We start from the raw sequence: 144,179 nt of genomic DNA on the forward strand, positions 1-144,179 counted from the left end.
AGTAGCCTCATAAAAATTGTCTAAATACTTTTCTAATGATGTTTATTGAACAAGTCTGATATTAAAATGTTCATGTTTAATCAAACTAAATGTGTCAGCACAAACATGGTGTCCATTTATAATTATGACATTAGCAATTTCTATAAACGTACGCCAAACTAAAATCTTGACTTTTATTATGAAGCTGTCAAATATGTGTCCAGTCAACATCTGTGTGTCTACAAAACAAGTAATTTTTGGCATTTTCTGACAGCAGATCATTTTGAAATATTTGAGGGAGAAATGAAAAAAGAAGGAACAGCCACAGTGAACTGATAACCTTTACAACATATTTATTTCCATCCCAATGCCACTGAAAACTGATAATGTTTGCTCACAGACTGATGGGAAAAAATGGCAAATTATTGCCTGGCATCTTAATTAAAACAACAGTAATCTGTGACTTAAGTTTTTAAACTGCATTGCTGTTACCACTACCAGACCTAAAATGTTCAAGATTTGTGGATAAAACAGTTTATTTGTAGTTTAATTCATTGTCTAATTGTACTTGGGATTTCTACGATCTAGCCAATACTTGCTGATACATATAAACAGGGTAGAAAAACTAATAGAAACTGTCAGAATAACAAAATATTGTTTAACAATATTTTTAAGACAATTCTAAATTCTACCTCTGTTGTATTAGAATTAGCTATCTGTGTACATGGATAGGAAGTCATCTTTTATTAGCTCTGTACTCTAGCTACAGATGATATTTAAATGACACCTGACCTCCAACATTTCACTGATGTTTGTCCTGTCAGGAGCTTTACTTCTTTCCCAGTAAGAGTCAGATTGGCCGGGTCAGTCGCAACTGTCATACCTCTGACATCCTTACACCAAATGGCAAGGAGAACGCTCAGAGAATGGCGGTGAATTAACTTTTTTTTATAAAGTTATCTCTTAGTTCTCTCTTCCTTTGAATTTCTTTTCATTGTTCTATTGTACAACACACCATATAAATGACAAAAGTTTCCATGTATAATGTACATTATTCCTTAATAATTTTGTTGATTATCCCTTTACTTTTACTTTTGAATCCTTTTGATTCTACCTTTACCTCTGACTCAAAGGGCAACTTCATTTTAAACTGACTTGTAAATGTACTGTGTCCACCTCTCCTGTTGTTACTGTAGAGGTCGGAGCTGACCGAAGTGATTCTAAAACTCCTGGTGGCATGGAAAGATCCTCTGTGGCATTTTCATCAGAGCATGGCTCACCACCATGACTTCAATAACTTCAGCTCCAATAAATCTCTTGAAATGAGTGACATGGTGCATGAGCTACGGAAAGGTGTACAGAAAGTGGTTGAGAAGGTACAGTAGGTCTTTATATATTTATAAATGTAGTTTATCAGAACGCCAAAATAAAATGGCGAGCCTGGCACTTCACAAGAACCCTGTGGTGTTGACTCTATTTTAAAGAAAATTTTAAATCTATTATGTTTTACTGTATAGTTTGATTATTTCCTGTACTAAACTCTTTACATATCATTTTGGCATTTTACTCTGATCATTTGGGGAAATCATCATTTCTATCTCGCCCCCTCCCCAAACATGTAGGTATTTATTTTTGGGACTTTTAATGTTATTATTTTTTTTTTTATTATTATTATTATTATCATTAGATTTTTTTATGTATTGCAACTATTATATTTTTAGTGTGTCTTTTATATATTGTACTTTGGCACATCTATCACCACCACCTTCTTCTACTCTTTGTCTACCACCACTATGTCCGGTTGATTAGCCAGGACCTGTTTGTCAGTCTGGAAGGTGAAGTTCCACAGAACCTTGGCCCTGTTGTTCTCAGCCACCTTCTGTGGTGGGATTCGGATACTTCTATTCCATACTGGGTAAAGATGTTCCTGTACACTATTCCAGCCACTTGGTTGTGTTTCTCCATGTATGCTGACCCGGCTAGCATCTTGCACCCTGCCACTATGTGCTGGACTGTCTCAGGGGCATCTTTGCATAGTCTGCACCTTGGGTCTGATCTACTCTTGTAGATCTTGGCCTCTATGGCTCTTGTACCTAGGGCCTGTTCTTGTGCTGCCATGATTAGTGCCTCTGTGCACTAATTGTTCTTGCCATTCAGCAGATTTTCAGGACTTACCTTACTCTATTTGGTTGAGGTTGACTTCCTTGCCGCTTCCTCATGGTTTCCATTATCCTGTGGGATACCAAGGTACTTGTAGCTGTCTTGGATATCACCTATGTAGTAGGTCAACCCCTTCAGTTCTTGTCATCTTGTCTCACTTGTCCAATCCGAATTGCATCACAATATCATTGCTGTAGATCCTGGTGGCGTGGATCAGTGAGTCGATTTCTCGCTCGTACAGCTTTATGTCATCCATGTAGAGCAGGTGGCTGATTGTTGCTTCACTTTGGAATTGGTAACGATAACCACTCTTTTTGATGATCTGACTGAGGGGCTTCAGGCCAATGCAGAACAGCAGTGGTGCATCTCCTTGGTATATGCCGCCCTTGATGTTGACTTGGACAATTGGCTTTGAGTCGGCCTCTAGGGTTGTCTTCCACATTCCCATCGAGTTCTGGATGAAGGCCCTTAGGTTCCTGGGGTGTAACGGTATACACAAGTCACGGTTCGGTACGTACCTCGGTGTGGGGGTCATAAGAAACTAACTAAACTTAGTTTAGTTAGTTTATGAGAAACTAACTAAACTAACTTGTTGCACACACGTTTTTTTTTCCTCGCACCAGTGACAGACATATCGGGATGACGCCGTCTTATGTGTGTTAGCATGTTTGATGTATTTCCAGTGACGTACCGCACCTCGAAACATCATCATGAGCCACTTGCTTACTCATCTTAGCCACAATTATGCCTGACAGGGCCTTCCATGTTGTGCAGAGACAGGTTATTGGTCGGTAGTTGGGTGGGACAGGTCCCTTCTGAGGGTCCTTCAAGATTATTACTGTCCTGCCCTTTGACCCATCCCTCAGCAGCTGGTTCATCTGTGCTGCTAGGCGTTCATGCAGTGCGGTTAGCTTCTTCAGCCAGTAGGCATGGATCATATCGGGGCCTGGTGCTGTCCAGCTCTTCATCTTTGACACTCTTGGATGTCTGCCATCGAGATGGTTACTGGTTCTTGTTCTGGGAGGTTGCTGTGGTCACCTCTTAGGTCAATTAGCCATGGGGTATCTTGGTTGTGTGATGCCTCTCGGTCCCATATGCCCTTCCCATATTCTTCCACCTCAGCTCTTGGTGGGTCTGACCAGTTGTTATTTCCCTACCACTGAGAATACACCTTGGCTGGTTCAGTGGAGAACAACCTGTTTATTTTTCTGGCCTCTGCCTCCTTGGTGTATCTCTTCTACTGGGTGGCCAGGGCTGTTAGTCTCTGTTTGGCCGTTTCAAGTGCCTAAGGTATGGAGAGCTTGTTTTACTTCCTGGGTGTGCCTTTATTCACCATGCTGCCTTTCTGTAGCTCTGCTAGCTGGCTAACTTCTCTCTGTGTTATGTTTTGATCTTGTACCCAAGCATTTCAAGAATTACTGTTGCTGTACTGTGTAACAGCGCATTGGTCTCAGTGATGGATCTCTAGTTGTGAAAGGAGTTTTCGAATGAAGATGTTGGCACACTGCGCTGACATTAATCTGTCAATTATTTTTTGATCAGTCAATCTGTTGTTGATTGTTTGTTAAATTAATATGTTAGTGTGATGTACTGAGTAGATGAATGTAGCAATAACTATAACTGAACCTTTCCTAATAAATGTTATTCAACCAACCGACAAAATTCAACAATATTCAGGTTGGTAAACTATAGCTCACCTTGGGAGTTCCCCAACCACTTAATCTTATTCTTTTGGGATTTTGGTAGGCTTGAGCTACTTATTTACTGGATAAAAGTATTAACGACAAGAAAAGTCTTTTAAGTGCCTGGCTCTCTGTTGAATTAATTTCCTCACATTTGACGGTTGGATAAGGGCTTATTTAGTAAACATTGTGACGCACACAGGCACGTTTTGCTTGATTGGTGTATTTTGGTAGTCGATATAATCGATGACGTAAATGAGTCATTGCATTCCTTCGACCCTTTCCATCCCTCCATGCTTTTCCCTCATGTTCCATCTACCAATAAACTTCTTGGCGTCACTGTGTTCCCACAGTGTGTCTTTCTAAGAAACTAACAAGCTCAGGATGATAGAATGTAATGCATATATTTTAGGTTATAGTGGAATTTCAGTTTTAAGTGTGTGTAATCTGTTATTTGTTTTCTTGTTTTACTCTGCAACTGTAATTAAGAAGTAACCAAAAGTGTTTTTTTTTTTAAAAAAAAAAGGCAAAAGGAGTTTTCTGAGAACTCTACAAAAAATTCTACAAGTCCAGTTGCCTTTTTTAAACGCTTTTTGGATATACCATGACCTGGATGACTGAGAACCTTCACAGACATGTAATTAAGAAAATCAAAATTAAAACAAGACATCAACCTTCAAGAACAACTCCTGTTCAGCCCACTTCTGAGTTTTCGTATCTGTTAATTTTCAGGATGTGTGTGTACTCAGAAACAATAATGTGTCTTCTTTCTTGTGAATGGGTTTGTTTTAATTGTAGGAAGCTGATGTGCATATGTGTGTCCTTTCTGCTTCAGATGCAAATGTTGGGAATAATAAGTGACTCTGTGAGCAGCATGGCTTCTCCTGAGGCTAGGTTGGCATCTGACAGTAATGGATGGCGCCTCATGAAAGACTATGACCTCCTCTACTGCTTTCGCAGAGACTCCAACAAGGTGCAGAACTATCTCAAGATCCTTAAGTGTCGCATCGTTCCGGAAAACGGTTGCTAAAGGATATGCATTTTTGAACCCTTTTTGGATATGCTAAAGGATAAACAATAGAGATTGTGTTTAACTTTTAAAAACACCAAAATTGAACTGGAAATGCTTTTGTTAAAAAATGCATGGTTAATGCTGTATTTTTTGTTGTCGGACATTAACTGATACACAGCAGTGTTCAGTCAGTGAGTGAAGGGGTATTAAAATCCAAATCCTCTGCATGCCCTGCACTTCATATCTGATATTATACAGTATAGTCTATCTTCTACAATCTTTCAAAAATGATGAACAAGATGGAATGACTGTAATACATGTTATGATTGACCACTGTAAAATGCAAATCATGCTGAAATACATCCAAATATATACTCCAGATTTTAAGTCTCATGCATTACATTGTTGCACTTTTTTTGTTAGTGCACATTTTTATTAATTTTATTTTTATTCTCTGCTTATTAATGCCATTTTAATATTTTAACACCATTTTAATGCAAAATCTATACAGTTTCTCCTGTTTATATATATATATGTCAGATCACAAAGGCTAATTATTTGACACACATACATGAAATACAATACTTAGACTATCGAAACTAACTAAAACAAAACTACACTTGAACATAGATCCACATTATATCAACTACATAAAATGTCAGAAATGTCAGGAAAAAAAAAATAAAATAGATAAAACTGATGTGTAGTTTGGTGTTGTAGTTTGTCCCATCCACAAACACAGATGAGTTAGGTATAGGTGTAGGCAGTATAGGTGTGATTTATAACATATACTTCAGCCAACCAGCAGGGGGAGCGCCACACGCTTTGGTTTTTCTTTTGAGGAGCAGTCATGAATCCACTTTTGCGTGTTGGACACTGACACCTGACCAGGTAGTCTCACTTATATCGGACTTGCTCCTCTCTTTTTCTCCCGTCTGGACCACTTGCACTGGAGCACGGGTGTGGCTAAAAAAGCAGTTGCTAAAATGCAGGCTTGTAAGTTTCATATGATCTTCAATCTTTTTCTGTTTCTTTCTTTCCCTTCAACAACCTTCCCATTTTATTTTTTTTTTTTTCAATTTCAGTTGTCAATTTGTTTACTTTATTTTGGAGGGTCTTCGCATAATATTTCCACTGCGCGGCTGTCAGTGGGGGGCCCCAAAGGTCACCGAACAACCCGTCAGCTATCACGTCGCTACACCATTTTTCAAATTCTTTTAGTTCTCTTTTGACTCTTTTTTTCCGGCAAGGATCGTTTTATTCTATCTCTCCCTTCCTTTAAATAGGCTTCTAAGGACCCTAGTTCTAATGATTCTGACTCACACATCCTGTGTTTTCATTCACACGATCTGGCCAGCTGAGAAATGCGGCACGCTATGTCCAAAGTACTCAGCTCCGAAGACCGATCACGTATGGATTCGGTCTTGACAGCAGAACTTATTCAGACCCTTTGAGCAGCCTACTTCAACAGACAGTGAACTTGTGTTAGCACTTTAAACCCACCTCTTCACTACAGAGGGGTGCTTTAACATCCAGACACTCAGGCAATGTGGGCCTGAGTATCGAGATGAGGGACCTTTAAACCCACCTCTTTACTCTTTTCTTTTATTTCTTCACTTCTAATCCGTACGAATTCTTACAAACAATACTACTGTTGGATCATACTCTCACAGCCATGCAATGTCTCGTAAGACATGCAGAAATTTGTTTAAAAGGTTTTCTGCTTACCTTTTTATTTAGCTGCGGCCTCTGGCGGTAAGAGACGTTTCTCATGTGTAACTATTGCTTTCCAGGTAAACCGGACGAGCCCCCAATTTGTCGAAGGAGGAATTTTTCCATCTCCTTCAGCCCAGGTTCTTTATACCTATTGGAAAGGTTAGTTCGACTATGAATAGACCACCCGACAACTTCTCTCCAATTGAAAGTTTATTTAGCACGCAGAGAATTAGTACAGAGTCAGCGCTGAGACTTCAGCTTAACCATCTTATGAGTAGAAAAGGAGATACCTCCAACTATGTGTGCACAGAAGTTTTATTCTATCTGGGCTCCACCCGAGTAGCGCGGCCTTTTGTGTATCAGTAGTTTTCAATGTGTAGCCGAGGCCGGCACTAACTGGTTTCTACAAGGGCGAGCCCCCAATTTGCCCCCAACTGGTTTCTACATAGGTGAGCCCCCAATTTGTCGAAGGAGGAATTTTTCCCTCTCCTTCAGCCTAGGTTCTTTATACCTATTGGAAAGGTTAGTTCGACTATAAATAGACCACCCGATAACTTCTCTCCAATTGACAGTTTATTTAGCACACAGAATTGGTACAAATGAGCCAAAACGACAAACACGTCATTTGCTCAGGTAAGACTAGTCAAGAGACCACAGCTAGCGGCAAGCAGCTCAGATCTGTCACTTAAATTATGCAGAACTTTAAGTTCTAATAAAAATCAAACAAATGATTTGTAAGAATATTCAAACTCTGTACAGTTGTGATAAATAGAGAAATAAGCTGTTGAGATCACACCCGTTTTTTGTACTAAACCAGGTTTATTTTTGCTGCTAATATTGTCATTTTAACATGGGTGTCTATGGGACTGACTATTTTCTCGAGTCAGCCTCAAACGGTAATTTGATTTTTTGAGTTTTTGGTATTTCCACATGGGCTTATCTGCTCATACCTGGGGGTTACCCTCTGCTCCTGGACACTCATGAATCATGTATTTTTTGTAACTACCTGTTGCCTCAGCGGAGTTTTGCCTCATTTATTCAAAAAAAACAACAACACAAAACTACTGTTTTAAATGTTTGCCTGAAAAGGAAAAAGCACCGTAAATGATGTTTGTTCATTACTAATAAAAGCCTTTTAAAATATTTGGCACTTGTTGCTGTAAGCTAACCCGCCAAAAATCTAAACGAGAATTAGCAAATTCAAGTATTTAATATGAGTACATTATCTGTGATTCTGTCATTAACACATCAGCATGTGGTTAATTATTGATACAGTCATGTTGATGTATAAGGAAATCCTTGAAGGTAAGTGTAGTTACTCAATATCGCCGGTGTCTTTATTTACCTTTATTGGCGGTGATTACATGTGTATGAAAGCTACATAAGCTTCCATACAAATTTGTGCAGGTTTTGAAAGATAACTAACTAATAACGACAGCTCAGACCTTGCTTAAGCGTGGCGATTGTAGTCGTGGACCACCCACAGACAAACACTGGGCCTTCTGAAGTCCATCTCTACCCGCACAACAATCTCAGGCTCAGGCCTGAAAACTCAAACACCAAGTCTACTGGTGCCCATACATCATGGCAGCAGGTATGCACTGACTGGACTCCTGGACAGTGTTGACTGGTTAGAATGGCAAACTCGGTTGACAGAGTGCAATTGAATCACTCCACCAGTCCACCTCTCTGGGGGTGGAGAGGTGATGTCCTGGTCTTACTTACTATGAGACCTGGGCAGACCTCGCCAATGGCCTGGGATAAAAAGTTAAGCCCCTGGTCACTGCGGAGCTCAGCGGGGACCCCGAACTGAGTGAACATCTCCTCATCCAACTTTTCTGCATTTGTGATGCCATTGGTCATTTGGTCTTGAACTGTGTCCAGATTTTGCTAACTTCTTTTAGTAAAGTTCAGTGCAATGATGGCTGTTTGAGTCTGGTTGTGCGTGTCTTAAGGGACCTACTGTCGTGTAGCTGATACAAAAAAGAAAAAAAGCGATATATATTTTCGAAGCTATTTCCAGTTTAAAGTAATAATAACTTTAGACAATGAAATTCACCAATAAATTGTTGATTTGCAGCCGCCTTCTCTCTGTTACCACAGGTGAAGTTGTTAACTGTCTGCCAGATTTGGACCATTCCTCTGTTAGTGTTAGCAGATACCTTTTCAGATGAGTGTGTACGGTTACGTTTCAGGACTGACTTACATATTCTGCATGTCACGGTAGGATGGGCTTCATCTTTAGTGAAGTATTTTCACACACTTGAACTACTGCTAGTTTGCTGCAAAGACCCACTGGTCTTCACCTGTCTTCTCCGAGGCTTGCGCGTTATTGTCACATGATCGGCAGCTAGTCAACTTGTTACTTAAAGTGTCATGGCACAGCAGTAAAGTCGACTAGTACAACCCCTATTATGCAGTGTGATAAAATGCTCTCTATTAAGCAGTGGTAGAAAGACTCCAGAAATTTAAAACTAGGCACCCTCTCCACCACCACTGCTTCTGTTTCCAGTGGCCTGGGGTCACTGGAAACAGAACACAGTTGTGTACAGAAAGCATCCTGACATATGCGCGTCTAGGTTTTCCTCTAAGTCAGGGGTGTCAAACTGATCCGTGAAAGGGCCGTTGTGGCTGCAGGTTTTCATTCCAACCATGCAGCACCCATGCAGTGGGTGTGGCTGGCAAGTTTTTGTTCCAATCAAGCAAGAGGACACCTGAAATGACTGCGTGAAGGCAGTTCATTTGATTGATTGAGCCAAGTCAGGTGTGCTGCTGCATGGTTGGAATGAAAACCTGCAGCCACAGCGGCCCTTTCACGGATCAGTTTGACACCTTTTCTGCTCTTCCACTGTCTCCCTCATCCTTCGAGCCTCAACCTGATTCCCCAAAGCCTGTGCAGCTGAACAGAACTTGTCTCATTCCGGAAGGTGTCTGTATTGTGGTGAGACTGCTCATCTAATTGCAGTCTGTTATCTGCGACCAAAAGACAGTTCTCACAGTAGACATGGGGTTCCAGGTCCAAATACTGTCTGATTTCAAAACTCCAATTGTTGCTGTTGTCTGTCTCTGGTGGTCAAGAGCAGTTTTGTATGTGTACCTGCCTTCTCCGTTTTGCTACAGGTGCAGCCCATGCTCCAGCTTTCTCACCAGCCAACCTCTGTAGACTAGTCCACTGTAGTTTCTTTTTGGAACTCTGCTAAAACTTTACTTAACTTGGTTCAACCCATTAAAGTCCTGTTTTTGTGTCTGAACAATTGAGTCCTATGTCTGGGTCCTTTCCTTGAATTGTGAGTTGTCCACAACAGAACAGCTGCAGGGTTCTGATGACAACTAGTTTGTGTTCCAGGGGTGGTGGGAATCAAATAATGGATGGTGGTATGCATCTGGCTTTCCTATTCATGTTGTTGTGGAAATTCGTTGCTGTTGGAGAATAATGAAATAGAGTCTTCTGCCAGGTGACAAGTTTTATTTCCTTGCAAGAAAAGGTCAGTCCCCACCCAAGCGGTGATGGTGAAGGAAAGACCCTGAGCATGGGAAGACATAGACATTTATACCTGAGGAAACACCCCCTAGGTTTCACACTCCTTTGTCTTCTGCAGGTATTGGGGTCTTGACATCATCAGTTTGCAAGTGATTGTCAAAAAGGGGTTGTGGGGATTAGAGTATGGACCCAAACGCAGGACTTCAAGGAGGCAGGAGTGGGCAAAAAGAGTTTTTTTAATTAACAAAAAGACAAAACTTACAAAAACTAAGGACGCTGCTGATGATGCAGGATTTCCAAAAACAAAAGTCAAACACACTATCAAAAATAAAACAAGGCATGAAAAATCTGTGGCATGGAACATGAAAAAACTGTGAACAAGCAGTATGACGCGACGGACAAAGGGGAAGGCAGGGCTATAAATACACACGAGGGGCAGGGGTGACGAGACACAGGTGAAGCAAATCAAGGGACAAGGTGAAACCAGTGAGCTAATCAAAAGAAAACATGGGGTAACAAAACAGAAAGTTCAGAACTTAACAAAATAAAACAGGAAGCAGAAAACCTAAACACTAAACCATGACTATGAAAAAACCAAGACTTAACAAAATACAATAAACAGAAAATCCAAGAAACTAAAACCATGACTGTGAAAAGACATGACAAAAAGACATGACAAAAAGATATGACGAAAAGATATGACGAAAAGACATGACAGGACTAAACAGAAGACATGACGAAAGACATGGCGAAAGACATGACAGAAAACGTGACAGAAAACGTGACAAAACACGTGACAAAACCATGACAGTGATTAACCCATAAGAACCCAGACCCATTTTTCTTTAAGGGAAAATTATGCTGGATATAAAACAGACCAGGTGGATCACCTAGAACATATTTCTGATGTTATTTTGGAAAAACACCTCCTAGTGGCCAAGATCTGTAAAGTGACATATATGTCACATCAGGCATTTAAAGGAAATTTATTATAGATTTTATATGTTATTTGAAAATAAATCCACTTGGCAGTTTCTTCTTTAGAAACACAGAGTTGCCATTTTATTTGCATTTCCACAATATAAATCCAAATGACTTATTTTTTAATAAGGTTTAGCCACAAATTCATTCATTTTCTATACCCGGTTATTCCTGTTAAAGGTCGCAGGGGTCTGCTGGAGTCTATCCCAGCTGTCATCGGGCGAGAGGCAAGGGTACACCCTGGACAGGTCGCCAGTCCATCTCAGGGCTAACACAAAGACAGACAACAATTCACACTCACACCTACGGCCAATTTAGAATCACCAACCTAACCAGCATGTCTTTGGACGGTGGGAGGGAGCCGGAGTACCTGGAGAGAACCCACGCAGACACAGGGAGAACATGCAAACTCCACACAGAAAGGCCAGCCAGCCCATGGATTCGAACTGGTGACCTTCTCGCTGTGAGGCATCAGTGCTAACCACCTTTCCACGCCCTTAGCCATAAATTATTATTCAAATTCGATTTGCAGCACAAAAATGTCAAACTGAACAATAAAACAATAAAACAGCCTATTATTAGAGGTATTTTCAACAGTGGCTTTGTTTCAGTGGCTTTTGGACACCAAGTAGTTTACAGTCACGGCGGTAGATCAGCCATGCATTGACTAGGCCTAGCATGATGGTTTGCCAGAACAGGTAGAGATACCACCTCCGTGACCTCATGTGGTACTTGTACCTTGCGACGCATGCATCATGGAGGTCTACTCCACCCATGAATGCTCATCAATGGAGTTGTACTCCTCTGGTGTGATTTCCAGGCATTGTTTGCGTAACATATCGAGCCATTGGCGGATCTTCCAACACTTGTCCTGTACATGCTTGTTTGGCGAGTCAGTGTTGTCAGTGAAATGTAAAGATGCCAACACTGAACCGGTTTTTCTTATGCATACTACAATATAAAAAAAAGAGACACTGCCTTAGGCAGATGGGTCCCTCCATATGAGCTGGGTTCTGCTCAAGGTTTCTTCCTGTTAAAGGGGAGTTTTTCCTGCCACCGTCACCTTCAGGCTTGCTCTGGGGGTTTCAGGCCGGGTTTTTGTAAAGCGTCTTGAGACGATTTGTATTGTTATTGACGCTATATAAATAAAATTGAATTGAATTGAATAGAATTGAATTGAACCAGGGCCAGCATAGTTTAATAAAAACTGTTTGTGTGTTTGTTTCTCCATCTATTTACCAAGAAAAGTGTTTCCGCTAAAGAGAAGGTGCACTTTTGGGACTGATGTGCACCTTCTGACATGTGTCATTATACATCTTATCATTTATTTAACTTGACATTATGCTTTCAAATGAACCACCGATACAATCAGTTAATACAAATTAACTGATTGAGCTTAATTATTTGAGCAAATCATTGCCATTTTTCTTATTGTGACAAAAAAAGTCACATGGCATTTTCCACAGCAATTTTTATGTTAAAGGCCTGATGTGACACATATGTCACAGCGATTTTTCTAAACTTTCTACGCATAAATTTGTGCAAGTAATGTGGTCAGAACATTTTAAAAGTGATCATGGACTTGTTATTAAAGGATTACAACTGTTACATGGGCTGAAACTTACCTTTACTGTCCAAAAAGAGATTTTTCAAAATTAGCTAGCTCTCTCCCAAGTGCTAACCAGGTATGCCACCATTTTGGAAGTGATGTCATGAGGACAACAATTCACATACTGTCACATGACTTTGCCAGGATGTTAAGTGGATGTCACTCTGGGACTTCATGAGTTACATTCAAGAAAAAAGCTCTATCTGGAACTTTCCAGAGTATTTACAGGGTGTGTGACACATGTGTCACCGTGGGTCCTTGGACAAGGGTCTTAAAAAGAGAGAGAATGGGAGGTGGGGCATCTCAAACGATTGCATTTTCCATGACAATTCCCCCCTTATTATTAATTAATCACCCAATAAAAAAAAAAAAAAAAAATAAAAAAGTTAAAAGGTACAACTTAATTATCCGACACATTAATTCACACAGATTTTAAAATGTATCATCATGGCAGTTGTTTCAAAATAAAAAGAACAAAATAAAAGTAAAAAATAACAATAATGATAACGATAGAGAATTATAGTAAGAGAGAAGAGGAAAAAAAGATGGAAGAAACCATTCTTTACAAAATGTCATCATCGAATCTGGGCTCCATTGGAATTTGGAATTTTTGTTATAGTGAGGCGGGGATCATTGTTTGGAGCAAGGGTTTTGTCAGCAGCGGCCACGACCGAGTACCAATCATGTGGGCCGCAGGGGTCTCTGCATAGGCACTCATCATATTTGGCATTGTATGCGTGAATTTGACCTGTTCTGACGAATTATGGGGTAAACAGTACAGGTAAATGTAGCATTTTGTCCTTCTGTCAAATTGACAGTTTTGGCAGTTGTGTAGGTGCAAGCCTTCATCATCATCGGCAAACATGATAGAATTAGGTTCCGGGGCACGTAGTGCATGGTGTAGTCCAGTGGACAGAAGTTTGTCATGGAGTTATTCCTTGTGCTGTCCTGTCTTGCGCTCTTCCGTCCTCACGCTGTTCGTCCTCGCGTTGTTCAGGTCGACAGCTGAGTTTCTCTGTTGGCTCAGGAAACTTCTTGCAGTGGTTGGCATGAATCCACTTTGCCCTCTCTGCGACCTTCACAGCAGTGTGTGTTGTCAGGAGTATCTGGAATGGGCCTTGCCAGCATTTAGAGTGCCAGGGCTGTTAGTATGAGCAAGGCATTTACAAACAGCAATTGAGTTTGGGAGCAAAATGGCATCCAGAAGAACTGCAGTCTTGTCATAGTTTGCATGCTTTGCAGAATAGTGAGAGGGGAGTGAACCTGACACAAGCATGATTAGTTTAGTTAGTTAGTTAGTTTCATGATTAGTGACAATAGCAAATCCAACTTTGTTGCTACCGGTCTGTGGGTTACGTGAACCAGATCCATCTACAAAAACAAGCAAATCAGGGTTAGTTAATGGTGTTTCTTGGAGATCTGGTCTTGGAGAGAGGACAGCAACACAGTTATGTTGTTGTTCATCATCTGGTGTGGGAAAAAACACCATTCTATTGGCTGATCCTTATTTCTGATTTTTTTGACGGGGAACAAAGATGTGAGCACTGGAGAGTCATCACAGGGAACAATTACTCCTGCTGCTTTAAGAGACTCAAAAGCTGGTGTTATGCCTTCGATGGTTTCTTGTTTAAGTGGATATTGAGCCTTGCAAGGTCTAATGTCTGATTTTGGAGTGATCACGACAGGTTCACAATCTTTGATGAGGCCTACATCATATTTACTGACAGCCCACAGTGTCTTAGGGACCTCCTGTAGGGCTGAAATAGCTGTAGCTTGTTCTTCGGACAAAAAGGAAAAAGATTCAGAAGTTCTTTTAGGTTCCAGCTGCATTGTTCTTTGAGTGTGCACAACAGATATGGAGCAAGATATGTCTCAGTATTATTCGTATTAGCAAACACCGCAATCCACGCGTATGATATAATTTGCAAACGCAAAGTCAAAATTCGTGGCTTGTAAATTTAATTTGCAAGCGCAAAGTCAAAATTCATGACTTGTAAATTGGTATTTGCACAAAGGTGTAATGATTTATTCAAATGTTTGGAAACTTGCAAATTAAATCATACCAATTTGTAAAAAATATATCACTTCTCGCTTGTGCATCTGTCCGTTGAAACATTTGAATAAATCATTACACCTTTGTGCAAATACCAATTTACAAGTCACAAATTTTGACTTTGCGTTTGCAAATTATATCATATGGGTGGATTGTGGTGTTTGCATGTACAAATAATATTGAGACATATCTTTCTCCATAAACAGATGGTAACACTGTTTATTTGTGAACTTTCACACCCTCTGGTGTTGAGAACAGACAAAGACCTAATTTGCACATCAAGTCTCTGCCCATCAGGTTAATGGGACAGCCTTTTGAGAGAAAGAATGCATGTTTGAAGCTTGCATGTGGCCCATCCTCACATTTGAGTGGGACGGTAATGTTCTCTCCAATTGTTTGACCTGATGAACCAACAGAGTACACATGATCTCTGCTCAGTTTTGGTTTTGTAGTGAGTTCTAAAGCTTTTAGCACAGAATGTGTGACTCCTGAGTCAACTAAAAATACAACATTTTGTTCTGCAATGGTCAATGTACGTTCTGGAAATTTCTTGAAATAATCAGATGTGTACTGAACATGTGTTAGAGCAGTTGCACACCTATTGCTTGAGCTCTCAATAGATTGTGTGTTAATCTGCTTGGTATGTACAGTCAGGTCCATAAATATTGGGACATCGACACAATTCTAATCTTTTTGGCTCTATACACCACCACAATGGATTTTAAATGAAATGAACAAGATGCTTTAACTGCAGACTTTCAGCTTTAATTTCAGGATATTTACATCCAAATGCATGCTCAATCGGATTCAGGTCAGGTGATTGACTTGGCCATTGCATAACATTCCACTTCTTTGCCTTAAAAAACTCTTTGGTTGCTTTCGCAGTATGCTTCGGGTCATTGTCTATCTGCACTGTGAAGTGCCGTCCAATGAGTTCTGAAGCATTTGGCTGAATATGAGCAGATAATATTGCCCGAAACACTTCAGAATTCATCCTGTTGCTTTTGTCAACAGTCACATCATCAATAAATACAAGGGAACCAGTTCCATTGGCAGCCATACATGCCCACACCATGACACTACCACCACCATGCTTCACTGATGAGGTGTTATGCTTTGGATCATGAACAGTTCCTTTCCTTCTCCATACTCTTCTCTTCCCATCACTCTGGTACAAGTTGATCTTTGTCTCAGGATGTTGTTCCAGAACTGTGAAGGCTTTTTTAGATGTTGTTTGGCAAACTCTAATCTGGCCTTCCTGTTTTTGAGGCTCACCAATGGTTTACATCTTGTGGTGAACCCTCTGTATTCACTCTGGTGAATTCTTCTCTTGATTGCTGACTTTGACACACATACACCTACCTCCTGGAGAGTGTTCTTGATCTGGCCAACTGTTGTGAAGGGTGTTTTCTTCACCAGGGAAAGAATTCTTCGGTCATCCACCACAGTTGTTTTCCGTGGTCTTCCGGGTCTTTTGGTGTTGCTGAGCTCACTGGTGCGTTCTTTCTTTTTAAGAATGTTCCAAACAGTTGATTTGGCCACATCTAATGTTTTTGCTATCTCTCTGATGGGTTTGTTTTGATTTTTCAGCCTAATGATGGCTTGCTTGACTGATAGTGACAGCTCTTTGGATCTCATATTGAGAATTGACAGCAACGGATTCCAAATGCAAATAGCATACTTGAAATGAACTCTAGACCTTTTATCTGCTCCTTGTAAATGGGATAATGAGGGGATAACACACACCTGGCCGTGAACAGCTGAGCAGCCAATTGTCCCATTACTTTTGGTCCCTTAAAAAGTGGGAGGCACATAAACAAACTGTTGTAATTCCTACACCGTTCACCTGATTTGGATGTAAATACCCTTAAATTAAAGCTGAAAGTCTGCAGTTAAAGCACATCTTGTTCATTTCGTTTCAAATCTGACTGTATGATGATGTGTGGTGCAGTACCTTCCCCCGACCTCACAGGTTGGTTGAGCTTGTCAGCAGGAGTCCGTTCCTCTCCGACAACCCCCCACCATTTTCAGTCTGACTGGTCTAATGGGTTTGATGATGTATTTCTATGACAATCACGCTTCCAATGCCAATGTTGGCCACAGACGAAACAGACATCATTTGGAAATCTTCTTTCCCATTTTCTGTTTTGACTTCATCCATTTCCTTTACTTCTGTGACCTGATTCTCCATGATCTCGGGCTGCATTGAACATGGTTATCGTTGGCATATGTAGCTCTTTCTCTATTGTGTCTTTTTTTTCTTAGTAGAGAGTAGCTGGTCATGGGCATGTATGACATGTCTCTGTCAGGCGAGTGAGATATTCATCAGGGTCTTCACCATCTTTCTGTCTGATGCCTCTGGTCCAGACACCTCAACCATGGGCATGTTGAAAACTGCATTTTGATTGGAATGACGCAGTTGGGTATTGTAGAGTTGTATGATGATGGAGCCAAAGGGCGAGTTGGGGAGTTGTCATCGAGGTCAGGATCCAGCTTCAAAGGTACCAACTATGGGAACAAAGAAGAGATCTGAGAGATCATTGTTCTTTGTGTGTGTTAATTTTGTTTTTCATTAGTTTCAACCTTTTTGCATGAAAAGGGTAGTTGTTTCTTTTTTTCTCCTTTCCATATAAACATTCTTGTTGAGAAATTTTCTTCTTCCTTCTCATTTCTTGTTTTCTCTTCAGTTTTTCCTCTAATATTGCTATGTTTTTTAAACTTTGGATTCTCTATTGGGAATCCAAAGTCTCTGTAAGGACAACTTCGTTTATGGTACAAGTAAAGAAAAGCAGATCACTTTGTTTATGCTACAAGTGAAGAAAAGCAGATTACTTTGTTTACGCTACAACTGAAGAAAAGAAGATCACTTCGTTTATGCTACAAATGATTTTTATTTTTTTATTTTTTTTATTTTATTATTTCAGGACAATGCACATTAATGAACATATACAAAGTACATGTAAATGTGCCAGATTATAGCCCAAGGGCTAATTTCCATCTGTAGTCCAATGTAGGCAGGTTAAGTGTTAAAAAAATAATAAACAGAGGACATATTTTGACACACATAAGCAGAGTTAGTAGAAGACTTAGTATACTAATCAACAAAAAGCAATATAAGAGATAGGGGAAAAAATAAATGAAAAGAAAGTTAAAAAAAAAGATAAATAAAAGAGAGAAGAAAATGTATCTGTGTGAATTAGAGGTGGTTACATGTTTGGTTAGCCCTAAGCCACGTCTTGACATGATACTTAAAAGTGGCCAAGGAGGGAGATTCCCTTATAGATAGGGGAATTGTGTTCCACAATGCACTACCTTTAACAGATAGTGAATTGTGGCTAAACGAAGTTTTCCTGAAGGGAAGCTCAACGTCCCTATTGACCACTGCTCGTGTGACCCGAGTCTGACGATATTTAATAAATTCTTGCAAGGGGGTGGCGCTAGGCCATGTAGAACTTCATAAATAAGGCAACTGTATGAAAATTTACAAAAATTATCAAAACTCAATAGATTGTATTTCTCTAAGATGTTACAGTGATGGTATGTTAAAGGTTTTTTATCTAGAGTTTTAAGTGCCTTTTTGTACAAAAGCTCCACTGGCTTAAGGGTGATAGAGCCCGACATAGACCAGCTGGTGACACAATAACTTAAGTGTGAAAATATCATTGCGTGTATGAACATCAAGGCAGCGGCATCTGTCATAGAACCTCTAATTTGCTTAAAATTATAGAGATTGAACTTAATTTTTTTAGATATCATTTTTATGTGGTTTTTAAAAGAAAGATTAGAGTCTATAATGACACCTAAGTATTTAAAATCTGTCACTACTTCTAGCTAGGGTGACCAGATCCCAATTCACCAGATGTGGGACAAAGGCTACATTTGTGTGGGACAATGTGGGACAATGTGAGATACCAGTGCATCAAGGTACCCTAAAAGAACTAACAGAAAAAATAAACATTTCTATTCTGCCCCTTTGCTTATAACAATAGGCGTGTTCGACTTCGTGCAGATCTGACTTGACGTGCTGCATGCTGGGTTGAACAAGTTCATTTTAACCGATCATATTCGAGGTCGATGAGCATATATATATATATATATATATATATATATATATAAACTTATTTAAATGCAACTTTCCCAAGTTCCCAAGTTGAGCAACATGTTTTGTCTCGCATTGTCTGTGTCGTTTCACGTCGTATTCACCTCCGTGTGAAACGGAAAAATGACTCAAGCAAACTTCACAGCAAACTTTACCAGACTCGCCTTGCACTGGTTTCACCCAGGGATAGATAGTTTCCCAGTCTTTATTATAGCTGCATTTCCTCTTCTCAGTCGTACGGGTTGTGCTTCCCTCCATGTCTCGCGCTGCATGCCGTTCTGATCTGATTTGCATGTTTGTTGTTGGTGGGCGTGCCCTTAACCTGAGTCCGCGTCCCAGTTTGATTGACATGATCAAACAGCCCGCCCCACCCCCTGATGACAGCCCTCACTGCTTTCTCCAAACAGCTATTCGATAAATACCAGATTATAAAACACGCATTTCAAAACTAGAGTCGGACTGTCAATAACAATGCGGGACAACGTCTCAATTTGCGGGACGTGTGAAAAGTAATGAAAATGCGTGACTGTCCCGCACAAAGCGGGACATCTGGTCACCCTACTTCTAGCTCCTCTATACCCAAAAACACCCCAGACTGCGAGAGCATAGAGGAGGGTTGCTTAAACAAATATAGACAAACAGTTTTTTTAGTATTCAGTATAAGACAAGATCTGTTTAGCCATGTTTGTATGTGTGTAAGAGCTGTGGAGAGCACGCATGCTGCTTCCTCTGGGTTTTTGGCTTTAGTGAAGATGACTGTGTCATCTGCATAAAGCTGGACGTCAACATTCAGACAGTGTTCAGGTAAGTCATTAATGTAAAGAGAAAATAAAATGGGCCCCAGTATGGATCCCTGAGGGACCCCTACTGGACACCCCATAAAAGCAGACTTAGAGCCATCTATCACAGTACATTGTTCTCTGTCTGAGAGATATGATTTAAACCAACTAATAGATTGAGCAGATAGATTAAAAAGAGACAGTTTCGACAGTAATACCTTGTGATTCACAGTGTCAAAAGCTCTTTTTAAGTCCAAGAAGACAGCACCCACACAACCATACTTGTCTAGCTGGCATTTAGTTTTTTCCATGAACATGGCCAAGGCAGTCTCAGTAGAATGATGTGGACGAAATCCAAACTGCATATGATGTAGAGGTGTTTGGCTATTACAGAGGAATTCAATTAATTGCTTAGAAACCCACTTTTCAATGATTTTTGAGGTAACAGGTAGAATGCTAATTGGTCTGTAATTATTCATATCGGTTTTGTCCCCAGCTTTATAGACTGGAGTAATAGTGGCCAATTTCCAGGTCCTAGGAACGGTGGAATTTCTTATAGATAGATTAATCAAATGCATGAGTGGGGGCGCTAAAACCTCCTTATGTGACTTTAAGAAGCTAGTATTAAGCCCATAGAGAGCCTTGGCTTTAGAGTTATTTAAGGCAGTTATGATCTTAATGACTTCTTGTTCTGTGATTTCTTGGATATAAAATTTAGGTTGGTCACTGTCAATTTGAACTGCCAGCTGATCAGAGGCCTCTGACGATGTAAACTGCTTCACCAAATCTTCTATTGATTTAATAAAAAAAGAGTTAAGCTCTTGTGAGAGGACAGCGGGATCGCTCACTAGTTGATTACCAATTATCAATTCCATGCCTCTGGTTTCCTGTTTAGGGTGTTTCCCTGTTAGTTTATTAATGTTCTGCCATATTTTCTTACTATTACCTTTGGCATTATCGATAATCTGAATGAAAAAATTTGCTTTGGCCTTGCGTAATTCAGATGTGACTTTATTTCTAGCCCTTGTAAAATTAAGTCTGTCTATATTAATTCCAGATTTAAGAGACTTTTTAAGTAACTGATCCCTGTGCTTTATAAGTTTTAACAATGTAGGGTTCAACCAAGAGAGGGAACTGGACTTCCTCTTCCCATGGCGCCCCCTCCTAGAGAATGAAAGAATGACCTCATTAACTTTTGAGAGAAACAAATCGCTGCCAACATCAGCGTCTTGACATTCCATTAAGTCACTCCAGTCAGTATCTTTCAGAGCTGTCTTCACGTTTTCTAATTGGTTATTGGGGATGGTCATATTAATAGTACGTTTGGTCGAAGAATAATATAAATTATCTGAACGTTTGACCTTTCTGGAAAAAAGAATTGCGTTATGATCTGAGAGACCTGTTAACAAATTATGGGTGTTTGTGATCCTTTCCGGTTTATTAGTGAAAACTAAGTCAATTCTGGAGTGAGTACGGTGTGTGATTCTGGTGGGTTGCTGTATTAGTTGGGTGAAGTTAAAATAATCCATAATATGTTTTAATTTTTTTCTTTCTTTTTTGTTGTCCCAATTTACGTTAAAATCGGCAAAAAGGATAATTTCTCGTTTATGATTGCATGCCGTAAGGAGTGCGTTAAGCTGATCATAGAAATCCTGACTAGCAGTAGGTTTGCGATAGATGCAAATAACTGTCAGGGACATCTCCTTCGACAGGTAGATGTTTACACCAATGCATTCAAGCGTGATGTTACTAGGCCATTCAATCTCACTGCATTTCAAGTTGTTCTTCACATATATAAGAACCCTCCCTCCCCTCCCCTGCCCCCTGTCGTTCCTGAACGTTTTATATTCTGGTAGTGACACCGCAGCTTCGGGTGAAGAGCTGGTGAGCCACGTTTCGGATAGACCCATAAAATCGATGTTAGAATTACATAACAAATGTTCAATCTGTTCGCATTTTGGGATCAAGCTACGAACATTTAAATGACCCCCAAGCAGCCCCCCTTTCTTATACCCTTTGTCCCAGACAGTCCGAGCCTGATTAAGTGTCCTGAAAATTTTAAGTTGTTTATGTTTTTTAAGAACAGGATTACGAGTCATACGTGAGTTTGTGTGTAAAAACTGTCCACCGGATCCGGGCACTGTAGCAACCTCCTGTTGCGTCGCCGAAAACAAGCTCTGATTAGCTGCGTAGCCCGCAGACAGGTTAGAGCTAGCAGGCACCTGTGCCTCCTCTCCTCCGGCGCAGACAGAGGGCCGCGCCGCAGAGGCCAGAAAACCGACGGGCGATGACAGGCGATCTCCACCCCTCACCTGGTGTACCGCCGATGGTGGAGGTGAGTGTCTCCGTCTCGCCGGTACTAGTCAGGCGCAGCTCTGCTGTTGTGATGTTAGTTCGAGGTTGTTGAGGCCGATGCTCGGTCACCTGGTCTAGCGAAGATGGCTCTCGAAGTGGCACAGCTGCGTGAGGCGGTTGTCTCCAGACGGAGGACAGGTTCAGGGTTGTTGCAGACAGGTAGCCACTTAAAACCCAGCTCTGAGCCCTGAGCTCTTGTCGCAGCAGTTCGGTTACATTAGCCACTGCAGCTCGCCAAGGTAGCCAGTTGGAGTTGGCTTCGGTCAGGGCAGGAGTTAATAGCCCGATGTTAGCCATAGGCCAGGGTGTTGGAAATGGCCACGACTGGATGGTTGTAGCTACTGGCCACGTCGGTCTAAGTAGTGGTTGCACTAGCCAGTAGGTGTGTGCCTGTACCTGTTCCGAGACTAAGTTGGTTTGGAAGTTATTCAAAGGATGCGGCGGGCCAGGATTGATCTCCACGTCGCCAGCCAGCAATACCATAAACGCCAGATGTAAAAAGCCCCACAGTCTTACTGGCTGAGTTAGTATGCCCATGTAGCGTAGACGGTATTTTGGCTCGCCCATCGTCCAAGTAGGCAGAGTACAGAAGACGCTCGCTTCCGTTTGACGGAGCACAAACATTGTTTGCAATGGTTAAACGCTGCCGTGTGGTTAATAAAAGCAAACATATAATAAAAACAGCGTTGACGGTCCACTTAGGAATTAGTCGAGTTAGTGGAGGCTTTTTGATGGCTATAGCCGTGTTAGGCAGCACACACGGAGCACCTGCCGACCCACGCGTGTGCTCGGCCGCCATTACAAATATAAGTGATTAGCTCCTGATGAAAACAGATCACTTCGTTTATGCTACAAGTGATGAAAAGCAGATCGCTTAGTTTATGCTACAAGTGAAGAAAAGCAGACCGATTGTGGCTCAAATGAGAAATTTAAATGTGCCAAATTAAACCCAAATTTTAAAGAAAAAGAACTTTAAAAGTCAATATTTCAGTGCTCACCAGATGAATTCTGTTGAATTGAGGTCGTGGAATCCCAGTGGTAACGATTTGGGGCCTTAAAGAGAGAGAATGGGAGGTGGGGCACCTCAAATGATTGCATTTTGCATTACAATGTCAATGTGACTTCTTCCTTAACATGCATAATAATGTCTAAAAAGCCCAGACCGTCTCACTGATGTCCTCCCAAGTGAACTTGATGTTGCTGTCCACTGCACTGATGTGACATGTGAAAGATTCTACTTTCTGTGTTTAAACTGAGCATAAATTGAGCAACACACAAACATGTGGGGTGAGGTTGGTTCTACTGGACAAAATGACGATCTTTAGTAGTCTTTCCCTTACTATTGTTGCTTTGGTGGTAGGAATGCATGTGAACAGTGAGGTAACATCACAGGATATTAAGGTTTTATCTGGATCCAGCTTTGTGTTCCCATCTTTGTTAGTGAAGTTGAGAGATTTGAATGTGATGAGTATTGTGAACTGACAGAGACAGGATGGTGGTCAGGTGCTTATCAATGTTGTATGTGACAGTTAATGCTGCCGACAGTGGGTCTGAGTGGGGCTCCTTCCTTGTGTGTTTTGGGAAGTCCTCAAATACATGAGATGGTCAAACTTATTGAGATAATGCTTTAGTACAACCGCAGTTAAATAAAAAAAAAAGTTTCTTTTTAATCACTGCAGAAACACATAGCGCAGGAAACATAGCACATCCTTGATCTATTGTGTGTGAGTGGGGGCTTCCACTTTAACAATATCAGTCTTCGTGCCAGCAGGGATGCATCTTCTTCCGTATTTCATCTTCTGTACCTGCTTGTCCTCTGAAGGGTCATGGAGGGGCTGCAGGGATCCCCAGTAGGGATGCAAAAGCAATTATATGAGGCTAAATAACTGAGGTTCAGGAACAAGGCCACACCTCAAACACCCAATTCCCTCACTTGCCTATATATTGGCCTCGTTTGACTCAGTTCTCAAACGAGTGTTCGAGAGCACAGACGTGAATTAAAAAAAATATATACATTACCTTCACCATGGGCCATGAGTTGGTCCTCGATGCGTCCCACAGCGAATATCAAATTCGGTATATCCTCGATCATCCCTGATTCCCCTATACTGTCTACTTCCTTCTGTTCGCCTCCAACGAGCCACCTCTCCTGACTACGCTCTGTTGTCCAAGTTCCTCAAAGCCTTGTACATTATCCTCCACCCAGCGACTCTGACCTTCATTCTACACCTCCTCCACCACGTCCAGACAGAGGCCACAGTATTCGGTGCCCCTCACCTGAGCCACATTCACCCAGAATCCGCCATAGCTAGCCGGCAACAACACGCTGTAACGGTCGTCCTTCTATGTGTTCTCCTCTGGCCAGCACTCGCCCAACTACCATGTCAGACTGGACCGACCGTCGCTTGCCTCCAGCGTGCTCTGAGAGAGAAGGGCATTCGAGTCCACCGCAGCAATAACAAGGCCAAACTGTTTGAACTTCTTCAAAACTATCTCCTCCACCAGACAGACAAACAACGTAGTTCGATTCAGGTCTTCCGGCTGGTCCCAACACGTCATCACATCACAATCAAACTGGGTTTGTCTATACCAGGGGTCGCGTTAACCAAATATTTTCTGTCATTTTTTTTAAAATGTGACGGAAATATCCGAAGGCCATCCGTCATTTTAACAGATTGCAATTCACACCCCTGACCACTTGGTGGCGAGTGACCTTATTAATTGGCTCTTGTCTCTCATCGCAGTTTTCATTCCAAACATTGCACAACTTTTGTTGGTGCACGATTTCCTGGTACACCGATTACACTGTTGCACACGTCAGAACTCGGCTAACCATAGACCATAGACATATATACAATATATATGTGTATATGTCTATGTCTACGCAGCTAACGGCTACCAAAAGGGAGGTGCACTAGCATAAGCGAGCATTAGCATATGCACAGCTAAACAATATACATTAACAAGATGTTAGCATCCAACAAACAGTATAAAGTCATTAGACTCACCTTCTGGCATTTACACAAAGCAATAAACCAGGTAGATACAGGTGAATGTTAGGAAAAGGCAAAATAAATTACGATATATCCACTGCTGTATCGGGAGAAAGGCAACGTTCATCGCACAGTATTTCACACACCTGCGTGGTGCATTCAAATAGCGTCAGAACGGCTATGGTACGTTTGAGAGGGTGGGGCATATGGGAACTTAAAGAAACAAGCTATTGCTGAATGGAACTTAGCTCAGTAAATGTTATTACCCAGGGTCATAATTTAGCATTTCTTTTGGTTGTGTGATTTTTCTGTGCACCCCTGCGTGAGGGTGGTGGTGCTACCACACTTAGGGGTTCTTTCTCCAGGTGCTGTTTCTCTCTGCCTGAGGGTGGTGCTACCACAATTGCTGTCTCTCCAAGTGTAGGCTGCCGATTGGTGAATGGACTGGTGGAGCTGCTATAAATGGCCGCCGCTTGAGACATTTACCCTCTTCTCTTTACCCTACTCCCAACTGCACCAGGCACTGTTGTACTGTATTATGTTGTGTTGAATTTGTACCTGTATTGTTTGATGAGACTTTAGTTTAGCAGTCCAGGTAGTTGTAGGGGTGAGTAGCTCTTTTTGTTTATAAGTTTTGGGTCAAATTGTTTTGTTTGTTGTTTTGGGCCATGCTCACCCTGAAGTTTAATGCTACCATTTATTCCACAGGCTTTGATGTAGTCTTCACTCGGTGAGTCAGAGTTCGGATTGGCCGCCCCATGAAGGGATCCTGTGGTTGTCTGCATGAGGTCCTTCCATGTGGAATAGTGGTTGACATCAGGGAGTTGAGGACCGGTGTCAATAGTCACATGTCCACAAAAGTAGGATTTCTTTACCTCGCTATCATCTGTCTCTGGATAGGATGATGGGCTGGTCGACCAGTGATCCTCTGTGTGACGCAGGAAATCAGGGCCTTGGTGCTAACGATGTGGTCGGGATATGTCCTTCAGGGTCTTGCCCCGCGTGATGTCGTCACTCTGGATGTCAGCGCGCTGTGGGTCGTTGGCAAGTCTTCTCTCAGTGCTACAAAGACTTGGCAACAATGCCCCCAAAGGCGATTGAAGGGTGGTGGAGTTGGCTTGGCGAAGCAGCGGTGTAGCATATCTTTGGACCCCGTCCTGTCTGGAGCAGGTTTAAGGGTTGCTGATCTTGCTTCGAGTCCCAGGTTGTCAGCGCTGAATGCCTGACATAGGCAATACTTCTCTTCAGGTTTGGACAGGGAAGACACGTAGAAGGTGACTGATGCACCGTGAAGCTGCATTACATCTTGGTGAACAGTTCGAAGGGTAAGTGTTTCAGGCTGTGTAGTGAGGTTCAGGCATTGTACAGCATGTGGCATGTGGCTATGCGTTTAGCTTGGGATTTCCTCTGTAGCCAAGAACTCAGATCAGGTAGGGTGTAAGTCTAGTCTGTACCTGTCCGAAGAATACCTTGGTTTCCACAAACCCATCACGATAGTTTGGTGGCATCTTGCTCAGTAGTTGGTCGACATGAGACACCGTGGTTCGTAGCTATTCTGTTCCTCCAGGATCCTGAGCATGCCTACCAGTGATTGGATGGATAAGGCGAATGCATCAAAGGCTTCAGAGTAGGACTGGGCAACATGGACCAAAGTTCATATCCCGATATATTCAGGCTGAATATCCATATACGATATATATCCTGATATGGAGCTTTTTCGGGTTGTGGAAGGCTTGCGAATGGGGCTTCTGCAGCGCGCAATTTTACACACTCTTCATACTGCAGTTTGTGCCACTGTTTTAGGTGGTGAAAAACAGAACAGAAGAGTAGAATGCCTTTATTGTCACTATACACATGTACAATGAGATTAAGAGCCGACTCCAATAACAGTGCAAAGACAGTGTAAAAAATAAACGATACAATATAAACATAGGTAATATACAGTGAAGATAAATATAAGTAAACATAGAGTAATAGTAAAAAAAAAAGGGAGGTAAGGTGCACAGTGTTTAATATATGTTATTGCACATTATGGTAAGAAATATTGCACAAAAAGATCTGTAGTGCTTCCACCCCTGGCTGTAACTTGTTTATGGCACTCAATACATATAACCAGGGGTCGCGTTAACTGAATATTTTCCATCATTGACCATTTTTTTTGTTTAAAACTGTGACGGAAATATCTGAAGGCCTGAAGGTCTGAAGTTTGCATTCCAAACATTGCAGAACTTTTATCAGTATCAATATATATGTATATATGTCTATGTCTATGCGGTTAACAGCTACCAAAATGGAGGAATCGGATGAAAGCATGTTGCTAGGACTAATATGTTTTTGTGGAAATTGTGCAAAATGAAAGAGTTTGCAAACTTTGCATACCACCAAAGCACTTCAACCCTACGGTGCTGTTTAAGAGCTGTTGGCGCTAGCAGTCCCTGTCCAAGTACAGACAAGACGTGTCGGCAGCCCAAACTTTTTTTTTTCTCCTACCATTCCTACCAAATCAACTGTCAATACTGAAAAACTACTTGAAATTAATGAAATTTTAATTAAATGCTATTGAATTGCATTATTATCATTTGAAAAAACTGAAGTGACGGGTAAAAATAGATTATGACGGGATTTTTATGACCCTGTCAGTAAAAATGACAGACAACGAAAAAGTTTAGGGCAACCTCTGCATATAACATAATTTTGTTGCTCATCTGATACTTCCAAACCATCTCCAAATTACTGAGCCACTGCTTTTTCTTTTACTAACCAATTTTTCCTCTGCACACTCCGCAGACGTTGTTGCGCTCCTCCTCTGTGCATGAAAGAGGAAGGGCGGTTTCGCGGGGAGCAGTGCAGAGAGCTCCGGGTCAGCAGCTTGCCTGCAGAAAGGATCACAGCGCAAATCTGAACCACAAAAATATATCGATATATTTTTTTTTATCAATACATTGCCCAGCCCTACTTCAGAGTCACCAAACCTGAGGGCTGGAGTGTTTAGAATGGCACCCATTTTGCTTTAGACGAGCTGATGAAGTTGACCATACTTGTCTTGTAGAGCCTGCATGGCTGTTGTATATGGCCTTGGATTGTGCATGTAGGCTTTGGCTAGTTGGAGTGCACTCTGTAACTTCAGGTGTCCAAGGAGCACCTGTTATTTGTACTGCTTATTTAGGTGCAGATGGCTGTACAGCAGGTTATCGAGCGCCATCTTCAATCTTCAAGGCAAAGTCACTTTCTTTGCCGCTCTCAAAGCAGGGAATCACGGGTTTGGGGATGCCATAGGGTGTGGCGAGGAATGGGAACACATCAGCTGCCTGTGGTTGTTGTGGACTGGATTGAGGCAAGGCGGAAGCGGAACACAACGCTGCCTGGACAGGGTAGGTGAAAGCTGACTTGGATGAGTGATACTGCACTGGATGAGCTGAATATGGATTAGGGGCCATTTTGTAGTTCACAGGTGCTAAACTAGAAGGCAAGGGGGCGGAAGGAAGAGCAGACTGTAGCAGTGGGGGAAGATATGGATACTGCTCAGGAGGCGGAGCCAGAGACGTGGGAGGCAGAGCTGCACGGAGCGCTGGAGGCGGGGCCACAATCACTGAAGGCGGAGCCATATTCACTGGAAGTGGAGCTACAATCGCTGGAGGTGGAGCTAGAGTTGTTGAAGGTGGGTGCACAGGGTTACTTGCCTTGTTATGATCTGATGGACATGGTGAGGCTCTGGCACCACCAGGATCCTGTGCTTTCTCTTTGAGGAGAGAAATAATCATCTTAGCTATCTCCAGCTCATTCACTTTCTTCTTTAGCTGTGGTTGCCTCTCTAGCTGTCTCGTTAGCGACTCTTGTGCTCTAATGGCTTCCTCTTGTAGCTGTTGGGCTTCTCTGGCTTGAGTTCGAAGTCGCTGACACTCATGGTCATGTTGTTATGTCCCGGTCTAGGGGTTTTAGGAAGCAACATAAACACCAATGAACGAAGAACGATTGTGACAAAAGTGACCCTTTTATTCCCACCACGCACACAAGTGAACAAGTGAATTATACAGTTTATGTACAAAAATAAAATGAAGCTTGTCTTCAGGGTGAACTAAGGCCAAAACAACGAACAAAAAATCCAGCTACCTGGTTCTCAAAATCTAACTAAAACCTAAATGCAAATAAAAACGAACAAAAAGACATTCTCTAAACCTAACTATAACTTTAACAAAAACAGGAGAAAACGGTTTCGAAAATAAATGGCAGTTCACCCCACTGCTTCCTAATATAATTCACAAACAAAAAAATAATACACTCCCAGGAATTAAGCATCTGTTAGGATGCGCTCAAAAAAAAAACCTCACTCAGGCCACAAGTCAGAAGCAAAAAGGCACTGATGTCTCACTCCTGAACAAAAAAAATAGCACTGTTCGTAACACCCCCCTTACCAGAGAAAACATTTTCCCTCAGAAAATCGTTTACACTTAACACAAGTAACTTCTCGACAGTGCATCAGCCATTACATTTTCACTCCCTTTCTTGTGTCTGATTTCTAAATTGAAATCCTGGATTAGCAGAGACCACCGCATCAGTCTCTGGTTTGCGTTCTGCATTCTGCTTAAGATTACCAGAGGACTGTGATCAGTGTACACTGCTACAGGGAGTGGGCTGGAACCGATGTACACTTCAAAGAACTGCAGAGCCAGTAACAGCGAGAGAGCCTCTTTCTCGATGGTACTGTAGTTCCTCTGGGGGGCGTTGAACTTCTTGGAGAAGTAACAGATGGGATGGTCGATCCCACGCTGATCCTCCTGAAGGAGCACAGCACCGGCCCCATTGGCGCTGGCATCCACCTCGAACGTGACGGGCGGGAGAAATCCGGAGCTGCCAGGACAGGTGTGCTGCAGAGAAGAGCTTTACAGGACTCAAAGGCATGTTGACAATCTGGTAACCAAATGAAAGTTTTTTTTTATCACTAGTTAGACTAGTAAGTGGAGCAACAACATCTGCGAAATTACGACAGAAACCACGATAATATCCAGCCATCCCCAGGAATCGGCGGAGCTCACGTCAGGTCTGGGGTACTGGGTACTCCAGGATGGCTTGGATCTTGGCATCTACCGGCCGCACCTGACCTTGACCCACCTGCTTGCCAAGGTAAGTAACAGTAGCTTTACCAAATTCGCATTTGGCCAAATTCAGAGTGAGGGCAGCCTCCTCTAGTCTCTTAAAGACCATCTCAAGGGTGTTGATGTGCTCTGACCAAGTATCTGAATAGACCACAACATCATCTAGATAAACTTCACAATTTTCTACTTTAGAGAAAACTAGGTGCATTAGTCTCTGAAATGTGGCAGGTGCATTTCGGAGTCCAAAGGGCATCACTGTATAGTGGAGGAAGTGGTCAGGAGTGAAAAAAGTGGAAATTTCAGATGCATAAGGGGTTAATGGGACTTGCCAGTACCCTTTCAGCAGATCTAATTTTGTGACAAATGATGCAGCACCAACTCTGTCCACGCAGTCTTCCATTCTAGGTAAGGGATATGAATCAGGTTTTGTCACATTATTAACTTTTCTAAAGTCAGTGCAAAAACGTGGCGTTTTGTCAGGTTTGGGCACAAGTAAACACGGGGAACTCCATGCGCTGGAACTGGGGACAGCCAAACCATTCTCTAACAAGTAGTCAACTTCCTGTTTCATTAGCATACGTTTTGTGGGATTAACCCGGTAAGCATGTTGCTTAATAGGGGAATGGTCACCTACATCAATGTCATGTGAGAGGACGGTGGTGGGGGATGGAGTGTCAGAGAACAGAGTGGGACAGCAGTCAATCAAGTGAAGGATCTCAGCACGTGCCGAAGGGTTCAAATGCTGCAAATGCACTGACAAATCTTTGAATTATTCCGAGTTTTTTAGATGAGAACAGGGAGAACTAGATGCACTCAGACCATCACTTTCAGGAGTGTACATAGACGTAACAACAGATGTGACAGTGACTACAGTAAGGGCCGAGGCAGAGGCGCCAGCAACATTGCTGCGCGAGAAATATGGCTTTAACATGTTCACATGAGTCACTCTAGTTTTGCGTCGGCGGTCGGGGGTACTCAAAACGTAGTCAGTTTCACTCAGCTTTTGCTCAGTTAGATACGGACCACAAAATTTCACCTGCAGGGCTGAACTGGAGATTGGGAGAAGGCCCAGCACCTTTTCACCAACCTGAAAATCTCTCTTAAGAGTTTTCTGATCATACTTCTTCTTCATCTCCCCCTGAGATGCCGCCAGCGTGCTGTGCGCCACATCACAAACTTGGTGCAATCTCTCCCCGAAATTGCTCACATAATCCAATACATTAGTCGGAGAGCTGGTGGTGCCAGACAGGAACTTCTCTCTCAATAGGCGGAGGGGACCACGCACCGTGTCCGAATACGAGCTACGCAGGGCTGAAACCGGTGGATTCTTGCACACTTTCTCTTACAGCTAAAAGGAGAAAAGGCAAACCTTCATCCCAGTCCCTACCAGTCTTGAGGCAGTACTTCCTCAGCATAGACTTCAGTGTCTGATGGAAGCGTTCAACTGCGCCAATTTCCTATGCCTAATGGACAAGGTGGAAATGACCTGTGCAAAAAGTTTGGACATGCATTTTGTTCCCTGGTCAGTTTGGATGTATTTTGGTAGCCCGAAAGTAGAGAAAAAGCTAACGAGGGCTTTGACAACGGCCTTTGCTTTTTCTCAGAGAAAAGCTTAACTTCAAGTCTTTCAGAGTGGCGGCCAAAGCCGATTCGAAAGAAAGTTGTTCGCTAGCAGCAGCCATCGCTCTGGTAGTTCTAGCAGGATGGGGAATTCACGCGTAATTCACGGAACTTATAGAGAGCTGAAGTCCCGCCCCTTCCGATTGCCTCCATGGGACCTATCTTTCGAAAAAATATGAACGGCAGTCTATGGCGAAAGATAAATTATTTTCTGGTCCCGATCGACTTGTGCCTTAGCCTAGAATCTAGACTGCCCCTAGCGGCAGCAAATTACATTTGCTTCCAGGGTCAGTCAAGTTACTCTCCGTTGACTTGAGATTTCGAAAAATCCAAGATGTACCGGACCAATCACGAGTCGGTGGGCGGGCTTAACATGATGACGACTGACCTGCGAGAGAACTATGGCTGTCTCCTTGTTGAGCTTTACCGTCTTCTTCCAGGACAAAGGCAGAAGCATCAAACGAGGTGAAAATCATTATAAATCGAGTCATGTCGAGAGCTGTATTTACACGAAGGGAGTTTTGGTCGGTTCTGTACGCACCAGCATGCGGGTAAGCGGTAAGCGACTTGGACTCGTAGTTCGTTTAATTACGTATTTTCCATAGCGTTTTACTTAACTATCTTGCGACAAACTGTGACATTCTTGACATGTAAAATCATTTTTTATTCTGAAAAACAATATATGTATAATCCAAGGCACAAGTCGATTGGGACCAGAAAATAATTTATCTTCCGCCATAGACTGCCGTTCATATTTTTTCGAAAGATAGGTCCCATGGAGGCAATCGCAAGGGGCGGGACTTCAGCTCGCTATAAGTTCCGTGAATTACGCGTGAATTCCCCATCCTGCTAGAACTACCAGAGCGATGGCTGCTGCTAGCGAACAACTTTCTTTCGAATCGGCTTTGGCCGCCACTCTGAAAGACTTGAAGTTAAGCTTTTCTCTGAGAAAGGAACTCTCTTTTCCGTCGCTCTGACTACGTCACCTTCTTCGTTGCTCTGATTGGTTGTAGCGCTATCCTATTGCGTGGAGAGGGAGTTTGAAAGACAACCGTTTATCCCACCCCTCCGGTTGAGCCCTGTCTATGGAGAGTGCCCAGACCCTACATTTAATGTGGGTCTGGCTCGTCAGGCTACTTGTGCCTTGGATTATACATATATTGTTTTTCAGAATAAAAAATGATTTTACATGTCAAGAATGTCACAGTTTGTCGCAAGATAGTTAAGTAAAACGCTATGGAAAATACGTAATTAAACGAACTACAAGTCCAAGTCGCTTACCGCTTACCCGCATGCTGGCGCGTACAGAACCGACCAAAACTCCCTTCATGTCAGTCGTCATCATGTTAAGCCCGCCCACCGACTCGTGATTGGCCCGGTACATCTTGGATTTTTCGAAATCTCAAGTCAACGGAGAGTAACTAGACTGACCCTGGAAGCAAATGTAATTTGCTGCCGCTAGGGGCAGTCTAGATTCTAGGCTACTGTTAATTAGCAACTGTCACTTTATGGGAGCAACAGCAACAAAACAATTTCCTTGAAGGATTAATAAAATATTCTGATTCTGATTCTGCATGTATCATCTAGTTTTTCATAAATCAACGAATCTCAAAGAAATAAATGTGAATGAATATCATAATGTAATAAGTGTAAAAATATTAAAAGAATTAATTATTGTAAACCATTTTAATGAAGTAAATGCTTGGTATAATCATTACTACTTCACAGCATAGAATGCAAGTAGGCTTTTGTGCATACTTGCGTATTATGCACTGAAAAAAATAATCCTTTGGATTTACTTGATTTTAATGCGTACATCGGTCCCACATGATTAGAATGTGAATGAATGACAAAATTTCCTTCTTTTACTCAATGAATTATTACTTGTTAAACCAAAATATTTCAATCATGTTGAGGTATTTAAAATAATCAAGTTGAGGTAACTAATTTATTTTAAGCTACTGCAACACAAAGTAATTAAGTAGTATGAAAGCGATTTTATCATATTCAGGATACCTGATTTTCAAATATAACGAACTTGATTTGTTAATGTCAATATTATTTAAATGTATTATGTAAATTAAAATCTATTTTATTATTTCCTTACAACGCAGGTTATGTCTCTAAATGTAACTTGATTTCTTACAGGCAGCCAAATGCATTGTAGAAACCAGTTTTGTGTTGTGTGCATATACAAAAATCAAAACCGATTGCATTGAAAAAAAATGTACTGTATTCTTGCATTAAAACTTTGCAAATCATCCACATACAGCAACTTTAGCATTGGAATACAAAGCTGTAACCATTGTAATACCAGTATGATTCAAAATACAAACCCCAAATCACTCATTGAGGTACATTCAAAAACTGAACAGTTAGTACTGCACAAGTGTATCCTCAACAGCAAATACAAAATAACAACAGTAATAAAAGTACTTTTTACTGTGAACAAGTAAACAAAATACGCCACCATCTGAATTGGGCAAGTAAGAGCTAGTGTTCACACACAACAGTTAGTACTGCAAGCAAGTGCATCCTCAACAGCAAATACAAAATACAGTAATACAAGTATTTTTTACTGTAAACCAGTAAACAAAATATGCCAAAATCTTAATTAGGCAAGTGTTAGTGTTCATAAAAAAAATTTAACCATGACAGTTAACCCTGTGAACACCATTTTACATGATGACAAATACAAGTAGATTTGCAAACAAAAAGTAATAAACGCTGCATTGACTCGTCATGGAGAAATAACACAAATAAAAAAATAAATAAAAAGGGTGCAGTGATTTCAGTGTGACCAGTTCACTGAGAGAGCCTGTTTTTCAGAGCAAGTGCTTTGTTGGAAAGCTTACCTCCATCCAGTTCCATCCAAATCTTTTGGATAACCTCAAAAGCGTAGCGGAGGTCAGCAGGGTAGCTAAGGTTGAGCGCATACATCAGTCCAAACAGCATAGCAACAGCTAATGCTACATTATCAAGATCTTGTAACACCTTGATGCCTTCAAGAACAATGCCAATATCCTCTACTTCATCACTTGAAGCATGTTCTTTGACAACATAGATCCCAACAGTGGTGTCTTCAATGGCCTCATTGATGGTGTTGTTATCCAGGCTCTGTACAAAACAGACAAAAGGTAAGTAAACCAAAGTTAGCCAAATCAAAACTATTCACCAGGCTCCATCAAGAAAATGATAAACATAAAACAGTGACACTATAGATCTAGGTAAGGTGAAAGTTAGAATCAAGGCAAATATAAACATTTAATAAAATGGAAGCATTCTGTTCCATGAGAACCACTTTTAATGCAGTCTGAGCCACTTTGTTGCACATTTACAGATCCATGGCTGTGTATGAACAGATATTTGCTGAATTTGACAAAAAGCTTTGAGACCCGTTCATTCTACCTTTAAGTTCATTTAGCATCAACCAGAAACTGTTTTGTATGAAACAGTAAGCCACTGATGATGAAAATTATAGTGATTATTTTAATTGATGAATAATTTCAGCACAAGTGATCTAGAATGAGAATAAGAGAAGAGTGGAAGCACTAATTCATATACATACCACATATTCCTGTAGAAGGTTATCTGGATCTTCGCCCCTGTAGACACAGACTCCTTTAATGAGCCACTCTCGTCCAGCATCTACATCATCACACTGAAAGGACATTTTCTAGATTAGTGTCTTAATTCAGCTCATGTGCCTTAACTTAACATCAATTGGTGTTATAAAAAAAAAAAACAAGCAAAAAAACCCCAGATTCTTTAAAAAAACATTTCTAGGACTGTAGGAGGCCTGCATCACTTACATTAGCGATTTGCGCAGTGACTATGGTCATATAATATGACAATTAACCTATAATCTACATAAACTAAGTAAAAGCTGCTGGCTTGTAAGCCCATTGAGCAGCATAGTTCAGACATTGTAAAACATTAACTAAACGCTGCTGGCTTGTATGGCCCGCTCAGCAGCTAACCATAGCTACCACGTAACAAGAAGACAACAGCAGTATGCAGCATGTCATTGGGGTTTTCGAGTGGGCACCTCCCTTCACCGATGTTTCGTTAAGTTAGGCCCACGACACCTCGAGAAGGCTTAACAGTGACTTCCAGCGTCCTGGAGTCACCCCCCTCCACACCGCCACTGCACAACCCTGTTTCCCTCACCATTCGATGTCTATCAACAGCTAATATAGTAACTAATAACACGTAACAAACAAACAAATCTACCATGATTCGCCCCGTTGATGCGGACTGAACCACGAGCCAAACAAACAAATCTACCGTGATTCGCCCCGTTGATGCGGACTGAACCACGTAACAAACAAGCAAATCTACCGTGATTCGCCCCGTTGCTGCGGGCCGAAAACACGTAACAAACAAATCGCGTAACAAACAAATCGAGGCCTACATGCGGCCTTCCTTACCTTAGCTAGTTCCCCAGCTAGCATGCTTTCTGCGCACCCATAACCAGTCGCTCGCTCTCTCTGCTGCCCGGGACATGTTGCTAACCGCAGTCCTCTGGCTCCTTCCCCGTATGCCCAGCTCACTCAGCAGAGCAATCACCGACTTTGCCACAAATCCACGGCAACCCACTTCTACCGGGCGGACATAAGCCTTCCATCCATTCTGCTCTGCATCTGCTGCTAACTCTGCATACTTAGCTCTTTTTCGCTCATTAGCCTCCTCAACTCTATCTTCCCACGGGACAGTCAGCTCTATGAAATAAACTACTTTCTCTGGCTCAGACCACAACAGCAGATCTGGCCGTAGTCGAGTGCTAACTATCTCAGCTGGAATAACCAGTTGTCCATTTAAATCCGCTCTCATCTGCCAGGCTCCTCCTACTCTTAGCTGTCCCGTGTTATGCCTGATGCCTGATAGTCTAGCCTTTTCTCCCTCCCGTACAAACTTAATACATCTATTCTCTCTGTTAACGGCCATGGAATTTAAATTCACCCGTTTTTCCTCAATTGCAGCTGCTAAACATTTCAGTACCTGGTTGTGACGCCAGGTATAACGTCCTTGGGAAAGACTAACCTTACAACCTGTCAGAATATGTCTAAGCGTGCAGACACAAGTGCACAGTGGACAGGCATTATCCTCACCTACCCATTGGTTTAGGTTCTGGGGAGTTGGCAGCACATCGTATGTAGCCCCTAACATAAATCTAATCCTGCTAGCCTCCATGCTCCAAAGCTCTCTCCACTTCAACTTCCTTTTCTCCACACTCTCCCAGTTCACCCACTGACCCTGCTTAGCCTGCGACACTGCCTTCGAGCATCTTACTGCTTCCTCCTGCTTCTGTACTTCTTCCACTACCATCTTTCTCCTTTCCACTGCTGATGCCTTGCTCCACAGAGGTTTCCCTGCACACAGCCCTAGGCCTCCACGCCCTTGCTGTACATGACCTATGATATCCCTATGTTTAAGAGCTGCCTGTGCTTGCTGTACTGCCTCTTTTGCCTTCCACTTCCTCCCTGTCTTAATAGTAGGCGCTACACTCCTAACCACTGGATCCTTTGACTGAGTAAGAGTCATTTCCAGTCTAACTTTAGCACACTTAAACTCCTCTGTTAAGCTGGTAACTGGGAGCTCCAGAATGCCTTTCCCATACAAGGCTGTGTCACTTAAGCAGCGTGGGACACCAAGCCACTTTCTGATAAATGAATTAATCATTCTTTCTAACTTTTCTACCTTTGAAAGGGCAACCTCATACACCGTCAGCGGCCACATTAGCCGAGGCAGTAAACCAAATTGCCAGCACCACAATTTTAACTTCCCTGGTAGCCCTGACCGGTCTATGCTTGAAATGCCTTGAATCATTTCCTGCCTCAACCCTTCAAACTGCGCCTTATCACTAAGACTTGCATCATACCATCTTCCCAAGCTCTTCACTGGCTTTTCCAGCACTGTGGGAACTACCTCATCATTTATAACAAACTTCTTATCTACTACCTTTCCTTTAACAATAGAAATACTCCTAGATTTAATAGGCTTCACTTTCATCCTAGCCCACTGCAGGTTGCTATTTAGCTTATCCAGCAATCTTCTGGTACAAGGAGCGGTTGACGTTGCTGTCGTCATGTCGTCCATGTAGGCCCTAATTGGGGGGAGGCGAAGCCCTCCTTGCAGCCTTTCTCCACCTACTACCCATTTGGAAGCCCTAATAATAACCTCCATTGCCATTGTAAAGGCTAGTGGAGAGATTGTACACCCTGCCATGATGCCTACCTCCAGCTGCTGCCATGCTGTAGAGTACTCTGCTGTGGTAAAGCAGAGTTGAATGTCTAAAAAGTAGGCTTTGACTAAGTTTTTTATACTGCCTGGAACTCTAAAGAAGTCAAATGCTTCCCATAACAAACTATGCGGCACTGACCCAAAAGCATTAGCCAGGTCTAAGAATACAACATGCAGGTCTCTCTTCTCTTGCTTTGCTAACTGAATTTGGTGCCAAATCATACTGGTGTGCTCTAAGCATCCAGAGAAGCCGGGGATCCCAGCCTTTTGCACCGACGTATCAACTAGTCTGTTTTTCACCAAGTAACTAGACAACCTCTGTGCCACAGCACTGAAGAAAATCTTCCCCTCAACATTAAGCAGACTAATTGGTCTAAACTGGCTTATTTCCAATGAGTCCCTCTCTTTGGGAATAAAAATCCCCCCTGCCCTGCGCCATGCCTTGGGAATAACCTGTTTCTTCCATACTACTTTCATCAATTTCCACAGGAACCTCAGCACATCTGGTGCACTCTTATACAGCCGGTAGGGGACCCCATTAGGTCCCGGGGCTGAAGCGGCTCTTGCACGTCTTACCACTTCTTGAACCTCTTTCCACCTTAGTGGGCTGTCATCACACTGGCTAACTATTTCACCAATTGGTGGAATATCAGAGGGTAGTGCCAACTTTCTAAACCTGTCCGTATCTTTATGCACCTCCTCCAAGTACTCCTCAAGCCTCTCTTTTGGTACCGTGAGGCTACCATTCTTTTCCTTACTAAATAGTGACTTCACAAACCTAAATGGGTCCTTATAAAATGCTAATCTAGCTCACTCTTTCCTTTTCCTATTTTTCCTAATGTTCTCCGCCCTTCTTAACGCTGCCAATCGCTTCCTAACATCTGCCTGTAAACAATCAATACCTTCCTTCTCTTCAGCTGTAGCTTTCCTCCACTGCTTCTTAAGGAGTCTCCTCTCCTGTACGAGCCTATCGATCTCTTGCTGACGCCTCGATCTAACCACCTGTCCCTCTTGTTTCTTCTGTTTCTCAACCACACCAAATCTTTCCTTACCATAACCATAAATAATATCTCCCATTTTCTCCAACTTACTCTCCGCCGTCCCTTTAAGTCTACCTAGTACACTAACCAAATCACTATTGATGTCCTCCCACTGCCTAATATCTGATGCACCTGGCCATTTGATCCTTGCTTTCTGACCGCTAATTTTCTCCCTTTTTGGCTGGCTGGCCTCTCTGTCTGCCTCAGTGCTTGTACCTGCCTCAACATTAGGGGTGCTGATGTCCTGCAAACTGTGGGTTAACTCCTGTCGCTGGACTTCAACCGACTGACTTAATGCACTTCTTAAGAAGTAGCTATCAATGCGGGGTCCCTGTGTTCCCTCTGCCAAACACTTTTTCCTCCCTTGGTGGATTCTGAGGCCCTTTACTGTTGTTATCTTTTGCCAGCCACACACACAAACCTGCTGCTTCTTTCCATCTCCATCTGAACTAGTAGCTTCCAGTAACGTGCCTTGCCTACTCGGTGTCAAATTCATTCCTGGGTCAAAAGCCGTGTCAGTCCAAACTGAGTCCTCTTCCGCCCCTGCTCTCGCTGACTCTAGGGGTATTTTATCATTAGTCGTCTTTGTAGCAAGTTAGGGTGTAGCCCATGGCTTATTAAAGCCTTGGCTACTGCCACAATGAGCTGCTAACCCACTGTAGCCCCGGTGGGGACTATTCCCTCCTGAAGTGGAACGGTGGTGATTCTCTTGAATTCAGCGTTGATCTGAAAAAGCAGAGGAGAATGTCACCATCACACATAAAAGCAGAGCAGGACAGTCAAGGAGGGAGATGAAGCACAGATACATGATGTGCTATTAGGTATAATAGCAATTTGCCAGTGCACACAAGACAGTCCTTTCAACAGCCAATCCAAGATAGATCATGAGATCAGCCTTACCTCACTGACTTCAAACAAAGCAGGCCATCTTGCCATGAAATCATCCACCATCGGTGCATCACGAACAACCTCATGTCTTCTATATGCGAAAGTCTTTTCCATCTTGAGCTTCACATCCTCTCGGTTGTTCCTTTTCTTCACATCCAAGAGTAAAGCTTTCCGCATGGCTTCTAGACTCCCCTCAGTTTCAGCTGATGGGTATGTGGGGCAAAAATTAACTTCTGCTCTCTTTGCCTTTTTGATGCCAAAGGCTGCGCTGCGCTTTCCAACAGGTTTGTTTTTTAAAGAGTTCACTGTCACTTCTGGGCATCCCAGTTTTCTCAGTTGTGTGCGGTAGTTAGATAGTTTATATTTTAAACTTGTCTTCCATCCACCATATCCAGTACTGGACCCCTTCTCAGTTAGACATGGATGTTTCTTGATGAGACTCTGGGCTACTTGTTCCATCTCCTTATCACTAACATAGACTTTATACTGCACAATTTCCTGCACTAACCCATCAAGGATGGCTGACTTCAACTTGGGATCTGGAATGAGTACAGTGCCATTTTGAATGTAGACTAAACCTGCCTGCTGAAGTTTTAATTCTGCATCATAGGAGAATTTGGGTACATGAAACACAGCTGGCCAGGAGGACCGTGAGCTTGTAGACTCATTTGATGACAGTATATCTGTATCCACAAGCTCACCTGACAGTGATGAAGAGTCATTTGCTGAGCAAGGACTTGATGCTTGGAGGGGTAGGAGTGTAAAGCTCTCATGTTGCATTGTGGGCGTTGACAAATCAATTACTCTTAGAGTCCCTCTGTCCTCCACCTCTGAAACTGAAGTTAGGTTCATAAACTCATTCCCAAACAGCGAGTCCATAAACTGAAGTCTGATGTTTCCCTGAAGATTACACTGTTTTTTGACTTTAGCCATAAGGTCTTCAAGAGATTCAGGGAGTCCATGTGCAAGACTCAGCCTCTGAGAGCTGCCATCAGTCAGTAAGATCTTCACGATCATAGGCATGGCCATCTTCAAAGCCCTTTATTCTGCAGAAACACAAAGAATATTAATCAGACATCAATACAATTTAAAATGTCAAATCCAGTATAAAATATAGTAGTGTGGCGGGAAAAAAATAGAATAGTCAAGTAATATTTATTTAATTGAATTTCAGACATTTTAGCACTTCAAGGACCTGAGGACACCCTGCACAGAATTTTGAATCTAGGTTACAACAAATTAAGACCCCATGAATTCAGGAGGATAACCAAAAAAAACAAAAAAAAAAAACACACACACACAATCCTAAACATGTCATGACTTCATACAAGTTCTTATTTCCCCTCCTCCCCCACCCGCCATAGTCACACTCTGGTGCAGTGGCGAAGTTAGATGAAATTCACTCAACACAGCCGGCGAGCGGCTGCTCTCCAACGGCTGTAGCACTGTGGGCAGCAGCGGGCCCGGGAGCAGCGGGCTCATCAGAGAAACACGCACTGACGCTTACCGTCCACAGTAAATTAACTAGAGGGTGTTAGCTGAAGTTCCCCAACATGTTATGGAAATATATATGTACACAGAGTTAACAGGCTTGTTATATTACGTTACTGTTTGAAAACATGGCTCAAGTCGACTGTCGTCCAACTTACTCTAACAGGAACATATAAATTTGAAGAACTTACTTTTTCAGCGTTCCGTTAGCGGCATAGATCTGTTACAGTTCGCGGTCTTTCCCGAGGTCTTCGTCTGTCGTAACGCCACCTTCTGTTTCGGAGGAACACTGTCTGGCGACATTACAACGGCAGAGACTAAACTCGATCACAATGAGTTTGTTTTTTTAATTTGATTAATTTCAATCAACGTGCAAGAAACTAGTTATTTCAACATTCTTTATAAACAACTTAAGTGTACTTGATTAAACCATGTTCACAAACAGAATATAAATTAATTGTGTTGCCTTTACTAACTTCACTTTTGTAAATTCAAAGACCCAATATTTCCATTTTTTCAGTGTGGGTCAAGGGCAGTCAACACACTAAATTTTGCTCTTACCTACAAAAGAGATGTACAATTATTGATGAATGTAACAAAAGTTATTAAATTGTGCAAATGCACAATTTAGATCAGGTCTGTGTATGTGTACTATGTGTATTGTGCATACTTGAAGTCTTTTGGTAATTTCTAGAGAAAATCCATAGTTCAAAGAGAACACCCAAGATGTTCTTTCCCTGAGGCCCAAAGTTCACCTAGTAAAGGATAGTGTGTCACAGTACAGTACTCACAATACATCAAGTGGACTCAAAGAGTTAGTGGCTGCTGAGGGAGGTCAAAATCCCGCATCTGTTCAAATGCCAAATGGGGACCCTTCACAGCAAGTGAAGAGGATAGGAGGATAGGGAAAGGGTAGGAGGACGACAGTTAATACCAACGTCTCTTTCAGTGTACAGACCAGTATGGACAGTTTTTCCATTTTTCATGTTTCTGTGCTTCACTAAACCCAATTTGATGAAATTCTGGATATTGGATATTAAAGTGTCAAGTCCCAGCTTTGATTATGTTTACATTGTTAAAGAAAGAGTTGGATATACAGAGTGACCTCAACATACAGTAGCTGCTCAGGTTAAAAAAATAAATAGTTTTCCAGGATTTGTCTGTGAGGACCAGTGATGGGAATAATGGTTAAAATAAACGGCGTTACTAACTAATTACTGTTTCCTCCGTTACATCGGCGTTACCGTTACAGTTAAATGTGGTGTGTTATGTTGCGCTGTCTGCCAACCACAAGGTGGCGAAGGTGTTTATTTTTCCCTCTGGGTGGGCTGGGGGAGTAGCCGCATAAGTGATGATGATTGGCTAAGGTAGGGTAAGATTTCATGGTAAGCCAATCAGCGGCAGGGCAGTGTTCAGTTGGGCGGGTGTTGCTTACAAACGTGTATAGCAGTATCACACAAGCATCAATGGTGAGTTCGGAGCATTCAGGGGTAAAGTTGCCGTTTTCAAAGTGGAAGTACAGGCATTACTTTAACCTCATTGAAGTAAAATACATGAACATAGACGTGAAGTGTAGCTACATTACGCTCAGAAAAAAAAAAAAAATTAATTCTTAGACGTATTTAAACATATATTTTAAAAAAAGGACAGCAATAGTTACTTTCCCTGGTCACGAGTTACTTTTATAGTGGAGTAATTCAGTTACTAACTCAGTTACTTTTTGGGTGAAGTAACTAATAACTATAAAAAATTACTTTTTAAAAGTAACGTGCCCAACACTGCAGGGCTAACACAGAGACAGACAATGCAAACTCCACACAGAAAGGCCCAGCCGGCCCATGGATTCGAACTGGTGACCTTCTCGCTGTGAGGCATTCATACACGAACGTATATATTCAGGAAACCGATAGGAACCAAAAACAACGTCTGATTACATTCTGAGTAGTTAATGTTACAGACGTTGTTTTTGGTTCCTATCGGTTCCCTGAGTATATACGTTCGTGTGTGACTATGTAAATGAGAGTCATTAATTTACAGCACTTTGTAGAATACGCTTGATAAAGTTCACTCCATTCACTCGTATTGGTTCACGGGACAGAGCTGTCTCCTCCAATATGGTGGCGACGTTGATGTATCGCAACAATGGGCCAACCCGCTCAATGAGGCATCTATGTAGTTTGTTCGACCTTTTATGTTTCTGTGGTTTATGTGTAACATCCTGGGTAATGGCAGCTACTACCAAAATAATGACAGAGTTGACGAGTTGTTTTCCGACATGATGGAGTATTTTAATGATTTTTTTCCCCCCCAACCAACATGTTGTTTTTCCGCTTATACCGATGCCACTTGAACGCAGCATTCACTTCAGGCCGTTCAGGTTTAATGTGGGAGTTGGAGCGATTGATTAAAACAACCACCAACAAAAAATATATATTACAGTATTGGCAATGTTCCCTCTACTTTTTCATGTGTCTGGGCATAGCCTACACAAAAACTTCCTGAGTCCTACACTGCGGACCACTGTGAGCAACATCAGACGCTGTGGCCACACACCAGTATCACACCTGTCCATATCATAGCAAGTTAAATGGTTTTGTTAAAAAAATCAGTAGCTACAGCAGTAATTTCCATTAGTTTACTTTTAAGTGATTTGGCCCACTTAACACGAAAAAGACAAAATCTTGTTGTTCACGAGCTGTGTAGTATGTTATATGTCAGTGTGAGGGTCTTGCTGTTCTCTGGGTGAGGGAGAGTCCTGCTCTGGAAGAATTGAGACATGTACACCTTTCAGAGATAAAGTTTTGTTCACATTAAAACATTGACATTTTGCACAATGACACGTGTACGTAGCACAAACATGTGATACAGTGTAAATTCCTGTAACACTTTGTCTGTTAAATATACAATTAGTTTTTTATTGCATTTCTACTACCCATAAATTATCGAGAAGCAACAGTATTTTTTGCAGAGCAGACCTTTCTCACTCGAAAAAGAAAAAATGTCACCCAGTTCACCGCTTGTTCTTCTGTTTGCACACACGACAGCCATCCCATCTTAAAAGAACCACATTTATTTTTTACTTTGGCTTGGTGAGTGGATGTGCCACTGCTCGTTCGTTTCGCCATAATAAGGGGTTAGTATCATTTGCGTCTCTTAACTCCGCCGCACTGTTACATAGCTAACCTACCAAAACACCGGCACCGCGCCGCGTATGGGCAAGGCACACACATAAAGTGCTGTCAATGACATCGACTGGCTGTGTAAGTGAACCGCATCATATCATTGGCTGGACACCTGTCACTCACTGAGTTACACTGCGAAATGGTACAGAATAAACTGTTATTTGTTTCATTTATTCATGTTGGATTTTATTTTATGCGCTGCAAAGATTTTCTTGTGCGCGGAGAACGTGCGAGCAATTCAATTCAATTCAATTCAATTTTATTTATATAGCGTCAATAACAATACAAATCGTCTCAAGACGCTTTACAAAAACCCGGCCTGAAACCCCCAGAGCAAGCCTGAAGGCAACGGTGGCACGGAAAAACTCCCTTTTAACAGGAAGAAACCTTGAGCAGAACCCAGCTCATATGGAGGGACCCATCTGCCTAAGGCCAGCTGGGTACAGACAGAAGAAAGAGAGAAGAGAACAGCAAAGAGAGAAGAGAAGAGAACAGCAAGATAAACATACATCTGATAGATACACATATCTGACTAAAGCGTACATGTGGAATCTTATGATACAAACTGATGATGTTACATGACAGTTTGAAAAGCAAAAAACAGTTTGAGCAGTGTGCAATTGCGCAAGCGCGCAACTTAGAGGGAACATTGATTATCGGGGCCATTCGTTATGATATCGGACTTATCGGAATGACGTCATAATTTCTAGATATCGGCCAATAATTATCAGACCGATAATTATCGTGCACCCCTACTTTCAAGCAGACAGCACTATTGTATCTCTTCTTTAGTCTGAAATGTCCACATCCAATTTGTTTGTGGTAGGGTCCTCAGTGTTGAGTTCATCATCTTCATCTTCACTGTTGGAAGTGTTACTCCAGTGTTCTTCTGTGTTGATTTAATTTTCTTTATTATCATTCTACATGTGAACCAAGGAAAGAGAATGAAAAATGTAGTTAATAAAACGATGACTGAAATTGTGCAGGTGGTTTGCTGTAGCCTTTGCTTTGTGCTGACAATGTTGTCATTCGTCTACACTTGGGTTAGGCTAGAGGATAGGTCAAAACCACAATTAAAATAAATTGGCCATTAGGTGGTATGAATGCACTCAACTATTACAACAAACCTCTAACTACATGTACAGTAAACTACATGTGTGCACTGTTGACACTTTTTGAGGGAGTCACTGGAAGCCCTCTGATGAATATTATATAAATCAGTGACGTGGCATATGACATGTGGTAATGATTATACCTACTTGGGGAACTGACAGCACAGTTTAGGGAAGATTCTTAAAATTGAATCAAGCAGGACAAGAAAGTTACGCAGACACATGGGGGAATGTATCCTGGCAGCAGAAGATGTCCTGGCATATTAAGATTTGATGCCTGTAATAACTTGGACAAACTGTGTCATTGTGTATTTACCTGTTGAAAGGCAGTATCCAAAAGCCTAGGTGTGGAGGAGCACCTACTGTTGAATCATCTATAATTTCTCTGTGGGAAAAAATAGGCAGACTCATGTCATCTTGTGTGTTGTCCTGTAGTTTTGTCCTGTGCTGGAAAGGTGGGGTGTTCAAATATGAATGTGTTCAAATTATTACTCAAGTCATTTCATTCCCCAAGGGTATACTGAGTGCATTTTTGTTTCCATAATACTTTTTTATTGAAAGTTTTTCAGTTTTACAAACACAACAAACAAACAAACAAACAAAAAACCTTTAACAATGCTCCTCTATTTAGACTGGGTAATCTATTAAAAAGGAATACATTATTTGCATTAAAGTATCAAATTTCTGAGATAAAGAATGATCTTGACAAAAAAAAAGAAATCAAGCATGGAAACTGCATGGTCTGAACCGATCATTCACCTTCTCCTTCAGGCATGTTTAAATTCTTAACATAGTCAATAAAAGGTCGCCATACCTTCTCAAAGACATGCTTTTTTGATTTCAGTATATATGTTTTTTTTGTTTTGTTTGTTTTTTTCAAGAGGAAGGTTTGTTAACATCTGCCTCAACCACTGTCACTTCTGGTCTATGAGTCTTTTTCCATGCCAGTGCAATGCATTTTTGGCATTAAGCAAACTGAGATCTATGAGTATTCCTTCACTTCTGTTGAAGTTATGTTTTTCTGGATACAGACACAACAAAAATAGCTTACAGTTCAAAGTGATGCATTTTGAAATTCATTTTTCAATTATTACCCTCACCTCTTCCCAAAACATTCTAATTTTTCTACATTGCCATAAACAATGAAATAGGGTTCCTTTCAGTTTAAGATGTTCATTTATTGATTTGGATTGAAATCCTGCGCAAGCCATTTCCCACTGTTCCTCTGAAATTTGTTTCCATGTGTTCTTTTCAGACATTAAGTCTCTTCTGTGAATTTTCAGGTGAGAAAAGTGTCAAAAAATTATAAAACTGAAATGATGCCCTTTCTCAGACTGTCCTTTATCAAAATCTTTTCCAATGATGAGTAAGCATGTCTAGTGAGAGCATTATTTTGGCTTGATCTAATAAAATTTCTAAGCAGACGGTATTTAAAAAATTGTGTTCTATTAAGATTAAATTTAATCCTCAGCTCCTCAAAGGACATTATGGTATTTGAGTGTGGCAGAAACAAATCTTGGATCTTTCGAATTTCTTTTAGATACCATAGTTTAAATGCTGCATCATATTTAAACTGTTCTACAACATTAAATTGGGAGCTGGATGTTTTCTCTGAGTCGCATTTAGCATTAGTATTCAAGATTTTGTTTTGTTTATTTTATATCCCGATATATCACCAACCTTATTTATTAGATGTAACAAGGTTGGGATAGATTTTTTTATAATTTGATAAGAAAAGAATTATGTCGTCAGCATACAGTGAGATTCTGTGTTTTGTTGGTCCTACTTTTATTCCATATAAATGTGGGTGTAAGTGTTGATTTTGAGATATTCCTATTTGTTAGGATTTCTGCTGTGGCATTCATATATATTATCTGGACCCATTGTATGAAATTGTTTCCAAGCCCAAACCATGGTAAAAATTTGAAGAGATAAAGCCACTCGACCCTGTCAAAGGCCTTTTCCACGTGTAATGATAGGAGATCTGTATCCGGTGTTTCTTTATTGAAATGAATAACGTTAAACACTCTTCTTACATTATGAAATCCTTGTCTTCCCATTACAAAGCCATTCTGGTCTCGGTTAATAATATTTGGTAATATATCTTGTAGGCGATGTGCTAAGATTTTACAAAGTATTTTAAGATCAGAGTTTAATAGGCTTATTGGTCTCATGTTTCACACTTATTGGGGGGTTTACCTGGTTTTGGTAATACTATGATTAAAGCACTATTCATATATAGCCTAGTGGTAAACTACTATTTTGAAATGCTTCTAGTATCATTTCTAAAAGTGTTTTTTATTAATTTATTCTTAAATCTTTTATAAAAGTCAGCTGGAAGACCATCTGGTCCTGGGGCCTCATGTACGAAGAGTGGCGTAGATTTTCCGCTTTTATAGCAATGTGTGCACTGCACAATCCGATTACATTCAGAAAACCATCTCTCGCTGCAGATTGCTCTTTAATGTTGACCTGTTCAGATGCATTGTATGGGAATCTGATATAGGCCTACCTGGCTGACATGCGGATAATTCCGTCCCACACGGCTTGCATGGCTCTGCTCAGGGTCGACCGGCACAGTCCCGATCGGTCGGAGTAATAGTTTTCACATTTATGACAGTTTCCGGTTCGCCCGTGCCTAAAACCCATATACAGTCAATGCTAAAACCGCTACTGGCTCTGGCCTTCTGAAATACGTAACGTAAGGTTAAGCCATCATCTTACTTCCCATCACTGATCAACTGCTGCGGTCGGGTCGCTATGGCCACGTTGCTTGGCAACGCCTGCATACGGGAGATATTAAATAGTGCCCTCACGATTTTAACTCTAAAACACATTAAAGTATTATTAATTGATTAAATATTTCTTTCTTTCGTAAGTGACCATGGTATAAGCGGGATAATGCCCTTCGAGGTGTCCATTAACAGAAATGAATGGACTTCGCCGGACGGTTCACGCCTCAGCGTCGTCCATTCATTTCTGTTAATGGACACCTCGTCGGGCATTATCCCTTACGTAATCAATAACCCTGCTAAAGTTCTTTTGAGAACTTTTCATAAATGATACATGCCAAGTTTAACAGGCTAGGTAGGAGTTGATTTTGCTTTGAGGTGCAATTTTTTCAAAATGGCGGGAAAAAATGGCAGGCGGAAGTGGGCGTGGCCAAATCCATTAGATTCAGGACCAGAGCCATAGAGAGAGTTGCGACACTCCCATAGACCTCCGTTGTAAAAAATGGCGGCGCTTTTAACCGCCTACTTCCGGATTTGAAAATCGGATTAGTTCCTAACACTGTCATTTGGGTGTTGGACCTCATTCACTTACATTGCTGCGCATCGAGTTGTTCCAGAGGTAAATTGCTGTATCAACCTCTTTTGAATTGTCAACTGTCTATATTGTATCAGAGGCCCTTTGCGATGCTTATACTGGTCTTCATTTGTATATGCACAGCGTAATTATTTATATTTTATCTTGGTTGTTTCAACCAATTTTCTAGCATTGCCTGCTAGCCTGCTAATTAGCCATCGCGCGACTTCCCCTGCTGTGAAGGTAGTTCGGTAATGAATCACTACCACCTTTATAGCAACTTTTATTTAATTGAATTTTGGGATACACTAACTTTTCATTATGTGACGTGTTGGCTGTACTTAATTTGTTGTACTGACAACTCTGTACACTAACCAAGAGGCATAGAGAAAAATCTTCGCTCTGCACTTACCTATAGACCCAAACGTAAAAGCGTAAATTCATTTTTATTCTGTTGTAGTTTTGATAATATGTGCATGGCTTAATCTTAAAATATACATTCTAGTCTTAACATGATCATGTTTCACGTTGTGGTCCTGGGGGTGGCCACTCATCAGAAGAAGTGAGCTAGCTTCTAGGCGAATTCTGAACGGACCGCCATGGCAGACCTCTTTGCGTTATCACGAAGGTAGGCTAATAGCTGAATCGGAATTTATAAGCAAAATCACGGGACTCAATAGCCTAATACAGCCCAGTTGTGCTCAAATGAATATCATGAGACGTCTACCATCAGATGAATATGGAAAAGTTAAGTTAGAGCCTCTAAAGCCAGTGCTACTACCCATGCAAACATGAACACTAAGCTCTTCCCTCCAAAAATGTAGCCTAAACCTTATCTAAGTAATATAAGTTTTTCGTTGTCACCCTGCCTCTCCAAATGCAAAACTGACATTAACAAAAATGCAATAATGTAATAACAGCTGAAAAAGTACTTGGGTGTGTTTTATTTTATATTTACCGTTCAATAATGCAATCGCTGCTGTCTGTCCCATAGAAGAACATGACAGCCAGCGTATGTTTAGGAACTAATTGGGTTTACATGAACCACGTGACAGGCATAGCGGCGACATCAAAGAGTGTCGCAACTCTCTCTCTCTATGGCTCTGTTCAGGACTATATAAGGCAGGGATGGCCAACTTAAATGATGGAGGTGGCCACAATTTTTCATCGACACTACCAGAGGGCTGCATAGGACCGCACACTTAACCAGATATGATAAAACTGTCATTATATATAAACACACATATATATATATATATATATGTGTGTGTGTGTGTGTGTGTGTGTGTGTGTGTGTGTGTTTATTGAAGCAAACAAAAAATAACCACTTACTGTTATTTATTTTTTGAAAATAAAACATACAAATCACCATCCATCTCAAGGATGGCAGAAAGCTGCAGAACAGCAGAAAAACATTAACTGCATTAATTGCAAGAACTAATTTGTGCATTTTTACGCTGAGAAAGAGTTTAACATTTTCCCTGTATACCCACTCTACCTCACCACTACCAGCAGTGGGCACTGGTAAAAAGTTGCTGTTGTTTGCGTACTTTTGATTTGAGGTCCGCTACGATAGCAGCCCTTGCAGCTTCAGTGTACTTCTCGTATTTAGCTTTGTGCAACGTGTTGTAGCGGCAACTTAAATTGAAATCTTTCATGGCAGATAACGTCTCTAAGCAGACTAAGCACAGATTTGCTTTTACATTCCATGAACAGATATTTTTCTCATTTCATCTGAAACACACACACGATTTTCTCGATCAAGTTTTCCCTCTCCTCCACTCTTAGCCACGGCGAAACGCCTCTTCTTCACTAGTGGAGAACACGCAGTGGAAGCGTGTATGAGGCGGTGTCTGCATTAGAGGTGCTATCTAGTGGCCAACTGTGTCATTACAACTGATTCAGTGCCACAGAAGACACATTTTTATAATTTTCAAAAATTAATCTAAGGGCCACTTCGAGTGAGGTCGCGGGCCGTGTGCGGCCCCCGGGCCGCCAGTTGCCAATCCCTGATATAAGGAATCAGAGGGAGAAAGAATTTGGTTTCTAGGGCACACGGTTCTTCAGATATGAGCCAAAATGTAAACTGGCATAGTGCCACCTAGCTGCAAGCATGTGTATTGACACCTTAGCAAAGTGACATGCTAGGACTTCTACGAAGTAACCAGGTTTGATGCCTTTCGCCCTTGCAGACACTTCAGCTAGGCATACGCAGAAAAAAATAAATCATTATAATAACAATCAGAAGAAGAAGAAAAAACGCAACAAAATCAATAGGGTTCCTGCAACTTCGTTTGTATGGACCCCTAATAACAATAAGAAATCGCAACAAAATCAATAGGGACCCCTAAATCATTCCCAACTGGACCTAACCAGCCCACATGAACATTTTTTCCCTATCCTGAGGCTCTTACTATGACATAATGATGCTTTATTTGTAAAAATTAGGTAAGTTCCTTCTCTATAGACACCCACACTGGAGCTTGGTCAGCTGTCATGTATAGTCTTGACAACTTAAGACAGAAAGCATACTAATACCAGGCTATGTGGGGTAGGCCCAGGACACCGTCCTCGATTTTTTAGTTTTTTCCCACCCACAGAAAGCTGTACACAGCGTCATTATAATTTGATAATGCACTGTGTGGCAAGTCTAATTTTGGGAACTATTATCATCTTCACAATATTAATTTTACCCAAAAGTAAAAAAAAAAGTATCGAACCGTGGAGTGATCTTGATACCCAAATACGTCAGGCCAGAGGGCTGCCATGAAAATTGCCATCTCAACACTCGGTGGACAGACTCTCGATAGTATTGCTTCAGACTTCGACCAGTTTATTTTGTAACCAGAGACACATGAAAAAGAGCCAAAGTGAGGATGTGAAGTTGCCGATGTGCCTCTGCATAGTAACAAAATATCTTCCACGTACAAACGCAATTTATGCACCTTGCCACCAGCATTAATAGCGACCATATTATTTTGCCTGATTGCAATTGCTAATGGTTCAAGGACCTGCTTAGGTTGTCCGAAGACGTCCTATTCTTAATAAAACGCACTTGATCTGGGTGAATGAGTTTTGGTAAAAAGACCTACAGTCTAAATGCCAAAATCTTGGAGAGCAGCTTAGCATCAACATTAGTGATACAGGGCGGTAGTTATTTAAGTTATATAGCTGTCTGCATACTATCTGGGAAAGAACCTTTGTCTCAGGCATCTTTATAGACTCTAAGCAGTTTTGGAGCAAGAAGATCAGACTCCTCAGGGTTATTTAATTTTCAGCCCGTTTCCCATTTGCCCTTTCTCTCTGAAGTTTTAGCAAAAGTTGTTTCTATACAGTTACAGCCTTTACTGGAAAATAAGTCTGTTCTTCAGAAATTTCAGTCTGGGTTTAGGCCTCCTCATAGCACTGAGTCTGCATTGTTAAAGGTGCACAATGATATTGCGCTGCCTGTTGATGCCAAGTGCCCTGTTGCATTAGTGCTGTTGGATCTCACAGTAGCCTTTGACACAGTGGACCATACAGTCCTCCTGTCACTCCTGAAGTACTATGTTGGCATCCATGGCACTGCACTTAAGTGTCATACCTGTCCAATAGAACCTTTTCTGTGATGATCGGTAACATGCCATTTAAATAGCTAACATGACATATACTGTTTTTGAGTGCTTTAAAATAAAGTGTGGAACACTAACATTCTGCATTATTCCCTAACTGTACAGAAACTGACAAGAAAATGAATCAATCCTTTGACTTGTATTATGTTTATTGAGTGAAGACTGGGGGGGGGAGACACATTGTGAATGTGGGGGGACAAGGACTGCTGACTTCATGATGCTGCTGCTATGGTGATGGCCTCCGACTTTCCAGTACCCTGTTCTACACAGGAAATATGAACAGAGCCATCCCTGAAACATACAAAAAATAAAATAAACCAGATAAACCAGTAATCACATCAAGTAGTATCATGTACTGATGCTGCAAGGAAGAATACCTCTTCATGGTCACAACAGTGTCGATGTTGTGGGCCTCGTCTTTGGGCTTCAGGTCTTTAAAGACGATCTATATATTGTACAAATACATATACACACACACAAGAAGGCAAACCCAACATTAGATAATACCAGCCAAAAACAGAACATAAAAATCTTTAATAAAGTTAGATAAAACTGCTACAATAATGTGCTACTAATGTGTTAGATTACAACCTCATAAAGCTTATCAAGAGAATGCCAAGAGTGTGCAAACCAGTAATCAAAGCAAAGGGTGGCTATTTTGAAAAATCTAAAATATGAATCATATTTGGAGTCATTTCACACTTTTTTTGTTTACTAGATAATTCCATACGTGTTGATTCATAGTTTTGATGCTTTCAGTGAGAATCTACAATGAACATAAACAGAAAAAAACAGGAGAGGGTGTGTCATACATATATACATATACACACACATACAGTCAGGTCCATAAATATTGGGATATCGACACAATTCTAATCTTTTTGGCTCTATACACCACCACAATGGATTTGAAATGAACTGAACAAGATGTGCTGTAACTGCATACTTTCAGCTTTAATTTGATTTAATTTTAATTTACATCCAAATCAGGTGAATGGTGTACGAATTACAACAGTTTGTATATGTGCCTCCCACTTTTGAAGTTCCATGGCCAGGCGGGTGTTATTCCCTCATTATCCCATTTACAAGGAGCAGATAAAAGGTTCATTTCAAGTGTGCTATTTGCATTTGGAATCAGTTGCTGTCAGCTCTCAATGAGATCCAAAGAGCTGTCACTATCAGTGAAGCAAGCCATCATTAGACTGAAAAATCAAAACAAACCCATCACAGAAGTGTGGCCAAATCAACTGTATGGAATATTCTTAAAAAGAAAGAACCAAGGTTATCATCGTAAACAAAAATGAACGAAATAACGAAAACTAAAATTGGAAAAACAATTTCGTTAACTGAAATAAAAACGAAAATTAAAAGAAAAAAATGATAACTAACTGAAACTGTATTGCGTGTTTAGAAAACGAACTAAAACGAATTGAAATTATAGATATAATTCCCTTCGTTTTCGTCTCTATGATATATGATCGATTTATTCCACTCTGTCAGTTCTACGCCAGTTGGCGGCAGCAGCACCTTACTGCACCTCACGGTCCGTGACGTCACCTGGCAGCACCATGGCAGTTGCAGCAAAAGCTGGGAGGAAGCGGCAATGTCCTGTATGGGACTTTTTTGAATATGACGACGAGAAAGACAAATGCAAGTGTCTTGTAGTGGAAACAGACTGTGACAAAATATGTCTTGCTTCTCAAGGGGAAAAACTCCACGAATCTCAAAGTCCATTTAAGAAGCTCACACAAGGCGGCTAATGTCGAGTACCAAAACAAGGTAGCCTCCATGAGTCCACCACCGCCGCCCCCCGAAAGAGAAGGATTAAAGGAATAGTTCATCCAAAAATAGAAAGTCATTAACTCGCCCTCATTTTTTAAACGTATCTTTTGTTGAATTTTATTATACAATACTCACTCTGACCTTTTTGAACCCTGCACCTGACAAATACTTATATCCCACTTTATATCAGGTAAGGTTATAACACTATCTAGCCTACTCTTTGATTTTACAGGAAAGCCTTGTTTACATTAGTGATTGTATGATTTAGAATAATAATCAAATGCAGCTAAAGTTTGATAAGCTGGCGTTAGATTTGTCTAGTAGCTTGCTAGACTAAACAAACATGTTGCGTTTTATTTTAATAATAAATTTTTCACTTCTCTATATTAAAGCTGAAGAGGATATCCCAGTTCCAAAGTGAGAGTACGATGATCTGAACCTGAGATACAGTCAACTTCAGGAGGACTGTCAACCTGCGACAGGAGTTTGACACACGAGCAGAAAATTAAGCTAGACCGAGGGAGGCCGAATTTGTGCGATACGTCATCAAAGCTTGCAAAAACAGAATTTATATACATATCTTTAAAACTATGAATGCCTTGTCTCTAAAAACACACTGTTTTTGATAGTAAAATAAGAGTAAAAGGTTAAAAAAAAAAAAAAAAGGGATTTGCAAAAACTATAATGGAAAAAACAGAACTACCAAAAATTGAAACGGATAAAACGGAATTCCCAAATATTAAAATGGAAAAAACGGAATTTGGGAAAAAATAAAACGGATTTTATAGGGCCCTATACATCGCATACTGTCGTTAGCTAGCAGCTCTTCGCAAATAACACACTGTGGCAGCGGAGCATCGTTGGGTCCAATGCATGAAAACCCAAACTTTAAATAATCAGGGTCATACTTCCTCCGTTTTCTGCTCTCCTCTGTGTCCACTCTCACTTTCACCCTAGGTACTAAAAATCAATCAATTTTGCCCCGCTGTAGTTAGCTAACCAAATGATACACTTTTTTGTATTTTTTCTCGCGCTGCGCCTCCCCTGAAGTCCTCTGGCGCCCCCCAGGGAAGGCGCGCCTCACACTTTGAAAACCGCTGTTTTAGGACACCACACTTTTTCCATTTTTTTTTACTGAAAATTATTCGGTTTAGTGTCTCATTGCACTCTGAAATGAAAGCATAGAACAAATAAGCAATTTGAGTTGAAAAAGAAATCATGGAATACGCTTATAGACCAAAATGTATTCTGAACTTTTGATTCATCAAAGTAGCCACCTTTGGCAGATATAACAGCTGAACACACTCGTGGCATTCTTTCTACAATAGAAATAGAATATTCTTCAGAAAGTTCTTCCCAAGTCTGTTGCAGAAGTTCCCATAAATGTGTGGCACTTGAAAGTTGCTTGGCTTTCACTCTTGCTGTAGGATGAACCTCTGACCAACTACGTGCATACCAGAGGGTATTGCATGGCACTGCAGAATGCTGTGGTAGCCCAGGTGAGCCTCTTTGTCTTATTCCGACATCTTAGCAATGGCTTTCTTGCTGCAACTCGTCCTGTCAAACCTGCAGCTTGAAGTCTTCTCTTCACAGTTGAAACTGAGACTTGCTTACTACGACCACTATTAAGCTGTGCTTGAAGCTGTTGTCCTGTGAGCCGCCTATCACGCAAGCTGTTAACTCTCAGAAACTTGTCCTCTGATCCAGTTGTGGCTTTGGGTCTGCCAGACCTCTTCCTGTCAGAGTTTCCCCCAGTTTCTGAGTGCTTTGATGGTGAAGAAAACTGTACTCACTGACACCTTGACTTTCTTTGCATTTTCCCTGTAGGAAAGACCTACATTTTTAAGTGTTGTGATGGTCTGTCTCTCTTCTATTGTTAATTGCCTTTTTCTCACCATTTTTGTAGCAACACACTACTTTCTACAGTACAATACTGTTCACCTGATGCTCATGAGGGTCGGGTACCACAGTGTGTTCCAACACTGCTTTTATGCAGACAGAGGGGGCTGTAAGTAACCAAGAAAAGTTGGAACACCTGTAGGAATTAGTAGCACCAGCTTTCAAGGCTGGTTCAACCTTCATTGCTGCAGAACAGCTTTAAATTGTTAACCCACTTTGTGTTCCCTGAAAGAGGCCTTTTCGTATAATTCTGAAAAAATTTTTTAGTTTTGGGTAACCATACCTTTTTTTTTTTTGCCTGTTCAGTACTTACCTTGGTACCATTTCAAGCTATTCATTAGACTTGCACGACTTGAATTGCAGTAAATAACTGGAAAAAAAAGGGGGTTCTAAAACTTTTGACCAAGCTCACTGATTAAGCAAGTAATGAGAACAATCTGTGACTTTTTGAGCTTTTTCTACATTTAGTAGGGTGTGTGGCATACCTGCCAGCTCAGAAAAGCTGATAAAAAGCCATGCAGTCAGTTTGCTATGAGTCGTCTGAGGGTGAAAATGTGGCCTTCAGTGAGCTGTTTCAAATTTGACTCACTGTAACTAGTTTGATTTACCCTGTCAGTCAATAGTCCCTACACGGACCTACCTCCTCCTTCTGTGTTCAAAGCGACGCCCCTAGCAAAGCCACATTTCCTTTCAGCAAGCATTGTATATACATCAACAATGAAGTGGTCCTAGCATGTAAGCTGCTCTGTGCTCACAAGCAAAAACTTGTGGGTGTGTTCCAAACACTTTTCTCTGGACTGTTTTACCAACTGGGGTCAATACTCCCTACTTTTCAAAAGACATTGTGAGATTAATAGTCCACATTATTGTTTCCTACAGTTATCTTTATGAATTCACCGTTATCAACACTCTATATGGAGAGCAGAGCTAACCATGGGGCATTAGTTAGCATGCTAAGGCTGTGTAAAACATGCTGCTATTATTTGGCTAATAACAGTACATACAGACAATACTTTCAGTGTGTCTGTATGTTCGTATGTATGACTGGTGTTTAGCTGTAGTGGTGTTGTCATTTATATTTTAGTAAGGTTTCTGTTTGCCGTGTGTGCTACTCTGGAATAGTAGGCCAACCCATTTAGCTCGTTGTTTTGTTTTTCCAGGGCTATCTGACCAAGGGGAGTGATGTGTCAGATGGCCTGGCCTAGACTGAAAACTATGCTGGGCAATTACTGCACAAATTGAGAGAATGCTTAAGACATCAGACAATATTCAAACTAATCTAAAGAACAAACTTTCTGTGTGCGTGTACTTTATTACTTTTCAAATAAATGTGTATGAATATACAGTACAAGATGGTCTGTTTAATGGTGTACAAAAGTAAATGTTGGCAACCGCTAATTTGTGGAACTACTGTTGTTTAGAATATTTAATTAGACTGATGTAAATAACACTGTGCCCCAACACAACCACTGTCACTTTGAAGTATAACATTGTGGTCAAACAACTGTTGCCACCTATGGGAAGTTTAATGGTCCTACTCAGCCAACAGTAAGAAACAGTATTAGTAGTTTGATAGTTGTTCCAGTGTTTGTGCTTTATACCTTAGACAGCTTCTCCGGATGCTCGCTGACAAATCTCTGGTATATCTCCAAACAGAGGGAGGACACTTTCCCCTCTCCACTGAGGATGTGATGTCTGCGGGCAGGGAGGGGCGTACCCGATGGAAGGAGAACAGTGAAAATCTCAGCTCCAGATTCATCCACCTCCTGCAACATCCAAACATCACTGCATAATTCAACTTCTTACTGTTGAAAATGATACATTGTATGTTTCCGAATGGGAAATATACCTTAACTAGTAAGTCAGTGGCCGAAACATCCACTACAACAGACTCTTCCTCAGGGGTGATGCCATCTCTGCCAGCAAGTAATCCTGCTTCCAAGGCTGCTCCCACAGCAATAACCTCATCAGGAGGTGCTGAGCTGAGAAGGTCCACATCAGGAAATATATCACGCATCATTTGCTGGAGACGAGGGATCCTAGATGAGCCACCGCAAAGAACCACCTAAAACACACACACGCATCACATCAGAAGCAAGTTTCAATTTCAGTTTTTTTATTTTGTTTATATAGCACACAATATTATATAATATTATGGCAGGTGCCAGAGTCTAATTTACTCCACCATGGTCTCATAATGACTTGGAAATATTTTTGCATTTATTTTTCAAACAATTCTGTGCTTGAGCTGTTTTTCCTATTGCTCCCAAAAGCATCTCTCTCTCCCTCCCCTTTCCAAAGACAATTCATACACTGTACAAATTATTTTTAATAGCATAATTATGGGCTTTTATTAAGACAGTAGAATCCTGTCCTGCTTCAGGACGGCCAGGTAGTGAGAGAGAGAGAAGAGAGCAGAAGGAGAAACAAGATGAATTTACACTATGTATCTGAATAAAGCACACATGCATCATATAAACCTAAAACAAACAGCAGTACAAGACACACTGGAATGGATAACTATAACCACTGTTTATTACTAGTTGATGAAAGGATTTTATGTTGTTCGAGCTATTAGAGCTGTTAGAGCTTTGGACAAGCTCACTCTAAATTCAGACCTAATAATTACAACAACTATGCATAATTACAATTTGTTCTTTCACACTTCATACCTTTTTAACGTTGACGGCAGAAAGTCCGGCCTCCTCCAGCAAAGGTCGAATTGGCTGGATGCTTTTGTTGAAGAGTGAGGAGCAGAGCAGCTCGAATCGCGCTCTGAGAACACAGTGAACACACAAACAATGTTTAATTCAAAAGATCATTAATCTGGACCGGCCCACTGTTGTGTCGATTATTTGTCTTCTTTTGAATAAATTAATATTTTTATAAAAATTGGAAGTTTGATGATTTAACCCATTCAGACCGGATCGCGCATCTATGCGTAGTTACCTTTAAGACCGGCAAACGCGTCATTTTGAGCGTTGTCGTCTTTTTCGAGGCACATGGCCAATTATATGCACTGTGATTGGCTGAAATATTCTTGGGGTGAGTGACAGAGATGCTTAGGGATTTTTTTTAAACTCATGTGACTAATAAAACGCTTTGTGATTGGTCGAAATAAGCCTACACGTGGAGTATGTTTTGGTCGAAAATTTTAAACACCGTGCTAGCGATCCGTCACGGCTGACTCAAGTGAAGGAAGTGATATTGACGAAGTAATTGGAAAAATAGATCTTTACTGATTTTCAAAATTTAAAAAATGTTTGGTGTTTATTGGTTTTTTAAAAAAATGCATTTGAAGATTATGCCCTAGCAAGTCAGTCAAGTTGAAAGCCAAAGAAGTAAGCTGTCAAATGCTTTTTATCTCATGTTTTTATCTGCTACAGAGCCTGAGAAATTAAGGTTTTAGTAAGCGTTGACATATTTTGAAAAACCTCAGGTTTTGAGAGGGGGTTTACAGAAGAGTATTTAGGCCTGAATGGGTTAACTGAAATATTTCAACTCAAAAAAATATATATATATGAATCTATTACTCAACACGGTCATTTTAGTTTCCATCATGTTTCACCTTAGTAAAACTCCTGTGAATCCTAGTAATTTCAAGTGAAGCCACATTAATATAATTTTCATTCTCATAAAAACATATGGCTATTACCATCTATGAGCTCACATTGTATATTATTCTAAGCAAATACCTAACAGTAATGATATCCTTTCCTAATTCCAGTATTTTAAAATCAATTGCAAAAAAAGGGTCTTAATTATCCTTCACTTCACCAGCTAGAGGATGAGGACTTTTCATAAAGACAAGGTCTCCTGCAGACAGTGAACATCCTTTTGACTGGTAACAAATAGATTAACATCACCAGGTTCTGTTGTGTCATATAAAACATGTCTTATCAAATCAGCTCACCTTGAGACACTGCATTCAAAGTCAATGCCATCATGCAGGGAGTCAACAAAGCAGTTGGCTGATCCCAAGGAGGACAGAGTGTGCTTGGCCATATCTGCGCTGTTCATTAGCTTCAGCATTGCCCGAGCATTGCTGCTCACATCGTGCTTAAACGTGCTGCAAAATATAAACAGCTCAATTAAACAACAAGGACTGAAAGGACTCAAATATAGTAAGTTTGCAAGTACACTACTCACAATAAGTTAGGGACATTGTGAGAGACTCAGTGGATGTCATACATACGGTGTTTGTTTCATTTCAGAGATTTTTGGGATAGGGAGGCAATTGCATTGGGGTGATAGACGCACCTCATTTTGTGTTTTCCACGTAATGGTCTCACTGTGTACAGTGTGCCTTACATATTGGGGCCAATACCAAAAAATACTAAAAGACAACCCTTTTCAATGTGGCATCAATTTCAACATTCTGTGGGTATAAAAAGCTGGTATTGTCAGTAAGTCATTCCAAGTTCATCATTTAAACAGCCATGAACACACAACGCCACTTAATGGCCATAGCGCGCCTTCAGGTCAGTGGCAGGCAGTCAGATGTTGCTCGTGAACTTGGTGTGTCTCAAAGTGTCATCAGCAGACTTACATCAAGACACAGAACTACTGGCAGAGTTTGTGACAGACCCAGGAGTGGAGCCTCACGAGTGACAGACCACAATGATGACCAGTACGTAAGGACCTATGCACTCAGACATCGTTATGCAACTGCCACACAGCTGCAGGCCCGTTTATGAGATGTGACTATAAAGTCTTTTTGACATTATAGTCAAAAAGATTAGACGGAATTAGTGTTTATTTATCGTCATTTTTATTGTTACTGTGATAAATACCAGAAATTTATAAAAAAAATTTAGTCCATATCGCCCATCCCTACAGACAAGTACTGTTCTCCTGGCAACCAGCAATCCCAGATTCGTCCATCAGATTGCTAGATAGAGAAGTGGGACTTGTCACTCCGGAGAAAGCGTCTCCACTGCTCTAAAGTCCAGTGGTAGTGTGCTTTATACCACTACATCCAACGCTTTGCATTGCACTTGGTGATGTATGGCTTAGACGCAGCTGCTCGGCCATTCAAATCCATTCCATGAAGCTCTCTACGCATTGTCCTTGAGCTAATCTGAAGGCCACATGAAGTTTGGAGGTCAGTAGCAATTGACTCAGCAGAAAGTTGGCGACCTCTGCACACTATGCGCCTCAGCATCCTCTGATCCCACTCAGTTATTTTACGTGGCCTGCCACTTCATGGCCGAGTTGCTATTGTTCCCAGTCGCTTCCACTTTGTTACAATACCACTGACAGTTGACTGTAGAATATTTAGCAGTGAGGAAATTTCTTGACTGGACTTGCTGCACAGGTAGCATCATATCACAGCACCACCCTGGAATTCACTCGGCTCCTGAGAGCAACCCAATTCTTCACAAATTTTGTAGAGCAGTCTGCACGCTGAGGTGATTGATTTTGTAAACCTGTGGCCATGGAAGTGATTGGAACACCTGAATCCAATTATTTGGATGGGTGAGTGAATCCTTTTGGCAATACAGTGCATGTCCCATCTCCCGCCAGCAGGTAACGCAGAGAACTAGGGGCCTGAACACAAAAGGCCAAGATTGCAAAACTTGCCCTTGTTTCATGAGAATTCCTGCAATAGACATGTACATGAACAGCTCCCCTGATGCTCAGGTGCCAAGATAAAGTCAGGCTGGCAAGAAGAAATGGGGCTAAATGACATGAACAGCACCATTTTTGGTCCGGAGAGGCTGCTGCGTACATGTGGCACAATTTTTTGAAACAAAGTCTCTTTCTACACAAGGTTTGAAATTCAAATAAACAACAAAAATCTAATAGGTCAACAGAACACTGAAAAAAAATGTCCACTTCCAAAACATTGCTATAAAAACTTAGATACATTTTTTTTTCCTGCAAGTCTCTTAAACCACTTCAGCACTTTGAGTAGTTGAGGATTTTAACCCTTTAAATGCCAGTTTGATTACAGGCAAATAGTGGGTAATCTCTGCATTAGTAGGATACCAGACTTGCCACATGTTTTCATTCTGACCCTTTTCTACAGGGAAGAACCTCTTCATCTTGGTTGTCAAAGGAAAGAAAAATTGCTTTGAATTAGACAGGACTCCAGCAAGGCGCATAAATGCATTGTTTTTGTTTTCTCCACAGTGAAGTGCAGTAAGAAGGAGCCCATGTTTTTATTTTCTTGAAAGAGTGCATATATGGCTGTGTGTGTGTGTACGCACACACACCACACACACATGCAGAAAAACTAATGAAATAACATTTTATGCATAGCCCCTACAAATTTGACTATTTTTCTCAAAAATGAAACCCTAATATTGCAAAATGAATGACTAGATTTTGTCATGGCTGTGAGATGACAGAGATTAAAAAAAATGTGATTATAATGGCAGTCAATGGGATATTTTTTATCCTAAATGATTTTAAAATCTGATCTTACATAAAAACTAATAATGCATTCAGGACAATATTTTTGCCAACACTGGTCATATCCAAGACTGATTTGAAATAAATAAATGCCCCACAGCCTCCCAACAACATTTATGACATAACTATTTTTTTATGTTTTCATAAAAAACAACAGTGACTCAACTGGCATTTAAAGGGTTTTTTAAATCCTAAAAATTATTGCATTTTTAGTAGTTTTGTAAAGTGCTGAAGTGGTTTAAGAGATGTATGCAGAATTTAACAGAAAAAATATTACGTTTTTATAGCAGTTTTTTGGAAGTTGACATTTTTGTCTTTAATGACTCAAGAGGGCAGTAAATTAAACTGATGCCTGAGGGTTAAGAATTTTAAGGAAGGGGGAGGGGGGGGGGGGTCATGCAGCATGGCACACCCAAATTACACACAAGTTATTCCACAAAAGAATGGTTAAAGAAGAATAAAATGAATGTTTTGAAAAGGCCAAGTCTAAGTGCCAAACTAAATATAGTTATATACGGTTACACAGTGTAAAGAGAACTTTAAAAAGTAGAAATAGACAAAGTACCTACCGTTTAAACTCTGATACAAGGTGGTTGGCCAAGGCCTGTGTGAAACTCTCTCCTCCGATGCTGTGATCAGTGTGAGTGTTCAAAACCCGGAACATTCCTCCATTGACCTGCAGCACTGTGACACTCAGAGACGTCCCACCCAACTTATACACCAGGACGTGGCTGTTAACACAGTGCACACCTGGAATCAATTCTAACGCCAATGCTATAATAAGTGCAGATGGTGATGGAAAAAGAAAACTCCAGGAGGCTAAAATTTTGATCACAGAATCTGCCAGTAAGTCTTCAAACTGTCGGGTTATTGCTACATTAAGAAACAGTACAACAATTCAAACTGCATGGGAACCAGGAAAAAAAACATTGCCATCCAATGAAGAGCGGTTGAAAATAATTGAATGAAAAATAAGTGTCTACGCTGGTTAAATCTCAACTCAAAACTCTGCCTCTCTTACTAAGCCACCTGTATAAAGTTCCGTTTGCATTTTCATTAATGAACAATTCTTTCACTTCCAAGTGAAGACCAACATAAACAAATTTCTAAAAAAGCTAAATGTATTGTGTACATTAAAATATATTGTGTCAGTATCATGTTGCTTTTTTTTTTTTCTTTAGCACTGCACCTCTTTCCAGAAGAGCACTCTTGTCCGATGTCATAGGCCAACAAAGCAGCAGCAGGCTCATGGATTAGTCTCAGTACACGGAACCCTGCAGCTTCAGCAGCCTCCCTACACAAAATAAATACAAAATGGCACAATTGATTTAAAATGCAAACGAAAGATTAAGAGTAATATCAAATTGGTTCAACTGCAATGAGTATACCTCAGAGCCTGCTTCTGAGCATGTGCAAACTCAAAAGGGACAGTAATGACCGCATCACTGACATCAGAACCTAGAGCTGACTGAGCCGTTTCTGTAAAAAAATGGGAATGATTAGTCCACTCATTGTTTATTTTCAAAGTGCATGTATGTGTTATGCCAACTACCTTTCATTTTGTGAAAGATGAGTTTTGCAATACCCTCTGGAGCAACATACTCTGGGTGTTCTCCTGCTGTGATCTCATAATGAGGCTTATCTTCTCTGTTGACAACCTGAACACAGCAAACACTGCTCAGGTGGATTCATGGTTTTGTCAGTACAATCAATTAAATTCAAATTTAAAACCAAAGTCCTATTCAAACTGTATATAGTTCTCTAGGGGTGGTAAAGGGATCTTAACATTAGATATCAGTAACTTTAATATTTTTATTGCAATCAGTAATAATAACTATAGAAGAAATTGCAGCCAATGCAATGTTACATTATATGAAAACTGCACACTACACGTTTCCCTTGAGAATATTAAATCAAAAATATAAACCAACTAGCCATAACATTATGACCAGTGACAGGTTCATTGAATAACAGATTTTCTCATCATCAATGCACTATTCAGCGGGTGGGATATATTAGGCTAATTGCTGAAAAGGTTATTGCTAGTTCTGAAAGAAAGCTTCAGAGTGTTGTTGACCTGGTCTGCAAATATCCAGATCTCAATCCATTCAAGCATCTGTGGGATATGCTGGACAAACAAGTCCAATCCATAAAGACTCCACTTTACAATTGGCATGACTCAGAGATATGCTGCTAACATCAGCACACCTTCAGAAGTCTAGTGGAATCCATGCCTCAATGGGTAAGGGCAGAAGGGCAGGTGGTCATGATGTTATGGCTTATCGGTGTATGAGCCGAATAATTCAAATCAAGGTCAGTAAAGGAAATAAAATATAATGCTGTGAAACTACAAAACAAAAATAAAACCCAAATACATCCAAATAGAAACACTGAGTTTTCTTGTGTTAAAATAAATAAATAAATAAATAAATAAAAACTTACATGACACTTGGATTCTGTTTTGTGAGTTTGTGTTTCTGGATCATCAAATCTACCCATCAAGAAATAAAGAAAAAGAAAAAAGACAAGTCACTCAGAACAACATATTTCACACTGCAGTACAGCAAACTTATTAAACTTCTATTATTATTCCTTATTACATATAAGGAATAATAATAGCAGTTTAATACTTTTCCTTATTATTACATATAAGGAATAATAATAGCAGTTTAATAAGTTTGCTGATGTTCCTTTTTCCTAACTGAAATGAGCACGTAATTCAAGAGTCGGCCATTAATTATAAGGTATATGCAATTTTGGCAATCAGCATTTGGGTTAACAACTATTTTGAAACAACTGCTACATAAGCAAGAGCTCCAGCACCAATGCACTATTAATATACAATATAGTATACTAAATTGGGCTTGGTATCCTTACCGATTTCCCAATTTGACTGGATTCAATATTGATATTTAGAGATGATTCAGTTGCCAAATTTTGCTTACTTACAGAAGAGAATTTCGTAAAAATAATGTCACTGGACAAATTTTACCTCTACGTGGCACATCTTCTGCTATACATTTTTATTCCAAAATACTGCCACCCATTAACTTCAGAGTTGTGGCTTCTGTCATGTTTTGGATCTCTCTCACACATGGATCAATCTTACATGATCAATCTTGCAATTTTAAGTATTTTGCACGCTGGAACTGGGTGAAATTAACAGTTTTCATCACAACAGATTATACCTCTATGCAAATATCAACAAGTGAGCTAAATTAAAACTATAGTGTTTCCTGTAGCTTTACAATTTGCAAACTGCTTTTAAGTATATCACCTTCTTCCCAGCACTTGTTTCACTTTAACAACTGTGTTGGCAGCGTTGCGGATCCGTCCTTGCTTTGCAGCAATACCAACAATCTGTAGAACATCAAACATTTTGTTAGAAAGTGCCTCCCCACTCCCACTGCAGTGTAAGTGTTTTTGGATGATACATGTGGTTGCTTGCTTTAACCAACAAAATCCATGGCTAAACTGGAAAATTTCTTGGTTTGAAGTCTGTACAAAAAAGTTTTTGCAAGCCTTAAACTAAGTTTTGGAAGATTCACATCACAACATTTGCCGACTGCTGCTAATATCTAGTCAAAAGAGATTTATGGGGCACAAAAAGTCAAGTTGATTTATTTTTTTCATTGTATATTTCGATAGCTCACATGAAACATAACCCATCCAAATGAGTTACATTCTCTTTGATGTACATGGGGCGGATAAACTGACCTAAACCTGATAAACACTCATATCCTACACATTAACACTTACATGCATTTTTGAACAGTTTGACAAATTATACATCCATTTACTTAGCTACTTAGTAAACAACATTCTGCTGGTGTATTTATTTGCACTAGTCTCTGATGAGTGTAGCAATGTTTTATGTTCTCTCTGGGGTTTTCTCCTGGTACTCTAGCAGCTGTCAATCAATAAAAATATTTAATCATGATTGTTCATGGTTTACCCATGATTAATGACATGTTTTTATCCGTTCTAAATGTTAATTAAGTTAAAGGGATATTTTTCGTGCTTTAAATACTCTCAACATCGGAGTGGACAAATAAGTTTTCTGCATGCAACTTATTAATTATTATAGCAATCAATGACAAATACAGTCCTCCTCCCAAATACAGAATAATACAAAATACAAAAAGCTAAGGGTTGGTATGCCAATGGTATTAAAGGGGAACTACTGTTTTTTTTTTTAATTATTATTTTTTTATTTTATTTTACCCATATAACTGTGGTGTAATTTTTTGTCATTCTGACAATATTTACATCTGCGTATGTCCATATAGTGGGAGTGACTGGGGCACCGCAACGCAGCCTCTAAATAACACATTATCTGCTACGAAACTTGTTCATTTCACCAGTATTTTGTGATGATACGCTAATGCTATTCCCATTGAGTCCGGAGTTATCATCCGGGGTCTGTAGATTGACCTACTAACCTCTGACCTGGATGATAATAATAATAATAATACATTTTATTTAAAGAAGCGCCTTTCAAGGTACCCAAGGACACTGTACAAAGTAGGTATAGGCAAGGAACACAAAACACAAAACACCCCCAGACACAAAAACACCCCCAGACACACACAACAGTACACTGAGCACAAAGCGAGGACAGATAAAAACAGGGAAAATAAATAAAATAAAAGAGGCGGTGTAAGTAGAGATCAGGGGGCTGACAGGTAAGCTAAGCTAAAAAGATATGTTTTTAATTGAGTTTTAAAAGTGGACATACATGTATTTTGGCGCATCACGAGTGGCAGGTCATTCCACAGTTTAGGACCTGCCACACTGAAGGCCCTGTCACCCATGGAGCGAAGACGCGTTGTGGGGACTGTTAAAAGACATGCGTCTGTAGAGCGGAGGGTGCGGGATTGCAAGTATGGGGTAAGGAGATCTGATAGGTAAGATGGGGCCAGATTGTGTAGGGATTTGTAGACTAAGAGAAGGATTTTGTATTGAATGCGGTAGTGGACAGGAAGCCAATGCAGGTGCTGGAGGATGGGAGTAATGTGATCCCAGGACCTGGTGCGGGTGAGTAGCCTTGCAGCGGAGTTTTGGACATACTGCAGCCTGTTTAGGGTTTTAGCCGGGATGTCGCACAGTAGAGCATTGCAGTAGTCGAGCCTAGATGTGATGAAGGCATGTATGAGGGTTTCTGCTGTAGATGCGTTAAGGGAGGGCCGGAGTTTGGAGATGCTTTTGAGGTGGAAGAAAGACACCCTGGTGATGCTTTTGATATGTGACTCAAATGAGAGAGTAGGATCAAGGATTACGCCCAGATTCCTAACTTCAGCAGAGGTTGTAGTGAAATAGCCGGGGATAGATAGCTGCAGATGTTCAAGTTTTTTTAGAATGTTAGGGGTGGAAATGAGAATAGCCTCAGTCTTATCTTGGTCTTATGATGTCATCTCTGAGCGCTTGTTTACATGTAACTTGCTACTGCTATATTTTTTTGCAATACGGCTGGATATTTTTCTGATTCTGAGGTTGTGGACGACGACTTTGTTCATGATGGACGTCCTTACCGTTTTGAGCAAGAGTATACGGATGAGGAGCTCGTTGAAAGGAGGATGAGGAGGCAGAGAGAGGAACAGCTGGCCAAGCAACAACAAACCACTGCACATCCGCGAATAGATAACAGGTAACTGCAGACTCAACGGCGAATAGCACTAACGCATCATAACAAACTAGATGATCGCAAGCCATCATAAAGGGGTCCATGCCGTAGCGAAGTCATCCCCGAGCGGGACGCAGAGGCATAAGTCACCAGTAGCGACTCAGTGTTCTTGTAAGGAGTCATCCACAGATTACTGTTGTCAAATGTCAAGCAGTTTACTGTGGTGGTTTGAGATATATAAAGTGGAAGTAGAGCCCCCTACAGCCCGAATTTCACGAAACTTGGCATGATTGTACGCAAGCATATCATAAAGATGGTTGCTACGTTTCATAAGGATTGGGTGAATACTTCAAAAGTTATAGGCCTTAAAGTCAAATGAATGCAAAAATAGCAGAAAGAATTTAGTTTCTAGGGCACACGGTTCTCGAGATATGAGGCAAAACGTAGTGTACTGACACCTTGGCAAAGCAACATGCTAGGACTTCTACCAAGTTACCAATTTTAATACCTTTCCCCGTTGCAGTTTGTCCTGGGCAGACACTTTGGCTACGCAGAAAAAGTTATTTTTTATTATTATTATTATTATTATTATGAAGAAGAATCATAAAAATTGCAACAAAATCAATAGGGTTCCTGCGACTTCGTTTGCATGGACCCCTAAATATTGGTGAAATGAACAAGTTTCGCGGCAGATAATGAGTTATTTAGAGGCTGCGTTGTGGTGCCCCAGTCACTCCCACTTTATGGATATACGTGGATGTGAATATCGTACGAATGACAAAAAATTACACCACAGTTATATGGGTGAGTAAACGATCGTATTTTATGCCAGAAATAAGGTCCTGGTTGTAAAAAAAAAAAAAAAAAAACAGTAGTTCCCCTTCAATAACACATTAAAGCAAAACGGAAACAAACAAGCCATGCCAAATGGTTCTTGACATTAGTTGCATTTACTATTGTTATCTGCATGTGTGTTCACTCCAAGTATTAACAAAAAACAAAACACAAGAAGAAAAATATCCCTTCAAGGTAATACCAATTACTGAATAGCAATTAAGCAGAATGCTTATTGTGTGAATCCAGTTAAAAGCGTAATGATGAAAAAAAAAGTTGACTATCTGGTTTGTCATGGCTTTGCAGTCCAAAGTTCCAGTAACAGTCTGAGGAGTTCCCGTTGTCTGACAGAAGGACACGATTTTGTAATGACTTTGTCAAGTGAATGCTGTCACGGTGTTAGATGCACATTATTTGCCTCTTACTGGTGACTGTATTGATGAAGTTGGACCTGCAACTAGTCACTAAACTTTGCCTTCATATCACTCATGTCTTTTTCTTTCATAAACATGTGTTTGTTGTTTGGTTACAAACATGTGGTAGGATAGTTGTGCAGGTTCTTCTTATCCATTATCTTCTTACACACCCCCGTTAATTTAGGTTTCAGTATAATTCAGTTTTATTTATATAGCATCAATTACAATACAAATTGTCTCAAGACACTTAACAAAGCCAAGCCTGAGTTTCAAATGTCAAAATAAAATGCCTGTAATTGTTACAACATTCTAACTCTGATGTCCCTGGCAACCCAGAGATCCCTTCAACTCAGGGATGTAACAATAACCAAATAAGCCAAACAAGTATGTTTTTGGACTGTGGGTGGAACCCAGAGCACCTTGAAAAAAATAAATAAAAAAATACAATCATATAGGCAACACGCAAACTTATGACAAATGCCATGGCAATAAATAGAATTAACTTACAGAAATAGTACTGTGCAGTTTTATTAAAAGTTCACAGAACATGGTCTGTAGAATTACTGTCATTTCAGCGCAAAAAGCACAGCTAAAAATTTCCATTTAAAGATGCAACCTCCTCTTACACACATAGTTTCTTACAAAAAAAAAAAAAAAACTGTGTCAAAATTGACTGCAGTCTGGAATCCTGGTTGGGCTTTCATTTTGACCCCAAGCTGTTAGTCGTTTGGTCTCAATCAATTAAAAATGATGCCAGTTGTGGATGAGGTTCCTTTTATCCACATGGACTAAACGGCAACTGACAATATTTCCTAAAATAACTGTTTTGGTTGATCCGTTTTCAATTATCCTAATTTAACACAACCTCAGTTCATGGACTAGACTCAATCTTCTAAATCTGTTGTATTAACAAGGATAAACAAATTCTCCACTTTACAAAAACCCAAAACACAAGAAGGCCCGTAAGGTCCACAATTTTATCTTTAAGGCAAACCAACTCAAAACCAACAAAAGGGTCCATCTAACCAATCGGGCAGTTCCTGCTTAGACGTTTGAAAGTGTCTGTAAAGACCCCAAAATCTTGAATATTTCCATTCCTGAACCGTGTTTTACAATTACAATATGTTACATGTTATTTGTTATAAGTTTTAGTCAGAAACAAACACTTAAAAGAATCACATTTTTTAGAAAACTGTGAGGGGCTCAATGTTTTTGCCCCAGTAAAAGTTTTTAAACACGTTTTTAGCATGACCCATAGACCACAACATTAATAGGAACCAGATTCACGCTTTAGGAGTAATATTTTGTATATGACCTGCTCAGTGTCTCTGTAGCCCACCACAGCTGGAGTCACTCTGTCTCCTGCATCATTAGCCACCACGTCAGCCCGTCCATCCTGACAAAGACACACACTCACTTGAAATTAAAAGTTTAAACAGTGTCACATTTCACTTTGCATCATTCGTCCTTGACAAAGCATGGCCATTACAGCCTCAGTATTAAACCAACATAAAACATACAGTATCAGGGGCAGTAGAGGCATATGAACATTCTCCGTTACATAAGATATTACCGTTACTTGCTGGCTTGTGATGGAAATCTTAGTACGAGTCATACAACATATGAAAATCTACTGAGTGTTCTGTGCAAATTCTGTTCCTGTGAGAAAAATAATGTTGGCAGCAGTAAGCAATGAAAATCTGGGAGCAGCTACCTGCACCAATTTGGAACAGTTCCATTTAACGGTTGTGGTAACATAGTGGTTCTACTTATCAGCTCACTGCTCATCATACAAACATGCACCTCCTTTTTATCTTCGCACATCTGTGTACTCCGTGTTGGACTCCCGTGTACTTGTTGTGCCTTTTCTAGAGAATAAACGATCAAACCAATACAATTTGATCTTATGTCTTGTTCATTTGACTCACAATTCAAACAAATTGACAAAAACTGCAGTGACCGGCATCACCTTCCATGGACATATATTCTCATTTGGGTACTCAGCTAAAGCTACATATTTTGAGTCTTTTTGAAACTACTTCTCAGTAGTTGGACTTTTTTTTTTATTTCTATAGTTACTGAAGGGAAGAGTTTTGGTTTCAATTAAAATGCAGCTAATTGAGCGTAAAAGGGAATAATTCCCTCTCTAGCATCGCCACTTGCGTGTCGCTTTGGTTTATCAATACAGTTGTTTTTTTGTGTGTGTGTTTTCATACTGCGGTATTCTATTCTATCTCAGGTTCAAACTGCACAATTTTTTCATCCAATAAATTATTAAAAAAATATTTGATTTGGTTCGCGGCTTGTCATTAAGGGGTGATGGTGGGTTCCGAAGCCAGACCAGTTGAGAACCACTGTTGTAGACTGTACCTCCAAACAGTTTCATCAAATATGTGCGTAATTGTGATTCACACGAGGACCACTGAAAACGACTCACCAGCCATTCAATGAGGCTGGACTCTCAACTGAGTGCCTGCTGAGAAGGCTATGCACCGCTCAAATGTTCTATTGTACAACTTTTATACAGCACTTTATTTAAGGAACCGCACCACATCTTTAGCATTAGCATTTAGATGAACGTTAAGCGGCTGTCATTCTTGTTATACAGAAATTGTACAACAACCGCTATTTCCGTGGGCTTTTCGAGTTAAGCTCAAATCATTGGCTACCTTAACCAACATAAAATGTTATACAGTTTGTTAAAGGCTGCTGGAGTTAAACTACACACAACTCACCTTAAATATCGCCACACAGGCGCACGTGTAACCGAAATGAACCCCAATCGCAGCCATGTTGCGCGGACGCTAACCCTGGTTCTTCTTCTTCTTCTGCTGCTGCTGCTGTTGCTTCTTCTTCTTCTTCTTCTTCTGGGATTCTTTTGCAGTTTCAACACCAAATGATGTGTTACTGCCCTCTGCAGGATATGATTATTTCCAAATATCACATACAATTTTAGAATAATCTTAATTTCACTTTACATTTAAATCTTCTTTGTAAAGGCCTTACAAGACATAGGTAGTCTACTTCTCTGTATTAATGCCCCAAACGGAGGACTGTATATCTAAGCTTAAAATATTCTCAAAACTAGCCCTTCAGTCAAAACAGGAAGTGGTAAATGATGGAAGCTATTTTGTTGAACAGTCTGTATTAAAAAAAAAAAAAAAAAAAATCAAATCATCAGAGTACATAGATTTAACAACTCACTATTAGTATATATAATATATATTTGCTTAAGGTGACGGTTCCACACTGGGTACTCTCATGTTGAATGAGTTTGAATGAACTGGAGTTGCGACGGCAAACTCATGCTCTCTCTCTTATTCTCTTTTGACCGGTATTGATTTGACCCTGTTCCTTCGGCCAAATATGTACTTTATACCTAAATGTGCAAAAAGAAACCTCATTTGACATGCGTACTGTAACTTAACCACTTAGTGTGAAAGCAGACAATTGAATGGTGAATTTAAGTTGTTCCATTTGCTTCATATTTGTAAATCTATGCCTCACCAGCCACGAACCTCACCACACGTCACAACTTAGGGCAGCTGTGGCTCAGTAGGTAGAGCAGGTTGTCCACGAACCAGAGGGTTAGCGGTTTGATCCCTGGAATGTGCCACATGCTGAAGTGTCCTTGAGCAAGACATGCTGAATGTGTGAGTGAATATCTATGACTATATAAAAGCAAGGCCATTTACCATTTTACTTTAGAATCACAAATTAAGCATGTCTTTGGACAGTGGGAGAAAGCTGGAGAACCCATGCAGGCACAGGGAGAACATGCAAACTCCACACAGAGAGACACCACTGTGTCACCCTAAATGGCTTGGAACTACCTGAGTTAATCATGTAATACTTTAATATTAAATTTAGAAGTGATTAACTGATCATAGTAAAGTATGAAAATACACTTATTAAACATGCTACAAAGATGCTTATGGATAAAGCATTTATAATACCATTAATATACATTACTAACGTATAGTAGTATTGGCAAATTGGCGCCCCCTGCTGCTGCAGGCGTCCCTGCTTGCTGTGCTGAGAAAGAGAAAGGCGCGGGGACAGTTCACCTCTGGGTCTCTCCCAAATTGAACGGACGGACGGGGGCTCTGAGGTGGTCTCGCCTGGGGCATAATTCAATGTAGAACCGCCACTGGCTACACGTTAGCGCCCTTTGTTAACATTCAGCATAGACTGACGCATGGGTTGAGACCGCGTACGGATCGGATTGGAAAAATGCAAAAGGAATGTCTCAAAATTACGTAAGCGGAAGCAGGAATGAATGTGCGCATTGAATGATCCAAACGCAGATTCAACACTTCACACTTCACACACGGAAAGTAAGGCTTTAGCAAGGCTTTATTTATTATTCTGCAAGCTGAAGAACAGTTTTATTGAAAAATTAGATAGTTTATTTGATTTCATTCTCTGCGTACAGTTGTTGGCTCCTGTTCATGTTTTTAAATCAAAATGTGTTATGGATCAAAACGCTAGTACACAAACCAGATGTAACCTAATGTTTATAGGTGTTTGAGCACAAGTAGGCCAAATGCATCAATTCAGGTGGTGAATGAAAGAACCAGTCATCAATGTAATCTGATCTGATTTTAGCTTAAAACCCGATTCATGCTTGTTTATTTATAAATAAATGCCCCCAATTTTTATTTTTTTGCTCAAGTGCTTCATGCACTGGCATGGATCGGGGCCCAGAGACATTAAGAGTGTACAGGGCCCAGAATTTGGTGCTCTGCCCCTGCTCACACTCACACCTACAGCCAATTTAGAATCACCAATTAACCTAGCATGTCTTGGGAGAACAGGGAGAACATGCAAATTCCAGACAGAAATGCCCATGGATTCGAACCCGGGACCTTCTCGCTATGAGGCATCAGTGCTAAGCACCTCGCCACTGTGCCACCTTTGCTACAACCAAACTAAGATATGATAATCCTTTTTATATCTCCATTTATCCCACAATGGGGATATTTGCAGTGTTGCAGCAGCATACAGTGCACACAAGAAATAGAAAAGTAAACATTAAATAAATACAACAACAACAAAAAGAAAGTACTTTTTTCCCTGTTCTGGAGTCTTAGCTACTGTGTTCAGGCAGGGCAACATTCTTACAAGGTAGGTCAGACAGCCCGGAAAAACAAACCCTGGCATCCAACAGTGTTTATCCCCGAGGCAGGAGATTACGCAATATCTATTCCACCAATAGAAAAATTAGGAGGAATTGTTGCAAGGCAGAGTTTACACTAACATGTTTCTCTCAGTTACACAGTTTAATCAAACTCCATGCTTACCATTCTTGGTTGTTAAAATATTTAGTTGTATAAAGCACATGATGTATTAATACACACAAATATTAATTAAAAACAAATATATCTAGGTTAGATAGATCAATGAAATATATGACAATGACCTTCCTTTTATTAGTCAGGTAAACATTTCTATTATGTATGTAAAGCAAGGATTGTTGTTGCCCACCTGTTTTTACAAACGTAACTGAAGCAGCAGCATCAAATGCACTTGTATAAGTTCAGCTCTCACACACTATTAATACTGTGTATTGGCCCAAACTGCAGGGCGATGGCAGCGTGCAGGAAAAACTTCCAACAGACACACACCAACAATAATAATAACATTTGCCCCAAAAAGCAACATTTTTAAAAAAAATGTAAATGTATTTTAGTGGACGGCTGAATCAAATAATAGACACATACATGAATATTGTAAACTCAAGCTCTTTTAATGACTTGGAAAATTCCTTTTAATTGCATTTCAATTCAAAACAGTAGAAAAAGAAAGAAAAAAATCTTTTTCTTTGTACTGTTTCAGTACTGAACAGTCGTAAACTTAAAGTGCAATTTTAAGTACTTTAAGTACTTTTTCAGAAAAGTATTGATTTCTAAAAAAACAAAACAAAAAAAACCCCAACATGCTTTCATCTGATCTTACATTTTGGTAGTCGTTAGCCGAGCTCTGACGTGTGCATCAGTGTAGTCGGTGTACAAGGAAATCGTGCACTGACAAAAGTTCTGCGTTGTGTGGATTGCAAACTGCAATTAAATGCATTAATTCTTGTAATTAATTAATTGTAAAAGTCCCACAAAACAAAAAAGATCATTTTAAGACCCATTATTTATCAAATGTTACAAACTGATTAAACAGAAATATTTTTTGCATTTATTTGTACTAAGATACTAGGTGAAATTTTAACATCTTAATATTATCTTGATTTTGTATTGATGATGACTTTAGAAACATTTGAAAGTCAGAATAAAATGTGATCTTGTTGTTTGAATGTATGAAGAATAAGCGTAACTGAGGAAAAAACATCTGGCATTTTTCTGAACAGAGAAAATGACATAATGACACTGCGCAGCAGAAAACTAAAGTCACTGAAGCCAGTCAAATAAAGCAGTCACTTCTCCAAGATGGTCCTCCACAGACAGTTACATGTTTGGCTCTGTTAAAAAAACAAAACAAAAAACAGGCGCTGTTATTAATCTCAGAAAGACTCACTTGTTACTCGCACCTTTTTTAAAATTACACTTAAATTCTCCTTACTTTTAGATAACAGATTTGGTAAATGATATATGCTCTATTTTGAAGTATATCACTATCGTTATGTTAAATCATTACTATCCTTCTAATGGTTCTTTGTATTCCCTGCTTTGATGTATCACATACTGATACAATCTTTGATTATGAAAAAGATTATCATATATTATACACGTTATGGCTGACTCTTACTCACCCCATGCATAGTCTTTAGGTGTTCCCCCGTGAGTGACCCGGCAGGTGAACTTTTCTCCAGCCACCGGTGTGAAGGGAGCGTTCTTGGTCAGATGGAAGTGCCAGTCCTGTTTGAAGGCCAGGTCAGTCTGCTTCGCATCAGGGAGTTCTACTTCATCCTTCAGCAGCTCGATGGTGATGTCAGGGGGGTGGAAGTTACTGACATGGCAGATCAGTGTATTTTTCTTCCCAAACTCCCCTGGGTCACGGCTATACACCTGAACCTTGGGTGGAGCTAAGGAAATAAGGAAAGCAAAATTATATAAAAATTTGTATGACATTTTTCAGCCAACTCAAATCCTTGAAAGGAAGCATTCGTCAGTATTGTTTACAAACAGCGGCCTGTAAAGAGAGCAACAACCATATGTGACTGATTCTCAACCTAAAAGCTAACTCCATTGTCTAAAACCCATGAATCCATGTTTATGTTACTGGCACGTTTTTATGCATAGGAAAGATAAATTAAGTAAATTATCAGTGTACAAAATATCCCATGCTTCTTGGCCACATGGCTGACTGAATGATTTTAAGGTTATGAAATATAGTTTTATCACCACCAAGGTCCCTTTGGTTTAGTGTAGAACATAGTCTTCGACCCTCCTACTAAACATACAATGTGAAATCTCAACCTTTTCAATTTGACTTCAATGTATACATAAGAAGAATATGTGTATACACAAAATGAATATGTGTATACAATGCAGAAGAAAATGAAGGTGGCCATTAGAGCAATACAGAAAAACGAAACCAAATCTAAACTGTTGAGGGGATTTCCATTGGATCATAAAACACAACAGAAATGTTTTCTAAAGTTTCTTTTACACTGGGCCCTGGGATTTTCTTTCGCACCGTTATAATAATTTTCTGTATAAATAAAAATCGTTTTGCTTTGCTGTTTATCAAATCCTCACGAATAATACAAATATCACACTTATTTCCATGTGACGACTATCAAAAACATATTCTCGTATTAAACTGTGATGTATTTTACTTTGAGCTATCAAGGATAACAACTTTTTTAATGGAGATAATGTTTTGGATATTCTTCAGTAAAACAGCAATCTTCAGATTATGAGAGTTAAAGCCTAAAATAGTACTTACTGTATTTGGAGTCCACTGAGCAGTAGACTGCTGCCACAGCTGTAAGGAACAAAATAAACTTCATCTTCGATCAGTTTTTCTTTTGTTGTTTTGCGAAGCTCGAATGAGTGTATAAATAAAAACGTCTACGTTCCTTGCTCAGCAAGCTGAAATAAAATGAAAGCTCTAACAGATCAGGATATACAAGCGCTCTAAGACTGCCCACTACATCACACTGGCCAATCATTAATTTCAGAGCGCAGGAAAAACTTCCAAAAGACACATAGCAACAGAGTTACTAATGATCAGGTCATTTACAGTTAACGTATATGCTTCACTAAAAATGGCTCATTTGTAATGCTAATTAAAACAGCTATAATTGGGGATAGCTTTCCTTAAATGGGTCCAGTTTTAATAATTTTGTGTAAGTGAAATGTAATGGGACATGACATAGGCTGTATACATAAGAATATATAAGGAAGCAATAAGACTTATGTCTCACTGAGAGGTAAACACCTGGGTGACCTTTTTTGTGAAATGAATAGCACTTTCTATTCCATAAAGCCATTAAGACACATACTTGTTGCATCTTCATCAGATTTAAGATCTGGTACTTTTCTGCTCTGACCACTTCCCTCAGTACCCACTGTGACTGCCACCAACCTGCCCCTCCCTAAACATCTGATGAAGAGAGAGCTTGGAAGGATAAAGACCAGGAAAGCTGTGGGTCCGGAGGGTGTCAGTACCAGGCTTCTGAAGTCGTATTCTGATCAGATGGATCTTTGAGCATGTCTTACCTTAGCCTGAAAGTTGGGGAAAGTACCACAGCTGTGGAAAACATCCTGTGCAGTACCTGTGCCTACACACCCACACCCCAAAGATCTGAACAGCTACACCCCAGTGGTACTGACATCTCACCTGATCAGCTCATTGATAGATCCACTACAGTTTATCTATCACGCCAGCATTGGAGTGGATGACACCATCACCTTTGCCCACGCTGTAGGAAAGGGCCGTTACTGCAGGTCTTTCCTCCCTGCTCCTGTGAGGCTGTACAACCAAGCCTGCCTCCAGTAGACCACACACACACACTGGACATTGGACTCTTACCTATGCTTAATATAGCTAATAAAATATAATTTTCAGAATATGACTTGTTAAGGTTTGTGATGAAAAAAAAATATACAACATAATTTTAAGACCCATTTATTTAGTAGAAGGTATAGACAAATATCTTAAATAAAAAATCAAAAATATAGAAGACACTTCTGGCAAGTCCAGAGTGAATATCCAAGTCATGTGTGATTAATCTGACCATTCACCATTTCAGCCCCTCATTTAGTTCCACAAAGCTGTTAAAATCCTTAAATCTACAAAAGGGGAGCTTGCACACGGAAACAAATGTTACAAACTGATTAAGCAGAAACATTTTTGGCTTTATACACACAAACTCATTGTGTAAGGCAAGCAATCAAATCAAACAAGCACAATGTTGAATCACGAGTCAGTAAATGGGAAGCAGCCCTTGCATTTATTCGTACTAAAATACTAGGTGGAATTTTAACATCTCAGTATTATCTTGATTTTGTATTGATGATGGTTTTTGTAATAGAAACATTTGAAAGTCAGGATAAAATGTGATCTTGTTGTTTGAATGTATGAAGAATAAGCGTAACTGAGGAAAAAACATCTGGCATTTTTCTGAACAGAGAAAATGACATAATGACACTGCGCAGCAGAAAACTAAAGTCACTGAAGCCAGTCAAATAAAGCAGTCACTTCTCCAAGATGGTCCTCCACAGACAGTTACATGTTTGGCTCTGTTAAAAAAACAAAACAAAAAACAGATGCTGTTATTAATCTCAGAAAGACTTATGATGCAATATTTGCACTTGTTACTCGCACCTTTTTTAAAATTACACTTAAATTCTCCTTACTTTTAGATAACAGATTTGGTAAATGATATATGCTCTATTTTGAAGTATATCACTATCGTTATGTTAAATCATTACTATCCTTCTAATGGTTCTTTGTATTCCCTGCTTTGATGTATCACATACTGATACAATCTTTGATTATGAAAAAGATTATCATATATTATACACGTTATGGCTGACTCTTACTCACCCCATGCATAGTCTTTAGGTGTTCCCCCGTGAGTGACCCGGCAGGTGAACTTTTCTCCAGCCACCGGTGTGAAGGGAGCGTTCTTGGTCAGATGGAAGTGCCAGTCCTGTTTGAAGGCCAGGTCAGTCTGCTTCGCATTAGGGAGTTCTACTTCATCCTTCAGCAGCTCGATGGTGATGTCAGGGGGGTGGAAGTTACTGACATGGCAGATCAGTGTATTTTCCTTCCCAAACTCTCCTGGGTCACGGCTATACACCTGAACCTTGGGTGGAGCTAAGGAAATAAGGAAAGCGAAATTATGTAAAATCTTCATGAACCACTTTTTTCAGCCAACTCAACTGAGTGCTTCCTGAAAGGAAACATTAAACATTCATCTGTATATCAAATAGCATTTGTGACTGATCCTCTACCTAAAAGCTGACTCCATTGTCTGAAACCCACAAACCCATGTTTATGTTAAAGACACACATTATATTTTTATAAATGTTTAGTATAAGGCATGCATAGGAAAGACACATTAAGTAAATTATCAGTGCACAAAATATCCCATGCTTCCATACTGGTCCCACGGCTGACTGAATGATTTTAGTGGTATGACGTATTGTTTTACACACTGTTTTACTTTTAAAAGACCCAAGGTCCTTTTGAAATTATCTTCACCTTTTCAATTTGACTTCAAAGTATACATAAGACGCATGGTCAGACAAAGAAGCTCATTCAGTGACAGGCTGTTGACAGTGCAGATGAAAATGGAGGTGGCTGTTCTGGCATTACAGAAAATCGAAACCAAATCTAAACTGTTGAGGGGATTTCCACTGGATCACAAAACACAACAGAAATGTTTTCTAATGTTTCTTTTACACTGGGCCCTGGGATTTTCTTTTGCCCCACTGCTGAAATAATAATTTACTATATAAAAAAAAATAGTTTTGCTTTGCCGTTTATCAAATCCGTACAAATAATCCAAATAATACACTTTTCTTCGTATGATGACTATCGCAAACATATTCTCGAATTAAACTGCGATGTATTTTACTTTGAGTCATTAAGGATAAAGACTTGGAGATCATGTTTCCGATATTCTTCAGCAAAACAGCAATCTTTAGATTATGAGAAGTAAATCCTAAAATATTACTTACTGTATTTGGAGTCCACTGAGCAGTACACTGCTGCCACAGCAGTAAGAAACAAAATAAACTTCATCTTGGATCAGCGTTTCTTTTGTTGTTTTGCGAAGCTCGAATGAGTGTACAAATAAAAACGTCTACGTTCCTTGTAGGACGAGCTGAAATAAAGTGAAAGCTGGAGCAGATCAGGATATGTAAGCGCTCTAAGACTGCCCACTATATCACACTGGCCAATCATCTATTTCTGTCATGCTGTTACCAGGTAAAAATGAACCAAATAGGTTTGGTTCATTGTGGACAGCGAAGGGTAATGGAAAGTCCCTAAATATCCATACAGACCTTTTTCTGTGGCGATACTAAACGGCGCCCACTGAAAGAACGCGTTATCTTACAATTTATGTCTTATCTTATATTTTTTTTAAGGTTTTAGCAATTATTTATTTGTAAAGTTTTTTCGAACCGCCACACGGTACATACAGAAAGTATTTAAATTTCTATTTTTTCTCTATATATTTTCAAATTTGTATTGTGTTTTTTGATAATTCCCCTGTTGAAGTCGTTATTGTTTTTGTAGGCATATATGTTGCCAAATTCCGTGCTACTCCGACAAGGAAATTTCCCATACATGGGATTAATAACAGACATTAATAAACATGTCTTACGTCTTATGTCTTCACACCTCACACCTCGCATTTGTCTTATCAATGGAGTGTTTCAGTGCATTGTCAAACAATTGGGAAGCTGGTCAGAATGGAGGGAAATATAGATGGTGCTAAATACAGGGATTAAACATGTTTTAGTCTGCCAGTGATTTGAGACTGGACAGAGGTTCACTTTCCAGCAGGACAAAGACTGTTAGTGCTGGAATGGCATAGTCGAGGTCCAGACCTCAATCCAACTGAGAAACTATAGTCAGACTTGAAGATTGCTGTTCACCAGCAGAAGCCATCCAACTTGAAAGAGCTGGCACACTTTTGACTTGAAGAGTGGGCAAAAATATTAGTGGCCAGATGTGGCAAGCTCATAGAGCAGGGGCATTCAACTAAAACTGAAAGTGTCCAGTTAGAGAAAATTTCTTGAAGCAAGGATCCAGAAGACCTTAATATCTAACTATTTAGTGTGATATATATTTAAGTAGCCTAGTAGTTGTATCAACATCTGCATGTCATCAATACCTGTCAAATCAAATGACTACAGTAGGATTCTAAACTTTTTTGACAATGTTTGTTATGACGTAACAGAGAACTGAACATATTCTGTATGTATGACTGCAGATATGTATAATGTTTTCTCAGTAACTAAATAAAATTGAGCAGAATTTCAAAACGAGAGAAAATAAATGAAATGTGAAAATTGTGTTGCAATGTTTAGATAAAGTGCTTAACTTTCGGAAAATAAAATAAAGAGAGAAAAATCTTGAATTTTTCAATTTCTGTTTCACATCTTGAATCAACACAGACTTAGCCAATTATACAGATGATGAATCAGAAAAACTATGTCCGTTTCTCTCCCGTTCTCCGTCTCACCTGTGTTTTTCACTGCGGTCAGGTGAGCTGTGGTTCGAAGTCAGTTAAGTCATACATTTATCTTGCACTTCTACTTTTGTATCTACGGTAGAGGTGCGGGGAGGGGCCAGATTGCATGTCAATAAAAACTTTTTATTCGGTGGATTCTGGTTCACGTTTGAAAACGTTAAAACCTATGCTGTCTTTCACATTATCCCTGATTATCACTGTACAATATTTCAAGTAATTTTACCTTACAAATTTAAAGAAAACTAATGACAGAGTCATTCAACCAAAGTGTCCTGACAGTTCAATTCTTCATATTCAGTCATAAAATCCTTTTTTTCATAGGTTTGCTAAACTATTGTCATGATTCTTGTTCACAATGACCCTGACTATCACTGTGCAATAATTTTACCATATAAATTTGAAGAAAAATACTGTCAAAGTCACTCAAACTATCTCAAAGCATTCTGAACCAGATAACTTACTTACATTCAAACTGTCATAATTTTTTTCTTTAATAACTATACATAAATGAAGTCATATGGACAATGCCTCTGAGAGGCTTTTTACAGTGTATTGACTTGATTCTTCTTAACAGCAATCCTGCCCTCAAGTCATTGTACAGTTTTGAAGAAAAAGTTAAATTCACACCAACATGCTTTTTCTTTTTCAAATATTCTCTGTGATATTGCAAAGTATTGAAGAAAAAAAGTATCGTTTTCCTTTTTTAAGAAGGTAAATATAAAGATAAATAAAAAGATCAAATTAGAATATTAACCAGATGTTAGCACCAAGTCAATACAAATAATAATGGAAATATTAGAAGATTAAGTGTTATCAAATGTAACCTTTAAATATCACAGTGATAAAAAAGAATATTAATAATTTAAACAACAAGGCTAAATTTTGTTCTTGCAATCTGTTTTTTTTTTTTTTTTTTTTTGTCAATGTAGGAGACTGCGGAGTCTTCAGGCCAGGACCAGCAGACTCAAGGACAGCTTCATCCACCAGGCTGTCAGGAAGCTCAATTCCTTACATGCTCTGCCCCCCTCTCCCCGTTCTGCTCCCCCCACACACACTGACCTAGGACTCTGACTCTGAAATAATAATTATAATTATTATTATTATTATTATTATTATTTGTGGGGGAAAACACACAACAAAACACACACACACGCACACACACACACACACCAGTGGTTACCCAATGCTCTAACATCTACTCAGAGTCAAGATAAATAAAGATAAATGGACACCATGTCTCATCAAACTTCCCCTGTGATCCATATAGTGTGTATCTCAGCTTTTCGTTTAAAAAAAAACAAAAACAAAACATGACATCACAAGTCCATCTACCAAAGGGGGTTGGTTACTCTTCCAATGCAAAAGAATAAGTTGTGCTAGGAGGGAGGAATAGGCTATACTACTTAGATGAGGTTTTCGTAAAGGAAGTCCCTCTACAGGAATACCAAAGATTCCAATAAAAGGACAGGGAACGCCTGAAATTGCTCTCTTTACCATATCTTTGGGACGACTTCCTTTTGGAGCATCAGCTGTGTTTCTCACTTTACGCACGGATTCACACCATGAAACAGGAACTGAGCTCATTCACGTATGATTATCATCAGTGGATAATAATAATAATAATAATAATAATAATAATTACACTAATAATGCTCGGCTAAAGCCGATCTTCAGCATCTGAGTCACAACAGTGTGTGAGTGATAGACCGATTTACCACCCTTAAAAACAGACAGCATTCTTTGATGCTTCCACCCACCAAGTAACTTGCAATTGTAGCCATTCTTTTTTCTTAATGCTGTAAACATTCTGCTACTGTGCAAACCTTTGTTTATTGTTCTACTGTATTAAAAAAAAACTGACTGATAATAAATACTAATAAATAACTACTAATAACTAATGAATAATTTCTCAGTGTTTGCTAGCTGTTTGTGAAATTTTGTGCTCGCGCGCTCGTTTGCTCACATTCTGTGCATCTCCTTGGGGCTAAGCCCCCTGGGTCCTTAAAACCTAGTGACGCCTCTGCCGTCAGTGGGCATTTACTGTGATGTAAATTACATCCTTACATCTCGTGTAAGGCTTTAGCAAGGATTTATTTCTTTTAATGAAAAAATCTGTGTACAGTAGTAGTGTAAAATCCGGATGTTTCACGCCAGTGGTTCCCAGCCTTTTCACTGCCCGTACATTTGACCTCCAGCCATGTACCCCCTACTCTCACGCACTTGTAGCAGCTAGAAAAAAGAAATGGACACAACGAGAACAGCAGTCTGATTGTAGAAACTGTTTAACAGATCATGCTCGATGCAGAACTGTATTCTGATCTGAAATGTGTAAATAATAGTTTTATAGTTACACACTCCAGTCCAGTTGGTGGCGGTAATGCACCCTTTAAGATGGTTTGCAACCGCCATTACAAACGCGAAGTAGAAGAAGCAGCAACAGCAGCAGCAGAAGAAAAGGAAGTTAATCGCTGACAAGTTAGTGAGGCATGTGCCTGTGTATGTCGACTACCGTTCATTTTAGTACCTGCACACACCATCCATAAAAATGTCGGCAAGAAACCCAGGGATTCCACTTGGTAAGTTAAGTGTATCTAACGTCCGTTCATACACGTGTGGTGATCTTAGTTTTGCAGTGACTAAATAACATCCTTTCACAGTCGGTTAACAATTAATTTGCCTTACACAAAGTTATACATCGTGTATTAAAAATACAGTAGTCAAAATAGGTAATTCCGATAGCCCTAACGTTAGGGTTACGGTTTAATAAGAAACACCGTGAAAGGTCATTGACCTGCGGAACATAGAGACGTTACTCTGTAACTTTATGACATGTTGTCCTAATAGCAGTTATAGAAGCACTGACAGTTATATTGTGCTATGTTTCACTTACCAACTACATTTCTAACTGGGCCATATGGGGGTTTTGACTGTAGTCAAAGCCCCTTATGACAGTATAATTGGGTACTCATGATCGCCCATCTCAACCCAGGTCAGCTGACTAAGACCATTGTAGGTCAGTTGTGGTTTTAGCCAGTCAAGCCTGCTCTTACACAATTTGATGAAGACAAGACATGGCTTACAAATAGTCACTGAGATATAACACCAGTGTAATGTTTTTTATATTGCATGCATCGTTTGTGTAATTTCAAGTTGATGTATTTATTTTAAATAATACTATAATTATTTTAATTCACTAACATTTGTTTCTGACCCCTTGTCTTTTCTTTCAGTCATGTTTGAAATAATGGTTTGTTTGGGCTGGTTTACACAGTGGCAGAGATGGTGCAGGTTAAATATTATCAAATTACCAATGCCGTACCAGATGATGGCTGTGAAACCATTTTTCAATCCCTAGTATAAGACTTCTTCCAATTATTGTTATATTTATTATTATGATTACTAGTGTTATGAATTATATAAAAAGTAATTTTTTATCGTGTCATTAATTGCCACATAACAGATTTAATTACCAAAACAATCGAATAGCATTAGTTTTGCAGCAAGCACACAAGCAAATAAGTTCTAAAGTCATAATAAATTATGTTATAAGTGCTACACAAATGCATCAGTTAGAAATGCGACACACTTTAGTATCACAAGCAACAGCCAGTCTGCAGACAGTGAGCATTGTTATTAATTGTTCCAATGTAAAACAACAGTAAGGAAAAAACAGAATGTTTTATCTTAAATTTTGGATGACATAAGATAAATTGCTTTGAAAGTTAGTTTGAGCCTTCCACTTTTCTGTGATTTTCTGTCGGGAACTCTGATTAATTTGTTCGTTGTGTTCGTTTTATTTTAAACTTAACTTTTACTATATACACACAGTACACACACACACACACACACACACACACACACACATATATATATATACAGTATATATATGTTAGATAGATAGATAGTAGCGAGTATAGCTGTAGCGAGTATAGCTATATCATCAGGAGATTTACACCTGTCCACCAATCACAGACATTTCAGGGAATCGGTGTCTTTCTTATTTAGGTGACCTAGCACTAGCTACATTAACTGATACATAGCTTCAAAGCCAGTTGTTCTACAATCTAGCTATTAACATACTCGACTCACATGGAAAACAGTCTTTTGATTTTTCATTTAGGTGGAGAATCAGAAAATGAGAAAATAGGGCTGCTTGATTATGGCAAAAATCATAATCAAGATTATTTTGATTGTATTGTAATCACGATTATTAAAGACGATTATTCATTGATTTGAGATCAAGCATTTATTGAACTTTTAACTCTGGTATTTCTTTTAACACGATAAGTTTGAACTGCAAGAAACAAGAAAAATACAAATAAATAAGATAAAAATATATTAATAAAGTTAATTAAATAATATGTAAAAATAAAAAATAAACACTATCCCAGACTTTGGCAGGGCCAGCGTGGAGAATTTTTTTTTTCAACAATTTATTTTCAATACAAGACCAATGAGCGGCTGGTTATTCCTTAAATCCATTGACATTTTACACAATATTTTTTATTTTCACGGAATACGGGACAAAGTGCGTCCTATGACAGCTCAATACGAGACGCGTACTTCTGTTTGTAAATACGGGACGACTACGTTTTTCAAGGGACGGTTTGGCAACCTTAGTAGCGTGACATATCTTGCACAATATCTTCGTTTGTTCCGAGTCAGAAATCGAAATCGAAATTCAGTTAATTGGATCTCTCAGATGTGACCTCAGTGTGTTCTGGGTGTGTTCACACTTGATCAGATTAGGACGTTAATGCAAAGCCTGAACGGGTCCTTTGTCACACCACTGAGTTGATGTTCTGTATGCTATACACTGAAATGGGGTCTCCCATGCAAGTTAATTGTCCTTGTTTCTAACCTAGCACAGTTTCCCTACTGGCATCAATGGGCTGTGCATGTGCCACATGTGCAAAGACAAGAATAAAAGCTTCCGCTTACAAATTCTTTTGGACATACAGAGGGAGAATAAAGTGTGACACATTCTTTCAGGTGCCAACACACACATTAGCCTATGTTTATAGGAAGTCAGAGGCTACCTTAGGTATCTGTTGCCAACAGTGTTGCTTGCTCCTAGCAGAAATGCTTTTGTCCTGTAAATGAGTTTCAGCTTCAAACAGGACATTAACCCTGGCCTGTGTTTTATCCATTCTTCCAACATAACCTTCTGCATATGTGGATTTTGCTATTGTTTACACAACCAATATGTACTCCCTAAGCCATTTCTACTACTTAATCGATAATTTAAACACTTATGTGAATTCTGTTTTTCTACACTTATCCCTTCCTGGGCGTCAGATCTGCAATGGATGGACAAAGTGAGAGTGAACACACAGGCTGTCCTGAGGAGGGCACAGCACATTCAAGGACAGAAGATTCCCAAGAAACAGTGGCAGGTGAGCTCTCTCTCTCTTTTTTTTTAATTTTTTTTATACTGGGCACGGAAATGGATTTGATTTTATCAATATCAATACCATTCTGCCTATCAGTGCAATTCTGTGTCAATTTAATCAATCAACTCCTATCATTTTTTCTGAGTGGAAAGAGTATTCATATTATGTGTATGATGAAAATGTGATGAACATAACAGTCAAAACAATAATTCCCCAGCATAGAGAAATCTCATGTACCCTCTGAAACAAATGAATGGGAGGAGAACTTCAGTCTGTGTGTCAGACTGAATGTTTCCTCCACCAGCAATAAATTCACCCTCTGGTTTGGGCTGTCAAAGTACCAGAGAGTTAGCAGTTTGATTTCTGGCACAGGAACCACATGACGAAATGTCCTTGAGCAAGGCATATCCAAAAAGGGTGTTTATGACTGAGAACCTTCACAGACATCTTGAGCAAGGCACTTAACCCGTAATTCCTCCCAGGACTTGGCTCTTGTGCGTGAATATGAGTATGTGAACGGCAAATGGTGTAACCCTGGACATATCAGTGTGAAGGAAAAACTTTGCACACAGGACACTGAGCCGCTCAACATGATCAGAGAATAAAGTTCTGCCCGGTTGATGTGTCGAGAACAAGCTGGATTGGTGCAGGAGTGAGGCAAACTCCTGCCTTTCTACATCAATATCTGCCTTAATTATGAGAACAAAATGACAAAAATTCAAGGCAAAAGCTGGGATTAACTTCCTACTCTTAAACTCAGACAAAACAGAAGTCATTGTATTTGTATCATATAGTTTGAAAATATGGAGAATAACTAAAAGAAGAACTAAAACTATTTGCTATGATATTGAGTGCCATTACTTTGCGTTTGTCTTACAGACTGCATGGCTCCTGAAAGCTGTAACATGTATTGACCTGACAACTCTGGCCGGAGATGATACACCGTCGAATGTCCATCGGCTCTGCATGAAAGCCATCCAGCCTGTCCGATATGACCTGCTGAAGAAAATGGATATGCACGACAAAGGTCTTTTCCTGCTACCTCCAGAAACGCTATGTATAGACCATGGTTTATTCACTTTGGGTAGACTCTACTGTGAAAACTACATATCCTATATGGCCATTATGGTGCTTTATTATAAATGCATTAAGAATGGCTTCTAATTTGTAAATTCAAACAAAAGAAAATGTTACTTATTGGTTCTACATGGCTTAGAACATTGTGGATGAGGTCTGGAGCACAGTTATATTTTAGTTGCTGAAATACACATTTCAACATAAAACACACTGCTAGTGGTAATAATAATCTATTATATGTTTGAAATTATAAGATGTCAGAAAAAGGACAAAATGGCATCAGCATTTCAAATTCAAACATACATGTGATTTTGTCCTGCCAACAGCACAGCACAATATGATCTAAAACACAGAGTTTGAATTGTGCCATTTGAGTCTTCAGAGTGTGGCCCATCTGTTCTCTCAGTAAGAAACATGGTGACGTTACTAGAAAGAAATGGGGTCAAAAAACACAGGCTGTTAAGCAATCAGAAACGCTGTAGTAATTTGTCCCAATGATGGTGAACAAGTAAACTCAAGTAAACTTTCTCCTGAGTAAATGAATTCAACCTGCAGAGGGAGACAAAGACCAATTAATTACCATGTTCTTCATTGCTGTGCTTTCTGTTGTGTTCTGTTGTATCAGGAATTACCACAGCCGCAGTGTGTGTGTATCCATCTCGCGTGGCTGATGCTGTGAAGTCACTAAAAGCAGCCAACTCCAGCCTCCCTGTTGCCTCAGGTAAGACCATGAAACTGAATCTTGACTGTAGAAACCTTTTAATGCAGAAGAATTAATGAGTGTACTTGTGTAAGTATACTAGACTATGTCTATAGTAAAAATGAAAAGGACTTAATTTCACACAGTGGGTTCTCCCTATTTTCCCAGTGGCCACTGGTTTCCCAGCAGGTCAAACACCCCTGGAAACCCGTCTGCAGGAAGTTCGCAAGGCGGTGACTGATGGTGCAACTGAGATTGACATTGTCATCAACAGGATGCTTGCCCTCACTGGACAGTGGAAAGGTATGCTTAGAGCTCCTGATGAGAGGGACTCAGAAAGTCATTTTAGCACAGCTTGCTAGTTTTTTAAAAGTCTTTTCAAGAGCAAAGGTATATTTTCAATTACATTTAATTTACATATATTTCTTCCTGCGTGTGTGTTTTACCTTGTTGTCAGGGAACTGTAGATGTAACTTTGTTGTGACATGCATGTTGACAAAACCATACCCAATACCAGCAGATAAATTATTTAGATAAATAATAGGAAAGTAAATCTTGTGATCACAGAAAGAATATGTTCAAGCGTTTCCTGTGTCTCTCTGTAGCCATGTATGACGAGATCCTCCAGTTCCGAGAGGCCTGTGGTGACGCCCATATGAAGACCATTTTGGCTATTGGAGAGCTGGGAACATTCACCAATGTCTACAAAGCCAGCATGATTGCTATGATGGCCGGTCAGTCTCGCATCTCAACAACATTCTGCTTACATTATACAGTATCTATAACAAATGTTGTCATGTTTTCTCTTATATTTCTTCCCTACTCCAAGCAAAAAGATTTGCTCCAAGGCAATTCTGTCTTCACATTTCATATTAAATTGGACATGTGTGCCAGATACTCTGCAATTAACATAGAATTAGGAAACACCACAATAAGGGCAGTAGACTTACATTAAGTACTGTGTTCAAACCACAAGCTGTTCCAATTGGGCAAGTAGCGTTATACTCAGAAGTAGACAAAAGTTAAAAATGGCATCCAAGAGCTACAGAAGCTGTCCAGAGAAGAGGAATGTGTGGCATGTGATCAGTGCTATTAATACTATATGTTTCGGAGAAAAATAGTTTCATTTTTAAAAGTTTTTAGAAGGAAAGGAACATCTTAAATATGCATTGCATATGCCAAATATTAGGGGTGTAACAGTACACACAAGTCACGGTTCGGTGCGTACCTCGGTTTGGGGGTCACGGTTCGGTACAGGTTTGGTACAACAAGAAAAAAAGCAAGAAAAAGTCACACATTTATAAGACCAGCTTTTTTCATTTATTTTGAACAGACTGAAAAAACTAAAAACCACCTCCTGTTACAAAAGTAAAAAATAAAAGTAAAAAACAGAATAAAACATAAAACAAATGCATTAGGAGGGTTCTCATACCATTCATTCATTTTGTTCATACAGAGGAAAAGAAAAAGCAAATTTTTTGTAGGTATGAACTGAGGTAGTCAGGTAGCAACCGGCAACTTTGGTAACTTGAGAGAGTCATGAGAAAGTAACATATTCAGTGTTGTATTACACAGTAAAATGTAAACAGTGAACATACTTTCACACTAGCAATATTGTCGGACAAGTAGGGGTGTAACAGTATATGTATTCGTCCCGCGGTGTCACGGTACGGGCGTCACGGTTCGGTGCGCGCAGTCATACGATGAATACGTCTGAGTGAGTAGCCTATTAAAAAAAAGAAAACGCTGAGTCCTCACTTCAATCCAGGTGGCAGTAATGAGCCTAAAAGCTGCCAGCAAACGTCAATAGCCGTCAGACGAAGAAGAACATGTGAAGAGGAAAAGTAAAGGTGTGGAGCGTGGAAGCATATGCATGGATGTACTAAGAGCAGTGTGGAGTTGGAAGAGCCATCGGCTTCATAAATCATCAGTGTGGGAGTACTTTGGTTTGCGAGCGGTGTACCGGACAAAGACTGTGTGCTGACGTTTCGTAGAGGTGCAGTACATAGCTGGCAACACATCAAAGACCCGATATGTCACTGGTGCAAGGAAAAAAAACGTGTTAGTTGGGTTAGTTTCTTATAATGAAGTTACCAAAGTTGCCAGTAGCCCCCCCCCCCCACCTCTGTTTATCCCTTCAAGAAATTGTGCTTTTTCTTTTCGTCTGAATGAACAAAATTAATTATTTGTTTTATGTAGTACCATTGAGTTTTATGTAGTACCATTGAGTTGACGCAATAACACGATGTTGGTGAAATTTTATTTACGATACTATCATGTCACAATCCCTTGAAGGCAGAATGGACCTGCTCTTAATTTGTCTGTGTTACTGTAACTCATTAGGCTTAAAAAATCTGTGAGAGGGTTTGTGTGTGTGTTTTGCCAGTGGAAAGAAACTGTTATTGTAGTGGGAGGTTTTGGTCCTGATTGATCAGGTTCAGGTTCAGGTTACTTTATTGGTACCCATAGGTAAACTAGGTTTACAGTCTAAGAGGCAGGACATCCTTTACACTTATAGACCACCACATGACATACATCACACAAACCATGAAACATACAGTATAGAACAAATAAAACAAACTGTAGATCATGGTTAACAACATGTTACATAAAACATATAGACAGACAGTACAAACATAGATAAAAACATGACATAAAACACATGTTAAAAACATACATCATAGCCTCCTGTCAAAGGAGAGCGGCTCAAAAAGTTTGTGTCCAGGGTGAGAGGGGTTGGCTGCAATCTTTCCTGCCCGCCTCAGTGTCCGGGAGGAGTACAGGTCCTGAAAAGATTGCAGCCAGTCGCACTCTCAGCAGAGGGAATAATACGCTGCAGTCTGCCTTTGTCTTTAGCAGAAGCAGCAGTGCACCATGCAGTGATGTAGGAGATGAGGATGGACTAGATGATGGAGGTGTAGAAGCGCATCTTCATCGGTTTTGGCTGGTTGAACTTCTTCAGCTGCTACAAGAAGTACATCCTCTGTTCTGCTTTTTTTGATAAGGGAGCTGATTCCTCCTAAAGTCTATGATCACCTTCACTGTCGTTACAACGTTCAGCTGTAGTTTATTAGTATCACACCAGGACACCAGACAATCGATCTCCCACCTGTAAACGGACTCGTCCCGATCAGAAATGAATCCTATGAGCATAGTGTTGTCCGCAAACTTCTGGAGCTTGACAGACTGGTAACTGGAGGTACAGTTGTTGGGGTAAAGGGAGAACAGGAGAAGAGAAAGAATGCAACCTGTGTCTTTTTTCATTTGTAACAGAATTTCACATTTCCAAACAACAGAAAAACAACAGATAAACCTCTATTAAAGTGGCTACAGTGGGTTGCAACAAGACAGCTCAATATTTAACTTGTTTACAGCTGCTGGATGCTTTTTTGTCTTTCTGAAAGCATTGATCTGATTTAACATTATGACAGAGCTGTGTGTTCTTTCATAAAGTCCTACATTCTTCCTGCCCTTCCTTCATAGTCAGTTATTTTTTATCAGCTTAACTGATAAAAATAGAATATAAAATGATGCTCTTTAATACATTACCAACAAACTGTAGGAAAGAAAAAGATAAATTAGGTCTTCTGCCTCAGTGGTATATGATTGTTCATTACTGAACAGTACAAGATGAACATTTTCCAGTTCATTAAACATGTTCTATATTTTTCCAGTCAGGTCTTTTTTCAGCCTCTTCCTCAAACTGGCATAATCCTTGAGATTCATTATGGGGAGTCTTAATTACCAGATAATGGTTATTTAATGCGGGTGGCAGTAATGAAGCTCTATTCATTGGGGTGGAACAGGGGGAATCTGGAGGGGAACAGAGTAAAATAGCGCGCATTAGAGATTAATAGGTGAAATTATCATTCAATTTCAGGAATCTCATATGCAATTCATAGGAACAAGGGGAGATTAAGGAGTGAGTGTGGCAACAAAAGCACTGCATTTTAATAATGATCTCTATCAGAGCTCCTGCCAGTTTAGTTTAGTAATAGCTAGTTAAGCATAGTGTGTGTGCATGAGACAAAGGGAGAATGCCACTCATCATGTTCAACTTTTTAAAAGTCAAAAGAAAAAGCTTAGCCACAGCGCAAACCTGAACAAGTGCACCAGGTCTTTTGCTGAGTTCAACTTTAGTCCTACATGAAATGTTAGCCATTAGCAGCAACATATGTTCTTGCCTAGCCAGGTCTGTCGGAATAATGTCCACTCACTGTCTGCATCCTCGCTAACACTGCCTTCCTACTATAGTAGTCCATTCTGTCTTGAATCTTCTTAATACAGGTTTGAATGCGGAGAAGCTGAGAGATGAATAATAAATGATAATACAGCAACATAACATATCTACTGGACTTTATTATATGCTTTGTTTATTGACAACTACATGTCCTATGTTTAAACCTGACAGGCTCTGACTTTATCAAGACATCTACAGGAAAGGAGACTGTCAATGCTACGTATCCTGTTGCCATAGTGATGACTAGGGCCATCCGTGACTACTTCCTGTGTACAGGCCACAAGGTACTTGTGTTTTTCTGTATGTTGCATTGACTGGTTAACGGGCAGAAAGGTGGTCTATACACTGTACTTCAGTTGCATGGAGGTTGCTTTCTCTACTAGACAGCTGTGGCTCAGTAGGTAGAGCGGGTTGTCCACGAACCAGAGGGTTAGCGTTTCGATCCCCAGAATGTGGCACATGCAGAAGTGTCCTTGAGCAAGACACTGAACCCCCAGTTGCTCCCAGTGCGTGGCACTGATGTGTGAATGTGTGTGTGCTTGTGTGAGCGAATGGGTAGATGTGTCTATGACTGTAAAGCTTTGAGTAACAATAGCTACCAATAGCTATATAAAAACAAGGCCATTTACTAGCAAATTTTGCTAAATTCCATTCAACCATCAATAGGACTTTAAAGGGCAAGAATTTAAATCTGCTCAGTTTCAGCAAGCTAATGCAGCAGTGTCTGTAGCAGAAAATTTAAAACAAGAACATGGATACATAAAATGTTCTATAAATGTGTCAGTGTTTCTCATATAAACTTCCAGAGTTAATTGACATGAGCTATAGATGGGAGGGTGATCTACACACATGGACAAAATTCTTGGTACTCTTACGTTAAAGAAAAGAACCTCACTGAAATAACTTGAAACTGACAAAAGTAATCATAAATAAAAGTTTACTGAACATTAACTAATGAAAATCAGACATTGCTTTTGAATTGTGGTTTAACAGAGTCATTTTAAATGATACCATGTACCATGTTCTGTCTCTACCTGGCTGGTCTTAGGCAGACGGGTCCCTCCATATGAGCTGGGTTCTGCTCAAGGTTTCTTCCTGTTAAAAGGGAGTTTTTCCTCGTCACCATCCCCTTCAGGCTTGCTCTGGGGGTTTCAGGCCGGGTTTTGTAAAGCGTCTTGAAACGATTTGTATTGTTATTGATGCTATATAAATAAATAAATTGAAAATAAATAATTTGAATGTTTGAGCCAAACTGGACTTAATGGAAGAGGACCGAAGAGGACTCTACAATTGAGTTGAAATTTGCCTGAATGCATATCGACAAGACACAAAGCTTCTGGGAGAATGCCCTTTGGACAGATGAGACAAAACTGGAGCTTTTTGGCAAGTTGCATGCTCAAGACAATCAAGGCATTATGGAGTAAAATACGCTGCCCAATGTCAGAAAGCTTGGTCATAATATAATGACTACAGTATAATGACTCAAAATAAACCTCTAAGAACCCCCAAAAATGGCTAAGAACAAAACACTGGACTATTCTGAGTGGCCTTCCATGAGCCCTGATCTAAATCCTATCAAACATCTGTTGAACGAGCTGAAACATGCAGTCTGGAGAAGGCACCAAAGAGTGCAACAAAGAGAGGAAAATAAAATATTCTTTCGTAGTAGTGACCCTGTCCTCATTCTTTTGCACAGCTTAATTTTGAGCTTTAGGTTTAGGCTTTTGTAAGATACTAATCGGATTTTCTGTGGCTATGTATCACATCTGATAAATGGCAATAACAGGTAACTGTAATAATCTTTTATTAGGTGTTTACTATGCTTTATTATGTCTCGAGTGAATGTTCTGGAAACACTTTCTTTCGCAATTGGGCCATTTTGGGTCAAGTGACTGAAGTGACTCGCAAAACCCGGCTCATATCAGTGAGTGACTCAGACTGATCCGAATCCCTCAAAAGATCTGGGTTTTACACTACTAGTGGACAGATGCAGAAGTCTCATTAAGAGTTACAGAAATCGCTTGAGTGCAGTGATTGCCTCAAAAGGTTGTGTAACAAAATATTGAGTTAAGGGTACCATAATTTTTGTCCAGGCCAGTTTCTTTAGTTTGTTGTTTATAATGATATTTAGGGATGCACCGAAATGAAAATTCTTGGCCGAAACCGAAAACCGAAAATGGAGAACCCAAGGCCGGAAACCGAAACACCGAAAGAAATTATTATTACAATTATTAGTACCATTGCATTTATGGCAATGACTGTGTACTAACCTCACTAAAATCAAGGCATTGCAATTGCATAAATTAATAGTAATGTATCAAAGAATAAATCAATTACAAAATTATGAAAATATTTATTTAGCACATTCCAACAATGCACAATATAAAATAAAATTCAAAATAAAATGTTTAACTTGACTCCACTCGTGTACATTAAATAATAATGGAGCAGAAGCTTTTGCAGCTGGAAATCAGCATCGATCCACTGTGCGGTTAGACTGAGCATATTTGTTTTTATTTTTATTAAAAAAAAAAATGGGTGCACTGCACTTTTAGAAAAATAGCGCTGTCCCTTTAAGAAAGACGGTAGTCTTAATTGAATCTGTGCAAGGCTGCGGATGTGCCGCTGAACGGACATGTCGCAATAAAAAGTGAAAAAACAAAACAAAAAGATGAAGTTTGTCTTGCTGTTTGTTTTTGAAGTGCAGCAGATAAATGATCAGACTGCGATACGTCGCTGGAAACACATCAAACATGCTAACATGTTGCTAAGACCCGATATGTCTGTCACTGGTGCGGAAAAAAAAAAAACCTGTGTGCAACAAGTTAGTTTGGTTAGTTTCTTATAATTAAGTTACCAAAGTTGCCAGTAGCCCCCCCTCAACCTCAGTTTATCCCTTCAAGAAATTCCGCTTTTTCTTTTCCTCTGAATGAACAAAGTTAATTAATTTATTTGTTTTATGTTTTATTCCAATTTTTTGCTTTTATTTTTTACTTTTACAACAGGAGGTGTTTTTTATTTTTTTCAGCCAATTGGTGTCTGTTAAAAATAAATGAAACAAGCTAGTCTTTTACTTGTGTGATTTTTTTTGTTGCTTTTTTCCTGTTGTACTGAACCGTGACCCCCACACTGAGGTACGTATCGAACCCTGACTTGTGTGTACCATTACAGCCCTACAAACGAGTCAAATAAATATTTCAAATAGTACTCAAACAGAAAATCTCTTGAAAATATTACAAAATAAAATAATGAGTGTGTCGCATGCGATCTACCCGCACTGCCTTCGCGATCTACCCGCACTGCCTTCGCGATCTACCGGTCGATCGCGATCAACGTAATGGGCACCGACACCATCACTGGGAAACTTCCTTGCTTGGATGTTTGGATTTCAGGTGATAAATTAAACCCGACTTTGCAGATGCACGCCTCTTAAAATTTCAGCATCACACGTTTTGCAAATTGCTATCAGTAGGTCTTTATATATTTATACAGTACTTTATATATTGAAATACGTCCACACGGCAAGCATGCCCGTGCTGGCTGCGGTTGTTGCTTGCATCATCACAACATCCTGATTCGGCCGTGTTGTTTCAGCGATAAAAGTCTTTCGCCTGAAAACCGAAAATGCATATTAGGTGCATCCCTAATGATTTTGTTCAACCGCTATTCAAAATCATTGTCTGATTAGTTAATTTTCAGTGCATTTTTATTCATTATTACTTTTGTCAGTTTCAATTTAATGCAGTGACCATCATGGGTTTTCTTTCTTTAACGGAAGGGTACCAACAATTTTGTCCACGTGTGTATATATATATATAGAGTAACCCTCTCCTACTATTAAGTAATGCCTGTCAAATTTAGACATTGTCATTTCACTGGTTGCCTTACATAGGTATGCTGTTGTTTCACCTGGTTAATAGGGGTGTAACGGTACACACAAGTCACTGTTCGGTACGTACCTCAGTGTGGGGGTCACGGTTCGGTACTGGTTCGGTACAACGGGAAAAAAGCAACAAAAACTCATACATATATAAGACTAGCTTTTTTCATTTATTTTGAACAGACTGAAAAAACTAAAAACCACTTCCTGTTATAAAAGTAAAAAAAAATAAAAGTAAGAGGAAAAGAAAAAGCAGAATTTCTTGTAGGGATAAACTGAGGTAGTCAGGTAGCAACTGGCAACTTTGGTAACTAACTAAGAAACTAACATTTTCAATGTTGTATTACACAGTAAAATGTAAACAGTGAACGTACTCTCATAATCCGTAGGAGGGGGGCTGTGTTTGTTCATGAATAACAGCTGGGCAACACAATACCGCATATGGGAGCAAGTGTGTACTCCGGACTATGAAATATTAACTGTATCTTTGAGGCCATTTTAACTCCAGCGGGAGTTCGGTCAGATTACGGTCATTGATTGCTTATGTGCCCGGACAAATGGCGAGGCAGCAGGGGGAGAGAATAGCGGAAAGCTATAATAATGCACTCGCCCGCTCTGCAGACCAGCCAGTCTTCGTTCACGGGGACTTCAGTTCTTGCAATCTGTCTGCCTACACTTCAGCAATATGTTGATTGTCCCACACGCTTAAAGCGACGCTTGATCGTTGCTATGGCAACATCCCCGAGGCGTATAAAGTGGTATGCAGACCACCTCTCGGAAAATCTGACCACAGTGTAGTCCACCGTTTGCCTAAATATAAGGCCGTGGTCAAAAGAGTGAAACCAGTTAAGTAAATAGAGGTGTGGTCCAATGACAGTAAAGAACAACTGAGAGACTGTTTTGATGAAACAAACTGGGACATCTTCTTTGAGTCCTGTCAGGATGGGGACGAACTCACAGACACCATCACATCATATACGGCAGCAGACCCACCCGTCACACAACTTCCTCAGTCTGCTGCCATCAGGGAGGAGACTGCGGAGTCTTCAGGCCAGGACCAGCAGACTCGAGGACAGCTTCATCCACCAGGCTGTCAGGAAGCTCAATTCCTTACCTGCTCTGCCCCCTCTCCCCGTTCTGCTCCCCGCACACACACACACACTAACCTAGGACTCTGAACTTCTGCTTTCTAGTGTCATGGTATTTACTATGTATAAAGTGGGACATGCTTTCCACTGAAAAATATTTTTATTTTTTATATAGCAGTTAAGCTATTAAAGCAATTATATCCTTAAAAGTGTAAACATACTTTTTGCATGTCTTCCCTCAGGTGGGCTTTAAGCCGGCAGGGGGGATAAGGACAGCACAGGAGTCTCTGGTGTGGCTCACTTTGATCAAAGAGGAGCTGGGCAATGATTGGCTCTGCCCTCACTTGTTCCGGCTGGGAGCCAGCAGCCTGTTGGCAGATATCGAGAGACAGGTGAGAACCCCCCCTAACACACATGGATGGTGCTCGATGCATAACTTCCTTTTAAAATACATTTTTTTTTAAAATTTTTTACTTTCACAGATCTACCATCACATGATTGGACAGTATGCCGCTTATCATGACTTGCCTATGGCCTGAAGTTATAGGCTTCCCTTTTTAATGAACCTAACACAACCTCATACCAAACAAGGCAAGTCATTGAAGTCAGTGTTTATTTGAATAAAAAAACAGAATTGTGTATTCTGTCAACTTTCCCACAGTGTTTACAGACATGATATTGTGTCTTTCAGTCAGTAACGCTGGACCCTAATCATTCTTTATAAAAAATAAAGATAATATACAGTATGTTGACTATTGTTTTCCATGCCTCTGTTCTTTCAAATTTAAGAATACATTTATAAATTGCATTTTCTTTTCATAAACAGTGTAGCAAAAGTAGTACTCATGTATCACAGACAGATCAGAGAGGTAGAGAGCTTCCATATTGTCTAGAAAATCTGTGGTTTATGCCAATTATATGACTTTCCACATGCTTGTTAAGTCTTTGACCTGTCCCAGCGATGTCTGCTGAATCCAGTAGTGAGGCTTCTTTTGCCTTTAATATCATTTGAGGAGAGTTCTACCACCTCAAACGACAACTTGTGGTAGAGCTAGGAATGAGGCCATGGTCAATAAGGAAATAGGAAGAGTCTGTGCTTCTAAACAGATAATCCCACAATTTCCACTGAATATCAGCCATGAAGACAAGGATGCTGGTCAGAACGAGGGAATGATGAATCCTTCAGTATCACAATGAAGCATACAGCAAAGTCACTGCTGGACTGCTTTTGAGACCTATAGAAAGACCTGAAAATTCACATCTAATCTAATATAATCTGCCAGGAAGAGTTAAATAACACTCTGTTGTCCACTCTATTGTATGTATTTGACATACAATAAGGGAAGAAATGCAAGTAGACTTCCAAGATGATCCGTGCTCATAAAGTAGGGTTTTCTTTAAGCATTTACATCACTTTGAAAAAATTGATATAAACAAAAAAGTTAATACACCTGGGTAAAAAAAATTAAACACATGAAGTGGAAGCTCTCACAGAACACATCAGTACAGTGGACAGTAACATGAAGTTCACACAGGAGGACATCAGTGGAAATAATTAGGCTTTTTTAGCTAGTCCATGTTGAGGTGGACAGAACCCGCATTGTATGTAAAGTGCCCTCACACATAGATCAGCATTTGTTATTTGATTCCCACCACCTTCTCGAACACAAACTGGGGATCATCAGAACCTTACAGCACAGAGCAAAGACTGTACCCACAAGGACGGAAGGTAAGGGGATGGAACAAAAACACATCAAATAAACACTCACAAAATGTGCACGTACAAGCTCTGCTTTTGTCAAAAGCACTATAAGAATGCCCAGAATCTACATAAATAGAACCGCCAATGAAACTAGAAAATCGCAACCCATCACAAAGGGGTCCATGCTGAGGTCGTCCCTGAGTGGAACGTAGAGGCATAAGTCACCAGTAGCACCCCCTATAGTCCGTATTGCACCAAACTTGATGGGCTTGGAAGGAGTCATCCACAGATTATTATTGTCAAATTTCAAGCAGGTGACTGTGGTGGTTTGTGAGATATAAACATGTAGTCGTTGTAGCGTGCCCGAATTTCATGAAACTTGCCGTGAGTGTATGCAAGTATATTACAATGGTGGTCGCTAAGTTTCATAAGAATTGAGTGAACACCCCCAAAGTTATAGGCCTTAAAGTCATATGAAATGTTTTTGTGTCACTTGTAGCGCCCCCTATTGACAATGTCATGCAACTTGATGGCCATCTACACAATATGTTACAGATTGTGAATGCCAAATTTCATGAAGTTAGCTACTGCAGTTTTTGAGATATTGAAATGTTGCCTTTGTAGCACCCCCTGGAGACCAAGGATCACAAGAGTTGGGGGTGCTTGTACAGAATCATATTATCATCAGTGATCTGAAGTTTGATTAAGTTTGAGTGTATACTTCACAAAATATTAGTTTTTGAGTTATACTGTCGCACGTCATAAAAACGAAGTAGCCATTAACTTTATAATCAATAACCATGCTAGAGTTATTTTGAGAACTTTTCATTATCTTTTTCTATCTCTTTCATTATCTTCCATGAATGATACATTCCAGGTTTGGTGAGAATTGGATGAACGGGCTAGGAGGAGTTAATTTTGCTTTGAGGTGCAATTTTGAAACGGGCATGGCTATTCCATTAGAACCAGGGCTATGCAAGGAATCAGAGGGAGGAAGAATTTTGTTTCTAGGGCACACGGTTCTCGAGATATGAGGCAAAATGTAAATTGACTTTTTATAGCGCCACCTAGCTGCATGCATGTGTATTGACCCCTTGGCAAAATGACATGCTAGGACTTCTACCAAATTACCAGGTTTGATGCCTTTCGCCCTTGCAGTTTGTCCTGGGCAGACACATTAGCTACACATACACAGAAAAATAGAAATCATTATTATTGTTATATCTGTGAAGGTTCTCAGTCATCCAGGTCATGGTATATCCAAAAAAATGTTCAAAAAAGGCAACTGGACTTGTAGAGATTCTAAAAGTCCAGTTGCCTTTCTTAAATCTTTTTTTTGTTTGTTTGGATATTATTATTATAATACTTCGCCTTTGGTTTTTCTTTTTCCCTAAAAGTGTCTGCTCAGGACAAACTGCAAAGGCCAAAGGCATCAAAGTTGGTAACTTGGTAGAAGTCCATGCTGGACACCTTGTCCAAACACTGATTTTAATAAATCTTCAAAAATCTTTGAAAAGTGCCTTTATAATGTCTAAACAAACTGGTTTACTACCATTTTATGTGTAAAAATATTTTTATTACAAATTTGGAAATATGGACTTTGGTTCTTCGTGCTGTGTTATTGTCATCGCTGTACAGGGTGGGGATTTCAACATGCAGCGTTTCTTGATGTATATTTATTAAGGGAAATCTTGTAGGCCTAGTCTACCTATTCTAGAACATTATTCTATTTTTTAGAACATAAGATAATTATTCAAAAGTATTCCGTGTCGTAACTACATCTTGGACGTTTATAATAAACCAAACTGTTTGAAAATCGGTTGAAAATTGAGCAAGTTATGGCTATTTAAAAATTACATGTTTTACTATCAACACAATGTTTTGGGTGAGCGAGCTGCCTGTGGTAAGATGGCCGCCATATGCGGACGTTCGACTCCGTTGGCCAGCAACGCGGACGAGACATCTAGTCATTCTATATATATCTATGGTTCCCACCATGAAGCGTGGAGGAAGTGGTGTGTTGGTGTAGGGGTGCTTTACAGAAGCTATAAACTTTATAGAAGCTATAAAGCACCCTGTGAGTTACACCAACACACCACTTCCCTCCTATCTTTAGTCTTTAAAAATTTTTAACAAAAGAAACCATCTCCTAAAAATTATCCCTTGGGGATCAATAAACTCTCAGTTTCTGTTGCTCACCAATCCATGCTAATCAGTCATCATCAATCATCAATCATCAATCATTTCTTCAAAAAAATACTCAACAGGACAGTGACCCCAAACACACATTCAGGTTATGTAAGGGCTATTTGACCTTGAATGTACAAAAGCAGTTAAAAATGGAACAGGAATAGTGGAATAGTGGAATAGTAGAATATCGTGAATTACACTCAGTAACTAAATTAAGTGGCAAATTAACTTTTGCTTGGGTATATATTAATTGATTACTGAAAATACTTGGAGGCCTTTAATATTTAAAATCCGATGAATTTACTCTGAATGTTTTTGGTTCTTATGACCATTATCCACACATGCAATATGTGTTCAAATGTCCAAGCAGAGTCTGATTCAAGGCAAAGGTGAAACTCAAAAGGAAAATAACTGGCCCTCAGACGGCAATGATAATAATGATACTGCTTGAGCAGCTTTTTGATTTTTGATTTCTGTGGCAGAAACAGTTAGTGATAGGTGATACCAGGGGACTTCACTAATGTGAGTCTTCTGATACTGTGGTGGTCCCACAAAAATGGTATACACTCACATTTCCCATGGTGCAACATGCCCTAGAGCACTGGCCCTGGCTGGAGGCTTCCTTGTGCTGAGAGAAGAGATGGAATACATGTATGAAAGATCAAAACAGTCCAGGCTCACATGTTTCCACAAACACTGACACTCAGGTATCACACCCCACATTCATTATTGAAGTGGATTACATTGATTCAGCCCAGCTCTAAGACACAGTAATGCACTGCAAAAAATGACACAACATACTAGCACTGATACATACTGTATACAGACTGAATCCGGATGGTTACTTAACTGTTTTGATGATGCTTATATGTAGAAAAGATGAAAATTATAAATGCAGTCAGTTTTAATCTTCACATTTATAACAGATGTATCCTGCAAATGTTTCATGGCTTGACTTAAAATGGTATAAAATATTAATCCTTTAACTACATTGTTATTAGATGATTAGATGATATTAGATGATAAAGATCTCAACAAATTCCTGCAATGAAATTTGAACTGTGGTGAAACCTGTACCACTAAGGCAGGATACTCAATGTAATCACAAGGCATGCAAAAACATTTCTATAACGCAGAACTGTAAAAATGGCATTTCAAATTGCGGTATGTAACAAACCAACTGTCTATTACAGGTTAAGTCAGTCAGTATGGTAAGGGCTTGTCCATCTGCTGGCCGACGAAACATGACATCTCCCAGCCTCTGACTAACGCAGAGTGGGCCTGTGAACAGGGGTGCAAGCTGCAAAGTTGGACTGTGCGTCTGACCTAGGGTGGGTCTTAACCCTAACAAGCTCACCAACAGCACAGGCGGCCTGACGCCGTCTCAAGTCATAATAGTGTTTTTGTGTGTTGTGATAGTGGTCAAGGGCTGCTCTGGCGTGGTCGTGAGCTTCCTGTAGGGAAGCCCTGAGAGTCTCTGGGCACCAGGCCAGGCTCATCCACGCCATCACTGGAAGGGTGTGTTATGAGGTCGAGTGGGGTGTCCAGCTCCTGACCATACAGCATCGTGGAGGGGCTGAGGCCTGTGCTTTCATGTGGGGCTGTATGGAGAGTAAAGCAGATTTGTGACAGGTATTTAAAAAATATTTAAAATTTAAAACAGTATATCAGTATAGTAGATACATGGAATGGAACGGGGAAATACTGTAATGTCATAAATATGTAATCACATGAAAATTAACGGTATTATGCTGTCTAAATTACAGGTTTTGCTGTGTTCTTTAAAATGTACGGTTTTAAACTGTTTACAATTCAGCAAGAACACACCTTAATTTATACGGAAATAAGATGCTAAAAATATGGTAAAACGTATTTTACTGTCCATACTGACCATAATTTTTGGTTTCAAACATGTTTGAAGTCAAGAAACAATACATAACTTTAATTTTTGCTGTCATAATATTTGGAAAACACAATTTTTTACCGTCAAAATATACATTTTGGTCAAATTACCATTCATTTCACCAAAATGTATATTTTCACCGTAATAATGTCAAATACTGTAATGTCAGATTTTGCAGATGTGTACTTTTGAGTACTTTTTGAGTTCAGCATTATAATCCTCAAAACGGGCCTGCTGTGACACTGTGTGCACTCTGCTCTCAGTTCACTGGTGGGGGGAGAGGGAGGAGGGGGGAGAGGGAGGAGGGGGCAGTACCTGCTGAACCTGTAAGGCTAACGCAGTCTTCTGCAGTTTTTTGTTGCCCTCGCTTAAAAGATGAATGTTAGTTTTTCTTAACTGTGTTAATTTTGCTAAATGTTAGTTGAGTGACGTAAGTCACTGTAGGCAAAATGTTGAATTGTAATTTCTGTGGTAAGTCTGTTAGGACTTTGAGAGGTTATGTTCTTCACTGCAAGCTCCACAGAAATGAACCGCGCTGTTAATTTAAGTGCTTTGGAGATGGATGCAAGCAGACATTTTGCAGGTATGGAGCTTTTAAGGGTAATTTTTACCGCATAATGTTGTATCTTCTAATGATACATTTACATTTATTTACCTCAGTGCCATGTGCCAATGATGTGGACGACAGCAACCACAATTTAACCCCTGCACTAATAGATTATTTTGTCGATGGCACTGCAGCATCGCTTAGTTCAACTTTAAACTTAGTTGCTCCTCTGAAAAAGAAGGTCATGAATCGGAAGAGGCTAGCTCCCTGGTATAATTCACAGTTGCGCTGTTTAAAACAGGCAGTCCGAAAGCTAGAAAGAATTTGGCATTCCACTAATTCTGAAGCAGCTCGCATAGCTTGGAAAGATAGTTTAACAACTTATAAAAAAGCTCTCAGTAGTATTAGAACAGCATATTATTCATCATTAATAGAAGAAAACAAGAACAACCCCAGATTTCTTTTCAGCACTGTAGCCAGGCTGACAAAGAGCCACAGCTCTGTTGAGCCATCTATTCCTTTAGCCCTCAGTAGTAATGACTTCATGAGCTTCTTTACTAATAAAATTGTTGGCATTAGAGAAAACATTCAAGGCATCCTTCTGACAGCTGTCAAAGATGTAAGTACAGTGGCATTAGAAACTTCTGTAAGACCTTATCAATATCTGGAATCCTTCTCCCCAGTAGATCTTCTTGAGCTCTCTTCAACAATTACAGCATTTATTCTAAACCATCAACTTGTCTTCTAGATCCAATCCCAACTAAATTGTTCAAAGAAGTTTTTCCATTAATTAACACCTCCATATTGAACCAGATAAATTTATCTTTATTAACAGGATATGTGCCTCAGTCTTTTAAGATTGCTGTAATTAAGCCCTTACTCAAGAAAGCCACTCTAGATCCAGATGTTTTAGCCAACTATAGACCAATTTCCAACCTTCCTTTTATTTCCAAAATTCTAGAAAAAGTTCTTGCTAATCAGTCGTGTGACTATTTAAGCGGGAATGGTCTGTTTGAAGAGTTTCAGTCAGGTTTTAGAGTTCATCACAGTACAGAAACAGCTCTGGTTAAAGTTACCAATGATCTCCTCATGGCTTCAGACAGTGGACTTGTCTCTATACTTGTTCTGCTAGATCTTAGTGCTGCAATTGACACTATTGATCATAATATTTTACTACAGAGACTTAAAAGTGAGATCAAGATTAAAGGGACTGCATTAGACTGGTTTGAATCCTATCTGTCTGACAGATTCCAGTTTGTTCATGTCAACAATGATTCTTCTACTTATACAAAAGTAAGTTACGGAGTTCCTCAGGGTTCTGTGCTAGGACCAGTACTCTTCACGTTATACATGCTGCCATTTCTTTTCAGCACTGTAGCCAGGCTGACAAAGAGCCACAGCTCTGTTGAGCCATCTATTCCTTTAGCCCTCAGTAGTAATGACTTCATCAGCTTCTTTACTAAGAAAATTGTTGGCATTAGAGAAAACATTCAAGGCATCCTTCCAACAGCTGTCATAGATGTAAGCACAGTGACATTAGAAACTTTTGTAAGACCTTATCAATATCTGGAATCCTTCTCCCCAGTAGATCTTCTTGAGCTCTCTTCAACAATTACAGCATCTAAACCATCAACCTGTCTTCTAGATCCAATCCCAACTAAATTGCTCAAAGAAGTTTTTCCATTAATTAACACCTCCATATTGAATCAGATAAATTTATCTTTATTAACAGGATATGTGCCTTAGTCTTTTAAGATTGCTGTAATTAAGCCCTTACTCAAGAAAGCCACTCTAGATCCAGATGTTTTAGCCAACTATAGACCAATCTCCAACCTTCCTTTTATTTCCAAAATTCTAGAAAAAGTTGTTGCTAATCAGTTGTGTGACCACTTAAACAAGAATGGTCTGTTTGAAGAGTTTCAGTCAGGTTTTAGAGTTCATCATAGTACAGAAACAGCTTTGGTTAAAGTTACCAATGATCTCCTCATGGCTTCAGACAGTGGACTTGTCTCTATACTTGTTCTGCTAGATCTTAGTGCTGCATTTGACACTATTGATCATAATATTTTACTACAGAGACTTGAAAGTGAGGTCAAGATTAAAGGAACTGCATTAGACTGGTTTGAATCCTATCTATCTGACAGATTCCAGTTTGTTCATGTCAATAATGATTCCTCTACTTATACAAAAGTAAGTTATGGAGTTCCTCAGGGTTCTGTGCTAGGACCAATACTCTTCACGTTATACATGTTGCCATTAGGCAAGATTATTAGAAAACATGGCATAAACTTTCATTGCTATGCAGACGACACCCAGCTATATTTATCTATGAAACCAGATGAAACTAATCAGTTGGTTAAACTCCAAGCATGCCTTAAAGACATAAAGGCTTGGATGACCTGTAATTTCCTACTCTTAAACTCAGACAAAACAGAAGTTATTGTATTCGGTCCTAAGCATCTCAGAGATTCATTATCTAATCACATGGTGTCTTTGGATGGCATTACCTTGGCCTCCAGTACTACTGTAAAAAACCTTGGTGTTATATTTGATGAGGATATGTCCTTTAAATGTCACATAAAGCAAGTGACCAGGACTGCCTTCTTTCACCTGCGTAATATCGTCAAAATTAGGAACATCCTGTCTCAGAGTGATGCTGAAAAACTAGTTCATGCATTTGTGTCGTCCAGACTGGATTATTGTAATTCATTACTGTCTGGCTGTCCAAATAGCTCTTTAAAAAGCCTCCAGTTGATTCAAAATGCCGCAGCAAGAGTATTGACAGGAATTAGCAAGAGAGATCATATTACTCCAGTTTTAGCTTCTCTTCACTGGCTCCCTTTAAAGTCTAGAATAGAATTTAAAATCCTCCTCCTTACATACAAGGCCCTTAAAGGCCTAGCTCCATCGTATCTTAAAGACCTTATTGTACCATATCATCCCAGCAGATCACTTCGGTCTGAAAGTGCAGGCCTACTTGTGGTTCCTAGAATTTCAAAAAGTAGAATGGGAGGTAGAGCTTTCAGCTATCAGGCTCCTCTCCTGTGGAACCAGCTCCCAGTTTGGGTTCGGGAGGCAGACACTCTCTCTATTTTTAAGGTCAGGCTTAAGACTTTCCTTTTTGATCAGGCTTATAGTTAGGGCTGGACTAAACCATCCCTTAGTTATGCTGCTATAGGCCTAGGCTGCTGGGGGACGATGCACCAAACACATGTCCTCCTTCTTTCTTCTCTCTCCTCTCTCGCATCCTCCACTTTCTTTTCTCTGGCACAGAGCTCTTGCCCTCTAATTTCCTATATACTACTAGTCATACAATTCTGTGCTATTACTATGTAGAATGTTTACTGCTGTGTGTGTCCCCCCCCCCCTCGCCCCCCCCCCCCCCCCCCCTTCTTGTGAGTATCTCTGGCCTGGAGTTGTGCGTTTCCTGTAGAGCTCCATACTACATCTGTTGTCGTGGTCTCATCAGCCTGCCCAGTCTTCATGGAATCCTGCAGTTATCCACTCCTACCTGAATGAACAATTCTCCAACCTGCCTATGATTCCTCTTACATTTTCAAACTGTCATGTAACATCATCAGTTTGTATCATAAGATTCCACATGTACACTTTAGTCAGATATGTGTATCTATGACAGATGTATGTTTATCTTGCTGTTCTCTTCTCTTCTCTCTTTGCTGTTCTCTTCTCTCTTTCTTCTGTCTGTACCCGGCTGGCCTTAGGCAGATGGGTCCCTCCATATGAGCTGGGTTCTGCTCGAGGTTTCTTCCTGTTAAAAGGGAGTTTTTCCTTGCCACCGTTGCCTTCAGGCTTGCTCTGGGGGTTTCAGGCCGGGTTTTTGTAAAGCGTCTTGAGACGATTTGTATTGTTATTGACGCTATATAAATAAAATTGAATTGAATTGAATAGAATTAGGCAAGATTATTAGAAAACATGGCATAAACTTCCATGGCTATGCAGACAACACCCAGCTATATTTATCCACAAAACCAGATGAAACTAATCAGCTAGTTAAACTCCAAGCATGCCTTGAAGACATAAAGGCTTGGATGACCTGTAATTTCCTACTCTTAAACTCAGACAAAACAGAAGTTATTGTATTTGGTCCTAAGCATCTCAGAGATTCATTATCTAATCATGTGGTTTCTTTGTATGGCATTACCTTGGCCTCCAGTACTACTGTGAAAAACCTTGGTGTTGTATTTGTTGAGGATATGTCCTTTAAATTGCACATAAAGCAAGTAACCAGGACTGCCTTCTTTCATCTGTGTAATATCGTCAAAATTAGGAACATCCTGTCTCAGAGTGATGCTGAAAAACTAGTTCATGCATTTGTGTCGTCCAGACTGGATTACTGTAATTCATTACTGTCTGGCTGTCCAAATAGCTCTTTAAAAAGCCTCCAATTGATTCAAAATGCTGCAGCAAGAGCATTGACAGGAATTAGCAAGAGAGATCATATTACTCCAGTTTTAGCTTCTCGTCGTTGGCTCCCTTTAAAGTCTAGAATAGAATTTAAAATCCTCCTCCTTACATACAAGGCCCTCAAAGGCCTAGGTTCATCATATCTTAAAGACGTCATTGTACCATATCATCCCCAACAGATCACTTCGGTCTGAAAGTGCAGGCCTACTTGTGGTTCCTAGAATTTCAAAAAGTAGAATGGGAGGTAGAGCTTTCAGCTATCAGGCTCCTCTCCTGTGGAACCAGCTCCCAGTTTGGGTTCGGGAGGCAGACACTCTCTATTTTTAAGGTCAGGCTTAAGACTTTCCTTTTTGATCAAGCTTATAGTTAGGGCTGGACTACACCATCCCTTAGTTATGCTGCTATAGACCTAGGCTGCTGGGGGACGATGCACCAAACACATGTTCTCCTTCTTTCTTCTCTCTCCTCTCTCGCATCCTCCACTTTCTTTTTTCTGGCACAGAGCTCTTGCCCTCTAATTTCCTATCTGCTACTAGTCATGCAATTCTGTGCTATTACTGTATAGCAGGCTTGTGCATAATTCAGAATTGAATTGAGAATGACTCCTAAATTCCAATTCAATTCTTGAATTTGAATTGAATTTGAATTGATGTCAAAAACAGGATCTAGAATTACAATTCGAATTTGAATTAAAGGAAGCAGAATTGCAATTCAATACAAATTCAAAGAAATTCATATACATAAGTGAAGTGTTTAACAATGAAGCTTTACAATATATGTCAGATATGATTTCATTACATATTCTATAAATGATATTAGTTTGAACTACTTGTACAGATTACAGTAACAGGAAATGTTTCCCCCCAGCAATGAATGTTAAAAGCTCTAGTCACAGAACACATAAGTAAGTTTGATTTATTGGAATTGTAATTTTGTGGAACACAATGGAACGTGACTCCATATCCCAGAATGCTTTGCTTTAACCAAGTATTTAAAATGGTTGCCAAACAATTTGAGGTGGACATTTGTTTGAAAGCTTCTTTTCTACACAATTTGATGGTCAACACCGGACTTTTTAAGTTTCAGAAGTCCCTTACAACTTCAGATTACAAACGTTTATAGATTTAACACCTGTAATAACAGCAACATGGAAAATAATAGCAGGCCTAAAAGGTCATTTGTAAATATCTTGCCATACCAGCTTCCTCTGCACCTGTTGAGAGAATCTTTAGTGTTGCAGGAAAGATATTCAGACCAGAACGGTGCAGACTCAATGATAAAACATTTGAGGAGCTATTGAGAATTAGATGCAACAGTGTTGCTCAATGAGTTTTGCCCAGTCTTCATGGAATCCTGCAGTTTTCCACTCTTACCTGAATGAACAATTCTCTAACCTGCCTATGAATTCTCCTACATTTTCAAACTGTCATGTAACATCATCAATTTGTATCATAAGGTTCCACACGTACGCTTTAGTCAGATTTGTGTATCAATGACAGATGTATGTTTATCTTGCTGTTCTCTTCTCTCTTTCTTCTGTCTGTACCCGGCTGGCCTTAGGCAGATGGGTCCCTCCATATGAGCTGGGTTCTGCTCAAGGTTTCTTCCTGTTAAAAGGGAGTTTTTCCTTGCCACCGTCGCCTTCAGGCTTGCTCTGGGGGTTTCAGGCCAGGTTTTATAAAGCGTCTTGAGATGATTTGTATTGTTATTGATGCTATATAAATAAAATTGAATTGAATTGAATTGCATTGAATTGAAACTGTCGGAACAGCTGTTACCACTTTTAAATGTGTAGTGGCCTTGTGTGAACGCCAGTGTCAAGACACCCAAGAACTGATTGCTCACTTGAAGGAGCATATTGTACAAGGACGTGCAATAAGTTGTCCAGTTAGAGGATGTAATACTGATTTCCAGGTCAAGTCTTCATTTACTGCGCATATGTCACGCAAGCACAGAGGTTTTACAGACCGCAGTGTAAGTGACGTGTACAGAGAATCTGCTTCACATCCGTCAACATCTACTCCATCCGAGTTGGGTGACTTTGTCCCTCACTGTGATGCAGGTCCAGCGACAGGCTCAGATGAAGTCGATTTGGACATATCGGAAAATTTCAGTGAGTTTGTTCTACTTGAGATTGCAGAGGCAGTTCCTTCTGCCTTCTTCAGCTATACAGAACATTGTTGAGGAAATGCAAAACATAAAAGAGTTGGGTCAAACATATACTTTGAGTAAACTTAGTTCACTGCTAAAAAATGACACATCACTGTCAGATGAGGACATAACCAAAGTTTGTGAGTCTGTCAAGGGATTTGATCTGTTCACTCCATATCATACAGGGCCAATGCAAACAGCTTATTCAAGAGCTAAGTCTTTCAAAGAAAAATTAAACTATGTGGAGCCCAAGAAAATGTTTTTAGGAAGAGATGAGAACAGGATAGATAGGTTTGCCTATTATGTGCCTGTGAGAGAGACTTTGAAATGTTTGTTAGTATCTGATCTGTGGCAGAACTGTGTGTCAGGAGAGCACTTACCCGAATCTCCTTCAGATGTGATGGTCAGATATTCAAAAACAGTGATTTTTTATTTATTTTTTTGCTCAAAATCCATCATGTGTCAAGTTAGTTCTATACCAGGAACCCTTCGAAGTAGTTAACCCTTTAGGCTCTGCCAAGACAAGAAATAAAGTTTTAGCTGTCTATGCATCTGTTGCCAACTTGCCACTTCATGTACAGATTTACAACATTAAAATGTTCCATTTTAATGTTTGGGAATTCCGTTTTTTCCATTTTAATTTTGGGTAATTCTGTTTTTTCCATTATAGTTTTTGCGAATCACTTTTTTTTTTTGTTTTTTTTTGTTTTACCTTTTACTCTTATTTTTCAACCAAAAACAACATGTTTTTAATGTAAATGACTAAAATGTACACAAATTAAATGGAAATTAACAGACAACACATTTCCTCAATTTTTTCCTTGCCACCATCGCCTTCAGGCTTGCTCTGGGGGTTTCAGGCCGGGTTTTGTAAAGCGTCTTGAGATGATTTGTATTGTTGTATGTTATATACACTATATAAATAAAATTGAATTGAATATGGTAAAATTAAAGTGCATCAAAAACAAGCAGCAAGTAATAAAACTTAAGTTGACTTGTTATAAAACAACAACCAAACATTTTAAACTTCTTTAAAAGTAAGTTAAACAAGTTATTTAAGCTGTAGGACTAGTTAGTCCTTGTGAGCTACTCTCTTCAAGTTTCCCACCTATCAGAGACATCACCATTGAAATACATGATTGCCAGCCTCTTTGTGTTGAGCTCAGTGAGTGTCTCTCTCTTGTCTGTGAGAAGAGTTTTGTATTTTTGTACATTAAGGAGTCAACAGGCATGGCAGTCAGGAACATTTTCTTGTTTCTCACATGGCTTTTGGACACTATGTGGTCACTGCACGTATTTTTAAGTTTCCATTCAAGGGAGTGTTGACAGAATCTGCAAAACAACAGTTCATCTGACACATAGAAGTCGTTCGGGAACTGCTTGGCTCTGTACTGGGAGGTTAGTGTTGAGTTTTGCAGTTTTTTCGCCAATGAAGACAGAGCCATAGGCAGCTGCTTCACCATGCTTACAATGTTTTGAAGGGGGAGGGGCTCAGTCTTTGGAAGAGGCTTGTTGTGCCACCCATATTTGCTTCCCTCTGTGCAGTTTTCCCCAGACATACGTACCTCTTCCACGTGAAAACAGCATTGCAGTAAAATTGTGTCAAATTCTGTGATATTCCGCATTAAAAAATAGATTCCGTGATCGGGGAAATCATCGGGCCCTAGACCAGAGAGTTCTATTTAGAACTCCAATTCTGCTGTTGATCGTCTCCACACTGAAGATACATCACCAGATTTTTGATTTTGATTTTATTTGGATCCCCATTAGCTGATGCAGAAAACATCAGCTACTCTTCCTGGGGTCCACACACAACATATAACAGACAAGAAATCAACATACAACCAAGAATTCAACATACAAGACAATAGATATAAAACAGGAAAAGAGTAAATGCTTTTCCTGGGGTCCACACACTAAAACGACTTCCAGATGTGGAAGGAGTAAAGTTTAAGTCAGTATTTAATTATTTGAAATACTTTAATGTCTGTCTGCCAGGTTTGCCACCTTGTCTGGAACACGACATCTTTGAGGGTGTTTTGTCTTACGATGTTGCACTGTAGCTTAAGTATTGCATAAAGAAAAAGGCTTTGTTCACTTATTCCATTCTGAATTAACGCATTAAACAGTTCAAACACTGTGCTTCTGATGCTTCTACAAAACCATGTGAGGTCAGCCCACATGGAGCTAAACTCTCGGGTCAAGCGGTACAGAATTGGAATTTTCAAAGGCTGTAGTCTCTCATAATTGGTGACAGAGTGAAAGATACAGCAGATAATGTGTGGCATTTGACTTTGCAGCTGAAAGACATTGTGGACCTGATATGTGCTCAGAAAATCTCTGTCCCTCAGGTTGCATACCTTGATGTTCTTATTCAAGAATATTTAGAGTCAAGAAAAGCTTTATTCCCAGAAAGAGGGCTGAAACCAAATCATCATTATATACGTCACCACCCAGAAATAATTCTGAAATTTAGGCCCCTGATCAGACTATGGACAATGTGATTTGAAAGTAGGCAGTTATTTCAAGAGATGTAGAAGGAATTTGAAAAATTTCAAATACCTCTGCCTTACTCTATCTGAAAGACATTAGCTGTTACAGACGTATCATTCAGCAGGATCAATGGGAAAGGCTGTCTTCCAAGTTAAAGATGGTTCTCCATTTTACTCAGGACTATACAGTAAAGCCATTCAAGATGCAGTCAGACAATTTGGCTTCGCTGAGACCAACACAAAAGTCACAGCAAAAATTCTGTATGAGGGAATGTCATATAAAAAAGGGCAATTCCTTGTCACAGGGAACATTGACTCTGTGCAGTTTGGTGAACTAGTGCTCATTTTGATTAAAAATGACACTGTTTATTTTCTGATGTCAGTGTACACAGCAGAACTTTCTGAGTACCGCCTTTACTCAGTGAGGAAAGACAGTGAAAAGATGCAGTGTCTGAACATCAGTGACTTGATTGATTTCTATCCATTGCCATCTTACATGAAAGATGGATACCAAATACAACAAAATTTTGTAATTTATTTTTACTATTACTCATACTAATATGATATTTACTTTGATGGATTACGTACCTCAGCTAGTTTCAGTTTTTATTGTCGACTAAAACGAAAGAAAACCATGGCATGCAGTAAAATACAATTTAGATATTTAAAACAATACAACAAGAGAAACCTTGGTATACGTATAATAATGCGATTATAAGATTTGCCAGTTATGCAACATACAGTATACTGCAGCAGGTTTATTGTACATGGTTTGGGTTCAAACTTTTCCTGAGTCTCCTGTAGCAACAATGTGATATTCAAAATAGATAGTTGATGCATTTATTCATTAAGCCGTGTTTTCTCAAATTCACATCAAAACTCTAGCTTTCCCAAAATTTGCACTCCATGTCTCATTTCTGACTAGGCTGTTACAACTGAAATTATTTCCTAATTCTCCCTATAGAAAACAATGAATAAGATCAGTGTTCTGTTCAATAGAATGGCCACTGTAAAACACAAGGCACTTCTAACACAGAGAACAATTCAACTATAGGCCTAGTAATATAGATTTATAGAAATACCTGTCAAAGAACCATGGACAAAGGGATTCATTCATTCATTCATCTTCTGTAACCGCTTGGTCCTGTGAAGGGTCACAGGGGGTTGGAGGAAGCCGAAGTAGGACAAAGGGATGCAGTTGGAAATTTCAATGGAATCCTCAGAGCTCATTCAGATGCTTTAGAAATAAATAGAAAATGTAATGTGTGGTAAATCATTAAAAAAAGAAACCATTAGAGCTCACAGTGGCACAGCAAAACAGAGCTGGGACATAAAGAAGGAAAAGTCCTCTACTGTGAACCACAATAAAAAGGGTGAAAGGAAGAAAAAGACAGTAAATCATTTAAATCATTGAATTTGTTTTCAAGTGCTTTGTTTCCCAAGCTCCCTTCACAGCATGCAACATGTATTTGAGATGCTGTTTTTCTTTTGCCTTGGCTCCCTGTACATGAGACAGAGCCTTAAGAATTTATGGTGTACAGTTGATACATAGTCCATACACCTCAAACAAAACAGCAGATGATACATTACAGGAAAAAAAAAAAAAAAAAGATTTAAAAGGATTAAAAAAGTTACTCTGTTTATCACCAAACAAAAGTGAGATTGTAAATAACCCATCCAGTGAAAAAAAAAAATGTGCTGTATTATGAGTAGACCAAGATGAAACTTTTTGCTCAAAATTCTGAAATATTTGCATTCATCTTGGGTTGCTTAGGTGGGGCTTCATAAAGATGGAGGGATCATGAAAAGCTCAGATTTTGACACAGAGCAATCTGATGTCTGCTAGAAAGCGTAAAATGGTATTTTTTTTCTTTGGATTGGTTGAAACATGTCCCATAAACAAATCCAAATGGTATGTCACCACACTCATATTCTGATAAGAAACAATTCTGGGCTACAGGCTCTCTGCATCAGCTATGTACCAGTGCATGGTATTTCAGCCTCCAGTGATGGCTCAGTTCATGTCGATGGTACATAAAGTTTGTTGTTCTTATTAAGACATCCATCTGATGTGGCTTTGGGGCTGAGCTTGTCCGTTTCTCCCTGGGGAGGCATGTTTTTGTTTCCACAAACAGTTGTTGGCTCCTGTTCAATATTAAATGTTTTTAAATTTATTCTTGAACAGGAGCCAACAACTGTACACAGAGAATGAAATCAAATAAACTAATCTAATTTTTCAATCAAATTGTTCAGCTTGCAGAAAAAGAAATAAAGCCTGGCCCCCAGAATGTCCAGTACGTTGGGAGGGCTGTGACACAAAGTTCATTCTCTCAGTTGATGTTATCAGTATATTTGAAATACATTATGACACCAATTAATTGGAGGGCCCAATTCATTCAAAATAAATAAATAAATAAATAAATAAATAAAATAAAATAAAAAATCAGGATTTTCATGGGCCCTCTCCCTACTTGGGCCCTGGGTAGTCAGGGCCCCTTTTCCCCCCACTACCATGCCCATGACTGTACTTATTTATTTATTTTTTCCAACTCTCACAGTCCTATAGGATCGCTTTAGGTAACTGGTAGTCATCATGAGGTCACATCTTGTTTTTATAGCATCAACTAACTACCTTAAATGAAACTTATAAGAAAATTTGACACTTGAACATGCATCGGCATTATATTAACTTCCTTAAAAAAGGATTCTCCCGTGTACTTTAGTATTTTAGTTTGGCCCAAATCCCATATCCAATCCACTAACATGAGGTTGGGCTTATGATTTATACTGCAGCCAGCCACCAAGGGGAGCTCTACTCCCTTTGGCGTTTGAGGAAGTCTTCCATGTCCATCTTTATGTATAGTCCATGGTCTGGACCAAGCAGAAACCTCTGCAGTTCCTTGAATGTACTGTGGATGCTAGCTCTAAAAACAAATCAGTCCAAATAAAAAATAAAAGGTCTTTATAGCAAATTCTCTCAAACTGCAGGGATTCATTTTTCTAATACATATATAATTATTCAGTGTTTAAATGATGTAAAAATGACAAGGGAAAACAAAAAAGAAAAATGCATATTGTGCCAGTCCACCTGGTGCATTTGTGAAATGATGGTCAATATCCTAGAGAAGTCTTCGTTTGGAGTCTTTATAATAACATCAATGCACTTGGTCCTCTTAAGCAGAGAGAGACGTGGCAACACATAGTCACACACAGGAAGTTGTGTATTGTGCTACCTTTGCACTGGCCACACCTCCAGCTAACTAGGTTGTGGGTCAGACTGTTTCGTAATCCAGACTGGCTCTACTTCTGCAGGATCACCAGTGGACATAATTTGAGCTGGTAAACTATAATATTATAGATTTTGACAACTGTTAATTTATAATGTGTGGCTCATTGTGCTGCATTGTGCTGTTTTTAGACAAGCTGGCTTTTGGAGTAGTGCCACAGTTACAAAGTGAAACTGGTTTGATTTGTGGCATTTGTTTATAACAGTAGCAGGGCTTCTCTTTTCACACTGCTGCATATGCACAGTCAGTGTAATTTTATAGACGGTATACTCTGCAAATGGGTATGAGTGCATTCTGATCACTTTTTTTATTCATATAGCGTAAGAGTAGTTGGATTTAAAAATATACTGGTATTTGGAGTTTTTAAGAGTTTTTTTTTAGGTGACAAATTCAAACATTCAGAAAATGGATTTAAACTATTTGAAGTATATTTGGTTAAGCACATGTTGAGCTAACGTCTGTCTCTACCTCATTGTTATTCACTTGTAAATAAGCAAAGATGGATCATCTGATGGAAAATGAGGTCTTTTTGGCTTTCGCCACCTATGCTACTATTGTTGTTGTGAAGACGATGCTGATGGGGCCAATAACAGCATATTACCGTATGACCAGAGGGGTGAGTAACATTGATTGTGTTTTCTACATTTGCTCAAATAAGTTAAATCTCTTTTAGTATACTTGCTTTAATGTGCTGTTCTATAAGATCAAAACCTGTAGGAGTTGTTCTGGTTTGAGAAGAAACATAATCATATTATCCCTCTGACATCCCACATAAAAAAAGTGAGGCACAACTCGGGTACTAAAAGAATTATCAGACATGCATTTCGTTGTGGCAACATCTAAGAAAAGGAACCATGTAAAGTTAAACTTGATTATTAGGCTTCCTAATTTAAGTTTACTATGTTCATGAATTCATTTTTTTGTATATATCTTTTACATCATCATATGCAACCTTTCAACCTTCTAGTAGTGTTTATTAAGGTAAATGATTCAATATTCCATGCATGTATCTCTTTATTTTAGTCTTTCTCTAATGAAGAAGATGTACCCAGAAAGTCTGCAGAGGAGAAGAAAAGGCTCTTGAAAGCCCATCCAGATGTAGAGCGAGTGAAAAGGTGAAATAATCTGGCAGACCCTAAAATCACATACACAAAATGTTTTATCTAATTTTAGACTAGTCTCTTTTAATTGGGGTTTTAAATGTGGTAGCACTTTTGCTGTTTTGTGCTGTTTTGTCAAACTCCCAAAACATAATTTCGGTCAGTGCTGGCCTGTAAATATAGTTGACGAGGATTGACATATTTATGACAAATATTTGATGTGTACTGTAAAATCAATGTTTGGACTCAAGTTTATCAAACAGAATGCACAATTATGTTCAGTGTCATCAGTCGTTGTAAGAATAAATTATCACATTAAAGACTTACAGCATAGTATGTTGTGAAATAATATATCAACTTCGAACACTAAACTGCAAGTTAGTTAGTATAAATCGCTTATTTAAACTGTATAACATGTGTTTTTGTTCTTCAGGTGTCACCAGAATGACCTGGAGAATATTATTCCCTTCGTGTTGGTCGGCATGCTTTATGCTCTGACTGGGCCTGAGCTTTCAGCTGCTCTGCTTCACTTCCGCATCTTTGCTGGTTCTCGGGTCTTCCACACCATTGCCTATATTGGCGCTCTTCCCCAGCCTAGCAGGGGTCTGTCGTGGATACTAGGCATGCTGGTCACCTTCTCCATGGCTTACAAGGTGCTCAGCACAGTTCTCTTCTTCTGAGATCATATGACCCATCGACTCAACATCTTAAATCTCACCTGTATGCATTTGTGATGATGTGATAACCCCTACCCACTCTGATGGCACCCTGAATGTGTTACTTGTGTCACTTCTTGCTTTATTCTGCAATTTCGATTATTAAACATTACATTGGACTTGGATGTGTACCAGTAATACAGTATAAAATGTGTTTGTCACTTTAAAACCATGTCAGGCTCACACTGTTTTGCTTTTGGTAAAAGACTGATAGAATTGGAATTGTTGATACCAAATAAATAAAATAAAATTTGAACTTAACTAACTTAATCAGCACTTATTACTTACAATATTTTATTATTTATTTTATGATTATACTTATTGTGTGAGGCATTCATTTGTGCTACAAGGAAACAGTACACCTGCCATTGTTTTGTTTACAAAAAAAGAGAGAAAAACTAGCTCATTTGTACCCATGTTGCAATCAGAAGATGATTTCTCTTATCATTCCTTTTATTTATTTATTTTTAATTTAGGAGTGGTGTGAAACCAATGGCACTGACTTTGCTGTTCCCTGTTATCAAACACAAGGATACTGCCAGGGCTCAAAGTCTTTTGGAATGCTTACAAGTCCAAACCTGCCTTTTAGCTCTTTAGCTCTCAGAAAGCAAAGAAACAAGTTCTGACATGGACACTATAAAAAGGGAGGATGAGTTAACTGGCTAATGGATCAACGTAGCTGATCTATGAGATTCATAAATTTGTCATTTATCAGTTTTAAACAACTGTACAACTAAATTTTTGTGTGTTATGGTGTAGAGTTTATTATTTTATTGCTTCCAACTAGGTGCTACATTTCTGCATAAAATGACTCAAAAAATTTGTGTAAGAAGTGGGAGAACTCCATTAAACAGAACTATTATACTTGTGTATTTGTTTATTCAAGAAAATTAGGCAATATTACATATCTGTGAGCACTAGAACACTACAACCAGGGTGTGCATGGTAGTGTGGCAAGGACAAACCACTGACAAGCCAGAAATGTTTTGTGGACAAATGAGACCAAAGTAGAACTGTTTGGTTTAAATAAATGGTTTATGTTTGAAGACGAAGCAGCACTGCATTCCAGCACTGCCATTGCGTGCCATCAGTGATGCACCAATGAAGTCTGAATTACACCAGTGAATTCTAAGAGAAAATACTAGGATGTCTGTCTGTGAACTGAATCTTATACGTCACTAATTTTATCAAGCAAAATACACAAAATAGATGACTAGAGATACATGATATATGAAAGTCTCCAGCATTGTTGCATGTATGCTCGGTGTCATAAATTATTATAGAATGATAAATTACTGTCTCAGAACATTAAGCTTGAAGTTATATGTATACTTATGTTGGCACGACACCAGCAAGATGGCTCTGCATCTGGAAGGGTAGTGTGCTGTGGCCTCTTTCTGAGTAAGGTGAAAGGCTGTCAGAGTTTCTGTTTGAAATATAGTGGAAAGTGAAACAACAGTGGAAAGAAAGGTAACAAAGAGTTGCTACAATAGGGAAGTAGTGTCTCAACTTTGTGTATGGGCACCGGTTTGTAAAGGCACAAAACAGGGTCTAAAATGCAACTGCAATTGCAACTATATAATAATTAGAAATTTTAGTATGTGTAGGAAAAGTGTAAACTGTCTCAGTCTCATACATATAAAATATTTTTCACATGGCACATGAATGGTGCTTCGAATGTCAAACTTCCCATTTAAAATCACTGGAATATGCAGGCTTCAGTGTATGATAACAGTAACAGCAACATCAGGGCTCCTCCCCCAAATTACACAACACCTTGAATTCATGTCTAACTGGTCTTTAGACTCTGTTTTCGTTTGTTCACCATGACTGTGCAAAAGTCGCGTTGTTTTGCATTTTCTAAAAGGCATTTGATTTTATCAATACTTAGATACTGAACTGAAACACACACAATATAAAAAGACTGAACCTTCCACCTTTTGACCCAGGTCCCCTCCACATATTAGAAATGTGTGGGAGTGTTTCCTGTAAAAGAATCCATGGCTCTGCTTTTGATATCTTCCACTTGCATAATTGCCACTATGGGCAACTGGGAACCCCAGAGCATAGCTGTGTCTCTAGAACCCCCCATTATACTGGCTTTAGTCTTCAAATTGTAATAGTTGTGCAAATTTTACAGCATGTCCAAAGGGAAGAGTAGGTAGAGATGCAAATTTCTTTCTTTGCAGGCATGGCATGACAATTTCAAACGCTTCCATGCCTGACACTCTGCTCAGCAGACCTCTCTTCCTTTACAGATCATACTACAAATACAGTGCATGGCACTGGTGTGTGAATGTGTGAGTGCTTGTGTGAGCGAATGGGTAGATGCGTCTGACTGTAAAGCGCTTTTAGTACCAATAGGTAGAAAAGCGCTATATAAAAGCAAGACCATTTATGGCTACATTTTGGTGCCTAATACAGTATGGCTTTGTTGAGATAAATCTGTGCAATCAGTTAAGTTTTTGTTTTCCAGTGGGATTAGTTATGTCAGAGCAATAAGATCAAGATATTTTAAGAAATTTGAGAATGGATTCTGAAAGGATTCCATTCATTTTAGAGAAACTTTAGAGAAATGTTTATTTTATAGACAATGACCACCAATCAATATGATACTTCAGAATAAGGATAATACTTTCCCAAAGAGCCTGTACGTCACCTTGTGATTAATTCTATCCACTGGGTTTAAAAGAACAAATTCTTCTACTCAATTCAAGGAAATTCAAGAAAACTAACAACTGTTAATGTGGTAATGGACTCAAATGTGATTTCACAAATTAGCATAATCATAAGTAAAAAAAACAACAACAACCCTGTATTAGTGTAACCTGTTGGCTAAAACAAACAAGTAGTGGCTGCAAAGTGGCTTGACTTGACTAGAGAGTTTGCTCTCCTGTCCCCTGGTAGGCAATGTGACGTTATATAATACTGTGTAATATTGTATAATATGTTCTATACAAGTGAGTCCCAATCTGGGGTACGCATACCCCTGAGTGTGTGTATTTATGTGTATACATCTTGTTCCTCCTGCTAATCACATAATCTTGCTTGTATCACTTGTGTCATTCATCAGCTTGTATGCTGTATCCAGAGAATTTTTCTTCTTTCCCTTTCCTTGGGACCTGCATTCTGCTTAATGTTCCTTTTGTTAAAAGGGAGTTTTTCCTTGCCTCAGTCGCTTTCTGGTTTTGCTCTGCTAAGGCATCTTTAGAAAATTATGATAGTTGTTGAAGCTATATAAACACGACTGTATTCAGATGACATTTATCATAATATCCCTTCAGTGGGGTACACCCTGGACTGGTCGCCAGTCCATCGCAGGGCTAACACAGAGACAGACAACTATTCACACTCACACCTACAGCCAATTTAGAATCACCAATTAACCTAATGAACATGGGGGGAGGAAGCCAGAGAAAACTCCACACTCAACACTCCACACAGAAAGGCCAGCCGGCCCATGGATTCGAACCGGTGACCTTCTCGCTGAGGCATCAGTGCTAACCACCTCGCCCTTAATATGGGATATCTAAGTTGCAAATATTTGTCTTAATTTTAATGGAGTATTGGTTTTATTTTTGGTATTTGCAGTCCTAGAAAACTACATTATTAAGTTGCAATCAACCCCAGATTTGTAACTGTTACAAAGCAAAGCTTCATTCCAAACAATATCTGAATTCTGTGGCCAATTTTCACATTTACTGTAAAAGTGAAAATGTGTACTGCTGAGGGGTAATAATAGGAAATAATGATGATGATTTTATCGTGTCATATCATTCATTCATTCACTATTCATTATACTGTAATCGCTTATCCTGTACAGCGTCCCGGATGGGACTGGAGCCTATCCCAGATGTCATCGAGCAAGAGGCGGGGTACACCCTGGACAGGTCGCCAGTACTGACACAGTATCTACGTATTACTTATAAGACTGATACAATAATCAACAAAGCTTGCTTTAAAGTTAAACTATTTAATTAATAAAACACTTTGTTGATAATAAATCTAATAAATTATTTGGTAAAGTGATGTATAAATTAAGACATACATACAAATCTTTCTCTGACAGTCCCTGTGGTTTATGCTTTAAGTGACAATGTGCAAATGTGCAATGAACAAATCCTTCTGCGGTAATCAGAATCATTGTTTTAAATTTATTTTACCAGCCCCTTCTTCCATCTGAAAGGATCAGGTTCAAGTCTCCCTTGGCAAGCATAACTTATATTTATAGAATTTAATAAAAAATACTTTATTCCACAGGTTTTAGATGTCAGGATGAAATGTCAAGGTGATCTAGTGCTCCACCTGGAGGGAATTCTGAAGCTTAAGTAAGAACACTAAAATATTAAAACAAGAAATTGTGATCACTCCTGAGGAATAATAGTGCATGGTGAAAAATTGAGAATACATAAGTGTTTTTTCCCAGGTGGAGTTTTCTCCATTTATTAATTATTCTGAGTCCTGGTTGTCCATTGTGGCTCAGTATATTGAAGAAGAACAAATTTGGCAAGGTTTTCATGAAAGAATTGCCAGTATCAACCACGCTTTTGTAATTGTCAATTACACTCAAATTTAACTAAGTAGAAAGAAAGGATATTTTGTGCATATATATATATATGTGCTAAATATGTATAAGTATGTTAATAGAGACTATTTTTTTTGTTAAGTTGTGTTGAGATTTATTGAAAACAGATCATACAGAGATCTTACACATAGCCAGGTCAGTAAGATTCTTTTTTTTTTTTTTTATGGATAGTAACACCTTAGCCCTTGGTACAGTTCTGTCTGTAGCCTATGGGAGACTAATGCATCACTGAGCCTCATAACAGCATCTCTAATTACAAAAGCCTTTAAAAGACAATAAAAAGTCAAAAGAAAATAATGAAGCATGACTTGTGGTTTAAGGCTAAGTGAGGAATACACACCATTCCCACTGAGGGCTTTATGTAGTCAGCCTATCATAGATGAGACATTTTCTCTCTCTTTCTTCATCTCTGTTCCTTTTCCTCTTCCCCTGACACATAAATCAAGAAAGAAATCTGCTGGAAAATTTTCACAGAGAGAAAGTTCTTTAATTTTTTCAGCATTCTTGACTGACAAGTATCATTACGGATAAAATTATCTTGGTAATTATACAACCCAAAAGAGATTTATACCCATCTGTGAGGACTGAGAGAACTCGTGGAATATTGAGCCATGGTTATGTGCCCTTCTTCAGTACAAAGAGACAGTGCTAAAATAGTGCCCTAATTACAGTAGTTGGAGCTGCCTCCCTCGGGCTTGTCAGACTTGACATCTCCTGTTTTTTGTTCCAGTTTTCACAGCTGTCTTTGCTTGACTTGATAGTTTTAACTATAATAATATCTTGACATCTACACTCACTTGCCATCTTATTAAGACCTGTTCAGACCTTGCATTAAGATCCTATCTGGACAATAAAAGACAAGTGTGAACACACCCAGGACTCACTGAGGTCGCACTTGAGAGATCCGATCTCTGACCACATTTGGAGGTGGTCTGGGTTGCATGTGTCTTTTGGTAGTGTAAACCCAATGCATCCAGAGTAGCCTGCGTCAGCGTAGTTTTGTCTCATTCATTCAGAATAAGAAGCTATTGTTGTGTACTGTTATGTACTACAGCTAATAATGAAGAAACGGGAGACCAGGGAGAATTGCAGGTGTGCATGTATTGCTTCTCAACTCCGGAAGAGAATTCTTAACACGTGACTTACAACATGTGGCGGCACGAGAGAGAGGTGAATTTTAGACCTAAATTAGGCTCTGTCGCCACTTTTCTACCACACCGACAACGCCACCTTGGGAATTGCGCCCAAGGAGATAGTTTTAACAATTTCAAACCCAAAGCACACAGGTAAGTAGCATTAAGGGAGACGTATTCCAAAATAGTTAAAATGTTTTTATTACAATTATCAAGTAAAACCAAATCTTTGTTTCGTTGTTAAGAACACTATCGGTCACACGGGGGAAACTTAAATTAACCGGGATTAAATGGGGACCGATCAGTGCTGTGGCTTACCAGTGGAGCTCAGGGTACAGAGAGTGAAGGGATCCCTAAATCAAATAAGGCACCTTAAAACCACACCAAGCAGATGCACTGTGAAAACTCAAAATGGGGGCTACATTCACACACACAAAAAAACAGGGGGACCACCACCTTGGGCTCACAAAATTAATAGGGCTTACACAACAAAATCAAAGCTAAACAAGATCATAAACCATACTCAAATTATCTTTTAAGTCAAACAAGAAAAATCCCAACAAAAGAACGAAATTAAAGTCACAATATTGAAAATAAATTTAAACAAAACACAGATTAATCTATCAAAAATACTATCTTACTAAACAGAATTACACAATAACATTAAATAAGGCATTATAAAGCTACATCAAACTAAACAGAAACAGCCTAACATAAATCAAGCAAACAAAATTGAAATGAAAATAGCAGTCAATTAAGAAACAGAAAAACAAACATCTGAAACTAAAGACTAAATCTAAATCATCATAAGGGAAAAGGAACCAAATAATTCAAAATAAGTCTCTTTCACCCATTAAAATGTCCGTAAAGGGTTAGCCCTACAGGCAGCACATGCAGCAACCAGCTGACCAGCGCAGTGCACTATCGCCGGGAAGCGAGCGTTTAGCCCGATCGGCCACTGAACAAGGGCAAAAAAGCAGACACATCGTACTGCGACAAACACGTAACACAGGGGGGGCGTCCTGTAGCCCATAAGGGACAAACTTATGCAGTCAATATAAAACACATTTACAAAAGTAAACATTTCACTTTTGACAAACATGTAATGGCTGTAAAACTTTCGCCTGAACTACAGAGAGAGGGTAGACTACCTAAATCTGGACTGAACCCAAAGGGGATTATTCTGCCCCACTGTAATGGGTTAGTCACTAGACTACAAAGACAGTCTATCAGGAGGTCATCTGTTTCGTCTGAGGTAAATGCGACCTGTAGGTAAGTCAGTCACATTGTCTCTCAGTGAAGATTGCAGCAGTCCTGGACTGGAAGCGATGCCTGGAGTAGGCACCTGAGCAGGTTTAGGTGTGCCTGGAGCACTGTCCATTCCGTCAGGTTGCTTCTGGAGTTCTTCTGGTGATGGGTGTTGCCTCCATCTCCGGAACAAAAGATGCTGACTGAGGTGAGTCATTACAGGAACCAGAAGTGTGGAGTAGTTGATCGGCGAGTTTCCTCCAGAAGAGATGTTTTGGGGTCTCAGGAGGTCAAGTCGAGTGCGGAGCTGTCTCTTGAGCATATACGGGGCAGGAGTCACCTTTGTTGTCGCATAAGGTGTGTTTCGATATGACAACAGAAAAGCATTGAGATGCCGGTTGAGTGACTGTGTGCATTGAGAGGATTTGAGAGCTTGTTTCATGGTTTGTACAAATCTTTCAGCAAGTCCATTTGTAGCTGGGTGATATGGTGCAGAATTGATATGCTGAATACCATTTTCTTCCATGAATGTCTTGAACTCTTCAGGCACGCGTTGTGGGCCGTTATCGCTAACAAGCTGTTGTGGTGGGCCAAAGATGGATCTTAACTCCTCGATGGTTCTCTCTCGTGCTCTTCATAATGGCAACTTCTGGCCATTTACTATGAGCGTCGACTACCACTAAGAACATGTGGTTCTCCAGTGGTCCAGCAAAGTCGATGTGGATTCTGTGCCATGGTTCTTCTGGCCAGCTGTGGGAGGTTTCTCAGTTTCTGGCACGCAGAACAGGACTTTGCTTTCTCTTCTATAGCTGCATCCAGGCCTGGCCACCAGAAATAGCTCCGTGCGATTTCTTTCATCCGCACCACGCCACAGTGTCCAGTGTGAAGCTCAGCAAGCACTTTCTCTCGGTGGAATGATGACACGATAGACCCACAGTAAGTATCCAGACTGGACTGAAAGCTCATTTTGTCTCACCAAGTAAGGCTTCAAGCTTGGTGTCATCTCTCCTCTTCTGCCATGAGTGACAATGTCCATAACCTCTGACAGAACCGGGTCAGTGCGTGTGTATTTCTTCACATGCGTCGAGGTTACTGGAGCAGCCGTCACTTCCTTGAAATAGAAGATCTCAGCTTTTGTGGGCTCAGGGTGTGTAACAGGCAATGGGAACCTTGAGAGCCCATCAGCATTCTGGTGCTGATCTGACCGCCTACACTTGATGTCATACTGGTGGCCGGACAACAACAGAGCCCATCGCTGCATACGACTGGCTGCCAGTGTGCCAGTGTAAGGACCAAAAATGGAGGTTAGAGGTCGATGGTCTGTCAGTAGTGTAAATTTTCTGCCGAAGAGATACTGATGAAATTTCTTGACTCCAAACACTATAGACAGTGCCTCCCACTCGATCTATGCATAATTGCTTTCTGCTTTGCTCAGTGTCCTCGATGCAAAGGCGATTGGTCTCTCTTCTCCTGATGGCATGATGTGAGACATGACTGCACCCACCCCATAAGGTGAGGCATCACATGCCAGCTGAAGGGGTAATGTGGGGTCAAAGTGGGCAAGGGCCTCAGACTCGGAGAGGGCCATCTTCACATCTTTGAAAGCTGTCTCACATTTGTCTGTCCACTTCCATGTCTTTGTTTTGTTAAGCATGCAGAGGCTTCATTTTATTGGCAAGGTTAGGCACAAATCTTGCATAGCATGTCAGCAAACCAAGGAATGACCTCAACTGACTCACATTTTTCGGGGATGGCGCCTCCACAATAGCCTTCCGCTTTGGTGGTGCCTTGTGGAGATCTGTGCTGTCGATCACATGTCCCAGGTACTCGACAGATGGTTGGAAAAACTCACACATGGTTTTCCTGACTCTCAGACCATATTCCTACAGTCTTTGTAGTGTGGCATCCAGATTCTTCAAGTGCGACTGCTCATCTGGTCCTGTGATGAGCAGGTCATCCAGGTAGCACTGGACCCCTGAAGGACCACTCAGGATCTTATCCATGGCTCTTTGGAAAAGCGCCAGAGCAGATGTGATCCCAAAAGGGAGCCTCCTGTACTTGTACAGGCCTTTGTGTGTCATTATGGTCAACAGCTCCTGTGACTCTGGATCCACATGCATCTGAAGATATGTTTGAGATAAATCTATCCTATTAAACTTCTGTCCTCCAGCCAAACCTGAAAAGAGGTCATCAGTGAGGTGCAATGGGTACTGTTCTACAGTCAAGACAGGGTTCACAGTGACTTTAAAATCACCACGGATTCTTCGAGCCTCACCTTTTTATATGACTGGGACAATGGGAGTAGCCCATTCACTTGTGCTCACAGGTTCCAAAACTCCACTCTTCACTAGTCTGTCTAGTTCTGCCTCAACTTTTGGTTTGATGGCATACAGAACAGGTCTAGCCTTTAGGCACTCGGTGTGGTTCCTGGTTTTATTTTCAGTTTAACCACAATGTCTTTCATGCTGCCAAGTTCTCCATCGAAAACTTTAGGGTGCTTTTTTTAGATCTTCTGTAGAGGGCTTGTTTGTCCATCCATAACTTCAAACACTTCTTGCCAATTCAGTCTGATCTTTTTTAACCACCGACGGCCTAGCAGAGCCGAACGATTTCCTGGAATGATGTACAGTAGCAGTCTTTTTCTGTCCATTGTGTTCCACTGTCACATCCACAACTCCTAACACTGGAACAGGCTCACCAGTGTACGTCCTTAACTTCAGCTTGGTCTCTCGAAGAGCAAGATGTTGCAGCTTCTCTTGGTAAACAACTTCTGATACCATGGATACACGTGTACCAGTATCCACCTGCATCCGTACTGGTTCGTTCTCCAGTAGCGGTGTGACCCAGTATCCATCATCCTCATCATCCTTGACAGCTAAAACATGCACCGTATCTTCATCATCAGACTCACTGTAACTCTGTACATCCTGTTCATGTTCCATCTTATTCACATTTCTTTTTGTCTCTGTGGACGCCACTTTTCTTTCTCTCACCATACTGTTTGTGTGGCTGTTTTTTTTTTTGTTTTTACAGGCCAGTCAATGTGGCCTTTCTTACCACAGTTTCTGCAGTCTAAGTCCTTACACCAACACTCTGGTGCCTTGTGACCATTTTTCCCACAACGGTAGCAAGGTTGGCCAGCTGCTGCCTTGTTCTTGGTCTCAATGGACAACTTGTGCACTTGGGTTGATGCACTCAGCTGCTGTGCTTCTCTGGCAGCCATCTCCATTGACGTACTGATCTCTATGGCTTTTTCCAGTCTCAGGTTAGCCTCAGTCAGTAGTCGTTTCTGAATAGCCTCACTGCGTAGACCACACACCAGCCGGTCACGTATGGTATCGCTGAGTGAAAGTCCAAATTCACAATGTTCATATAACCGTTTCAGTACAGCTACGAATTGTGAAACAGATTCACCCTCTTCTTGGTTCCTTTTATGGAATCTGAACCTCTCTGCAATAATCAGTGGCTTAGGCGCATAGTGTTCTTTTAATATTGTCACTATTTCTTCATAGGACTTGTTTCCTGGCTTTTCAGGTTGTAAATACATACTTTTTGAAATTCTATGACTCACCTATGACTGACACGGTTTTGACCCTGGAATGAATTTGACACTGAATAGGCAAAGCTTGTTATTGGAAGCCACTAGTTCAGATGGAGATGGGAAGAAGCAGCAGGTTTGTGTGTGGCTGGCAAAAGATAAGAACGATGAAGGGCCTCAGAGGAAAAAGTGCTTGGCGGAGGGAACACAGGGACCCCGCACTGATAGCTACTTCTTAAGAAGTGCGTTATGTCAGTTGGTTGAAGTCCAGCGACAGGAAGTAACCCACAGTTCGCAGGACATTAGCACCCCTAACGTTGAGGCAGGTACAAGCACTGAGGCAGACAGAGAGGCCAGCCAGCTAAAGAGGGAGAAAATTAGCGGTCAGAAATCAAGGATCAAATGGCCAGGTGCAGCTGATAGTAGGCAGTGGGAGGACATCAATAGTGATTTGGGTAGTGCGCTAGGTAGGCTTAAAGGGACAGCGGAGAGTAAGTTGGAGAAAATGGGAGATCTTGTTTATGATTATGGTAAGGAAAGATTTGGTGTGGTTGAAAAACCGAAGAAACAAGAGGGACAGGTAGTTGGATCTAGGCGTCAGCAAGAGATCGATAGGCTCGTCCAGGAGAGGAGACTCATTGACTGCGTTTACATGGTCTTTAGTATCCCGATTTTGAGGCTTTGAGCATATCCGGGATATGGTGTTTACCTGGAACACAGAGAAACCCGGTTATTCATACACTGTAAAAAATAAGACTTCATTGTATTTATGATAACTTACAATTATTTGTCATAATAACTACAAAACATGGAAATTGTTGTGACAACTTGTTTTTTTTTGTGTTTTGGGGTCTGAACTCAATGAAATGTTAATACGATCTCAAAACAGTATTTGACTGGAATTAAGAATGACAGTCAATATAATATCCAGATGAACGCTTTTGTGATTGGCTGGCTCATAATACGTAACCACGTTGAACCTGCTTTGAACGACGTCATTGACGGTGACAAAGACGTTGCCTGTGCCATGGCCTGTGCACCTCTCGGCCATTTTCTCTCGTTGACAACGATCCGAAGATCTTAACTGTGGTGGAGAAACCTCACGACTAATAAAGTAAGTAACCTTAACAGTTTACAGTAAAACAGTTACTAAATGGTATATTAAAGCAACTAGCTGGAAAGTCAGCAGCTAAACTTTACAACATAGATTGGAAATGTAATACTTTTAAACTAACGCCCTTTATCCCAATTGCTCTGCTAAACCAGGCTAGTTAATGGAATCTGTAGGTCGGAGCGAAATATTAAGATTGACATTTCAGTGTTTTATGTATTGTTTTTACCGAGACGATATGCGAAGCTAAATTGACCTCAATGTGGCTTTTATTACCGTCTGCGTAGTTTGAGTCATGAAGAAGAACAGAGTCTGCTAGCTAGTAACATTAGACATGTCGTTTGTGAGGTAACGTTAGCTCTAAGTTTACCGTCTTGTATTTCAATGAAAGGGGTTGTTTTAGCGATTAAAACGTGTAGGTTTCCAACAAATTGGCACAATACAAATGACGACCATTGAACTCAGGTTTACTATCTTGTGTGGCGAGTGGCTCGCTGCCCCTCAAGGCATTTTACCAGTGTAGGCTACTTTTACATTGCTAAACGTCGACTTCCCGCCAGACTGTTATAACCAAAGGTAGAGACCACAGTGGTTGCATGATTTGCTAGTTTAGTCTTTCTTGTGGACATTTCATGTAACGTTAGCCTACAATCCAGTGAGGCTAACCACGTTTTAACTTAACTCTCAGTGGAGCCAGAGAATTTTTCAAAGGGGCTCTGGTCGAGCGCTTTTCCCAGGTGTAAATGAAACAGGCAGCCTGATGATGTTTTTCCATAATTAAATATTAGGTGACCAACATATTTAGGAATTGACACAGACATTCAAGACCGTGATGCACAGTTGATATTTTGTATCGTGGTACCTTTTACACAATGCTTAACATAGCTTAAATCTATTAAAAGTATTTTTGAAATATTCAGTAGTTATTGAACTTGAGAAGTAGGCCTATGAGCTGAGAGAAATGGGAAGTGGTGGTTGTATTGTGAGGACTGTAATGGTTATAAAAGATATTGGAAGCAATCGCCATTGTACTTATATTAGATTTTTGTTTTTCAGGTCCTGTTCGATAACATTGGTTTTTCACGAATGAGATGGATATGTAAGTTTTGCACTTATGCCACTACAAATCGCCGCCGAATTCTTGAACACTATCAATCTAGTCATGGTCACTATGGAAGAAGATTAGCTCTCCCCTGCATTTACAGTGATTGCACATGCTACTTTCAGTCACACAAGTCTCTCCGAAAGCATGTGAGGCAACATGGATCGAGCAGCAGTAAACCAGTGACTTTTAGAATCCGATGCCATTTATGTGACTTTGAAGAACCTGCAGACACTAAAATATATTTTCGTCATCTTGGCACACATTTGAAGAACAAAGAAACTGTCCATTGCCCATTTAGCAGCTGTAATTTTAAAACAAGCATAAGTTCCAGTTTTACAGCACACAAAAGTCGATACCATAACTCCAACACATTTCAAGATTTTAAAACCGAGCTTCTTCTAGGCCCACAATTAGAAGGGGAGGTTACAAATACTACAGCAGAATCAGACAATACTAACACACAGTCAGGGGGTGAAGAATATGGCCAGATCCAGTCAGATGATGATGAGATTGAAAAGAGCAGTGATATAAAGGAAAAAATTAAGAGAAAACTTTGTTCTTTGCTTTTACGAGTGCAAACAATTTTGCACGTGTCAAAGGCAGCGACACAGGAAATTTCACGAAATTGGTATTTTAGCTGGTGAACTTTCAAAAACTACTGTGCAAGAAGTTATTGAAGAACACAACTTAAATATTGAGGATGCTACTCTTAAAATAGTTACTGAGGCACTTCAGAAATCCAATCCTCTTAGCTGTCTTTCAGATCGTGGCCCTCTAGGAACTGAGTATAGAAGGCAGTTGATTTACAAGAGTAGCTTTGAAGTTGTCGAGCCAGTTGAATATGTATTAGATGATCTGCACAAGAGAACATTTGTGTATGTCCCAATTTCAATTCTTTTACCAAAGCTATTGAATAGAGGTGATGTAATTGACAAAATCCTTGAACAGTCGACTAGTACATCTCAGTCTGATGACTACAAATCATTTCGTGACGGGCTGTACTATAAACAAAACCCACTCTTTTCAGGAGGTGAAGACCTGGCCATTTCCATCGGATTATATGTTGATGAATTTGAAGTGTGTAACCCTTTAGGGACATCAAGAAGGAAACATAAAATTACTGCTATTTACTGGGTACTTTCAGATTTGCCTTCTAAATACAGATCAACCTTATCCAATATATACCTTGCAGTACTAAGCAACAGTAATGATGTGAAAAGGTTTGGGTTTGAATCAGTTACTGAACCACTTCTAAAGGAGCTTTGTACACTTGAAAATCAAGGCTTTTACATTGATAGGTTAGGTCGTTTCATCAAAGGCACAGCCTTGTATGTGTCATCAGACAATTTAGGTGCACATTCATTGGCGGGCTTTCAAGAGTCATTCAATGTTGACAAATTCTGTAGATTTTGTTTTGCCAGCCATGATGCTATTCAGACTGTCTCTGTAAGGGATGGTTTGTCTCCACTGAGAACAAAGCTGTTACACACTGAAGCTGTTCAAAGAGTTAAAGAGAACGAGGCCGTTGTTGTTGATGGAGTAAAAGCAGATTGTGTCCTAAACAAGCTAACATACCTTCACTGCATAACAGGTTTTCCACCTGACTTGTTACACGATTTATTGGAAGGAATTGTGCCTGTCGAATTGAGTTTGTGTTTAAAGTCATTGATTGACAAAAAATACTTTACCTTAGAGGAATTGAATACCTCCATTAGACGTTTTCCCTATAAATTCTCAGATAAGACTAATAAGCCACAGATCATCCCAAAGACTTTTAAATCAAAAAGAACAATAGGTGGGAATGGGCATGAAAATTGGTCACGTCTAAGGCTGTTACCCTTGCTCATTGGCAGTAAAATTCCAGAGAATGATAGGATTTGGGAAATCATCTTGGACATTAAAGACATTGTGGAAATTCTAGCATCATCTACATTCACAGATGAAAAGTTGTTTTATCTTGAAGCCAGAATTTTTGAACACCGGCAAGTCTTGCAAGAGGTGTTTCCTGAGTTTAGGTTAAAACCCAAACATCATTACATAGAGCACTACCCACATCTTACTCGCTGTTTTGGGCCTTAGTTGAACTTTTGGACTTTCAGATTTGAGGCCAAGCACAGTTTTTTTAAGACAACTGTTCGTGATGTTAAGAACTTCAAAAATATACTACTAACTTTAGCCTCTAGGCATCAGCTTCAACTGGCATACTACATGGGCATGCCAGACTTGTTCAAACCAGCACTGGAAGTTGGAAATCTGTCAACCGTGTCCCTGGATATTTTGGACCCTTCTGTCAAAGACACTATTAGGAGGAAATTCAGAAATGTGACAGCTGTTGCTCTCACAAAAACTGTGTATTTACATGGAACCGAGTACACTCAAGGGATGTTTTTATCATCTGGGAGCACAGGTGGACTTCCTGACTTTGGAAAGATTGTTCACATGCTAATTGTTGAAAACAACCCCTTTTTTGTTTTGGAACCATATACATCCTGGTACATCGAGCACTTGCGATGCTTCGAGGTCTGCAAAAGCCCCTCTGCTAAACTGCTTGTAGTCCAGCCAGAGGAGCTCAATGACTGCTTCCCTTTGTCGGCATATATGGTTCAAGAGAAACTTCTGGTCTCTCCTAAAGTATTTCTGCTGGATTGAAGTGGGTTAATTGCAGAATTACATACATGTCTTGCACAATGTTAACATGCCACTGTTTATCGTTTAATGAAGTAGAAGTAGTAGTAGAATTAACAGTGATTTTTGTTAGACCACTACAGTATTCACAATTACATTACAATCACCTCACTATCAGAGGTCATTGATTCTTACATTCTACCCTATGTGCAGTCTACCCTTTGCATCTTGTCATTTACATGTTCTTTTCCTCATTCCCAGCTTCATTGCAAAGCTCTGACATCTGAAGAAGATTGGTTTTGTTGTGCTCTTATGAAGATTTCATTTTGTGTGTATAAGGTGAATGCCCCTCCGTTTTCTTCAAAATTCTTTCATTAGTACTGTTACGGTAGTATTATGAAACTCTTTATTGTCTTATTCCTGTGCCCAGTATGCTGCTCCGAATAATTGTCAACAAAGATGACATCAGGAAGATACAGGTCGATAGTTTGCCAGAGACACTTGAGGAATTCTTCTCATTACTGAAATCTAAGCTTAGAGTGGAAGGTGATCTGATAGTCCAGTACAAAGATAAAGACTTTGACAATGAGCTGTGCAACTTGACAAACTTGTCTGATCTTCCTGAAGGAAGGGCGACATTGAAGGTAACTGTCAAGAACGTAACTGAGTCGTACCACACAGATTCAACATTGGACACCGCAAGTTTGGAGCCATCCACAGGTTCTCTTGAAGACATTTCCACCAGACGACAGCCTTGGCCTGAGGTATTTGAGATACCAAGATTTTCATATGATGTAGAGTTGCAGCTTAAAAGTGGCAATGAAGCCTACCAGAAAGATGGAACTTTGCTGAATATAAGGAAAGACACTAAAAGTGAGATTCTTGACAAGCTGGCGGAAACAATTTACACATACACTGCCTACCCATCACGAGAGGAATATGACATTGTTGCACAGAGTCTCATCAAAAAACATCCTTGCCTTCGGGAATCTGGGTCTTCAAAGGGTTGGTACTGTTGGAAATTCAGCTTGAAATTCAAAATGGGAAACTACAGGAACAAGCTTCGTATAGCTGGTTGCTCTGAACTTCAAGTTAACAGCCGCTCCTCAGGACCAAAACAGAAAATCAAGAGAGCTAAAAAATCTGAGGTCAACTTCCTTCCAGACTTTCCCGAGGGAAGAGATAAAGATGTCCTGGAAGAAGAGAGATTGCAGATTATTGCAGAGATGAAGAAGAAGAAAGCAGATATGAAGAAAATTGAAGAGATGATGGCCAGCACCTTCTCCTTGCGGAGAAAACAAATTGTGGAAGAAGAGCCACCTGTGTCAGAGGTGAAGATTAAGTAGCCAGCTTTATTTACAGAGCAACAGGTAAGTGTCTTTAATCAGGGTTACAGACTAATCATTTGCAGTTTTAATTTTGTATCGGGGTGGTTTCTACCCAATTAAGTTGGATAAATTAAATTGTTTCATTGTTAACATTGTCTTACCACCTTTTGTGTCCATTAGAGTTTTCATGTCTGGACCCAGTTACAGATCAAAAGCTGCATGTTTGCCAATGTGTTGTCTGGCTGCAAGATGGTCGAGGTCTTTGTGCAGATCCATCTAAAAATGATGTTTTTTTTTTTTCCTTTTTCTTTTTGAAAGATTAAAGCTGAATTCAAGCGCATCACCTCCGCTGATTTGACAGAATCCTTTTTTACTGGGCTGGACCAACATTTGCCTTGGTTATTGACGCTCTATCAGGCCAAGACTGCGAGATTTCCAGAGCTTAAGAATCTCCTATGCAAGCTCGAGGATGTAAGTGCTCAAATTTTACTTTCGATACCGTATTATTATTATTATTTTTTGTAACTGTTTAAGTGGCATGTGTCCTAAATTATGTGCTCTGTCTTTGAAGAATTCCAACAGAATGAAAAGGGCGGTCACTTTAAGAGCATTGCCATATTTCCTCAGTGAAGACCCCTCAGGGTTTCTCAGGACTGCAGAAGTAAGCCTGGTTTTATTACCTATATAAGCATACACCAGGCCAATTTTAGCAAACTGACCATGATGCTGATTGCCCATGGCTGTGTTACCTCTGATGTGACAAATGTGCCAGCAATGATTTGCCTGTATTGGTGTAGCTGCCTGTACCGCTCAAATTTGTGCCACAAACACTCATTGACCAGCTTGACGCTTATCATTCAACCTCTGATTATTGGCCTGGTGTGTACTCACTCGAAAATTAGCTTTTTGTTGGACAGTTTATTAATTTGCATGATCCACACAGAACAGTAACATACAAGCAAAAACCTACACATTAATTAAAAAATCTGATCAGGCACAAGGGAATGAATAGAAAATCTACAACGAATTTAGTGTGGAAAATGTTTCAAAGTTATCATTTGAGGCAGTGGGGGACAAGCGGAGTTTAAAAATTCCCTATTCTCCATGTTGGGGAATGACGGGTAAAGTGTGAGAACCATTTGACTTTTCTGACATTGTGCAAAATCTTCAACCCATTAGTCCCAATGTTGTGGTGCTCAAGTTTAACACATTTTACACCGGTCCTTATTTTGCCTTGGTTTGGACAGGCCACAGACACTGAAGACAGCATGGCAAGAGATATGAATGTCGGCATCATCCTGATAAAAGATGGAGAGGACCTCCTTGACTTGTCTGTGGTGCTCGAGGATCAAATCATCCTGCATGACATCAAGGACTTCTCACAAGCAGTAGCTATGCTAATGGGTCTACTCTATGTGCTGAACATTGACTATCCGAAAGAGCTACGATACACCTTTGAGGTCATCCAGAAGGTTCTCATGAACATTGGTGCTGACCACTGCTCTGCGAGGGTTCATGGTCTAAGGAATAGAATTTTTCGTACAACCGAGTAGGTGATACACAGAATCTTCTCCAGTTTTCTTTTTGAATTCAGCTTGTGTTTATTAACCGCCCTTGAAGCCACTTAGTTCCCAAAAGGTTGTGAGTTAAAAGTCTGATATTATTTACCTGCAACACTTAGGGGTTTGATGTCTTTACACACAGTGAAATGTAACTATTTTTGTTGAGCATTTTTATACTCTATACTTACTCACACACATTCTAGTATGGCCAATGGCTTAGTTTTTTGTTTTGTGGCCCAAAAAATGGAAAAGTCTCCATTGTCATTTATGTTATGTCAATTAAGTCCTGTGGGTAAGAATTTTACACCTAAGGTTGAGTTTTCAGGTTTTTTTTGTTTTTTTTTGTGATAGCCCAGCAAACACAAATCATTCACATCTCACTCGGCCTGCGAGGTCTTTATTGAAAACTCTGAGATGCTGATAAAAGGTTATTTGTATTACTTTACCACTCTATCATTAAGCTAAGAACATTTTTTGACCAAACTGTTCAGATTAAGATCAAAGGTTATTTGTATTACCTTGTCTTTCTGTCGTTAAACTGGAGAAAGAAATTCATTGTTTTATTTTTTAGATTTAGTTTGTTCTGATCATTAGTGTCTGATACAGTAAAGTTTACTTGTATGCTGTAATGTGAACTGTCTGAACTTGGCATATAAGTATTTTCAGCTTTGAAATTCCGGGTGAAAGTTGAAAAGGGTGACATTATTTACCTTCAACGCTTACAGGTTTGATGCCTTAACTAAAAAAGTATTTTGGTAACACAGTGAAATGCAACCATTGTTGTTGGGCATTTTTGTACTCTATGACTTACTCACACACATTCTAGTATGGCCAATGGCTTAGTTTTCTGTTTTGTGGCCAAAAAATGGAAAAGTCTTTATTGTCATTTGTTAGGTCAATTAAGTCCTGTGGGACTGATTTCATTTTATACTAAAGGTTGAGTTTTCAGGATTTTTTATTTTTTTTTGTGATAGCCCAGCAAACACATCAGTCACGTCTTACTCAGCCTGCAAGGTCTTTATTGAAAACTCTGAGATGCTGATAAAAGGTTATTTGTATTACCTTGTGTTTCTGTCATTAAACTGGAAAAAGAAATGATTTGTTTTTGTTTTTATATAGTTAATTGTGAGCATTAATGTCTGATACAGTAAAGTTTACCTGTATGCTGTAATGACAACTGGAGCATACACAGAACTGGGCATATAAGTATTTTCAGCTTTGAAATTCCAGGTGAAAGTTGAAACATTAAGTTAACTCAATTGAGATCAAGTTATAATAACTTAAGGGTTTAAATACACCTGAACTAATATCATGGTTACTTGACATGAAAAGTTAGTTTGTTTTGAATTATTAAAAATGGCTTACACTTGTTTTCTTAAGTTATCAATACAAATGTATTTAAGCATACCTAAATTAATATCTAGTTCATTTAACATGAAAAGTTAGTTCGTTTTGAATTCTTAAAAATGGCTTACACTTGTTTTCTTAAGTTATCAATACAAATGTATTTAAGCGTACCTAAATTAATATCTAGTTCATTTAACTTGGAAAGAGTGTTTGTTTAGAAATATTGTTTTTATCGGTCATTTTTGCAAAGAAATTTCAAGTGAGGATGAGTCGGCTCCTGCTACATCCCTGCTCATCAATGCCACAAGTGCGCAAGGAGACGCAACCGCTGTAATGACAGCACTCCGCGCTTATGGAGGGTTAAACTTCTCAACAGCCTGCGAAGTTTTCTGAAGTGTAAATAGGACAAATGTAGCATGTAATGTTGATTTAGTGGTCTGACCCAGCTCAAAGACCAGATGAAGATCAATGACTCTGTGATCGATTGTGTTCAGTCTTACCTATTACTATATGTTTGATGTATGCATAGTAAATGAAAAAAATCGACAGAGTTGTGAAATCTTTTTTTTTTTTTTTTAGTTTCGGAGACGGAAAATGTATGTGCTATACTGTAATGTGATCAGCAAACATTTCTCCATGAGCTACATGCCCTGGGCATTGTGTTTCTCATTTTTTGTTGTAGTGTGTAATGACTGATCAGCAGTGTTTCTATTTTGACCAATTACTGTAACATCTGACAACATTCGGTTTTGAGCACAAACATGAGGTAAAACTATTTTGAGGCAATGATATGGTTTTGCAAAAAGAATCAGAGGTTTTGTGAATGTGGTGTGAGAAAAGAGGTTTGTGTTTCCAATTCTGAGAAAAGGACAAGAGGATTCGAAAAATGTGTTTTAACAATTGTGAAAAACTGACAGTAAAAGTGAATGGGTCCAATATTATTGGTCCCGTAAGTGGGTGCGACATGTCCCATCCGCATATAATGGGTCCGATGCCCATGCATAAGTGTAAGTCCTCTTGTGTAACATTTTGCTGCGAAATATGGCTGAAGGCCCGAGTGGAAGTCCTCACATGTTGACAAGCCCCCATGAATTGATTGGCATAGCTAAAAAAAAAAAAAAAAAAAATCAGTCAAAGTTCTTGCATCCCTACTGTAAGTCCAAGCAAATATTATTTAGCTCCTAAAAATAATTTGGCATTGTTGAGCATCTGTATCTGCAATTGTGACTGACAGGGTATTAAATACTCTTTTATGTCAATGGGTATAGTGGGAGTAGGCCTGCATAATGACCTTGCCATAACAATGTCCATTACTGAGTCAGATTAAACAATTAAGAGACCAAATTTGTATTAGGCCATACTGTGTCATTTTGTAACATTTTTAGTTAGTGGTGTGCCGTGGTATGTTTTTAATTAACAAAATGTGGCATGGGTCAAAAAAGGTTGAAATCACTGGTTTAAATCTTCACCTCATAGCTCCATGCTCCTGTAAATACTCCCAGTTGTCCCAGTCATGGTAACAAGTTTTTTTTGTCCTCGGAGCCCATGGTCATGGTTTCCCCCCCATTTTACACACTGGACCTATAAGTTGTGCACAAAACTGTTCAAGGACCTCATGGCCCGTCAAAATCGCAACTTTACTGATCGAAAGGTCAACCTAAAAAAATAATTAGTGCAATTACCACTATGTACCAATTACAGTGTGCTACAGTATATCTCTGTTTTTTAAAAGGCCATCTTATGGCCCTTCATGTTAAACATGTACATGACATTGTTGGTCATCAGTCTGAAAGATGAGCACAAAAGGTGTCTACACAGTTAGTTAATTTCTTAAGGAAAGAGAAAGATGGTGAAGGAGGAATGGATGGAAGGAGGTAGAGAGAGATAGGAGATAGGCCCTGGTAGCCATGACAGCCGGACCCTAACGACCTTACACACACATACACGCGCAGCTGAAGAGGAGCACATTCAAACACACACAAGATGGCAGGGGCGGACTGGGGGTGTGTGGCCTGGGAGTCATTGACAGCGCGGTGTGGGGAGCCAGCCGGCAACACAAGTTTCATGTACCTTGATGAAAAAAACTGCATTTGATGTTGTTTTGGACCGTAATCATATAGTAATCATCAATCAAATTGGGCCGACCAATTTGCCAGGCTGTTAGAACTGAATGACACTGATACCAGCTGTGGGCAATTATTTTTCCCAAGGGGCCACATGAGAAACCGTAAATATCTTGGAGGGCCGTGCCAGTAGGCTGAACTCAATTCTGTGTCTGCAGCATTGGTATGTTTTATTTTATGCTGGTGTTTTTAGTAAAGGGATGATCAAGAAAGCAATTAGTCATACTTAAAGCCTGAAATGCTTTACAATGAACACATTCTCTTACAAAGTGCAGTTAATTAAATCTTAAATGAAATCTGTACCAATGAACTTTTAAAATATAAACAAGTTTATTTATTTATTAACTGTTAATCTATTAGTATGATTTGTTTTTTTTTAATTGATCATATATAATATTTATGTTGGCTAATACTACTGTATATTAAATAAATGATCATTCATAAACCACACATGTCAAACTCAAGGCCCATAACTTTATCAGGCAAGATAATATTTTATATCTATCAGAACTGATCCCGCAGGTGTTTTACGTGCATTAGGCAGGTACGTCAATTAGCTCCTCCTCCCAACGTTATTGACAAACATGTCAGAATCTAACTGGCAACCACTCAGCTTATCGGTACAGCAGCATGGCACTCTGAAGTTCATACGGTTGACCAATAAAAGCTCAAGACACAAGTATTAGAGCACTAAATACTAAAATATGTTAACAATGTAGCAGTTAGCAGCGTTACTACATCTTTGTAATCAGTTAGCAGACCAGTTAGCAGACAACGGGCTAAATCGGTTAGCCTACTGTTCCACGGTAGCACACACGGCAAACAGAAAACTTACTATAAATAACAACACCACTGCAGCTAAACACCAGTCTGTTAACATACGCTAACATACAGAGACACACTGAATGTGACCGAAAAAAAAAAAAGTTCTGTCCGGATGATCTGTCGAGAACATTAGGACCCCTCAGACCATTATAGCATTCAGCATTGCAGCATTACAGTAAACCACGGTGCTAACCCACGGGGTTAGCGGCTAGCTGCTGCGGCCTAACACGGAGGCTAGCTGTGGCACCCTAACCCGCGGGCTTATGTCAGCAGCAGCAGCATTGGCACAATCAGAATTTCCACAGGAATTTTTTTGTTTCATTTTGTAAGACACATGCTCCATGCAACGAAGTTGCAGGATCCCTATTGATTTTGTTGCGATTTTTATTAGGGGTCCATGCAACGAGTTGCAGGATCCCTGTTGATTTTGTTGCGAATTTTATTCTTCTTATTAGGGGTCCATGCAAACGAAGTTGCAGGATCCCTATTGGTTTTGTTGCGATTTTTCATTCTTCTTCTTCGTATTATTATTATTATAATGATTAATCTTATTCTGTATAGCTGAAGTGTCTGCCCAGGACAAACTGCAAGGGTGAAAACCTGATAACTTGGTAGAAGTTAGAAGTTCACCAAAACTTGGCATTTATCATTTACGGACAAAGATAATGAAAAGTTCTCAAAAGAACTTTAGCAGGGTTTTTAATTACAAAGTTAAAGGAACCGTATGTAAGAAATGTATTTCAATTAATCATAAAATGGCCCTGATATGTCACTAGACATGAAGAAATCATGTTCATTTCAAATACTTATATCACTGACAACAGTGGTCCGGCCAGGATATTGTCATTTAAAAGTGAAAGTTGCAGCCCTCAACTGATGTTGATGTTGTCATGTTGTGTTTTGGCCTGAGGCGCCACCCTCAAGCTATCTACTAACAGTGTTTGGAATAACGCCCTTTAAAAGAACGGCGTTAGGTAACGACGTCATTTTTTCAGTAACGGGGTAATCTAACTAATTACTTTTCCCGTCGTTACAACGCCGTTAACGTTACTGGACGTTAAATGCGGTGCGTTACTATGCATTGATTGAATAAACTGTGTAATCCGAACGCACCCCTGGCTCACCGTAGTGAGGAGGTGGGTTAATAACGAGGTAAGCGATTATGATTGGCTAAGGCAGTGTCATGTTTCATGGTAGCCAATCAGAGCCAGTGGTTTTACACACATGCCAGCACACGCGCCACACACACACACACACACACACACACAACAGCTAAACAGAGATTCGACGAAGGGCAGCAGAGATGGCGAGTCAGGAGCAATCCGATGAAAAGTTGGCATTTTCAAGGTGGAGATATAAGCACTACTTCAATAAATAAAAAAATTCATTGTGGTCAAAGGGAGGAACGTGCATGTAATGTGTACATTATGTCCAGGAGCGAAGACTTTCTCGACATCCGTTGTAAGCAACTCTAATTTAATGAAGCATCTCACAACGACACACGCATTTACAAAGCTAGTGGCCAAAAACACCGATACCTCCACCACAGATGACAGCTCGCCGTCTAAACCCTACCAAAATATAAATATTATAAAAATAAATTTAATATAAATATAATCATAAAATATATATATAAATATCGAAAGTTATGTACAAACGCCTGTCTGTTCTAGTCATTTCAACTGACTTGTGAAAACTGCTCAAAAAAATCCAAATTCTTTGACATATAGCAACTTTTTTTTTTTTAACAGTAACGCAAATAGTTACTTTCCCTGGTAACGGGTTACTTTTATTATAGAGTAATTCAGTTACTAACTCAGATACTTTTTGGAACAAGTAGTGAGTAACTATAACTAATTACTTTTTTAAAGTAACGTTCCCAACACTGTCTACTAATCACGAAGTCAGTAGAGTTTCGTCTTCCGGGTTGCCAGCTCTGCTCTAGTTACCACAGCTGCAGCTACGAACGTGTCGGATAAAACATGTATAACGTTACTAAACCGAAAAGACCTCGTTATGAATCCGAAATACGTCGTGACAAAGTCCGGAATGGCATGGAATTGACCCTCGACTTTTGGATGCTATATTCTACCATGTTTGTTGGTATAGGCTAAAAGCCCCATGCTTCCGTACATATAGACAGTGGATTTTCCATGTTCGCCCGTGCTAAATGCGTTCATAAAAAGCGCTATCGCACCAGGGTATGAAAACAATCTATGTTCCGACTGAAATGTGGTATTACAGTACATCTTTACGAAATATTTGGCTAATCGCCATTAGTAAATTTTTGCGATACATAATTACTTCGCAAAACATCTCTCATGAAGCATAAACTTTATTAACAGAAAAAAAAACTTACTGTGTAGGACTCGTCACTTGCCATTGGAAGCTCCTTGTAGCAGCCTACGTTCCAGCTGGATCCTGCAGCTTAGCTGGCAACCTCGAGTCAGGGGGGAGGCTGAGGGGATACACCGTTCTACAGTATTTTGAAAGTGATTGCAGTACCAGTTTTGGCCAGTTTTGGCCACAATCCTACATACGGTTCCTTTAATGGCTAATTAATTTTTATATGTGACACGCAAATATTTTAATATTTCAATCAATAACCCTGCTAAAGTTCTTTTGAAGAATTTTC

General features: G+C 39.8%; 6 protein-coding genes and 1 long non-coding RNA gene across 8 annotated transcripts in view; 4 read left to right on the top strand and 3 right to left on the bottom strand.

Annotated features, from left to right (window-relative positions):
• The window catches only part of prl2 (prolactin 2), a gene marked incomplete at its 5' end in the record, with an annotated part of 5,063 nt that extends 135 nt beyond the window's left edge, over positions 1 to 4,928 (top strand). The window contains 3 exons of the mRNA XM_084573844.1: positions 804 to 911; positions 1,176 to 1,355; positions 4,657 to 4,928. Coding sequence (XP_084429970.1) covers positions 804 to 911; positions 1,176 to 1,355; positions 4,657 to 4,851 — 483 coding nt within the window. The 3' untranslated portion in view covers positions 4,852 to 4,928. The remainder of the gene's footprint in view (positions 1 to 803; positions 912 to 1,175; positions 1,356 to 4,656) is intronic.
• A 47,670-nt stretch (positions 4,929 to 52,598) lies between these two features.
• Positions 52,599 to 72,315, bottom strand: hspa14 (heat shock protein 14). Its single transcript, XM_084573408.1, has 14 exons — positions 72,192 to 72,315; positions 70,772 to 70,852; positions 65,861 to 65,943; positions 65,026 to 65,074; positions 64,136 to 64,241; positions 63,972 to 64,062; positions 63,773 to 63,877; positions 63,153 to 63,314; positions 60,080 to 60,235; positions 58,839 to 58,941; positions 58,016 to 58,231; positions 57,768 to 57,932; positions 52,863 to 52,930; positions 52,599 to 52,776 (listed from the first exon to the last, which is right to left on the bottom strand). The coding sequence occupies exons 1-14, from the start codon at positions 72,246 to 72,248 to the stop codon at positions 52,698 to 52,700; spliced, it is 1,521 nt and encodes a 506-aa protein (XP_084429534.1). The 5' UTR covers positions 72,249 to 72,315; the 3' UTR covers positions 52,599 to 52,697.
• A 2,881-nt stretch (positions 72,316 to 75,196) lies between these two features.
• Positions 75,197 to 77,513, bottom strand: LOC311508577 (beta-2-microglobulin-like). Its single transcript, XM_084573400.1, has 3 exons — positions 77,356 to 77,513; positions 76,217 to 76,489; positions 75,197 to 75,925 (listed from the first exon to the last, which is right to left on the bottom strand). The coding sequence occupies exons 1-3, from the start codon at positions 77,417 to 77,419 to the stop codon at positions 75,912 to 75,914; spliced, it is 351 nt and encodes a 116-aa protein (XP_084429526.1). The 5' UTR covers positions 77,420 to 77,513; the 3' UTR covers positions 75,197 to 75,911.
• A 1,011-nt stretch (positions 77,514 to 78,524) lies between these two features.
• On the bottom strand, positions 78,525 to 80,760 carry LOC311508722 (beta-2-microglobulin-like). Its single transcript, XM_084573652.1, has 3 exons — positions 80,601 to 80,760; positions 79,462 to 79,734; positions 78,525 to 79,154 (listed from the first exon to the last, which is right to left on the bottom strand). Exons 1-3 carry the CDS (start codon positions 80,662 to 80,664, stop codon positions 79,141 to 79,143), a joined length of 351 nt encoding a protein of 116 aa, XP_084429778.1. The 5' UTR covers positions 80,665 to 80,760; the 3' UTR covers positions 78,525 to 79,140.
• Positions 80,761 to 84,549: 3,789 nt separating this feature from the next.
• Positions 84,550 to 99,262, top strand: dera (deoxyribose-phosphate aldolase (putative)). The gene is made up of 9 exons (XM_084573576.1): positions 84,550 to 84,699; positions 87,422 to 87,519; positions 88,396 to 88,543; positions 89,219 to 89,314; positions 89,462 to 89,596; positions 89,899 to 90,027; positions 93,705 to 93,817; positions 98,744 to 98,893; positions 98,984 to 99,262. The coding sequence occupies exons 1-9, from the start codon at positions 84,669 to 84,671 to the stop codon at positions 99,038 to 99,040; spliced, it is 957 nt and encodes a 318-aa protein (XP_084429702.1). The 5' UTR covers positions 84,550 to 84,668; the 3' UTR covers positions 99,041 to 99,262.
• Positions 99,263 to 117,155: 17,893 nt separating this feature from the next.
• mgst1.2 (microsomal glutathione S-transferase 1.2) lies at positions 117,156 to 119,878 on the top strand. Of its 2 annotated transcripts, none has more exons than XM_084573135.1 (4): positions 117,156 to 117,250; positions 117,693 to 117,814; positions 118,222 to 118,313; positions 118,732 to 119,878. In XM_084573135.1, exons 2-4 carry the CDS (start codon positions 117,698 to 117,700, stop codon positions 118,976 to 118,978), a joined length of 456 nt encoding a protein of 151 aa, XP_084429261.1. In that variant the 5' UTR covers positions 117,156 to 117,250; positions 117,693 to 117,697; the 3' UTR covers positions 118,979 to 119,878. The 2 variants fall into 2 exon arrangements, with proteins under 2 accessions (XP_084429261.1, XP_084429260.1); XM_084573134.1 differs by having other exon boundaries at positions 117,159 to 117,250; positions 117,698 to 117,814.
• A 16,010-nt stretch (positions 119,879 to 135,888) lies between these two features.
• On the top strand, positions 135,889 to 137,154 carry LOC311508309. Its single transcript, XR_014699752.1, has 3 exons — positions 135,889 to 136,158; positions 136,259 to 136,348; positions 136,935 to 137,154. It is a non-coding gene; the product is annotated as an uncharacterized lncRNA (long non-coding RNA).
• The last annotated feature ends 7,025 nt before the right edge of the window (positions 137,155 to 144,179 follow it).

This window comes from Chelon labrosus, assembly GCF_963514085.1.
Source record: "Chelon labrosus genome assembly, chromosome: 23".
Classification (NCBI taxonomy): Eukaryota; Metazoa; Chordata; class Actinopteri; order Mugiliformes; family Mugilidae; genus Chelon; species Chelon labrosus.

Bases quoted from the DNA above. Each gene is read 5' to 3' on its own strand.
- LOC311508577 (XM_084573400.1), bottom strand. From the start codon at position 77,419: ATGAAGTTTATTTTGTTCCTTACAGCTGTGGCAGCAGTCTACTGCTCA. The intron at 76,490-77,355 runs GTAAGTACTATT...TTATTTCCTTAG, and splicing joins CTCAGTGGACTCCAAATACA to CTCCACCCAAGGTTCAGGTG.
- hspa14 (XM_084573408.1), bottom strand. From the start codon at position 72,248: ATGGCTGCGATTGGGGTTCATTTCGGTTACACGTGCGCCTGTGTGGCG. The intron at 65,075-65,860 runs GTGATATACTTA...CTTGATGGGTAG, and splicing joins AAACAAGTGCTGGGAAGAAG to ATTTGATGATCCAGAAACAC. The intron at 58,232-58,838 runs GTATGAAGTGTG...TGTGTGTTTTAG, and splicing joins CTGCCGTCAACGTTAAAAAG to GTGGTTCTTTGCGGTGGCTC.
- dera (XM_084573576.1), top strand. From the start codon at position 84,669: ATGTCGGCAAGAAACCCAGGGATTCCACTTG. The intron at 88,544-89,218 runs GTCTTTTCCTGC...CTGTTGTATCAG, and splicing joins AATGGATATGCACGACAAAG to GAATTACCACAGCCGCAGTG. The intron at 90,028-93,704 runs GTCAGTCTCGCA...TAAACCTGACAG, and splicing joins CATGATTGCTATGATGGCCG to GCTCTGACTTTATCAAGACA.
- mgst1.2 (XM_084573135.1), top strand. From the start codon at position 117,698: ATGGATCATCTGATGGAAAATGAGGTCTTTTTGGCTTTCGCCACCTAT. The intron at 117,815-118,221 runs GTGAGTAACATT...TCTTTATTTTAG, and splicing joins ATTACCGTATGACCAGAGGG to TCTTTCTCTAATGAAGAAGA. The intron at 118,314-118,731 runs GTGAAATAATCT...TTTGTTCTTCAG, and splicing joins GATGTAGAGCGAGTGAAAAG to GTGTCACCAGAATGACCTGG.
- LOC311508722 (XM_084573652.1), bottom strand. From the start codon at position 80,664: ATGAAGTTTATTTTGTTTCTTACTGCTGTGGCAGCAGTGTACTGCTCA. The intron at 79,735-80,600 runs GTAAGTAATATT...TTATTTCCTTAG, and splicing joins CTCAGTGGACTCCAAATACA to CTCCACCCAAGGTTCAGGTG.